This window comes from Caloenas nicobarica, chromosome 10 (assembly GCF_036013445.1).
Source record: "Caloenas nicobarica isolate bCalNic1 chromosome 10, bCalNic1.hap1, whole genome shotgun sequence".
NCBI classification, from domain to species: Eukaryota; Metazoa; Chordata; class Aves; order Columbiformes; family Columbidae; genus Caloenas; species Caloenas nicobarica.
The window spans coordinates 7,174,425-7,318,603 of NC_088254.1; the positions used below are offsets into that span (position 1 = coordinate 7,174,425).

Here is a 144,179-nt window from a genome sequence, read left to right on the forward strand (position 1 = left end):
AGCGGCCTCTCTTGTCGGGCCGTGCGCTGCCGCTTACTCCTCTCATCCCTTTCTCCGGCTGGGGACTTTGAGGCCGAGCTTGCAAAAAGGGCAGGCGAGGGACGACGGGGACGGCTCCGCGGCGGTGCCGGCGGGCTCGGCGCAGCAGGGCCCGCTGCCGCGGGGCGGGCGCGGCGTGGGGCGGAGCGCGGCTCTCCGGGCCGCTGCGAGCAGCCGAGGGGAGGGCCCTGCGGCCGCTGACTTCATGGGAAGGAGGCGGCGGCGGGAGGTGGGTCTCGCTTTCCGTCTCCTGGTGCCGTCTGCAGGGCGGGCGAGAGGCGGTCGCTCCGCCGGGCAGCGCGGGCGGGGGGACAGCAGTGACGGAAAGCGGCAGCTGGGGGGGACGGCAGCGGCTGGATTGACTCCCCCCCTTCCCCCCCTCCCCGGCCACAGGAAGATGGAGCTCGGTTAGTAAGGGCTTGCGGGAGGAGCAGCGGGAGCAGGTAAGAGCTGCTTCTCCCTCCTCCTCTCCCCTGGCCGGGAGCATGGCAGGGGCAGGTCAGCGCGGCGGCCGGGCCGGTGTCATTGAGCGGCAGGTGGCACAGGTGGGCCCGGCCCGCAGCGATGTCCTTGCCTGCGGGCTGCCCGCTCCGCCCCGGCAGCAGAAGTTCCCGCTGTGCGGAGCTGCGGACAACCGGAGGGCAAAGCCCTCGGCCGTAGCCGGTAAGGGTAAAGCCGGGCGTTTAGAAACACCGCCCGCTCCGCGCCTCGCTTTTTTGCGGTGGGGATGCGGGCAGGTCTGCTGGCTTTGCCCCCGCCCTGACTCCCCCAGCTCATTGATGAGCTCCGGGAAAGGCTTCTGCATTGCAGACTCTGACCCTCGCTTCGCTCCTGCATTCGCGGCTTTATCTGATGAAATGAGCTTGCTCCCTGGCCGGGTGGGCTAGTGCTGCTCGGGCAAGAGGCCGACTGGGGCAGGTGGTATCTCTTTCTGTGGTGCCTGGACCCTGTCAGGACATTTGGGCGATTGACCTCATTCTGATAAATATAAGAGTGCGTATGATATTAATTCTTTCTCTGAAAGAGCTACAAGAGGAAATCTGTCAGAATCTGTGTGAATAATAATCATTTGGAGTTCACAGGGTGCCATATAGTGCCATGAGATATAATGTGCATATAAAACATAATGCAGCAAGGCACACGACCTTACATAATCTAAATTTAAAAAGCTCACTACCCCTACGCTTACCCTGGAGGTTGTAGGAATATGTCTGTTCTAAGCTCTTTCTGGAGGCTTGTTAAGTGTCTATCTGACATAAAGATGCAGAGCCCCTTGTGAGCCAGTGCTGAAAATAAAAGAATAAATTGCTGACTACTTTATCTGTCATTCTGTCACAGTAAGTTCCTCATCACTGGTCAGTATCATGCACACAGTGATACCCATGGCTATGTGGACATACATAGCTCCACACTGCAAGTTATCTCTTAGATCTGCCTTTAAATTGACCAACTATAATGCTGTCATATTTTTACAAACTCTTGAGGCTTCTCTCCCTAGGCCTGAATAGTGCTACAGTTTCTAGCATACAGATATAAATTTAATGTAAACAGAAGGAAACCTTTCACATTTTTCATTTGACCTTCAACATCTCAGACAAATACTTGAAACCGATGATCAGGGCAAGTATTTTGCAGTGGACTGGTTTAAAATATGTTGATGGACGCAGCATAATACGACTCAAATAACATCTAGGATGGCACACAAACGGTGTTCTGAGCTCTATATCCAAAGGAAACGAAGGTCTGAAAATTCGGCCCACATTTTAACTCAGTCTTTACAGATGACATTGACTTTAAAAAAGGTTGCTATGGCACAGATTTAAAGTAAAGTATATTAAGCTGCTGGAGTTGAAAGTGCTGTTGGTAGGAAAAGTGTTGTTTTGTGATTTATAATCTGCTATTTAAATATGAGCGTGATGGCTGTGAAGCCTGGATTTGGCTCTGTTTGCTGCTGTTGGTGTGAATTGACTAAATGGTCTCCCTTCTGTGGATGAAGGCCAGATTTCACCCAGGTGTTCATGTGCTGCTCACTCAGGGGCAAGCTAGAGTTTCCCCTTTTGAATCTGGAATACAGCTGAATATTGATGCCTACTTTCCTCTGGGATGCTTTCTATGACAAGCCTGTATGCTTTTGATAAAGCTGTAACATTGGTTGTGATGTGGAGTATAGAACCAATGTGGGCTATGGATGCCCACACAGGAGAAATGTTGATATGATGGGGAATAGAAATGATATTTTTGTGAATCTTGCTCTTTTGTGATATTATGTTTTTATGTTTATTGTTTACAAGAAGCCCAGTCATCTTCATGACAGCTTAGTTCATATATAATATAATAGCTTTTAAGAATATGAGGCTGGGTGGGGATCCAGTCTAATAGACTAATAATTTGCTATATGTATAGTGCAAAAATAACTGATCATTTGCTTAATCATAATGTATCTGGTTTTGGAAAAGGTAAGTTTTTTGCAAATGGGATCTAGAAGATTTTGGTGCTGGTTTACCAATACAAATTAAAATAAAAGTTTCATGGCTGGATGCTATAGACTTAAATTAAGTGTGGACTGAGCAGGTGGGAAGATGCTTAGTCCCTTCATAGTAAGTCTACCTCTGTACCTTTCATTGCCCACCACATCTCCCGTATAGTCGTGTTGGCAGGTTCATCAGAAAGGGCAGGGACTGAAGAGATTTTCAGTGAATGATACTCCAGGTCAGGAATTTTATAGAGCTGAATGCACACAGGCATATGAACATTGACTCAGATCTTACCAATGTAACCCATATGCTAATCATCGCTGTGGTTGCCCTTTGTGTTACTTATTTAAAATATTAGGGAATCTATGTTTTAAGTAGCCAAAGTAGTAAATGTAGAACATCTAGTTTTAATTTAAAACTATACCTTTTTAATCTAATCACTGTGATGTTTTCATGTCATTTGGAGTCTTATATGAGTTCCTTGCTATCATATCTGTGTTATTTGAGGAAAAAAATGGTATTTTATTAATTTTTTTATTTACTACATAGACACATAAATACTTTAAAAATGTGTATATCATCTTGTTGTCACATACTGTTATTTAGCTTATTATTGCCTTTAGATACTTTAGATAACTTCTATATTCTTAGTAGGAGAGCAACACTGGCAAGGCATTCCCAGGTAGTTTTATGTTGGTGGAGAGAAAGTTGGAGTTAAAAGAGTGAAAGGACTAAGGGAACTAGCAGAATATTTGTCATCAGATAGTCTAGACCTCACATCTCACAGTGTTTAAAGAAGTCTCTTTCCGTTTAATATATTCTGCATTCCTAAAAAATATAATGAAATCTGAATTTCCTTTTGACTTGAATTTAATAAAATATCTTGGGACTCATGTTAACAAAAAATTAAACATAAACTTTTCATTAAGGAAATGGCAAGCCTTTAAAATATCAAGTGCAACTGTTTTTAAATTGATGACTGAAAGAAGTAGAAAAGGCTTTTGTTGTTGTTGAAGATTTGTAGTCTACCGGTTTGTTTGTAGTTGATATGCATAGCCATGCAAATGCATTCATAGATAGTTAGACCAAAGCATAGAGCTGAATGGTATGGGGACCTTCTGAACAAATTGATCAGTGCTGCCCTAGTGAAAAAACTGGAAGATCAACCTGGCTGCTTAGATGGTCTCAAAATTCAGCAGTGTAGTTTTATGCAAGAGTTTACTGGTTCAAATGTTGCACAGATGTTACACTGCATTTTTCTGTATTGTTGGTTTCCTAAGACGAAGCAAGACACAAAACTGATGAATTTGAGTGTCCCCAGATAAGATAGCAAAATTGTCCTCAAATCCTTGATAGTAGTTAACTGGTTTAATTTTAAAGTCAGATTAATTAGTGTATGCATGTAAATGTAACAATACAACTATTTCACCATCAAATATTTTCTAGTCTTTTTGTTTAGCTGTTTTTCTGCAACTACTGACCCAAGAGAGTAAAACTGTAAATCTAACAAGCACGGAAATACTGGAGATAGGCAAGACTTGCCTTACAGTTCTGGTTTCATATTGTTCTCCTAGCATAACTGCTTCTGTGATAAGTATTTCTGATTTTAAGTAGTTTGAAGAGACAAAGCTAATTGTGATGTGTTTCAAGTCTCATTCTCAGTTTACTTCACATTTTCGTTCTTGTTCTATTTGAGGTCAGTGCCATCTATTTTAGGAAATGGTTACACCAGTGATTTTTAGTTATAGTGCTTTGCTGTAGTGCTTTACTGCAGAATATTATTGACATTATCTGCACTTATTTAATATCTCTTGGATGGACCCCTGGCAAAGCTTTAGGCTTGAAATGAAGAAATTGTCAAACTTGCTTATTAGCTTTTATTAAAAAGGTTTATAAATTCACTTAATACTTTAGAGTCTCTCAGACTTTTGAAATACGCTTGAATTTGAAAAACAAACAAACAAAAAACAGCAAACAAAGAAATCCCAGGAAAAGATTGTGAATTTGCTCTAAGATAGTTTGAAAATGTAATTTATCATGTAATTTATAGAAGAAATGGAGGATCGCTATTGCTGAAAGTGTTTTGAATACTTCCATTTTTTTCCAGAATGAGCATATCTGCAAATACTTCATGATACATTTAGTCAAATCAGTGTGTTTCACATTGTATGTTGAAAATTTAATCAGTTGAAATACTGAGTTATGCTCTCTGATCATGATTTCAATCTTCTATGCAATGCTTCAATACCATTTAACCTGTACAGAGAACAAATTATGTGGTCGTGGTGTGGGGTTTTTTTTGTGTGTGTATGGTTTTGTCTTTTAAAAAATTTTTAAAATTTTTTTTAATACCAGGGTAAAGTAGGTAGTTTTATCTGTCAGTGTTTTGCAGATAGTCAATGCTCTACAGTGATTTTAGTTTTTCACTTGCACATTCTCTTAGCATCTGCTGAGTAATCATATGTATTGACTAGTTAATCAAAGAAGGGTCAAAACCCATGTAGAAACTGAGCAAGATGTGCAAGAATTTTGATTCTCATTTTTGTCACAATGGTTAGGTTTCCACTATTGTTTTCAGAATTAGGGTAAGGAACACTGAGAAATTGCTCTTTAATTAGATGCTTGAAATATCAGGTCTCTAATCCTGATGTCTGCTGTTGCCGTTAGTGACCTGTTGTTACTGCTGCATATGACCAGGAGGTGTAACGTGTTTCTAAGCTATTGCTATGATGTTATGTGAAATGTGTTGTAATGCCTGTGATTAAAATGGCTAGCTGCCATGGTGACAGTACCATAGAAACCGGTAAAATAATCATTGCCTATTAGGAAATGTGAATGAAAAAATTTTCTCTGTTTTTCTATCTTTTATGTTTCAGCACCTTAGCAGGAAAGATTCTGCTGATGTTATATTCCTGATCGAAAAATTTCTTGGACAAGTTCCTTTGTTTGATGCTACACAGCAGACCAGGCTAAGGTTATTATATTGGTACTGTGGAACCATTCAATGTATGAGTGACTGACAATTCAGTCATTCCACAGGCTACCTCTAGGCTCAAGAACAAGGGCATTGGATTAGAGGTCTTTGATCTTTGTTGTAAAGTCACTTTACTCTCTTCTACTATAATTACTTTCTAAATAGTGCAGTAAGTATCATTTTCTTCAAAAGCACTCTTCCAGCAAACAGAGGCTACAACTATGTCCCATAGTCGGTGTCTATGTAGACACTGAAAGCATAGTTATGACAGAACTTTAATTTGTGAGCCTGAGATTGTAAAGGGTTTTGTCTGTATTGAACTATGTAAATCATGAATACAAGAATGCAAAGTGAAATCACATAGCAGGTAATATCTTTACTTGATTATGTTTTTCTGTCTCTTTTGAAATCTATTGCAACAAGAAGCAAAGTGTGAGAAACAGTCCCTGACTTGGATTGCTCTGTTTCTTGGTTGGAATGAGTCATTTCTCTATTACTGGTGACTTGTACCCTATTGGAAATTGCTAAGCAAGAACATGGAGGGAGTGATTCCAAATACATCTGTTTAGGTATATACTCATGAGATTTCTGTGCAAACACTTATATTGCCTTCAAAGTTTCCAAGATACTGCAAAGGAGCTTTTGTCCTATGTTAAATAGTTTTCCCTGTTAGCACTGAGATCAGTGGAGAGGATAGATTCTTGATGGTGGAAAACTCAAGTTTGTTAGAATCAGTCTGTACTAAGCAGCAAACGGCAGAAGTAAACAAGCTGTCGAACTCTACACTTAGATACAGATGTGAGAGCACACTTGCTCTAATCAGAAAAACATACTTATCTGAGGACAGAACCCCGACCAAAGTGTTGCAGATGGATATGTCAGGAACACTTAGTCTCAGATCTACCATCCAGTATCAGAAACTTGCCTGTCTCTCACCTGAGAATATTTAATATCCCAGTAGCTTCTATTTTAAGTTTAGGAGCTGTTACCTTGTCAATTGCAGAGAAAAGGAGGACATACAGGTGTATTAAATAACATTATGGTAATGGAGAAAGATCACTTTAGTGTAAAGAATGCATTGATTTAGCAAGCTATAATTAAGCGTGAAGCAATGAAATCACCTCCCTTATCTCTCTAAATAACTCTTTACATCTTTGTCTCAGGAAGAGTACGGATGAATTAAAGGTAGACTATAAAGGGAAGGCAGTTTTATGTAATTCCAACAGAAATAATGTCAGAATATACAACCTGTGGATAAAGTTCACATGTGGAAAAGATTCAGGGAGTATCATGTGTTCATCAGTTCTACCAGTACAGTAAGAGCTGGGGAGAAACTTTCCTTCAGCACAAATTAACAGAAGTGACATAATGTAGTAGAAGGCCATGAGGATAACCTTAAATAAAGTCAGGTTGCTACAGTGTCTGCAGTTTGACAAGTTGAGGCTGTTTGCTGTTAAGAGACTGCCATTCAAAAGCAGTAACATTTTCATTAACTGTGAGTCCTGGGATGCCTGAGCATTAGAAGCTGAGAATTAAATTCAGAAACTGTGAAGTTAACCTGAAAATTTGGAATTTAAAACAAAAATCACAACAGCTGAGATGCTTTATATCAATTTTGGTTTCTCTCAGTGAATGTTTCATGTTTAATTTTTCAACAAACATAACAGCAAAAACTGAAAAAAAAAAAACCACAGGGGGGCATGTCAATGCCAAGTCATTTAGGGTGAAGCTCCAGGTCTGAGTGACTGTTTGTCACAAGGATTTAAGATCCTATGAGTTATTCTTACAGCTTCTTATCATGCAGAGTTTTGATATCCCAGGGGGCAGGGGGAAAACCAGATCTTCTAATATGGGGCTTTATACAGTGTCGAAGGACCAGTGTGAAGAAGTGAATTTTTGAGCCACGTAGTTGGAGATGACTTTTAGTGGATGAGGAACACTCAGAATGATAGGTCCTGCAGAAGCTAAGTGTTTCTTAGCAATAGACAGTTTGTTCCTTCAGGCTCTCGTATCTGAATGCAATATTTTAGGACCTCAGATATACAGAACTTGCATCCATCTGTTTATAATTGACATTTTCTTGCATGTTTATATTATAGTAGAGTTCTCTGTTCTGTCCATTGTTAAATAGTTGGAGGCAGAGTTTCAAATAAGCTAGGAAAAGCTGTTTGCACTCATATAAATGATCTTCTTCTTCTGGGAGGCACCCATAAGTGCTTTACTGATTTTTCTCTCGTATTCTTCTCTGTCTGTAACCATACTTGTATCTCTCTGCTCTAACATTTCAAACTGAGGGTGCTTAATAGATAAGGACTGTGTAAGAGTTTTGGGCAGGAAATACAAAGATAGATATTCATTAGTGTATAGGCAGACTGTAAATGCTCAAAGCAGAATTTAATCAGGATTAATAAAAGGATGCCTATTTTGGCAAGAATAGGAGGAAACTAAAGGCTGTGAAAAAAACATATTCTGTGAAATTTACACAGTTTTTTCCTCATCCTTCAATAAAGAAGGCTCTTTTGATGAAGCCCCATGTAGATGTCTGTAATGTCTCCTGGGCAACACAGTTTACATTTTTATCATTCTGAATTCTTCAAAATTTCTTCTGACATTGATAGATAAAAGCATGTGCAGAAGAAAGAGTAGCACCACGAAGTCTAGAGCTGTGTTTTTTGCAACAATAATAATTATGTTGTCTCTCTCTGGGCTACATCATCTTTGTAACAGGACGTACCCATTTTCTATTGCTTAATCCATCCCAAATACTTTTCTCAGTTCCTTTATCCTTCAAAGGGAGGCAAAGGAGGATGGGTAAAACAGAGGCTAGCAGGTTGGAAACAGAATCTTGGAACTGCGACTGGGAGAATTAAAAACAATATTGCAGTGGGGTCCAAGTCTGTTTGAATTGGCTTTGTTTGTGATAATAAACATATGCTACAAACTATTCATTACTTATTACACATGGGAGAATCTTCTTTGAAACAAGCTGATTTACTGGCACATGTGCCTTACTGATATGATGTATTGCTTATCTGCAGGGCTGGTAGCACTCTGGCCACAAAAAGATGATATGCTCATTTCAGCAGATAAGCAATGTGTAGTCATACTGGAAGACCTGATGAATGTGCATCCAGTGGAGGTATCGCTAGCTTGGCTGCTCCGCCTCAGTGCTAATGCAGATCAGGTGCTTGAGATAGGCTCTTATGAGCACGAAATGTTGCACTAGTGAAGTGTAGACCTCAATTAACATGGAAATATAAATCATTGCCTTTTGCTACCACCGGAGATGAATATTCATGCCTGAGCAGCTCAGTTGTGAGTATCTGGAGTTGATACGATTGTTGCATCTAGCTGAAATCTCTTGACTTTCTTTCATATAGAATTTGAGAAATAGAGCCATTATGATTTTCTTTCCTTCAGTTTCGTCTCCTAAAATATGCTTTAGATGAAAACAGGAGAAATAGTTCCTTCAAGTTGTTCCTTTCCTGTTGTTCCTTTCAGTTGTTAGCTTTCGTTGCACATGACTCTTATATTTAATATAAAATCTTCTCCTATCCAGTATAAATAGAGGGATATGTACTCATGAGAGAAGATCTCTCCGAAGCCAATTGTTTGTCATTAAATGTATATTTACATCTATCAAAGAGAAATATGAAATACTCTTCTTTATGAATAAAATTTACCTGCATAAAAAGGAGCTTTATTTTTGTGAGGAAAAGGTTGGAAGAGCACATAATTTTACTCTGCATGCTGTGTGTCACTGTGGTTAGAAATAAGCCTATGACTGGTTTTACCCCAATTATTATCTTATAGAAGTTTTAATATCATACATATACATATGTTTTCAGTGAACCATTTTTCTTCTACAAATCTGAGACTTATCAATGGAGGAGAAAATGATTCCGTATGTAACAAATTCCTTGAGAATCATGCTGCCACAGGCCTTGGAAACTGGAGAAAAAAAGGTCTGGAGCTTTAAAAATACAAAACCAAACAATCCACCTCACCTAAACCACTGAAATGAACCTTCTTTCCTAGTAAAATAATGCCAGAAAATAGCCTTTGAGTTGTGGAGTTCCGAGTCTCTTTGGCAGAACATGACCTCAGAGGAAATAGTTGTGGCAGTGAAATACCTTTTAAGCTGAAATGCTGAAACAGTGAATGGCCAACAAGTGGGTTTACCTCACTTCTACTACCACTATTGTGTTCACACCTGGAAAACAAAATCTTTTGCTGTTGGAGAACTTCTGATTAAATCCCAGATGTTTTACAACACTTCTCAAGACTGATATATGTGGAAAAATGCTGCTTGAAATGATGCCATGTCAGTATATTCACTTTTGAAGCGGGGCAAAATGTAAATGTACAAAATAGTTAGCTATACAGGTGTGGTTTCTTGGCGATGTTTTATGCACAAGTCATGTCTGTCTTGGATATGGCTACAGAAAATGCATTATGTTTAGAGAGATTTAAAAAAAAATTCCAGGAAACCTGTACTCTCCCAGTATTGTACAGTATATTTAATGGTCTTAACAGGAGGTCATATTATAACTGATTCAATGCTGTACAGTAAAATCCTGAGATCTAGATGAAAAAATATCTAATAAGTGAAACACTAATTTTGGTAGCTTGTGGTTATCTTATTTGTTTTTGTCACCATACCATGAGAAATTTAGTGTTAATTATAATAGTATAATTTGAGATAATGAGTATTACACACAATCAGTTTCATTTTTTTCTTTAAATGCAATAGTAAGAATGGAGTTTGCTAGTGTTATGAAGGTAAAAATGCCAAAACAGAACTTTCTGTACAGATGTTTATGCAAAATGTGACCTTGATTTGATTTTCGAGCTTAAGTTACAAAGCAAATCAAATGCAGTAGGTGTATATATAAAGCTATCTATACGTATGTAGTTATAGGGGGCTGCCAGGACTTTTAAAAGAAAAGGAAAAGGTTGTTGAAAATGTAGCTGAAGATTTACAGGCATGTGTTCTAGAAGAATGAGTTATTGAAGAATAGCAAAAATATTTATTAAAAAACCCTGTAGAAATCTCTAAACCTTGTACAATTATTTTGAAGTAGGGAAGTAGCTAATCCTGCGGTAGTTTGCCAGAAAAAGTGTGTTTGTTTATTAATTTATAAATTCCTGAGCAGCCAGATAAGACAAAATTTATCACCCGTTTAATAAAATACGTGGATGGAGAGAGCTGCTAATAACATGCAGTGTTCCTTCTGTGTTGTTTCTGCATGCTCTTGCTGTTTGTTTGGCTGGAATGTAGTGGTGTTATACATATATTTGTAGATCTAACAGCTCTTCTTCAAGCCTTGCACTTTTAAAATGGGTCACTGCATATAATGCATGTTAAATAAGACGAGGAATTGTTATATTTACAAAAAAAGATAGTAGCAGGATTTCATAGTGTTACAGGAGACATATTAAAGTTAAGAATAAGCACATTTCCTTTAAATACATTAGTAGCAGTTCATGAACAAAGTAATATGTTCTTCTGGAATACATCTTCCTATGTATGTAGGTGTCACAGGATTCCATAAAGTTGACCAAATGTAGCAGAAATCAGACTATTTCTGAGGTTCAGTGGCTTGGTACATGCTTGATTAGTGTTTTGCAACAGAAGGTTTATGTCTTCTGTGTTAATAGTTGAGATGATTCTACTTTTTTTTGAGAGACAGAGACACTAAAGTGAATTATTTTATAGTATCGGTAGCCTATGCAGAGAGATTTGTTTTAAAAATTTCCAAAGCTCCTTGATTCTCTAGAAAAGCTGCCTACAGGTCCTTAAGAGATCACATAACTTCCTATAATGGGAGTTAGGCTTCTAGGTCGTATAAACTAGTTTTTAAAAGTTTATTCTTGTCCTGATGATTAAACTGCCAGATAAAGTGGTAACTTCATTAACAGTCAAGCTGTAAAACCCCAATTCAAAACATTGATTCCATACCTGAAAAAGTGGAGCCGCATATCGGCCCTAAACCCTTGTGTTTTCTCTGTTCTTCTGTAACTGGTAAAAATGAACGGTTTCTTAGCCCTGACGTATGTCTATTTAAAACCGAACCTGCAGTTGTGTAGTCCTTCCTAAGCTATGGCAAATAACATTTTGTGCTGTCACGTCTCTGCTAGGCATTCCTTCCACTGCTTTTTTGCTGCAACAATAGGAATTGAATATGTGAGAAAATACTTGTTGATTTTAGAGCATTCAAGGAAACATTGCTGTTCATAAATGCCGTATTTTTGGAGAGAATTCATAAGTTGGAAGATAGTAGTTCATATTGCTTCAGATGGTAGCCTAAAAAGCAAGCCGCTTTTTTGTTGTTGTTAACTGAGGGCTCACGTGCTGGTTTTGTGTGTGTTGGTATGTGGTGGTTGTGTTTTGGTGTTTTGTTTTGTGTGGGTTTTCTTTGTTTGTCTGGTTTTTTTTCCTGGGTATGATTGTGTATGTCTTTACTAGCTTTGAAAAAAAAATTGGGGTTCTGCAGAAATCCAAAAATGTTCTGAATCTGGCATTAGTTAATATTTTTATTACTGACCAATACATTACCTGTATTATTTATTGGTGAAAACAAGATAGGAGATGTTGCCAGAAATTTGGAGGGTAGGAATAGAAGGAAACATGTCCATGACAAACCGAATGTGTAATCTAAAATAAGCACCATGTAATTCAATAACTATTACACCTTAGTAAGAATAGTGAAAGTTTGTGAGTACTTGTCAGTCTACAGCTTCCTAGTCTGAGAATGCTAGTCGATCATATGTGATACTGTGGCATCCCTGGTCTTAATTTCATGCAGAAGAATATGTATTGAAAGGAAACTTCCATTCATGCCATGGTTTCTGTCCATGCTTGTCAAAGAATCCAGTGTACTCAGAAATACGGTGTGCCTTTCTCTTCTGTGTGTTTCCACCCTTTGGGGTTTAAAAGTGTTTCAGTTTGGTAATGCCTACCTTGCTTATTAAGTTTGTTTCCAGATTCAATCCTAGATTAAAGTAATTTAATTTCAGATTCTTTTTTTCCTGAACATAAAAGAAGTATTTGATTGCCAACTAGTTACACTTCATTTTTATAGCTGTGGATCTAAGTATATTGTAGAACTGCTCTAAATATATGTTGTCTTATGAATCCCACGCTTGCCAGTCATAGGGCTTACACTGATTCATGAATAACGATCAATCACGAAACAAATTTTCTAAAAAATTATTTTCAGTACCCCAAAAAAACTTTGAAATGAAACCGCCCAAAGAATGGGCAAATATACTAAGAATAATAAAATTTGCTTTAGTGTTCAAGGGAGTATGGCTTAAAAGTTATTGGGGTTTTTTGTCTTTTTTTTTTTCATTCCAGAATGTAGGTTTTATGTACTAATGGGTAAATTCTTCAGAGACTTTGCATCTGTTGTTGACTGCAGTGAGGATTTAGTGTTTTCATGAAGAGATGCCTAGGATATGACTCATTAGATTTCTGAGTCTGGTGGGACATTTATGAGGTTTTTATGGTCTGGTCTGATGGTATTACTCAAGCTATAGAACTTGATGGTAGAGTTTCTGCTTAAAAAAACCATAGGTCTAGTTGAACTATAACATCCTCATTCAGAAAGACACTCCTGAATATCATGAATGCATAAAAAGTAGCAGCTTTGGTCACACAGGTTGTACCTTTGTGGTTTAAAGAAGCTTTTTCATGACTAAGAGTGAAATTGAATGAATAGCCTCGGTTTAAAACATGACTAAGAGAAAATAATTTGCTTTTATATGGTAGCTGGGCTCAGAATGTCTCAATTAACCAGTAAATGTATGCAGGTTTTAGAATTATCATGACCTAAACCATAGAAAATATACGTAATATATTTGATAAAGTGATCATAGAGTATAGAGATTTCTACATACTTATTTTGGTAGCACTTGCTTTCTATTTGCGTTTTATAAAATTATCCTATGATAAAAAGCTCCTATTGGCCTCTACTAACTCCTGAGACCACAGGCAGCTTCGAATGCCTGCATGTGTAGGTCAGATTACAGAATCAAGGCCAGGATGGAGAAAATGCTAATGCTGTTGTACAAACTGGCACTTAAAGTAGTTTTATGTCCAGAATTACCTACAGTGTCCAGTGTAGGAAGTGTTTGGAGAAAAATATACTTTTTCTCAGCATTGTAAGTTAAGACAGTTGTTAAATTTCATGCTCAGCTTCATAGTTTATACACGATCACTGAAGATGAGTATCTGCCTTAAATAAAGGAGTAGGTCATTAATCTTTTGAGAGCTGTTTGTGCAATCTTTGCAAATGCAGAGGCCCTGAGGATAACATAATTTCAATAGCAGAGCCTGCTAGCTCTTGTGTGTTATTAATCAGGAAAAATGATAGTGTATTAATAAACATGCATGCTTCCAAGATGAATTGTCACTAGTCTGTTTAAAATAGTTGCCTTTCTCAGATCTTTACTGTTAATGAAATTACCTTCTAAGATTTTGTGTATCTGAAAAGATGCAATAACAGTGCCAAAAACTAAATTAATGTGCCATGAGAGCTTTCCTAATGAAATTAATATGGCGTTTATAACCTTTTTTAGAGAGGCTTTTCACCAATTACAGCATAAAATGAACTCTCAAGAGACTGAGATGCTCCTTTTTTTGCCCAAGCTTTTACACTACTGCCTACTTCTTTTCAGGATACATGAAATGGAAATAATGAATTAAAATGTAGTTCTTTTATACCCTTGCATGGATTCATAACTTTTTTGTTATTAATTGTGAACTTCAGTTTTAGATTAGTGTTTCATGTTTTGACTTGGTAGGCTGCATTTTTCCATGAGGTAGCAGCAAGTAGCAGTATGAAAGTAATTTTTCTTTTGAAAGAATGTGTTTGCCATTTTCTACCTAAATGCCTTTGAGGTTGCAATGTAAAACTTCAATTTGAGACCTGCAGTTATAAAGTTGAATTGTGTAAATGTTTTCTGGCTTGGAGGAGTTTGATTTCTTTTTCTCTTTTTATGTTTTTGTTTTGTAAATTCTGTATAAAATGTGCTTAAACAGTTGTAAATAGATGATACTCTTCATAAGGTAGGCCACAGCATGCTGAGGAGAACTAACAGGAAACTATTACAGCTGTCAAAGGTGAGCTAAAACCAGTGTGTAGTGGAACTATGTACTGGGGTTTATTTAAGAACCAACAAGACTTAAGCTTTCATCACTTTTGATTCATTTTGCGTACTCGCTCACCTACTTCGCTGCCAGCACTACATTCACTAGGTCCTGACTTCCCTTCCCAGCAGGGCGATCACTCACAGTTTGGGAAGGCTGAGTCGGAAGTTGTGCTGGTTTGTGCTGTGTATCTTCTCGTAGTTACCAATCTTTGACATCACCAGCAAGGTTCCCTGGCCATCCCCTGGCATTTGTCTCCATGCATCTCTGAGCTTCAGGATTTTCCCTCACTTCCAGAGTTGTTTCTCCAGTCATGACCTTTGCTGCTTTCTTTCCTCGCCCCTTCTTCTTTCTGGGACTACTACCTCTTTCTGGGAACCCTTATTTTTTGGGCCCAAACTCCTGTTTTTCCCCAATCTAAACAGTTAGTCTGCAGAAATACAATGCGTGAGCAGTCTTTTAATTGCATGTTTTGCCTCTGTTTTGGAGGATTCAGAATGTGACCCATCTGTTTAGTCCAGGTGTTACCAAAGTTTACAAGCAGCCTGTACAGATTGCAGTGAGCAAGTACGGGTCATCTACTTGAGAGTCCAAAATTCAGTTTCAGCCATTCACTCACAGAGAACACAGGTACTCCTGATTATCTGCTAACATTTGCAATTGAAGCTATTCTTTTCACTATGACAGCAATGAATGTACTTATGCCAAAAGCTATGTTTGGTGGCGTTAGGAGAACCTTCATTCACCTTGTTGTAATCTCTGATTTTGACTAACATGAATATCTAGCTTTTGCACCTTTCTTGCAAGAACTGAATTTCTAAGATTACTTGGTAGGGAAGGAATCCAAACATGGACTGGTGCTGAAGCAGGATGGACAGCATGTGACTGTCAGTTTACATCTCATATGGCAATTTCAGGGTTTACTCTATTTGGAGGTCTCATATAATGTGAGAACTTTCACATGCTGCAATACTGCACATGACAAATTTCAGGTAGCTTTTACAGTCTTTTAATCAGGCATAAGACTCCCTTATCAGCTATATGTGTAGAAACATACAGGTAAAATTTTAAAAAGGAAGGTGGCCTAGTAGCAGCAAGAAAATATCTTTGTTCTTATTGTGAATTTTGATTATTTCTTTTCAACTTTTCATCTGACTTATTGTTGATGACCTTTTGTTTCGTTCTTCCTACATGGTTAATGTGAGGGTGTCACTTTGTTGGACCGGGGAAGGGTGAAGTTTCCACTTGCTATTTGGAGTCAGCAGCCCCGCTGGTTGCTATGTCATGTCTGGAGGTAACTGACCTCAGAAACAGAAAGCATTTTGGGGCTTCAAGATCCAAAAGCATTGCTTGTGCATCTCACCGTTAGCATTACAGAACTTTTTTCTATTATTAAAATGCTTGTAATTTGAAATAAATGTTAATGGACTTTCCTAGATTGAATGGTAGAAGTACTTTTTTCTGGTTATTCTTTCTGCATTTCAGGATATGTAGGGGAGAAAACATTTGGAATATGAAGAATAGCTTCAGAGATGAGGAAACTTCTTCATTTTCTCACACCATAGGCCTTTCAAGGAGCAGATACTCATCTCTTGCTCTTTCCTTTCACTGTTTCTGCAGATTTTGCATCTGCTGATTTATTTGAATCAGTGGTTTATCTGCACCTCCAGTGTTGCCAAGATAAAACAATATGTAGTCTGATTGTCTCTTCTGTTGGTTTAGCATCCTTTCTGCTGCTGCGTATAAAGTTTTATTGAGAATGTTTCAGCCAGCTCCAAGAACTGTGCTGCTGACTGAAACTAAAGGAATAATTGTAAAATGTATACTTACGACAGTGTTGATCAAAAGCACCTCTTCTGTTTGATTTGGAAGGAAATTCAGAAAGTAATTCTCAATCTGTAAGCTCTACTTCTGTGACAGAACCAAAAGAGATGTCCTATATATTTTTTTAAAATTTTCTTTTTTAATTTAATCAATTAGAGAATAGGGCTCAGGAACCCTTGGAGAAGTAAAATATCACCCTTTATGCAAAGGTAAAACACATTCTAGATGAAAAGCCTTCTCCATATTTGTGGTGGAGAAGGATGTTTGTCACACAGGGGTTTATAGACTGTTAGGACGGGATAAATATATATATGCATATGCGTGTATATGCATGTATTTATATGCACACATGCACGCCTCTGTGTGTGCGTGTGTACATCTATAACAGGACAGCTTGCTCATCCTGGTGTTCAGCATAAGCGTTTTCCGTAGGCCCTTCCTTTTTCTTTCAGCTGTCTGTCCTATGCTCACAGCAGGGATTGCAGTGGGAATGTCGTGTACAGTGAAGTTCTGGCGCTGCTGATACCCGAAGGGAGAAGATTTGGGATGCAATGAGATTTTTAGGGAGTAAATGATGAAGGGCTTCTTTATGCTTTTCAGTGCAGGTTTTCTATGAATTCTTTAGGATTTTCTAATGTTACATCGTGGATGCTTCTTTTTTGTTTTGTGGTTTTTATTGTTGTTATTGTTTGTGGGTTTTTTGCTTGTCGTTGTTTTGGCAAAGCATAATATACTTGTAGAACCACTGCAGTGTTCTAGTATGAGTGCCATAATCATCTTCCAGTTTCTTCCCAAAATCTCAAGCCATTTTTCATGTGAAATATTTTCAGTGTGGATTACCAGATAGTCAAGTGACATATGGGCTATTTATTTTTTCAAATAAACAGTCTAATTACTGTTAGCAAAATGTAGCTTTAGCAGCTATTGTACAAATTTTATCTTGTTTGTGGTAAAGCATCTAAAAGCTAGGAGTTTTTAAAATGTTTTGGTGCCAATGACTTTTCACTCAGGATTCATGTACAATCTTAGTAATAAAGAAATAGTCAGCATCCATTAAAATTTACAGCTACACCAAAATGTTTTATTGATTTAATGTCCAGTCACAGGAAATCTGAAAATTGTGTGATATAGTAGTAGCTCGTCTAGACTACTTCAGTTAAAATGAGAGGATGTATTTATGGTAGCTACTTACTAATGATGAATTGAATGCTTTCTAGATGTTTTGCATAGTTTAGTGCATTAAACAAAAAGCTTGGTGAAAATCAAACCCCGTAATTTTACGTTTTCAGTAAAAGCTTCTTTCTGACATTCTGGAAAAACAAGGAAGCTAACCTACATATAACTATATCCCCTGTCAAACTACTTGCTTTTTCGTAAGGTGATGAGGAAGGGCCTTTGCATATTTGCATAATACAAGCATGTGCACTCAAGGTGCCTTTTTTGTCCTTTCCCCCTAGAGTGTTAGTGTTTGGTGGTGGTGGTGGCAGTTTGTGGTGGTGTTTTTTTTGTTGTTGGGTTTTTTTGTGCTTTTCTCTATGAGGGAAAGAAATTTCTTGAGAAGCAGGAAAACTGTTGAAGTTACAGAAACCGTGTTCTTACAAAGATGAATTGTGCATTTCTTGAATAGGGAAATATGCTGTTTGATATAAAGCTCATTAGCAGCACAGATTGGCAATTTAGTTGACCAGAAAACACCACCTCATCATTTTGTTCATATGTACAACCTGGGATGAAAATAACCTCACAGTAGCAAGAGGTGACTGAACTGTCACAGGTAGTCTTTGTATTTACAAGGCAGTGAATGTCACATACAAAACTATGTGACATTTTTTGTAGCAAACCTAGGACTGGAAGGGGAATTAGGTTCCTGCTGAGTAGCTATGTGGTTATTGGCTTATCATCTAAGAGCTCTTTTTGTTAAAATGCTTCCTGTCTCATAAAGAGTATTTGTAAAATGATATTATGATAATCACCATCTTGACTGATACATCAGGTGCTGAAGTGCAGCCGTGGAGTTCTAACAGCATGTGTCTCATCAGCTTGAGCTAAAGAGTCAGGTGCTGTAGCCAGGATATGTAATAGCTCCACATCTTGTAAAAGCAGGTAAAACACACAGTGAGCCAGTGGATTGTGTTTTGATGTGTGTAACAGCAGCGGGATAGAAGTGAAGTCCCCAATAGATTTCTCACCTAATCATGGATGTCATCTTTCTAATCTGTCTCTGAGGCTGTTTCTTTCTTGCTTGGGAAAGGGAAGAAAATACTTTTAATTTTGTGGTTCTGTTAAAAATTTCTCAAAATACTGAGAAGAGAGGAAGGTTAAAAAATAATTTTAAAAGCTTCTTTGAAATAAAATGTTTTTCAACCCTTTGGAACGGGATGTTTTGTAAATGTCTGCATCCTATTAACTTGTCTTTGCGTCTTCCAGCAGAGGTTCTACAACTTTCAGTCATTCTCAAGTGCAGTTTACTGAATATTTGAAGGATTCGGAATTATACCATATTCTTCCCTTGATAGATCACTTAACTGGGGTGTAAGGAAGCATTTAAGGGATAATTTCCTAGCTTATAAGAACTGGAACGGAACAGTTGCGTAATACATGTGTTAATCAGTTGTATTACTGTCCATGGTAAATGAAAATTCTGACTTGATTAGCCTGAATAAGCGTGTCCTGTTGTTTCTGTAAGGAGGTTTTTCATGTTGAGAATACTATGAGCAAGGAGACCCCTGTCTCTGAGGCAAAATTTTTCTCTTTGGGGAAGATCGATGCATGGAGTCTAGAAAATGATTATATGTTAAATCTGTGCTCTTAAACTTAAGATATGAGTTGTTTATGTAAACACTTAGTGATTTCTTTTTTCACATAACCGAGTAGCTATATTGTCTCTTAAAGTAATGGAATATACAGATGGTTGACCCCTTAGATAGGCCATTTTAATTTTAGACACCTAAATTTAGATTTCAGACTCTCAGAGCACTGGGTTTGTAAGATTTGGACTGGAACCCAAGAGCTTTACCCTGTCCCTACTTACATTACTGTCATCTCTCTGAGCCTCTCCCTTCCTCTGAAATTAATAGCGCTTTTCTCTGTCTTGAGATCTTCTTGAATTGCTTTATTCATTTTTCACTTATTTGGCTTCAGAAAGTATATATTTTGCAGTTCCTGTTACTAAAAGCAAAATCTGAATCAGATATGGAATACAGAGAGTTTCCACTCTTATAATCAGAAATTTACAACTTGCTGCTCTAGGTGAAGCTTACTGTGGGTCTCTTTATGTAGCTGTGCCAAAAATTTCAATTATAAATGGATTAATAGATAAAGCTTGTGGGGGAAATGGGAAAGGGGTACCATGAATGGGACATTTTGATTATAACTGAAAATCCATAGGAATTCTTCCTTTTAGTTGAGGTAAACTAAAACCATTTAATTGCTTTGCTCATTTTAATTTGAAAAGTTACTCTCCCAAGTAAGGTGTTCTTTTGTGGATCTTGTTTATGAAATCTAAGTCCCGACTAACAGATTTATTGTGTGATGACCATTGCCCGATCTTGGAAGGAAATTGGTCAAAGTGCTGCCACTGGGTCTGAGGGGACACTGCAGAAAAGCCATTAAAGTCTTCAAAAATCAACCAATCTGTAAAAGTGAACTGATAAATCTCTTTAGATGATGCAGTTTAGTAGGTATATACCTAACTGGATGTTACTAAAGGGGATTTGAAATAAAAGCCTGAACAATGTCTGAAAGAAGTAAGATGTGAAGATTTTTGTATCCGAAAGAACATGGTTAATAAAAATTAAAAATTTAATATTACACGTGTTATTGCTAATATTCTCCAAAATTTTGAATATATGCAAGGAAAGTTGCTCATTACATTTGTTTTGGAGTTAACTTGTGTGTCCCCGTCATTGCCTGGATTGTAAAGTAAAAGTTACAGTATGTCGTGAATCTTTTAGATTTCATAATGAAGAAAATATCTTCAAATAAAAGAGTTACTACATCTATCCAGAGGAGAGACTGACTGGCAGAGATACTTGTGTTTTGGAAGGGAAAATAGTCTTTGGTATACTCACTTTTTACCTGATAGCTTAGCGCATTTGCGTATTCAACCTGTTACTGCAATTCAGCATCGAAAATCAGATCCAGCACATTCTGTGCTGGAAGGTATTAAAATCAGATCAGTCCAGCTTTATATGAAACCGGTAGTCCTCAACTGTATAGACAAATGTAGACTACAGTCTACCAGCCAGATATCTGGGTTGGCCTATACTGCAGCCACATACTGAACTTCCAAAATATATTAGAGATGCTAATCTATGATCTTGTTCCTAATATACCACAAAAGGAGTGACTGAAGTGGCACCGTACTCCTTTAATCACTATCCTTTATTCTGAGCAGCTCAGTGGAATTAAGCTTTGGGCCAGAGATTGACAGCTAGAAACCATTTATATGAGCTTTGCAGAAAGCAGCGATCACGAAGCATTCTTTTATTTTTACGTGTAATTTGGGAAGAGAGTAGCGTAATTTTCCAGTGCCATGGAGAAAGTAATATACGTTTCGCAAACCATTTCTGTTTCATGTTTCAGTGCTATCCAAGACCAAATGCCAGCAAAATCTGTCATCCTCCACCTCCTTGAAGCCGTAAATAAGCTCAAGAGTCCCAGTTCTCTCAGAAATGTCTGTTACTAATACAGTCCTTTTTTTTTTTTTTTTTTTTTTTTAATTTGTACGTTTCAAAGGCTTTACAACAACTCTGCATAGTCATTAAGGCATAAAATACAGAGATAAAAGTGTGTGACATTTCACAAGCCTTCTCTTGGGCAAGGCCCCCAAAATGAAGCAGCACTTTTGTTTCAGAAAAATGAAAAGTGTAAGTAAGTGTATTGCTACAGGCCTGTAGGCATGTTCTGATGAACACAATCGCTATGCATTTCCCAAATCCTTAGAGAAGTAATTGACAGTAGAAGACATGCTCATAATTCATGAGGAATAAAAGCTTTCTCTTCTTTTTAATCACTGGTATAATTTTCGTTTCTTCCAGAATATGAGAAGAAGGAGAGTTGTTAAAAGTTTGAGCTTGCTGTCTCTCACGCCATTTTTATTTTGTCATAGTTCTGATTAATATTTAATTTTCAGAAAAATATTTCACTTTTCTACCTTTTAGCAAGTCCTAAGGAGCCTGACTTATATGACTGGATATAACTGTTCATCTGAGGAATATGTACTTCTGTCTAATCAGAAATACTGGGAATGGCTACAGCTATTAGATGTCGGGTGCAATATCCAATTTGGGTTGTAGTCCAGATAACGGAATAAATAAATCATGTAGAAGATTGTTGAGGACAAGATTAAAAAAAAGTTCAGGATGTACATTTCTTATATATTTCTGTGTATTTTCTTTATCTTTTTCAATAGGGCAGATTATACAATCTGAAAGAATTTAAAATACTGAGAACATAAGATTTTTTAATTGATTGGCGTGTTTTTACTTTAGGAACAGCTGTTGAGTTTGAGATGTCTTTCTGAAGAACAATCAACTTTGATTTAGGAGACTCCATGTCATGGAGAATGGAATCTGATAGTTAAGGCTCAGAGCTTAACATGCTGTGGGCTAAAGTGAGAATCAAATTCAACGGATATCTAAGTGAAAAATCTCTAAATCAAAGCAGCTACAATGTGTGAACCAACTACCATATTTTGTACGCTAGCTTTCTGAAAAGATGCCGTACAAGAATAGTAGTAAAATGTATTTGTAACAGTGGGGAACAGATACTTCAAATCTAGAAGCGTAGACATATGGTTGAATACTTTACTGTCTCCTTTTCTATAGATTTCAAAACCTTTCATAGGTTTTGAAAATAGGTTCTTGCTTGGTATGTCATCCAGTTAATTTTAAAATTGATTTTATTAATCAAACAAGAATCATATTTTAATGTGACAATTCAGGTTGGGAGTTTGAGACTGAAAAAGCAGTAAATGGTGTACAAATCTGATAATTAAATGATAACAGACTTATTTTGCTAAAAGGATTGCTCATCTGTTTGATTTTATTTTTTTTTTCTTGGTACACATACACAGTTTGCCTACAGTGTTTGGGGGTGGTGCTGCTGTGGGTGTCTGAGACTGTGTTTTTGATTGGTGAGCTAAGCTCTTTTTTCAGGTGCTGAAGCAAATAACTATTGATGCAATACTCTAGAAACTGCTGTTCCTGAAGAGAGAGGCGGAGAGAGATTCTGCTCCCCTAGTGCTCCTGCTCTCTGACAAAAGGGTTTGCTTTGCTCGGGAGCTGTTGTTGAAAAACCAGCCAGCTTTCCACTGCTGGGTCTGCACTTGTCATTGTCTCTCCAAAAGCTGAGCTACAGCTGTGGTCAGTGAAAGATGCAACTAATACAAAAGCAAAAATACTGAGCTTTGGAGACTTTAGAATGTGATCTTTTAGCAGGGAAGGGAATTTAGCAACATACTACTGAATGAAATATTTATGTTACTGTGGTAGCTATTGATTTGTTTTATTAAACTGATTTAGTAGCTGTTGTGTTTCAAGAAGTTTTTCTGTTTGTTTCTCTTTCCAGGAATTGGATGGAGGATTTCCTATAAATAATCTGATATTTCTGATAACTTCCATGTAATTTGTCATTTTCTTCTCCCCTTCCCTGCTCTTTTGTTTTTGGTATCTCAGATTATCTGTCTTCTTGATAATTTGATTGTTTGAGCAAAGGCCAAGAGGCTTTTGGGACCGTATGTTGATAACTTGGTTTGCCAGCTTATCTTCCAGCAATATTTACACCTCTGGCAATAGATCTCTGACTGATTCTGTATGAGTTACTAGTTCACCAAAGCAGCAACTTTGTTTCTCTAGTTATTTTAATGTTAATTTTAGAAGGTGTGTTCTTATCTTTGAGCTCTAAACATATTTTGGCAGTTAATATCTCTCTAAATGAAGAAGCAGGAAAAATTAGAACATGGCAAAGAACATTGCTGTAGCACGATGAGTTATTCTGTGGAATATCGAAGTCTAAACAGCTTTTGACATGTTTGCTTCCTGAAATTGAGGGAAAAAAAGGCTTCTGTTGAGCGGCTAAATAACTAATGCTTTCCAAGGTTTTGAACAAAGGATCAAATTAGGTGTTTGAGTAGCTAGAAGAGTCTTTGATTATTCCTTTCCCACTGTCCCATGTCTACGTGTACGGAGCCTTCTCAGTGTACACTCCACTTGCTCTTTATTGAGGAGAGGGGCTTGATTACTTATGCAAATTTTATCAGAGCTGGTTTTCCTTGCAATCATTAATATATTCATATTTGTGGAATATTTATCACATTAATTAAAAAATGAATTATGTAGCTCAAATGAAAGTCATGGGCTTGATACAGAGATGACAGAATGAATTTCTCTGATTTGTCTTATACAGGAGCTAGAGGATTAAAGTCCTTGAATTACACTACTGTCCTCTGGATTACTTCCATGAATGAATTAAATATTATTCTGAAATTTATAAGTGGATAAAATAGCACTTTTTATAATTAGGTAGTCAAGACAAATTTAATTGGTGGAAACTCTGACTTTAAAAATGCCTTGTTTGATTTTTTTTTTTTTCCCCCTCTTCATTACAAAACAATGATGAATATGTATTAATAATTTTTCTAAAATTTGGAATTTTCTGAAGGAATTTTAAATAGATTGAAAAATTTTATTTTCCTTCCCCCCCCCCCCCCCCCCCCCCCCCCGCCCCCGACAACAACAACAAAAGGAAACTACTCAGTCAATGTAAGAAAAATGCAGCAAAAGGTGAGGGGAAAAAGCCCCAAACCCCAACACCAGTGAACACCTGTTGCATTTTTTTAACAGTCCAGGGAGCTGAAAAAAGAGTAAATATTTCAGTTTATTTTTGATATGAGTTCAGCTGTAACTTTAATTGTTCTGGTTCATGTTCAGTGAAATTTCAAAATAACAATTCATTGTCAAGTTCAGGTTAAAAAAACCAATGATGTGACCAAGTTTTCAGTATGGATTCAATGCAGATCCCTACTTATGATTTTTAGCATTGCAGGTATTGACAGTTGAAAAAAATTTTTGCTGTTTTATAGGAACTCAGTACTCCTGTGATCGTTACATTTAATGAAAAACTAAGAATAATTAAGAACAAAAGCTTTCTCAGTATTCACGTCATTCAGTGTGACTAATTGGCTGAATTAGGAAATTTGTGGACATTTTTTCAGAGGAAGTCTTTTATGGTATGAATTTGCACATGTAAATCATAAGGCACAGTCCTTCAAGGCAATACATCTGAATAAAGACCTATGGCCACTGTAGGCCTGTTACAGTACATATTACAGGCTTGTGTGGTATGCATCTCTGGGAATTGTTGATGCTCTATTTTTTACTTCATTTTTGTATAACATGATATAAATATGTTTCACCACTTGTGTGTTTCACCTTCATTTTTCAATACGGCCAATTATGGCTATAATTGAAGAAGACCAAAAAAAAAAAAAAAAGAAAAATCTTTCCCCTCCTGTGCATTTAAAAACACATAATTATAGAAGTATATGGGAATATACTAATATATATTTGCTTTATATATACATGTTTATAAAAATAATTACCTTTCCTAAGAGATCATGGTTCTGGGATAATGTGAGTAGCTGTTTCTAAATTCTTGGCATAAAACTGGATACAATGGAAAAATAGCCGAGTTCCCCATCATGCAGCTGATGTATGCCCATTACGTATTTTGCACCTTGCTACCATCTGTCCACTGGCACACAGCATGAGTACAATAATAGGGAAAAATTCTGGTAAACTATGAACAGAGCACAGTAGATGATGGTGGTTTTCTGATCTGCAGGATGGCATCAGGTGCTCCTAGACTTACTAAGTATCTTTCAACCCTTTTTTCATTTGATGATGTATTAGTTCTTTAAATCTGTTGCAATAACTAAACATTGTTTTAAACTGTATTTAAGGAATGTAGACATTCTAGAGATTCTAGAAAGAAAATCCGAGAAAGTAATATAAAAATGTAGAGCATATATGGGTTAGATATAGCCACAAAAAAGTATCTATATTGTGCTAATTATCTACTTTTAAACAATAGTGCAAGAATTTAGCTGAGATCATCATCTTACTCCAGCAGGACTCTTCCATAGGAAATTTTACGTGTTCACAGGCGGGCAGTGCAACTTCATATTATCTGGCCGAGGAACTTCATTATCCATTTAGATAAAAACTCCATCCTTTTTTGTTATGTTTTCATGTGGTACGCTAAGCCAAGGAAATGCAGGGTTGGGGGAAATTCCATTCTAATTTTTTTTTTGTTTCTGTTCTTTTCTACTTAGATGTTCAAGATGAGTTGTTTTCCTTGTTGAGGCACATAAATTACTGTAATAGTGGCTATAGCTTAACCACCTAGTGATTGATCGGCAATTTTCAGGAACATCCTTTAGATGGTCTGTCCAAGTTGGGTAGTGCTGCAGTGTGTGTGGCTGTGGGTGCTCACAGCCCGCAACTGGCTCTGACGAGTGCCTGCAAGGTCAAGAGCAGCATTGCTTGGGCAGATTCTGAGTTTGCAAGCTGTTCTGTTTGGCTCTGACTGTCTGTGCATTTGGAATAGTCCGTGGGGGACAGGATTACCAATGGCATAAATCCTGGCCTTCTCTTAGTAGAAATATTTATGTTCTTAATATTTGCTATCTGTATTCATCCAGGGGCAAATGTCTTCATTGAGCTGCTGGGTGGTGCTCTGCTATTTCATGTTTGGAAATAATTTTAAAACCCTTACTTGTTAGGAAAGCAAGCAGAGATGCTAAATGTACATAAAACAATGAAGGCGTGTGTGCCAGGGTGGATTGTAATAGCCTTGCTTAGGTAGCTGCTCTGGTGGAAGTCTGTAAGTATTCACACAATAATTTAGCAAAAATCTTGTTTCAGGTTACATTTTCAAAGGTTCTTTCTGGTCATCTGGAGACATTAATATATTCTAGGGAAGAACTGATTACAATTTAGTTACTTTTCTCCCCAGACATCTCTTCAGTGTTTGTTCATAAGACAGGACCTTGGCTCTGATCAGGTTACAGCAGTGGGAGTTGGTGGTTTGGTGTCTCTGCTTGTTTAATGTGATTCTTAATGTTTGTTGAGCACCTATAAACAGGTCATAGAATTGGAATTGTGTTTTCTTTTTGATATTTCAGGTGGAACACACGATTATGGAAGCAGTTTTCTTTTTACTGTGACAATGACAGCATTCACAGTCTGTGCTACACAGATACACACAAAACCGTAAAGCCAATCTATACAAGAAATTCCTCATGAAAGGTGGTAGGGATTTTTTTTTTTTTTTTTTCCTTCCTGTGGTTACCAACCATTCTTGTGAGGGAGGTGGAGATAATCTGAACAGGGAGATAACTCTGTTGGAACATATTGGTTAATATCTGCTTCAGCAATAAAAACCATTTGTTTAGAGTGAGAATTTCCAAAGGATCAGGAGAATATTGACTGCATTGCATCATTTATTTTTGAGGATGTAGCTATGCAGGAAGAGTGGTTTTATTTTCTGCTCTTTAGTACTAAGCACACACAAAGTTTAGTTAAATGAAAACCCATTAAAAGCATTATAATGTATCAAATTTTGCCATCTGTGTTCTGAAGAATCTGAAGTCCCTACAGAGACAATTCTTCTCTCCTGAAGCCAATGCCAGAATGGCCAGTTCTCATGATGTTCAGCTTCTACCTGAAAAGGGCTTTCTGTCGTGTTGCAGTGATTTGTTGTCTGGGGTACTGTGGGGTTGTGTGAGGTTGGTTCTTGTCTGGGTGCTTTGTGAGCCCTTTGGATGATTGCCTGGGAATTCCTGTAGTGGCTCTAATCAGGCCATGGGACATTCAGTTGGAGTCAGAGCTCCTCTGGAGCTACAGATGCACAGAAATCCTAGATGTTTTGACAGCATACGTCCAGATCAGATGTACCACGTATGTGCAATAGGAGGGATTTGCACATGGCTGATAAATCCAGCTTGCATGAGATGGAGAACTTTGCGTCCCATCTGACCTAAATACTGGGTTTGGTTTTGTGTCAGGAAAATCTGAAATCGCAATGTGAGACATAATCAAAGGTTTCTTCCCATATTCAATTTCCAATGCAGCAGCTTCTAGAGCACCTAACTAGAAATGATGGAGGTGGGGGCTTTGGCTAGGGCTTTGCTGAAGCTATTGGTGACTTTTGTAAATGCTACCCCAATGATGATCCACAGTGTGCCTTGAAGTCTGCCTCAGGGTTTATTGTTCTGGGTAGTATGTTAAAAGCTTTTCTGTTCAGTTTAAAGTTTGAACTGTAATTCAATCCTTAGGTTGCCTCATATGTAAAGCAGAGTTACAAAGCAGGAGGTTAGGATGTGGTATCCCTTTTCTGTGTTGTTGCCTGGGCGTGTTATCTGTTTGACACATTTGAAAGATGAACATCTGAAAAGAGAGAGTGAAAGACAACTACTAGATTTTGTTTTCTGATCTGTTTTCTGTTTCAGTTTGTGTGTCAGCAGGAAATATTACAATTAACTTATATCACAGATGTATGGAGTTGAAGATGGGCGCTCATGTTGCCTGGTACTGTTATTGTTTTGTTATATGGAAAGGTTTTTTTTAAAACAGCTTTGCAGGCTCTCTTGTGCTATTTGATATAATACTACTATAACTCTGTAATACTCGAAAGTCTGTTTATGGTCAATTCCACTGTTTTGGCCCCAGCCTATAGGAAACCCTATTTATGGTCAATTGCACTGTTTTGACCAGAGCCTATAGCTTAATTCACTTCCAGTTGCAAGCCCCGTTGTATTTTCCGACTGCTAAAATTGGGTCTGTTTTTTCCTCTGCTCTCCGGTGTCCTGTTCAGTAACATGGTTGCTCAGTTGAGGATTTTAGGCAGAGACTCTGTTCTATTTTTGACTTTAACAGCTTTTTACTTCTGCAGTTGGCAGTCTTTCTGTTGAATGTTAGGCTGTGTGCACTGTGGATTTTTTTTCATTTTATTCATATGTAAAGATGCTCTGCCATTGTCATTATGGAACACCTTTGTCTTTTGTGGAAGGAAGATGTATTTTGCTGAAGTTTATAAATTATGAATGAGTTGTTGTGTATGTAATTCTTCATTAGTCAGAGGACAACATGAAAGGTTAGCCTTCTAACATACACGATTGGTTTTCTTTCAATGAAAAGGAAGAGTCGATGAAACTTTGCTAAGTAAACTTTGGGAATATTTTGTCCTTGAGCAAAATCCAGTGACTTGTAGTCAAGGTGAAGGGATATGCAACAGATTCATGTGAACCACTTTGAAGAGTAGAAGGTGTGACTCTATGTTAGAAACTCTTGCCTTTTGTCACCTCCACCTCTGTCAAAGTGTGAATCACAGAATCACAGAATGTTAGGGATTGGAAGGGACCTCAAAAGATCATCTAGTCCAATCCCCCTGCCAGAGCAGGAACACCTAGGTGAGGTTACACAGGAAGGCGTCCAGGCGGGTTTTGAATGTCTCCAGAGAAGGAGAATCCACAACCCCCCTGGGCAGCCTGTTCCAGTGTTCTGTCACCCTCACTGAGAAGAAGTTTCTTCTCAAATTTAAGTGGAACCTCTTGTGTTCCAGCTTGAACCCATTTGTGTGGTTTGTCTTTCTGTCTGTAAAAACAAACAACAAACAAAACAGGTTTCCCATCCCCCACCCTAAAATTGTGGAACTTTTTCTATTTCTTTTGCTAAAACATCTGGGGAATAAGCCTGTGGATAAGTTAAATGAAGTGTTACATTTCTGCATTGTCAGATGTCTGTCAGCTGCTGGTAAGAAGAATATTAAATAAATCCTTTAGGCTGTAACTGCATGGCTCACGGTAGGGTTAATGGCTGATGCGTATCAAGTCCTGTATTTTGAATTGACAGCTTAACCCAATTAAAAAAAAACCTGATGGTAGTGATATTAGTTGATATCTATACTACCTATAGATAAAAGTATGTACATTTATATCAGTAATATACAGACACATAGCATAGATGCACTGCAGATATACCTATATATTACATATAGATGATGTAAATGGATAATGCCTATATACATTTCAACATGTACATAACATTTTCTTTCTGTCCATAAAAACACATACTTGTATTTTTTATATTTTAATGCCTCTTTGCTAATGCATTTGACTTCTAATTATTGCAATATTTTTTCATTTCTTTGCATGTTACTTGGTAAGCTGCTCAAAAATTATAGCGGATATGGGGGGATTGTCCTCTTTTTATTAATGGGAAGGACAGCTGGCAAATAAAAATAATCAGTTTTAGGGATTGAAGTAGGCAGTTCAGCTATAGACAATAATTGTTCTTATTGTCTATATTTTATTAAAAAAGTGTATATGAAAAATATTTATCTGACTTTAGCTGAAAAATATATGAGATGGATAACAAAAGAAATATGTGATAATCTTATACATAGCTGTGTAGCATGACATTCCATTTTTTAGTGTCTATGGCAAGGTTACTTTTATTGTAGTTCAAGTGCTTCCTTAAACCTTGCAAAAGATGTATTTCAATGAAGGAAACAAAAAAACCGTAAATATTGGAGCATGTAACGTAATCCTATTTTCTCTTTGTTAATTTCTCCCAATAGTTTAAGACATGGAGGTAGGGGGGGGATAGGGAGGCTGTTAATAGGTTTGTTGGTTTGATGGTGGATTTTTTTTTTTTTTTTTTTTTTGATACCAACTGCTGTGCAGATACATGTTTCTGTGCTCTACAGCAGGTCAGATTACAAAATATACCGTATGTATATTGGTAGATTTTGGTAAACTTTTACAGTATTTTTCATGTGTAAATACATTTTCTTTCATATATTCTGTTGGAGTTTGTTTCTAGATGATAAGGCTGTGTAAAAACTCACTTTGTGGTTTTTTTTTTTTCCCCTAGTGGCAGAATATGAAAGTTGCTCACAAAAGCTCTACAGTACAAATGAGTACTGCAAAATATACTTTTTAGAGGTATTACAGTATGTTTGTGTGTTTTGGATTCTAAGATAGCTATAGCAAGTGTCAGAGCAGAGTCTAGATTTATTTGGCCTAGATGTTGTGTCTTAGATGAGAGATTTAATTAGACGGGGAATTCCGGGGCTGGATTATGTGAACAGAAAGGGAATCAACTTCGCTTCAGTAGATGTGTTAAGTTCTTTTTAAGATTATTGTAATTATTCCCATTTTACAGGTGTAGAAACTGCTACAAGTGAAGTTTGTAGGAACCTTCTGAAACACATGTATGGACCCACGCAAACTAGAAAACTAAGTACTAACTTGTTATTTAACTGCCATGTGGGTGTCTATGGGGCTGGAGTGCAATTAAGCATCTCCCTGTGCTGTCAGGCGGACAAACAGCTTCATAATCTTTCCAGGTCAGTTCTGTGTATGGATAAATATCTGCTGCGCTTAAAATACAGCTGTTATTTGAACAGCGTGTGCTCCAGTGTGTAAATTCATGACCTGCTTTACAGTTTTCAGATGTGCTTTGTTAAATTCCTGAGTTTTCTCGTTATCCCCTTTCCACTTTCTCTTCAGTAACATTTTGCCTTTGCCTGCAATAGCTGGAAACATTGAGAGAAAGGAGAGAAGAGAAAAAAGAGGGAGAGGTTTGTGTCAAGTGTTGTTTTGTGTCCCACTGCAATGCAAGCTGATTCTGACACAGAGAGGTGTGTGAGCAGAGGTGAAGAACTGTCATTGCCCTCCACTACTGAGTCGACAGAGTAGTCTGATGTCATTGTGACCATAGGAACAACCCCCCCACAGAGATGTGAGGCTTGATTACATCAGTTCATGAAATTGGCTTTGCTTCTCTCTGCACTACCAGCTTTGATGCAAAAGCTGATGTAATGCAAGCACACGGGAGAAGTGCAGAACAACTATGTTGTATTTTTTTAGCTTCAGAGGAGGTTCCTTGTTATTGAAGGCAATGGTGACTTTGCCACTCATTTCAGTAAGTACCTTTAGAAGCATTTGACTAGATGACGTTCAGCTGGACTGGCAGAGACACATGTCCATCTTTGATGCTGCTTCTAGCACAATCTGTAGTTGAAATGGGAAATTTCACTTAATTTTCTTTTATGTATGCACAGGAACTTGAACACAGAAGAATGGAAGCCCTGCATTATTTTAATGCGTTGAAATGTGCAAATATATTTCTTTTTTGTTGTTGTTGAACTTCTTGCTTATTCTGCCAGTGTATATGAGAATTTGAACGGGTCCCATTAAGAATGCTTGTTGAAGCAGGATTCCCAGCTTGCTTCAGTGAGGAGCTTTGGCTCGATTAGGACACCTAGACTGGCTGATACCGAAACATCTGATATTTGTCTTTTGCATCTTGATTCAGGAGCATGGGTAAAACAAGGTGCATTCCTGCAGAGCTGTTTAAAAAATGATAGCTTGAATCTGTTTTGGTGTAGGTTAATGATGCATTTATATATATATATTATAATTAAGTTATCTTGGAGTTTACAAAGTATCTGTGTTGCAAAATTTGTAGACTGTCAAATGGTAGCTATCAATATAGGATGGGTTATCTAGTACGTTAAATCTGAATTTCATACTTTACCACCATAGTTTGGGAAATGTTTAGAATGTAGTTTTGACGAGTACTAAGAAGGTATATACTGAGTAATGTTTGTAGTAAAAGTGAGCCATTAAGGATGTTGTGAAGAGAATATACATTTAGCACATGAGAAATGGCAGTAACTATTCTCCATTATTGTAAGCTATTTGTTTAGTATAATGACAAAAGTGGAGGAGGAGGGTCGGTCTTGGAGAGGAACCTTAGCGTTGTGAAGAAGTGAGTGCACGCTGGGTCATTTTACCACCGAAAGGCTATGGCCATGGAAGCATAAAACATCAGTTTGTCACACTTATCTGAATTGTTTGGCATTTCTCCTTTAAAACCCTGTCTTGCCTGCCTGAAAAAGCAGAATTAGGCTGTTTAAAATTGTTTCTTATGCTATATAAACAGTTAAGAACCTTCTGTTAATATCATTGTAAAATCATAAGACAGTTCTGTCATTCACAATAGGAAATAATTTTGTGATGTAGTTCATTCTCAAATTAGAAAACAAAACAAACCCAAATAAACGCTGCCCACAAAAGGCAGTTGGAGATATAAATTTATAGTTTTCCAAAGTATACAGGAAAATTATATTTTAGAGAGGGGGAGGAGGGGCAGGGGAAGAAGCGAGCATTCAAATTTCCATGGAAGCTCAGTGTTTATGTAAAGTGCAGCAGCTGTGCTGCGAACTCCCCTCTCTGGATGACCTCAGTGCTGAACAAGACAGACTGTTCAGGGTGCAGGTGTGATTACTGAATTATTTGTTGTGTTTTAGTGTCAGTCAGTTACAGTGAAGTGTTCTTGGTAAAATTTGTATCCACTGAATAAAGTGAATTGGTATATTTGGTATTCCACAGTTCACTATGTGCCTTCCTGCTATTGCAGAAATAGTTTATTCTGTTCTGTTGAATTACATCAGTTAAATAGGACGGACAAGAGGAAGTGACTCCAGCAGCAACCTCTGAATACATCAGGCAGGCAGGCAGAAAGGCAGGATTGGACTGAAGACGGTGCAGGGCATAAAAGGTAGTTTTGGCATCTGACTCGTGATCTTTTTGAAGAGGTTTGTATATGCCGTTTGGATTGGAAATTTCAAGTTTCTTCTCTGTGCTTCATGAGAAATAAAGCTATGAAAAATGCTCACTTCTAACACTTGCATATCCAGTCAGCCTTGGTTTGAATTTGGTCTTTTGAACGTGTCAGTGGTTAGCTAAGCTATCTGAGATCACATTGGTCTTTGTCAGGTGTGAACACCTATTTATGTTCTGTGTGCCTTTTGTCCCTTACTGGCTTATGAAATTTTATAGAAAGATCCTGTTCCTTCATTGGTGATTGATGTAGACTGCCAGAGGGTAGTAGACTGCCCTTCTATGTATTCACCGTAACATATATGACTCTGGCAGCTAAGTCCACCTAACGCTTTTAGGAGGTTATCCTTTTTATCACCTGAAGTGCAATAAAGGGATATCATTTTCCAGATGAGTTGTAATCCTATAACGGTTACAAAGAATGGTGGCAATACTATAACTCTGCATTTGAGACCTTAGTCTTCTATGGATTATCTGGAAAAATATGGTAGTGGCTTCATGTGAGGCACAGAGATGTGTTTGAGAATTTGATAAAATTTATTTTAAAATAAAAATGGATTAACATTAAGATTCCTGTGCAAATAGCAATGTATCACAGAATCACTCATAAACTCTTTTTTCCTATGTTAAAGGAGCATGCTATTGCATTGCATGCTTTATTAAGTAAGAAATAGATGAAAAGTGGAAAGAAGTTTGCTGAGGCTGATTTTAAATCTTGGTTCTTCTTTCTGATCTAGTGCAATTTCTTTAAATGATCCGACTCTAGCTGAAGACATAGGGAAATAGATCACATACCTCTGAGGATTTAAGAAGGGGTTTAGGTGACTCATGAATTATAAACAAGCTTGATTGGCTGGTACAAGTCAAATGAATGTGTAATCCAATGTCATAGTATGGCATGCTTCTCTTGAGCATAAGAATTGTCTGCTAGCTATGTTTCTTTTAAACCATCTGAAGCAGACAGATCTTCCTTATGAAATCGGTAATGCCTTCATGGTAGGACTTGGAAACACACCAGCATTTCTAATGGTGGGAAGTAGTCGAAGAGGGATTTGGCAGGGTCAAGGACAGCTCAAACACCACCCACCAATGTTGGCATTGGGAGTAGTGAGACACTGCGGTAAACAGTATTTCTCTGAGTCATTCATTCTGCTGTTCCCACCTCATTGCTCTGTCTAGGGAGTGTGGGTGGCCAGGTAGGGAAGGCATTAAAACTGATGTCACAAATCACAGTCCTGTTATGGGAGAGAGGACACATGGTTGTATCCCTCCCCTACCGCTTTTGAAGCCTTTATGCACTCATCTACCTGATGTGACCGTCACAAAAAGGGTAGGGGAGCAACATGTAGATGGCCAGTTATGGTGTCTCACAAGGATACAACAGCTTGTATCCTTAGTGTCACCTGTCTATTTATGTGCCAAGCACTAGGCTACGCACCCATCTTAATGTGCAGGAAGGGTCTTTCCCAGAAACAGAGCTATGAATGTCTTTGTGTTTATGTTATTTATTTGCCTGTCTGCTTTCTGGAGGGGAGATGCTGGTTTTAGGTTAATGGAGATTGATGTGATGCATTGAGGGCATAAAGGTTAGGTGTGATACAGCTGGGGCATTTTGAACTTTCACAGGTAATATACCTTGTGCTTGAATCACTTCTGCATCCTGTTGAGAAAAACAGGGTGCAATTATATGGTATCCTAGCTGTGTCTCCTGGAGATTGATGAAGGTCACAGGTTAGCTCAGTGTTCATGGTGTGCTAGCTATCCTGCACTAATACCTGGTGTGTATGTTCTTAACACCAGTGCTGGATATTTTGCTTCGGAAGAGGCATTTCCATGTAGCAACTTAGGGCATGAAGTTATGGTAACCTGGAATAGCATTCTCTGTGTATGTTCTTTCGTTAGATTGTATAAGGTAGAGCAGAGAGTCATCTCGCTTATTTAATAAAATCTGACACTTCTGAGGCCATGGTGGCCAGCTGAAAAAAGACGTTGAAATACTCCAGTTAAGCAGGGTAGTACCATTCAGACAAGTTATGTACAACTTGAGATAAATAAGAATCATTTCTTTATGAACTGGTTTGCATGTTTTTCTTAATTATGCTCAGACAGTGAAGTCTCTAACTGCTCCACAAGGAAAGGGTCTGGAAAGAAAATGAACTCCGGCAAATTAGTACCAGGTAACAGTGGCAGCAGGAGAGCTGCTTCATTTTTGATATTTATGTGAACCAGTCTTGATGAACCGAGTTACACCTGAATTTGGAGTTACAGATTCAGAGGAAGGAAATTCTTTTCATGTCTTAAACTCCTAGTCAGTGAAACCAGAGAAGTGGCTGCTTTTCATTTTTGTGTAAAGTGCTGTTGCTTTTGATATGCAAATGGTGCACTGTGCTGTATAACCTCAGTCTTCCAGAGAGCAAAAGGAAGGGCAGAGAAAAATGTGTGTGGTGCAGGAATTCAAATGATATGGAAACAGGGTTCCTACTTCCTTTCACAATTCAGTCCTACATTCTAATAAAGCAAAAAGAGATCAAATCAGTTTGGACTCAGAGGGCAGGGATTGCCCTGTGTGATAAGGGTCATTTGAGAATTTCTGCATATAATGAATATAAAAGATAACTGAGCTGACTGAATGTTAAAGCAGCTGTAGTGAGCAGTAATAGAACTGAGTGGGTTGTAGCTGAGCGACAGCTCATCGTGTAATCATCATGTTTTCCACTTAGAGCATCTCTGAAAAACAAGAAAGATGGTTTAATTCTTTTTTGTCTTCCTCTAACAAGAGATTTTGAGTAATTATTTTTTGGAAAACCTTCCTTGACATCTGTGCTATAGATATATATTTTGAGTGATGGAAGAGTTATGGTCTATGGTTCAAAATATATTCTCCCTCCCCCACCTCATTAAATCATACGAAGATTTTCCCCTAGTCTTTTTTCTTTTCCTTTCTCTTGTACAGAGTTCGAATTTGCTCTGCTGGCATTTCACGATGCAGAAGCAATTACTTACCAAAGCACAGACTTCTGCGTATTTCAGTGTCTTTGATGCTCTCCATTCTTTTTCCTGCCCACCCCTCACCCTTGAGAAGCTGCCGGTGAGAAGCACAGATGGGTGGCAAACCAAGCAGCTCTCTGAACACAGTCCGCTGAAATTCCCGTGGCTCAGCCAGATAGTGGTGATCAGGCAGGTCACAGTCTGCCTTTCTTCTCTCTCAGTCCTCAGTTCTAAGAAGCTGATTGAGGAGAAACAATGCTTCTATAGTTATATAAAGCAGGGGCAGGTTCTCTATTTTTACAGGAAGCTCTCACCAACCTCCAAGTCAATCCATTTTCTTTGTGTTATTGGGAAAGTGGCAACTGGAAAATGGCTTTATTTGGCGAAGTAGGATTTAAAGGAAAATATAATAGGTCTCATGAGATGAAGCTAAAATCAATAAGAGACTGTGTTTTGCACTGTGAGTCTTTGGGCATCAGTGTGTACTGCGGGCTGCAGTTTTGCGTTATAGTTTCTCATCCATTAGTGACCAGAAAGGTCCTATCACACCTAATCAGATACTTTGAAATATGGTATAGTACTACTCTTCATTAGTATGCTTTGGAGCTTGTCAGGTTTTGTATCTAGAGGTGTGTTTTATAGTTAATAAAGCATGATTCTTTTAAAAATGAAATTGCATTTATTATTCGTAAAGGTGAAGCTGTCCCTATGAAGTCGATGAAGTGTTGTAAAGAAGCCTTGAAGGGTAAAATTATAGCTGTGTTTTTCATGCGAAGTCAGAAAACTGAGTGGTTGGTGTAGAGTGCAGAAGAATAACTTGAATCGCTCGCATTTTATATTGTTTTAGAAGAGGGTAGGTCAGTTTGCAATTACAATGCACTCCATTTATTTGCTAAAGTTTGTAGAGCTCTCTGGCACCAAGTTTTCCTAATGTAGTCCACCACCGAAGTGTCTGCATGCTTGTAAATGACTTTGCTGATAGCTTTCAGAGAAAGTTCATAATGTGGCTTTGTTTGGATACTGTTGTGGGTTTTTTGTATATGTATAAAATTTAGAAATAGCTTTTTCTGAGAAATTTATTGCAGATAAGCTAATTAGTCTGAGAGACTCATGGGAAATTATAATGAACGAGCAAAGTAGGTTTTATATATCTATATATGCACATACACACCTATATAGAAATGTATTTTATATATTTATTTTAAACTGAAACACATTCAAATACAAAAGCTTGCAAACCACAAAAAATGAGAATCTACAGATAGAAGTCAGTTACTGTTAGCATTGTTTAAAGATGAGTCGTATTGATTGATCTTGCCTTGGGATTTTTGTTTGTTTGCTTAGTAACAGAGTTCACAGTATTTAAATGATGTGTATAGGTGAAGTTCATGGAAAACTTCCTCTGACCTCACTGACCTTAGAATTTCTTCCTATGTGTTCCAAAAGATCTCAGAAAAACTGTCATGTTGGTGACTGGGTGTTTGCTTTCCTGTGAACAGTAGAATGATGTCACTAAAACTAATCATGCAAGTAGATTTGTATGGGTTTAAACTCTTCTAAATTCAGGGCAAAATAAATGAAAATGTGATTATAAAAGTGACCTTTACGTGTGTTAAGCCAAATGATAATTATTTTGAAACCTACATCAATGCAGTTGCTAACTTCATATCATGCAGAAAGAAAATTAATTTATAAGTACTGATGGTAATGTGAGAGAGAAAAGAAAACACCTTAGAATTAGAATTTAATGTTTGTGATTTAGGGTACAGTACAATTCTTGAGAGTTTGTAAGAAAAGTTCACGTGCTGACAAAAAGCCAGGACACACCATACTAAATATTCTTTACAAGATTAGTGTTTTTGCTTACAGATAATCTTTATTTGCTCATTTTACTTGGTTTTTATTTCCATTTTCTGACTGTAAAAGAGAAAAAAAGCATTTTTTTTCAGAAAGTAATTTGGAAGTCCTATTACTGGTTTACATAAGGCAAAATAATCAAGATTTGAATTACATGTCTCAGGGTTTTTGTATGTGTGGAAATGCGACATCACTTTTATTCTGTGAAACTTATTCCTTTAATGAAAGAGGGCTACAGGTTGACCTCTTATTGAGTTAATAGGTGAAATTGGATAACTTTGTATTTAAAAACCAAAACAAAAACCCATTTTCTTCATAACGTTAAACAGAAGTGGTGCAAGTTTATCAGGCTAGGCATTTAAGCATAAAATGTAACCACTTTTTCCAAGGTATTTTCCCAGTATTGGAGTTCCTCTGGTTCCTATTTCTTAAGCTGTTTTAGTGCAAGTGTGTATTTAGTTATGTAGTTCAGATCAACTTCTGGAGTTCAATTTAGATCCATACTATTTTTAACTTGCAAAAAAACCTTTAGAACCTATTAAGTTGAGAATTCTGAGCTTTCAATGGCTAAGAAGAAAAGAGGTACTTATTTGATGGCATTTTAAAAAAATGAATATGTACAACAAAGTGTAGGTGTTCAGAGTATTGGGGAGATAAAAACAAATTTTATGATCTTCCATTTCTCAGTCCTGTTTACAGAGACTTGATGAGAGTAGCTGGCTGCATTTCTGAGAGCACAGAAGAGTCAGATTAATTTAATGATGTGTAGCTACACAGTCGAATAATTTAGTCTTTCTTACTCTTAGTAAAATGTTCCTTGGCTACTGAAGAAAAAGGTGTTCCAATCCAGTTTTGTTGCCGGACTTTTCTAGGACAGGTAGGATTGGTGCTCTTTCCATGGATTTTTATTTGCGAGATTGCTAAGAAATGTGCAGACCTGTATTTGGAAATGTCTTTGAAAAACAGACTGTGTACAACATGCACCAAAAGCCCTCAGACGTAAGCTCCAACCTGGCTTAGTTGTCTACTATTTAAAGTGAAGTCTGGTTCACAGCGCCCACTGCGTCAGGAGGTCCGTGTGTCTATGCTGCTTACTTTGTACTGGCTGTGGTGTTTTTGCAGACCCTTCTGTGGGCTGATTCAAACCAGCACAAAATTCTCCCAGATGAAAAAAAGTAGCAGGGTTTTTTTTGTTGCCTAAGTCAAAGTCTCCCACAGACCACTTAGACAAGTACCAGAGCAAGTGAAAATGAGCAAGTAGCACCAATTGACCCAACCCAGTGCCACAGAGAAGGAAGAGGAATCCACCTTTTAAAGCTGCTAAGTTTTAGCATCATCTTTGAGTCAGTACAGAATACTTTTGCTGGGAAAGTTGTATAAAGCAGATATGTGGAGACTGGGGATAACATCTGTTGTTTGTCCAATTCAGATTTTAACTATTTTCTTGCAGAAGATGAACATAGATAATTGACGAATCCGAGAGTTTACATTTGGTAGCTTTCTAGCGTGGACCCAGAAAAGTGTCTCTGCTTTATGCAATAAAGAAGTATGTGTTTTATATAAGGTCTTTAATTTAAAAGAGAATTTTCCATTGTAATAAGGTGTCTTTAGCTTTTGACTAGTCATACAATTACTGTGTTTTCTCTGACTGCATGCTGTTGTTACAGATGCTGAAAGTCAGCAGCAATGAACATAACAGAGGTTTTTCACGTCTTAAATTAGAGCTTTGGACAAAACGACTGCTGCCTTGAAGTGACACATGCTACTGAGAGCTAAAGGGAATGTACAGAAACCTTTCCAAGATCTTGGTGATACTGCCAGTGTTCAGATACAGTAGATTTTGCAAAAACTACTTTAGTATCTAACAATGACAAAATCTGAGGTCTGCCCTAAACCTCAAACATGGGCACTTCCAGTATATCTGTACTGTCCCATTACAGCCTTTCATGATGGAACTGGGAACTGATCAGAATGGAATTGTTTGCAAAGGTCCTTGTTTGCATTTTGAAGTTGGAGTTCTTTGGTAGGTATGTTTCTTGGGGCGAATGAAAAAACACATGTAACTGTCATCTACATGACCGGAAGTGTCTGTATTTTATTTTCAGAGATAGGATTATAAATCTTAGCTTAAATATTGATACAATAAATATATTGATAATGTGTATCACATAATCAAATGTGAAAACATACAGTACTTATTGGAGTCTCACCATGCGAAGGTATTACTGCACCAAAACCTTAATGTATCATTAGTGAGAGACTGTCACATTTTGGTTATGGTGTAAACAAGACACAGATTGAATTTTGAAAGCAATAAGTACCTTTATAGGAACTTACTGGAAATGTTTGATGTTCTTTCCATAAAACCTTTTTTGTGACTGTTTCAGTTTGAATCTAGTGTCATTTGGTTTTCTTTCATTAGGTATGAATCATTTTGACAGACTTACCAAATAACTGAATATAGAATTGAATACTGAGGTCAAGTTCATTCCTTGTATTGGCAATTACAATTTCATTTAAATCTGTAGCTCACAATCATAGATAACTATGGCTTTTGCTATGGCCTCTGCATGGAAAGACAAGTTTTGTGTCTCCTTATCCATTGCCTGTGCTGTTACACAAATTTTACCCAGTTGAGACAAGACCACCCTACTTCCTCTCCTTCTCCTAACCTCTTTTGCTATCCAATGCATCCATGCAAGTGTCAAGGGATGGTTCTAGCAGGAGGCAAAGTAACCAGGAGAGACTTTTCTCTGCAGTCTCTTATATTTTCCTTTTTTTACTTCACGTTTTTGCTATCTAGAGAGAGCTTTGTTCTGGTTATTTTTGAACTTCTGCAATTAAAACAGCTGTTTTTAATGGCACTTCAGAGAAACAAATAGGTACTTTGATGGACAGTGATATTCTGAGTGGCTCTTCCATGTGTGCTGTTTCTAGACATGTTAATTGAGTTTAGTGAGTGTCAAGTGGTTCGGCAGGATGTGAGGGCATCAGAACAGCACCACAGGCTTGGGCTCTCTTTGTTTCCACCAACAGCATTACTGATGTACCACTTGCTCTCAATGATTTGTGTGTGTGACTGTAATGTGTGTTGTGAATGAAATGTTGCTGGTGGAAAGGAATCAGATGAACTCAAAGATCTTGAGCACCATTCTTTGGCTACTAGAATTTTAGCTAAATTTTGTGTACTTGTACAATCTGCACATAACAATATAAACACTACAGTGCAATTGAAGTAAAGTTTGGATAACATTTCTATCTAGAAGTCTGAAATAAAGACCTTGGCAGGAGTGAAAAAAAGTGTCTGGAGAATCTCTTAAAAACCTCTCTTAATTTGGCAATTTGGATTGTTTCTTATAATGCTGGGAATCAAAGGCGTGATATATTTAGTCAAAAATGTAAGTACGGTTTTGCATATGGACATCAGTAGATATTTGTAAAAATGTACATGTAAGTTCCCGACTACACGGAGTCGCATGTCCGTTTTCCACACCTTGAATGTGTTATTTTTGTGACCGTCACGACTTCCAAGTACTCTGTTCATGAATATGGAGGATAGCCAGTTCTTTACGATCAGGTTACCATAGCTGTTTTCCCATTTCAGTAGAATTTCACAGAAAAGTGAACTTAGTGTTCTAGGTGGCTAACATCAGTTAACTAGGGAAAAATTCAACTGAACCTGAAAAGCAGGCAAAATCTTATGGCTTTAAAAATGACCAGCAAAGGTGTGTTATACTGAAATAAATTTATGCGACAACACAGACTAGGGAAAATATAGCTTAGTGAGTGGAAAAAGAACATAGAAAAGAGAGTTTGTTAGTCTGTCTTTTTCTGAAGCAAATATATTTAACAAATATGTAGATTTGCTTAAATAAATGTGCAAGTAAATGTCAATGCAAATATGAATTTGTTAAGAAAAAGTGAATTGTACATAGCCAAGAAAGTGTAATATGTTGCAACTAGGAGGAACAAAAAATGCAAATTATTGGGAGAAAGCAAGTATAAGAAGGATAGCCATAAAAACTCTACAAGAGATGTTTTAAGACCTTGATTAACAGTACGTAGACTAACAGAGAAGGAGACGTTACTCAGGGTCAGAAAGAATGATATTTGGGCAGAGTATCACTAAACAGGCTTTAAAAGAAGACTATATGCTGACCGTTTTTGCTTTCTTAACAGGTAAACCAGATAAAAAGCCAGATAAACTACAACATGCTCACATATCCAGTCAAGAAGCAAAATATTGTTATATAGCTCTTTAAACCACTGGGGTCTATGCTTCGTGGTTAATTTAATTAATATTGAGGATTCTTTTAGATCAGTCTGCAATGCTTTGTTGTTGTTGTTGTTGGGTTCGTCTTTTTTTATTTTTTAATATTTATTTTTTAAATCGTATGATAGGTTTTTTTGAACAAAATCAGTAAATCTCAATCTGCAGATAAATGTTTCATGAGTGGAAAGGTACTAAATATACTGGATCAGCTGGAATAATTTACTCAGTTCTGTCACTGACATAGAATGCGCAGTCAAACTGGTGGAAAACCAGCCCTTGAAACTGGATTTTGAGGTCTATTGCCTTTGTTTCTCTGAACCAAACCATAAGGGGGCTGCATTCCTAAGAAGCTGGTATCTGATATAAACACCTCTGCAATGTCAAAGCGATCTCAATCTTAAGGCGTACCATTTGGGATTATCAAGTTACCTTTGAGAATCCTTCTGTCTACGTTGATGTGTGTCATGGTCAGACGCTGTTTCCCTCCAAAAGCTTCCTTTCTGTTTCTGTGTTTGATAATGGATGTTTTGTTTGTTTACTCTGAATTGGATTGGGCTCTGGCTGAAGTTCTTGATGGAAAAACTGTTGTGATCTTGACGGTGACATACTGAAGTGCTTATAACAATCTTGGGAATGGTAAAAGCTGGAAGAAAGGAAGCAATTCTTTCTCCATGATAGTCCTGCAGATTGATTCCCAGGTCAGCGTGTGTAGCGGGAATGGTGAATGGATGCAGAACAGTACTTTATATTATTGCTTTTAGAGTGAAACAGTAAAACATGTTCCGATCTTCTCTTCATTCTTACAGGCACATGATAACTGCAGAGCTTCAAAATCAGGAGAGAAATTAGCTGGACAATTGCCTTCTGCCTTCCTAAATAGGTAAACATATTAGAAACAGAAACAGGGGCCTACCTACCTCATTCCTGTAAGCAGCAATGAACATCCCCTCTGCCCCTCAAATTAGCATCTGTCATTTAGGTGGTTTGAAATACTGAGCATAAAGGTCTTGCAAAGAAAACAAGGATTTAATTTGTTTTCTGGTTGACAACAGTTAAGTGTAGCCAACCAAAGAAACCAACCAAAATTATTAACAAGCTAACAGCATGCCTATTGCCTGTGGCAACATGGAGCTGATGGATGACGCAGTGTTACTCATTAAATGAATCTTCATCTGTGCTTCCTAAAGCTTGGATGCTAAATAAGTTCCTAAAGCCATCCATGTCATTGCCACGTTAAACTGCTGCAGCAGTTGATCTGTCGCTGCAGAAGCTCTGTTTTGGGCTTAGCTCTTTACTTTCATATTCCTTAATGGTTCATTCTGTAATTACATGATGTAACTGATTTTGAGACTTAAACTGAAGAACCCTGTAGTAATAACCTTGCTAAGGCCAGTGAACTGAACTTTACATTGGCTAAATAAGTGGTGTTTACATGATTATCAGCTGCTGTAAATTGCCATTTACTTGCTGACTTCTCTTGTCTTTTTTCTAGGGAGAAAGTGGGTTTACTGGTGTGGATGCCTGCCTCATTTGCTTCACCAATATGAGATAAAGTATGCAGGAGAGAAGGGAGATTTTTGCAAGTAGAACCTACCATGGTGAGTTGGATTTTGTCCCTACTTCTGCTGCAGAATTTCTCAGAGATGCTAAATACGTTAGTTAAACCAAACTTTTCATGCAAATGTTTCTTCTTCTCTGGAATTATGTTACGTGTAACACTTCCTTGACAGCAGTGCTGGATTGGGAAGTTCTTCCTGACTGCTTTTTCCTCCCCTGCCACATTAGGTCCACAGAATGGCTTGAGGAGACCTTCAGTAAATTAAAGCAGCAAACTAAATGGAGCTGAAAGCAATTACTTTCTACAATGTACACGAGAAATGTATGAGAAGCTGTGGCCTCTATTCTTGATTTGACACCAAAGGGTCTGTCTTGAACATTGTACTGAAAATTAAGTACACGGAAGCCAGATTTTTAATTTTGAGTTGCTAAATACACTCTAAAAGTGTAATAAAATGCAGGGACTCAAAATTAATAATGCTTTTAAAACTAATCAGTCTTACTTGGCTCCACTTTTTAAAGTAGTGTAGCAACTGCACACCTTACCGGCACCTTCTTAACTAAGCTCATTATGTTTTGTGAGACATGCATGTACTGAACGGATGAGCATGGAAGGAAAGAAGAAAATCATAAATTTCCCTTCAAGAGGTTCAAACAGTTAGAGTAAGTCAAATTTCTGGGGTCACACTTGCATGGGTGAGTTCTACTGAACATTTGAAAAAGCTGCTGATTGAGCCCTGTTGATTCTGCAAAATGCTTAAGAATAGGGATCTTGAATGAAAATACCAAATTGAGGATATAATTAAAGATGGTACTTTAATGCTAATACACAAGAGAACTGAATGAAAATTCTGTGTTATTGCATTATGAAATTTGACCTGTAGGGAGTTAGGGCCAGGATATTCTTCTAGCACCTTTGAGTGTGCATACCATTGGAACCATGGCCTCGAGGCCAGGCAGTGTTCAGATTTAAAGTCTGCCTACTTTTTTTGCTAGAATGAACAATGTGTTATAACATCCTCATATAGATACAGAAGACTTCTGTGCATATTTATGACTTTGGAAGCTATAATTTCTTTTGTGGACTGTTGTTATTATACTTGACATGCTTGAAGTGTTCTGTATTGTTTTTACACCTTGGAGGCTGGTTCTTGGTTTGGTTTTTTTTTTTTCCTTCACTGCTATGAATCCTGAGAGTTTTTTTATAATAAAACAAAAGTTTAATGCTTATGGATGTCAGGATAACAAAATACCTAGAAGAGATCAGTTTTCCATTACTGCAAATATATGTTTCCTGTCATTGTTCACTGTGATTGTGAAGAATTCCTAACAGAGTTCTAACAGTCCATAGCACTGCAGCATGGAAAATGTATCTGCCTGGATGTCTTCATTTGATGCATTTAATTTGTTTCTAACTTTAGAGCTTAACCTCAGGTTTGAAATTCATTGTAAACAACTTTTTCAACAGCAATGGGGACTAATGAAGCCTATAGTTTCCTATAGGTGCGTTGCCTTTATCTCCAGTCCTCGTGACAAAATTCTTTCTCTCCCATGGTTTCCCTTCTATGTTGCCTTAATTTCTTCAGGTTTTCGTAGACTCTCACTTCTGTGTTATCCAAGTTCTCACATGTGTATTCACAGTGCCTTGTAAAGATGCACAAAGTCCAGCTTCTGGGCCAAGGCCTCCCACATACTGCACAAAGAAATAAGCCTGAGCACGTGTGCATCTACAGATATGATGGGTTTGAGTTAATTCAGAATTAATTTAAACAAAAGCAAATACAATAACTTCTATTATTGTTGTAAAATCTAGGAATGACTCCTGGAACTGTAAGGAAAATTGTTCTTAACCTTTATCAGTATGAAATTCGATAACTTTATCATGACCAATTTCCATGAAACACTTTCTCTATAGTGGTCTATAGCACCTTGCAAGATGATTCAGTACTTAGGACTTACTAATTGTATTGGATCCACTGCAAAACCAAACCTATCCAGTGTTGGCGAGCTATATCAGCCTTACAAAAGGTGTTAATATAAACAATGAGTTGACTATTTGGGCATTTTTAATCATGTATTCCTTGAACCGGAGCAATGAAGAAAGCCTTATTTAATATTAAGTGGACTCAAGCACCCTTCCTGCTCTAATGTACGAACCTAAATCAGATGAAAGTTATGAAATATATGAGGTGGTTTACAACCAGTTAGAACTGGGCTTGGACTGTAAGAAGGAGAAACAACGTTTAAAGATACCTAAATGTTTTTATTCATGAACTGATGACTTGTGATGAGGATATAGAAGGCTCCTGGGAATATTATGGGAATGTGGTGATGTTCTGAAGACAAGGAACACATTGTTGAGCAAAAGAAGGGGAGTTCTAATCTACAAAAAGGTGTGCAATTCAATTTTTGTTAAAATCTACAGCGTGGTAGGAGGAATGTGTTATGGAGCCACTCAGAGTAATGACGCTTGTTACCCTGGTATTTCTGATCACCAGCTGGTCATAAGACAAATCTTCAGAGCCTCCTTCAAGGGTTGTATGGATTTGTGATCATAGAATCACAGAATGTGTCCTGATCCTGCCTTTTTTTTCCCCCCCTCTTTTTTCCTCTGACTACTAAAGGTCTGTTCTTGAATACAGATTCTTCGTCTGTCCCTCCCTTTCAGAAGTAGGACTTGATGCACCAAACTATCTTAAGGCTCCTGAACTATTGCTGAGCTCATCAGTTCTCTCTATAGCTGATGCATATTTTCAGTACTCCACCTTCTTCTGTGGGAACTGGTTTTTATTTAAGCTATTGAGGATTAAAAATGATATTAGTAAAACCTTTGGGATTCTTGCTGAGAATTTTATGACTATCCAGTTCGATCATGGAGAAAAAGCTGTATCCAAGTGTTGTAGATGGAAGGTTTCCTCGGGAACTGTTGTCACTTTAAAAGTCCTTGTCAGTTTGGGCACTGCACTCAGCATCTGCAAGTCCCTGTCTTTCTACTCAGGTGTCAGACCAATTTTATTTGTCCTTGCCAGATCACCAGCACTGAACAGATTGCATTGCTCTGTTCTGCTCGGGCAAAGTCAATCCACGTTGATGACTACTTTAATATTTTAAAAGTGATTATTTTATTTAGGGCAGGAACTCCAGCCAATTCCAGTCTCTTGCTAGTGATAGTGGTCAAACAGAGATAAGCAGTGTCTGCGTAGGACAAGTTAGACTCTGATCTTTCCGTATTTTGTGCCTAATTTAACTGAGAAATTATAAATTTGGTTCTCCAGAGTCATAACGTTGCATGACTCATGTGGTTTACCTTCTCCAACCTTGTTGTCAGGTAAGACCTATTAGCACTCTATATGCTATTAAGCTGTTATGTATCTAATCTCAACCAAATCCATCTGATGTGTTGCATCCATACATTTGAAGTATCTAATTCTACAGTATACTTCTGTTAGATTTTGCTTTTCAAGGACTAGAAGAGTAGGCGATTAGAGTATGCCAGGGAACCTGCTTATCTGAAGAAAGAGGAGGGAACGAAATGATCTACTATTCTACCTTACATTGCCATTCTAAGAATCTTTTGATGGCAAAATTCACATCTGAGCATTTAGTTATTTGTTGCAAAAATAGATCCTTCTTGGGTATTCCTTTTACCAGCTTTACAGAACTTATTTCTCTGAGTGTTCCCTGATGCATGACTTGAAAAAGAAAACCCTAGCTCAGGTGGCTAAAGCTTAAAGTCACAGATGCGGTTGTGTTGCTGTCTTGAAGCTGTAGCTTGTGCTGTGTAAGCCCTTCAGTTCCTGCTAAGCTCAATGTCTGCTTTGACAAGGGGGTTTTCTGGGTTGTACATAAGACCAAGTGTCTGTCACCCTCCATGCCCGTGCCTGCTCTGGGCTCATTCTCCTCCAAGAATTCTGATAGCTTCTCATTTGTTTTACACATCTGCAGCAGACGTCTGCTGTCTCCTGCAGGACTGGTGATGGTACCATCTGAAATATAACAAGCTGCTGCTTACAAGATTTTTAGGAAGCTGCCCTCTTTGGGATGTAAGCAATGTCCAGAGCTTTCAGGTGATGAGGAGGTGGTTATCAATAGAAAACAAATCTCACTTTAAATTTTCTGATGCGGTTAACACGATTTGTAGTCAGAGTGATAAGACAGTGTCATCTTGGCTATTGCTGTGGTAGTATTTTTAAAGAAGTATGTTGGCTTATTAGAGAACAGAGGCATTTGGTTTTGCGAATAACTGGGACACATTACCTGTCACTACAGGCAGATTACTCTTGAATTCATCATTTGGCAGTTACTGTTAATTTTAGGCTAATTTAAGACTATGTACCATTTGGTTTTAGTCTATCCGAAATTCAATATTGAATTTGTCTTGGGGATCCTCATTAAGATACAATTAATAAAGACTAACTGCTGTATTAGGATACTCAGGCTGCTCTGCCTAATGTGGGTGGAAGTAAAAGTGTGTTTTAATTACAGGCAAAGCTCCATCATTTTGAGATTTAATTGCTAGCTGGATTGGTTATTTTAATAACTGTCTATTATGAGACAATTTTGTTACATAATAACAACAATATTGTTATTATAGAGGTACATATCAGTGAGTACAAACATGTAGCTTTGCTTTTTCAAACGTAGAAAGCATAAACATTCTAGTTCATGCTCTTTAACTCTGGTATATCCCTTTACAGGTTTCATTACTTATTTTTTCAGTGTGAACTAGACTAATTTACCTAGACCTCATGAAATCAAAATACTTCTGCTAATTACCAGAAGTAAAATATTTCTAAGCCCTATTCCGTAATGAGCTATGAGATTCATCCTCTTTTGTACCAAATGTATAAATCATGTCACCAGTGAAAGAAGCCATGACTGTAAGGCTGTAACTTCACACAGCTTTTCAGGCCAGCATATCCAAACAAAAATTCATGGCTTAGTCAGTTCTGTGCAAGGTAGGTTCTCATGGAATTCCAGGAAATTTTTGTTTGTCTCGAAGCTTACTATTTTTTCAGTAAAGCTGTGTTTTTTCCAAAATAGGTAGTTCTAGACCTGGATGAAAACAATTAAATGTATACTCAAAAAAAAAAAATAATCCATATTAATCTACAACCTTAATATATTGTAACATGAAAATAATCAATATAGAGCAATAGAAGGATGCATTTTAAACACTTCATGCAGTATAGAGACTTTTATAGTACTTAAACACTTCTTTTATAGATATTTAGCATTAACTCCATAAGAATACATGGGCACTGTAATAAATTTTTAGCATTGCAGAACCAAACTATAGGCTGACCTATAGATTCACAAACTTAAAGTAAATTAATGTAGCTTTGACTTACCCCTTTTGCAAAGACAAAATGGATTTCAGTAAAATTAGTCAAAAACTATCCATCCCTGATCTCTCAGTGTTATTAATGTGTATAAGGGCAGAGAGCATATGGATGGAGAAGTTGGTACTGTTTCTATAGGTAAAAGAAGACGGAGCCAGTTGGTGTGTTGGTAGAGAAGACGGGCAGTAACTGCTTTCCAAGAAAATCATCTCTCACATTTCGTCTTGAACTACCTCCATATGTTTCAAGCATGAAAAGCTGACACTGTTGGTTTCACATGGATGCTAAAAATCTTTGGAAACTTTACCCAGAGAGAATAAAATCCTTTTGAGTAACTAAAGTAAGTTTCAGTGTAAATTAGACCAATAAGATTCTAAAAAACATCTCTTCGTGGAGCAGTTATTTCTTTACAGAGGATCTTTAACACTCTCATAAGCTGAAATGACGTTTGGCAAATGGTAGGTTTCAAGACTGAAAAGGGTCAAACATGCACTGTGGTTAAGTTCCAGACACTTACTTCCTGGTGGTCATGTTTTGCTAAATTTGGAATTGAGTCAGCATCCTTTGCAAAATGTATACCGCGTGTTAATTATGTTCCGTATATTGTTTCATTGGAGGCCATGAGACTTGACTTTTTCATCTGTGTTCTTAAGTTACTTATTGTTGCTGTATCATAAAAATGAATAGAGCACTGGTGGTGTAATAAAGTAAGGAATGTCTTATTAGTCTTATAGGCAGGGATTAAAAGGATGGTTTATTAAAATATCTTGGTTGAAAAGTGGCATTAGTAGTTGGATAAATTTTTGTGATGAGGTATTTTATTTTATGAGGGAATGATCTTTCCCTTTATGCAGAGATTGAGAAAGATTTGCACTCTTTTCAGTACAGAAACTTTTATACATAAAATGAAATAATTTCAATCTTTTTTTTATTGATTCTGAAAGCATCTGATGAATTGCTCAATACTATGATGGAACGAGATAATTTGTTAAATACATTTGTGATTCTTGTGGTGATTAAAGCATCACTATGGGGAGACGCCACCCAAGAGGAAACCAGTTGTCTCTTCTCTGTATCTCTTACTCGGTGAAGTCATACTGACTACTAGCACTCTTTATAAAAAACAAACAAACAAACAAAACCACCACCAAAAACAAAAACCAACCCCCCCCCCAAACAGAAAAACAAACAAACAAACAAACAACAACAAACACAAAAAACCCCCCCAAAACAACAAAACAACTTTTGTAGTAGGAAATGACAGGACCTTAAAAATACTAAGGGATGCTTCTGTGTTCTTGAATGTCATCTGACTTATCTACAGTACTTCTTGTGAAATGGGTACTCTGTGGGTTGCTGAGGTTGGAACCACTCATGAGAGCAGCAAAAATAACAAAGCAGATGGCTGTCCAGTTACTTTATCTGTTGTATCGAATCGTTTGCAGTATAGGAAAGACAAGCACTGGGGGAATACCCAGTGTGTCTCTAAAAATAGTAGCAAAATATGTCTTATTCATTAGAAATAAATAGGAAAAGGGCATAACACATTCTAGTATTTATGCAGATTTTTATTTGAAAGGTGGAGCTAAGCAGAGCTGTATGCAGAATAGCTTTCTTCCTAAAAGTTCAGCTTCTAAAAGCCCAGCAATTAAAAAAAAAAAGAAAAAAAAAGTGATTATAAGTGATTAAATTGTTTTGGTAAACAGTGTTATAGTGAGAACTGAGATGTGCTGTGCCTGTTAATTTCTAGGCCATGTACTTGGACCAGTGAGACAAAAATCTCCAGTTTCTCTTGCAGTTACCGATAAGTAGATATAACAGTCAGCTTGTTCAAAGAAAGAAAAGTGATAAAGTAACTTCTGCACAGGGGAAAAGAAAAGGTATCTACCTGTCCTGCAGTATATGAAAACACTAATATATGTATATTTAGTATTTATTTTTTGGTACAGGTATCTAAATACTACACTACCATTTCTTGTAATGTCTGAATTCATCCAACATGTTGAAAAATTGATTGCAATTTTTAAGCAATACATATAACAGAGTATTTAGGTAATGTGGTTTTTAACTGTCTTCCTGGAATTAAGAACCTAGACTCCCAACATAGTTAATGGAGACTCCAAAGAGTAACTGGAACATCTTAGTAGAGTCTGTCTACGTTGGTTAACTGTCCAGGGAGAACTTCAGATCTCCGTTTTCAGATGGACCTGTCGGGCTGCAGACTAGGGGTTCTGAAATTCTTGCACCGTGTTTTTTCCATCTCTTCATAGGAAGAAAGTCTAATTAAATGGGTAAACCTTCAACTCTGCCATTAGGGTCTACAAATCAGGGTTCTAATGAGCTGGAAATGAAGTTTAGAAATCAGACATCACTGGATGATGTCATGTTAGCAAACTCACAGGCGTGCAGTCTTGAACTGATATCAAGCATCATGAAAAGTGGAATGCATTTTTAGCCTGCTTTTCTAACAGTCTCTCTAATGAGACTTGTGCCCATCCATCCATGTATCATTCTTCCCAGTTCCCCTGAAACCATCGTACAGTTTGAAAAATAGTTAGAATTGTCACAGTTAATAAAATTCTTAGAAAATTTGTGAAAGTCTGTCGCTTGTGGAGAAGAAAGACTGAAACTAGAACCATACTTTTTTCTACATTGACAGCACTTGTCTGGACAGTCTAGTGCATACGTGGTTCTGGACTAACTCTGGGGTGTGCTGGTGGCTGCAGAAGTTTAGGGTATTAAAAGACAAAAATCCAAAGAAAATGAGGCTTCTTTCCTGCAAAGCGGGTAGGATTTTCCAAATAAGTTTTCTACATGTGGAATTGATTTATTGATTCTGTGAATTCAGAGATGTTAACTGTGCCTCAAAGCATGGTGGTAGTTGTGTGTTATTAACTAAAGGTGCATAGAGGGATCTAGACAAAACTGAAGAGATCGGCACCTGCAGCACTGAGAGCTGCCTCCTGTTTCTGAAAAATGCTGGAGCTATTTGTAAATCTGGAAGGACACAGAACCGATGTTGCTTATCACACTGATGCTTGTTAGTGCACCTTCTGGTGTGCTCTTATAATGAACTTTACTCGTCGCTTTCACAATCAAAATGCTGGTTTTTTAAGGCCTAGTGTCCTTGTGCAAGAATACTGTATATTTTTTCTTCACTGAAGCTGTGCAGCAAATCGCAAATGATGGATAAAAGGTGTTTCTCTTCAGAATAAATAGTGTATGTTGTGCTGTTTGGTATTATAGTCAGCTTAGTCATGTTCAGGAGAAAGCAGCCAAACCTGGAAGTAAGAGCAAATTGCTGTAAAAACTAACCCCCTAATTTCATCTTTATGCCTCTACATACAGTGAGGAAGGTAGCTGAAAAAGATTTAGGTATTTTTTCAGATTCCTTGAAATATAGAAGCGGGAGGAGAAAAACAACTGCAGTTCCTCCATACTCTTCCATACCCCCGTTAGCCCTCTTAGGGCAATACATATTCTGCATTTTTCCTGCATCCAGCCAAGGCAAGGTGAGTGTATTGACCCATCTGCAATCCTTTCATTATGAACATCACTTTGTTACTTCTTTTCCATATTAGGAAGGCAAAGTGATATAATTCTAGCAGTTCAGGTCCTTTCATCAGCCAGGCTTCTCCAGTAAGAAACTTAATACATTTCAGCTTTGCTAGTCCTTAACTTTTTGTCTCCATATGGAAAAAAAGGCCCTTGCTGAAGTCGCCGCTTCCACAGATGCATGTGTCTTCATCTCAGTAGTGTTTAATGGATGGATTAGTTCATGGAAAGAACAGAGAACAATGTGAGGAAATCTGTCACTTAGTAAGTTCTTGTAGTGGTTTGGAGAAGGACTGATAGGACAAGAAGACTTCTAATGTCAGCTTTCAGTGGTGACACCGGCTAGGGTGACATTCTATGGAGTGTTTGGCTTTCAAGAGTTAAAGTATTATGAGAAAGTTTACTGCTTATCTGTAGGTAGCATTGGCAATTATAATATAAATTCTCTGAATGTCTTTCTGTCTGAGGACATGCTACTCAGAGCTTTTAATTCTATCAGTTGAATTACAGAGAAGATACAGAACTAGATTTTCAACCACCTCCTGGAGGTTGCCTACATAATTTTGGGTCTTTTGCTTTACTTTAGGAGACTGGCAGTCTAATTTAATCCAGCAGGTGTGGATATTTGTATGTGGGCTAGATATTCAGTCACATCAGCTGTGTAAAAAATCATAGGTCAGACTCAGTACCATTTGAAGTTGCCTGAGTAGTTTTTTGCAGCTGAACCTCTTTTGAATGAAATCTGTTTGTGAAAGTGCTGTTTTTTCATCCTTTTAGTGAAAGCCTCTAGTCTTTAGAGATCATCATCATAGAAAACATTGATGTTGTACATAAGAAAATAGTAGCTGCTATGTAGTTTCTGAGTTGCATAGATTAATATTATGTTGCACATAACCAGATCCACTTCTAAACCAATTAAACACAAATACTGGTGTCATTAGCTTAGTTCAGATCCAAGTTATAGTTGTGAATTTCTTCTTTTCCTGACACCACCACTTTTACTTTGATGCTAATGCTTGAAAAAACAAATTATTATCAACAAGACAAAGTTCAGCTGGTACCTTTTTACATTTTAAACTGCTATGAACTCCCCATAGATTATTTGCTTTTCGCTGTCTGCTGACTGCATCTCCAAGAAAGTAGTTCATTCTGTTTGTCAAGAAATGGAGAGTACTGGTGGTTGATTGACTGGTTCAGCAAACTGAAAAGAAAGAGGTTTTTCCAAAACATTTGTAAGTAAGAGAAGAGCTGACTCAGATGAGCAAATATTGCACGTATTCACTGTCTGGCAAACCAACTGATTTAGTGGGAAGTGACTGACATAAATGATAAAAACATAATTTTTCAAACAGGTTCCTGCAAAAATTGTCAGGGAAATGAGAGTAGCCCTTTTTCACTGCCGCTTCTGCTTAAGCCACCATTTTGATCAGCTCTTTTAGTTGCTTTCTTGTGGGTGATGATAGAACATGGTTTCAAGCAAAAGATTTTGTTTGCTTGTGGTGTTGTGTTTTGGGGGTTTGTTTGCTTGTTATTTCCTTCTAAGTGGTCTATAGTCTTGCCTGTTTGTTAAGCATCTGTCTTATCAAGCACTACTGACCTGTTGTGGGACTGACTCCCCACAGCTTTACTGTGCATTTATCTACAGATCAGCAGCAAAGCAGAGAAGTTTGCTCAATATATATTTAAAATAAAGACAAAAGGAATTTTTGTTTTATAACGCTCTCTACTTTCCAGGGCATTTTTTTGTTATAAAAAGCAGAGAAAAATGCAGCTATTTCTGAAATCCACATGTTTGAGATCTTTAAACATATATATAAAAATAATTCCTTCTGCGGTAGGTTGAACTAAAAGCTGTTTATGTGGTGAAGCTTGCACTGAGCTCTACAAAACATGTTCTAATTCCTTAGAGTGATGTTTGCATCATGTTTGTTGACTAAGGCTCAAAGAGAATATAAATTCTTTTGTATTTTCCCCTCTTTTTTTCTGTCTAGTACTCTATGATGAGCAGTTTGTTTCAGGAGAGATTGTTCTTCATTTAGTTTACAGATGGTGTGTTAATATGTGGATTTGGTACATAAGTTTAAAAAAGGGCACTGTTATTATTTTCTTTAGCTGTTGCCTGTAGACAACAATATTCGCTGTGGTGAAGGGTTTTATTCCCCAACCCTCAGGCTTATTTTGCCATCAATAGCAATTTCCATTTTTTTTTTTTTTCTGGCTTCCTAAATTTCCTGTTTCACACACTGATATTTAACTCCAACTGTGTCCTGCTTTTCATAGAACATTATAATAGATGATGACGACAGTGGCAATTAGAACTAATGGTCTGCTTCTTAGAGATGTGGAATGTCCATTAATCCTGTTGCAGTTGGTTAGAACTGTTCAAAAGCTCTCAAAAATCAGGCCGCTCTATTTTAACATCAAACTTTGAGTATCTGTTAGTTGCTAATGCCTTTCTTTTGTGTACAGTTCTTCTGCATGTTTCCTTATAACACTTTCCTTGATTCATCAGCTTCCAGTTCTCTTCATTGAGCCTGAGTATATCCTGTTAATTTTTTTTTTTATATTGCCTGAATTACAGGAAAAATTGCGAATGCAAAGAGATTATCCATTTTTATGTCTAGAGGTCGCTATAGCTTATTTGTAGTGAGAGAAAACTTAAAGAATGTTACAGAATTGATTTGGCTAACTGAAAGAGGGATTTTCTTGCTGCTTAGGGCCTCTTATATTTTCTTTAATTTTGATGAACAGCCGTTCTTAATACCAGATCATTTCACACTGGTTGCTGGACATATTTCTTGAAAACGAAGTCAAATTTATAGTTTGCTAGTATGTATAAGCTGAAGTCTAAAAACAAAAAAGAAACAGATTCCAAGAAAACTACAGAGAATTACAATGGTACAGTACTACTTTTGCCTTTATTTCTAAAAAAGATCTGCACGTTTTGTGTTGTCATTTGACAAAAAAAATACACCACCACCACCTTTAATAAGCCAGGACAAAGGCACAAATGACCAAGCTTACTCTTTTGCTATTTCCCTGAAGAAAATTGTTTTCACACCTTCCTATTGGCCGCCAGGATATCTCTAAATGGAGTATGAGAGGTCTCTGACAAATTTTGAAAAAGACATTTAGCCACATGTCTTGTATTCTGTAATCCTTTCTATACTGGTATTTCACAGCAGCACGTAAATTAATACACGCTGCTCATATGAACTAGACTAATAGTGCTAACATGCTCAGAGGCTACCAAGCACCACTTGGTTGAGTTTCAGTCAGTTTTAGAACAGATCATCAGTGACGTGGAAGTAAAACCAGAGGTACTGCAGGACGTGGCCTAGCAATGTGGGACTCCGTTTCCTCTTACCAAGAGTACTTCCTCAACAGCACTTTTAGCTGAAAAAAATTGTCCAGAATCAGACGGCCTGAAGCTTTGCCTCTGTTAGAAGTTTACTGTCAGAGATAGCATTGCAAATCCACCTGCTGTAGGTACTGATTTGTAAGTCAACCCTGATTTGCTTTTATCAATTACAGCAGTCCTACAAACAAATTAATTTATACCGTCAGGCACACTTTTTATCCAGTGCAACTGTAGCTGCATGGGATTGTTGGTCACAGAGAATTCCTCCCTCATGTTTAAGAAACATTTTATGTGTCAATAGAAGCCTTTCATGTATGCCAAACCTGAGGCACTCAGCCTATTGCAAGGTGTTCCTTCGATGTTGCTTGTCACGTTGTACAGGTATCTATTATTTCTTTGCCTAGGACTTGAAAGATCTTTACAACTGCAGTAGGATGTCTCAGCAATTTCTTCAAGATTTAATTCAGAGTAGGTACTTTTCTGCTTAAATAATGGAACAAAACTTGCCATTTTTCCCTTTCCACCATGAAAAGTGATCTGTTGGGTTGGCATTGAAACTAATGTGCTTACATCCTCCTATCCTCCCCTACTCTGGCAGAAAGTTGTAGAAATAACCCACAACTGAAAAAAACATTATTTTTTTTTCCTGACCCCGATACTAACTTTCAGATTTTTGAGATAAGCAAAGATTCCACCAATTGAACATGATTTATAATAATTATGCATTAGTCTTGCTGTAGTGACTGTAGGAATAAGTGTCTTCAGAGCACTTAAAACAGGTCAGTGTCCCTTATAATAGATTAGAGTCACGTTTCAATTCTTTCTCAGTATAAAATGCTATGCGTGACCTTCACTGCATGACTTTCCTACAGTTTGACACCCTGAGCTGAGGAAGAGTTCAAGATTGAAGTTCTGATCAGCTCCATGGCAAGCTGTGACAGCTCAGTCAACAGCATAGCTTTTGAGTTGTTTAATGGCCTTTAATACTGCATCTGTGATATATTGTTCTGTACTATTGAAATGAGAGGATGAGTGAGTGCTTTCTCTCTACATTTGTCTGATGCATGGTTTTCAGTTTTCCTAATGAGTTCTTCACAGACTGTCAATTACTTATGTAGTTTAAGTGAAACACACAGTTTCTATGCTTAAATTATGCATCTTCAAAATGTTGTGAAATGAGTCATTCCAGATTCCATGTCTTATATCTTTATTTTCTCCTTTGTATCTCTAGTTGTTCTAAAAATCTTGAAGATTACATCAAAGCATTTGAAGTTTTTACTAGGAAAAATAATTAAGCCTTTTGTTCTTCTTAGTTTGGTTTTCCAACATAAATGCAATAAACCAAGACCTTCATGTTTCACAGAAATGAGGATGGGAGTCACAGGGCTGAGGGAAATTACCAGTTCTGTTTTGCTGCATGTGTCTGTGTGAACTCTTTCCTGCTGTAGCTCATTTAACTGCTGTATACATTGAGTTGATATACTTACTGTTGAATTCCAGCACATTATATTGCCTGGCAAGTTAGTAACCTGCTATTCTTTCTACATTATATGCATCTAAGGACTTACAAGGACTTGCTTTTTATACATAATCTGAATCTCCAAAGTTCAGTTCTGGTGTTATTTTTTGCGTACTTGTAAGAGAGGGAACTTTCCTATCAGTCTGTCACTAAAGCTGTGGGATGAACCACAAGCATGGAAAAAAATCACCATTGTGTGTTTTGCCTTGATTTGAGGAACAATGCAAAGTAGAGAGTAACAGATAGTCAAGCTTTTTGTTTAAAATAGCAGCTGAATTGTCTACCTCAAGGCATGAATATGCTGAAAGCTCCATTTTGAAGGACTATACTAAAGTCTTAACGTGTTGCGTGTGCATTTAACGTACAGCATTTGAGCCTTTCTCCAGCCTCCATGTGCAAGAAGATAAATGATGCTCAGAGAATTGTACCAATAAGACTATTTATACAAAGCTCATAATGCTAACACTTTTGATGTTCTTTAAGCTTCTGCCTTCATGTCCCTGACAGCCCAATCCACTGCACACGTTTTCTGAGTCAAACTAGTAATAAGCCAAGGAGAGGAGAAATGTGTTCCGTTTCTCACATGGAAGAACCACTAGTCAGGGTAAATAAGAATTTTGCTACCTAGAGCAGAGATCTTTTCCTTCATCAGTAGCTTGTGACAAACTGTAGAGACTTAAGAAAGAGCTAAAGTGATAGATGCTTCTCATGCAGTGAATTCAAAGAGATTTCATGTGATGAAGGTTCAGTACAGAAAGAACATCTGTTTGTGCTAGCACTTCATAAATAATAATAAATATTAATTATATAATATGACTTCTAAAATACTACTGCTTTCTTATTGTTAGAGGCATCTTTTCCTTCATATGCTGCTTGAGCTAAATGAAATCTTTGCGAAGAACCACTGATTAATGTAAGGCCTTGTTCCGAATGTAGAATTTACACTGAAGAAGCCTAGTGTTAACAGAAACTAAGCACAAAGCTGGTGTCTTGTACTAAAACTACTTCAGACTTCACGCGTGAAAAAAAATAATGGAAGTGAGTACATGCTTGAGAGTTTGTGGGGATATGCTGATCTAGGTTCAACAGAATATTAGCAGAGAAGGTTTTCAGCGCTGTACAGCTGGTCCTGAGAAGGCTGTAGGAAGTATTTCAGTGCTGTGTTAGAAATAGAAGTGGAAAATGGGATATCTTTTGAGTTTAGCACAAGGACTGCGTGACAGTCTCAAAAGAAAAGTGAGGTACTTCTAAAACCTCAGTGGAGGAAGCTTCTTCAGCTCTTTGTCAATGATTACTTTGAAATATCAGACAAAAATAGGGGGAAAAATGAGAAGGTTACTGTGAGTGTTTGTTCTTAATGAAGAACTTCTGACCTCAGTTGATTTTACTAAGACTCCTTATCCTCAGAAGACCCGTTTGAGATCAAGTTCTTTGTTTTGAAATACATACAAGGGAGAATGCTCCCTCAGAAGGACCTTTCATAATAACAAAATTAAGTTCTTTAGGTCTGAAGTTAGCCTTAATGTTCGATTCCTTCACAGATTATGATTGTATTCTCTCATACGCTAGTCAGGTGAAATGCCATTTGTAACAAAGAACTTGTATTTCACAGAACGACTGCAGAAATTATTTGCAAGGGTAGCAGTAACTGCTATAAATCTCACTGCAAGTCATGTATAAGCTTGAGTTTTTGCACGCTGTACTTATCAAGGTAAGGATAGTGTTCAGTGAAACAGATAAAAACTAAAAAGATAAAACGGAAAACTACATAAATTATTGAAGCTGCAGTGCATGTGTGAGAAGTGCCAAAAAGGGCTGAGCTACATGCATTTCCTCATACCCTAACAATTGTAGTATCCACGGTAATCTTTTAGATCACTTATTTATGACAGCAAAGTAAATGGAATCGTTTTTAGCGTAGTTTAAATGGTACATTGTGATTTGCTAAAAATGTACGTACTGCAAGCACATGCATTAAGTCCTCTTTCAACTGAAGTAGGTTGAATGTTGAATGGAAAGGGTTTATTTTTCTGTGCAGCTGATGCCTTGAACAAGACTATAAAAATGCTTCATTCATTGTTTGTTAATATGTAGCTGGAAAAAGGAATATGCGTTGACTGCTTGATTATTTCCAGGGTGGGGATAAAAGTTAAATCTCCTTAGCAGAAACATAATCATTTGATTTTGAAGGCTGCATAACAGAGTTTTTAGTTATTTCCCCACAGCTATTAGGAATTTCATAATATAGATGGAAATGTTGAGGCATATTCACACTTGGTTATTTCTATCCCTTGCAGTTCAAGTGTATTTGAAAGTGTTAGAGCTATTAAAAGTTACTTCGGGAAGTTAATGAGGTTTTACAGTTAGGTTTTTTTAAAGGTCTGTGAAGGTGACAAAGATGAGGGTCATAGGGAAATGTGGGGTGACTGCTGCTTATATTTCCTTTGCAATGTATGAAATGATTCTTTTTATGTTATTCTGAACTTTAAAATAATCTCCTTCTGTATGAGGATATCTGTGATACGGTTCATTCATAAGCAAGCTCCAAAAAAGAACTGAAGATAATTCTTTGGTCAGATGTATAATTCTTGCATGAAAATACATCATGGTGAAGGGAAAAAAAAAGGTATAGGAATCTTATTAAGTATTATATATTAGCTCACAAACACTTTATGTTACAGTTGACACAGACAACTGGGATTTTTTGCATAAGGACTATTATCTACTGAGATTGAGTTATTTCTAGGAAATGTGGTATTCTAGGAACTAATGAGAAATAATACAATATTCTGTTTTCATATCATAAGTCTCACAAATTCATAAAAAATGTTGACCTTGTTATATTTCTGCATTATTGGAAGGAACATTTTCCATTATGAAAGGGTTTGGGCAGATATCTGTTAAATCCTGATTTTTATAAGACTGGCCTCAGTTACAAGTGTTTTGTGAATGGATTAAAAAGCCAGAAACAGTAAAACTGATTGTAAGTGCCTTTTAAAATAATAAGGTGAAGCTTATAGTAATTAGATTATATATTTGCAAACAGCAGGATTTATACTTAAGAGATAGGAGTAGATTTTATGCGAAGGGAAATACTGTTGATTTTGAAAATAAATCCCATGAAATAAAGTAGTATTCCTTCTTTCTTCATGTGTTTGTCCCTCTTTTCCATGAAAAAAGAATGGCTATCCTAGTTGATTCTTCTCCTGGATAACTCTTCAGTAGTTCATTGCCTTAAATTTTGAAAGCTTATACGAAGAAAAATTTCTGAAGGTGTATTTGGTGAATCTTAAAGAGAACTGTTAGATGAATTTTTAAGTGGGAATTACTATTTTCACATAAGGTAGCCATAAGGATATTTTTGTACATTCACAATACTTTTTTTTTTTTTTCCTTAATTGTCTGGGTTATGCCCAAGTAATCTTAATGCTAACTACTGTATATGGTGATTTATCCGCATTGAGAGTAGTATCTATTAGGCTCCTAAGGTCAAAGGTAAAGTTGATTTTTGCCAGTTGTCATTATTGTTATTCAAATAGCATGGAATAAGTACAGTTATTAATATACCACTTCTTTTCTTCCAGATTTCTCAGGGGACAAAATTTTGCTTATTCATACCTTCTACTGTGGCAAAAATGGATTATTTTCCTCACCAAAAACCAGCAGCGTAATGCCCATCTGACACATGCCTCAAGGAACTCTTATTTAAAGTCTGTTGTAAGTAAGTCAAATTAAAAACTTGCTTAAAGGTAGCTTTAATCAGCTGTGTATCTATTTACAGCTCAAGAATAAGCAGCCTTAAAAGGAGAACTAATCTTAGCAGCCTGGCTTCTCAGAAGTAGCGTTTGTTCCTAAATGAAAGTATAGGAGGAAGTAACTTGCTGTAAAGCAGAGGTTGAGGTTGAGCAGCTGCCTGACCACTGTGTGTCCATGTGTCCTACCTGTGTGCTCTGCTCCTCTCCCCACATCCCCCGGTAAAGCTTGACTGCGAGACAAGGCAAATCGGAAGCTGGGGGGTTATGCATGAATAACACAATGGAAAAGATTGTTTGCATTGTAAATGAAGCCTTAGCTCCTGTTGCTATGACAATTTTAGAATTTGCCATGTAGAAATAGGGGGCTAAGTAACTCAAAATGTGAGAAACAGCAAGTGGTTAAGCTGGTCTTCAGTGTGGTGGTGTCGAGCAGTGTGCATTTCGTGGTGTCTGTAGGCCCAAGTGTTTCATATGTAATGTAATGCAAACTTGAAAAAACTAAACTCCACATTATGTATATCCAATAATGGTTATTCAGATATCTTGCTTTTTATATGCTGATGTAAGTTTTATGCATGCAGAGTATGATAGATGTTTTTATGGGAGAAAACTATGTTAAGATTAGCGTTACGGCCAGCATACCTTCTTTATTTGAAAGAAGGATGACATTTGGAGGAATATGTTCAATTTTTGCAAACAATACCTTATTGTAGTGTCAGGAAAAAAAATTAAATGGGGAAAATGAGGGAAAAAATTCTGAATGAGGAAAAAAATCTAGCTTGTTCATATTGCTTCTGTAGAGATATATTTTAGTGGAAGAGATGCATGTTACTTAATGAAAATCTGTGTTTAATAAAAGACCTCATATTAACATTTGAAACCCTAATTCTTCTATTTCCAGTATAGTATAGTATAATCCTGCCTACTTCTTTATTACTCTTCCAGATAAAAGAATAATTGATGCTTGAATTTGATTTAAAATGAAGGTCTTTGTTTTAGGGAAATTCAGTTTTATTAGAGGCATTACATTTATCTCTTGCTTTCTGCCAGAACACAACACACTGTGAGGGCCCTTATAGATAAAATAAGAGAAACACTGTAACTGATTTACCTGCATTCTCTTATCTGTCATCTTGTATGAAAGCAAAAACATTATAGCAATGGTGGTGTTTTATCCTGAAAAAATACTGGTGAAGATATGTAGAGGATCCTTACCTAGAACGGCTCCGTCTCCTGCTTGTCAGTTTATTTTAGTTCTGAATGCCTATTCCTGTAGACTTCTTATTTATCGAGAATGGTTTTTTTTCCCTCTGAGAACATAATGATTCTTGAGTAAGAACAATAGTGTTATGAAAACTCTCTGAAGCTCTATGAAAACACAGCTGTAAAAATGTTCCAGCAGAACATCTGAGCAGATGAATTAATCCTTTTGCCTGTGCACCTGATGTAGGGCTGGTGCTGTGCGTTCTGCAAGGCTGTGGTCAGTGCTGGAGTGCAAGTGAAGGACCTCTCGGTTTTTATCAGTGTCATTAGTGACTGTAGGTGTTTCTGAAAATTTTATGGGGCCTCAGGTATTTTAAGCTGTCTCTACTTTCCCATAATGTTTCTTCAGTGGAAGTATGCCATAGCTTTTAAACTCAGCATGATTTATTCAATTTTTCTTTTCTACTCTTTTCTAATAATAGCTTATAACCTCTAATTCTTAAGTAAATCACCTCAAAAGATGATTTAGTGGTGTCCTCTATCAATAGATCTAGCTTCAAATAATTCAAATAAATAAGCAAATAGTAGAGGTTTTAAATAGCATTTCTGAAAACTGAAATGTAGCTGCATTTTTAAAATACTTCTCATTAGGTCTCTGAACTTTGGTATCTGCCTAAAACTGAACTTGAAATAGTTGAACAATTCTCTTCTCTTTGATAACAGCTCTTCTTCAATTGTTCCCACGGGGATTTAGTGCATTGACTGTGGGTTCTTCAGCATAGCTTCCCTCATTCTCTATTTTTTTACTTCTGCATCTAATGTATCCGTTCAGGGCTTGTCCACACAAGATACTGAGGAGGATTTGTGCAAGTCAAGTAAATGTAGGAATTTAAAGAAGGCAGCTTAAATCCCACCAAGTCTCTGTGCATTCTCCCGTTCATAATTAAAGTGGCCTCCAGTGAATTTAGTTTAATTCACTTCTAAGGCAAGATGAGCCAAACCAAATTAAGGCCACATTTTATTCCCAGATGAAAGTGTTTGCAAAGGAATTTAATGGACGTGGACAAAATCAGTTAATTTGAGTTAATTTTCCCGAGTTCCATTGTGTAGACAAAACCTTGGTAAAAATGCCTGATTGGAACTTTTATTTTTCTTCTTGTTTGTTCTTCACCTTTTGTTCCTATAACTCTGATATTTTATACTTGAGAAGGTAGATGACCCATAATTGTACTAGACACTAAAAGCCTTGTTGTCTTACATGTTTTGAGAGTCCACCTTTTATAATTAACATATAAGTACCCCACTGTGCCACCAAGCCTAGTGCATGTTACCTTTTGTAAGGCTGTTACCATCATTTTCACTGCTTCAACTAAGGCCTTTTAATTCACCAGCTACTATTTAAAGCATTTTTTACAGTTTTTGCGGAACAGGGTGATTATTACTGCAAATAAATTGTGACCACATGTCCTTTCTATAATTATGCAGTGCCTCTTATTGGAGCCATTTGCTGGTAGGACTCAGTCAAGTGCAGCTAATTTGAATGGAGTCAGATTAAAGGTGCTTGTATGACTTAGGAGCTGCTTTTCCTAGCTCAGTACAGAGGCTTTAAGGAACATTTTGGTGAAGTGTACAACAGCTTAAATGGTACACTTTGTACAGATATGTTTCCTGAGTAATATTTTGTTTCTTTCGTTGGAGTTCTGTGAGAAGCATGGGCTTAGTTGTGCAAAACAGATCGCAAAATTTAGGTCCTATTTAACTGTGATATAAGAGTATAATATGCATTTAGTTCGATGGGAGACGTTCTTCTGACTGTGAGGTTAAAAACTGACTTTCATCTTTATATTCTTGGCAGCTAAAACTGGAAGGTATTTGAAGACAAAACCTGTTTAAAACAAAACAAGTGCAAAGCTGGCAAAGTAATCTGTAATCTAATTTGAATGGGATGAATATGAAGTGTGCAAGTAAAACTTAAGAGAGATACTTTCTTTTAATTGGCCTTTAAAGTTCTGTGCTATAGGAGTCTGAGCATAAATATCTACTCAACTTCAATTATTAAGTCCACTATGATCTGTGAGATCTGTTCTGAGACTGTTTGGCTTGAGCAGCTTTATGCATTGTTAGAAAAAAGTGCTTTGTGTCCAGTGTTTCACAGTCACATTTGAATTGCTGGTGGGCTGGAGTATCCTGCTGGTAGCAGCATCAGTGCCATCCAAGTTAGGGCAGTACTAGCAAGATTTTGTAGAAGTCGAAGACCTGGAATCTCTGGAGACAGTGAAATCACTGCAGGGGAAGCTAGGAAAAGTGGAAAAAAAAGGCGTGGAATATTTTTTTTTTAACCAGTTTTGTTGTTTGTCACACAGTTACCTGAGAGCTGCTTTTGTTAGGAAACAGAGTGAGCTTCTATTTGAATGTGCTTATTGAGACACTGTGCATCTTTCCAACTTCAGTCATTGTGTCTAGGAAAAAAACTGTCTTGGGAACTTAAGAATTTTATGGAAAAACTCGAACCTTCACGTGAGCTGTTAACACTTTAACATGCCTGTGTTTGCCATGCTTGATCCACACCAAAAATACTTAAATGTGGTTACGTTTTTAGCAACGTGGTATATACTAGTGGTTGGGATTTCTTTCAATAAAACCACTTATCAGATGTATAATTCTAATCAGCTTAGCAAAGATGTGTGAATTCCTATAGCTAGTGCTTACATGCTTTACCGATGAAGTATACGTTTTACAAAAAATGGGTCAAATTGTACAGAGGAAAAGACCCTGTTAACTAAGCTTAGCATGTGGTTTGAACAATCACGTATCTTTTTTATTAGTATGCTGTATTGTAACCTCAGTATTTACATACAAAGATGAACATTCATAATATAGTCTATATTTTAATATATGCTACACGTTTGTGTAGCAGAAACTAGGGAGAAGACTTCTTTCCAAAGAGACAATTTGCCCTTTTGCTAATTTATCACATCACTGTGACCTTTGAAAAGGGCTTATAAAATACTGCTGTGAATTAAAGGTGTTTTTCACCAAGGTAAATAACTGTATAAACTCATTTTCAGGAAAAATCTCGCTTTTAAAATCCTGATATTTTCTTTGCATCTCTATTTAAACCCCATCCATGTGTGTATGTCCTATTACAGATGTAAGCAAATTCCTATGTGCGTGTAAATTGCCCATATAATTTTCAAAGTGGAAATTATAGAGAGACAGGGGAAAGGTTCAATACAGATTTTTGTCGTATAGGAAGTGGCTTAGTGTTGCAATGAGGGCCATCTTATTCTATTGCCTAGTGAGAATAACCCCTGAAAGGGTTTCCTAGAAACTCAGCTTATTCAGTACAGTTTAAAAACACGCCACAGGATGGCAAGAAAACTGCCTGTTTTTTCAAGTCTGGTTCCCTATCACTGCAGTACATTGTACTGTACTTTACGTGTACTGAGGTATCTCTGGTTTTTAAAATAATTCATTCTTTTTTCCCCAGCTTCTAAGGAAAGATTGTTCCCAGTATTTCTGTCACAGGGAGCCCTGTCTTTTATTTCCAGGCTGTATTTCTTTGTGGCTTGGTGTATTTATGAAGAACAGTCTCATGCAGTTCTCAACCTTGTTTCACTGGCTCTGCAGTCCAGGCTCTTGTAGTGACTTGTCCTAAGACAAACCAGTTAACTTCCGATAATCTGTAGCCTTTCATTTCACCTGTTTCAGTCTGAGCTGGTCTCTCTGAAACATAAGTTATTGAACTTGTTCCCAGTGCTCCAGAAGAGGCTTCACCAACATCTGTCATTTGGTTTTGCCTTTTAGTTCAACTTCGAACACTGGAAAACAGAAACATGTTTGTATGAGTAATTCTTTCTGTTTTTTCCAACTATATCTTGGATGCAGACCTGACTTTATCTGTACAGAAATAAAAATATATGTATCTAAACACAGAGGTAAAAGTCCCCTGCTATTCAGGGGAACACCGAAGCAAAGCATGATGGAAGCATTATTCTGAATACAAAAAGTTTACTCAATTGAGGTGGTAGTGTGTTAAATAATGTTGAAGGTAACCCAAACAAAGGGTAGGGAGAAGTTTCATGATGTCTTCCTGTGGGCAGACCACAGTATTTGCAAGATTGTGTCTTCATTTGTGCAAAAACATTAGAAATTCAGTCTCATTGCTTCAGCTACTCTTGGCAGAGTGTTATCTTTCTGTATTTCAGATTGGTCCTGTATATATTCACCTTTACCTGGGCAACAAATGCACTGAACAATTAGCGACTCTCACATATATGCCTGGTATGCCTACTAGGCAATCTGAAAAGCTGAGTGCCCACATTAACTTCCCTTAAAGCTGATGTTCCCCCCCAACAAATCTTCTCTAATGGACTTGATTGTTTAATTACAGTTTTTCCCATAATAGTTTTTATCTTCGATGTGAACATTGGGCAAAGTGTGATCTAATCAAGAGTTGAGCAGCTTTAGAAATGTAAGAACTAAAAACTCTCCGGCTTACTAAAAAATGAAAATCTCTGTGAAACTGTAAGTAAATATATTTTGCATACAGAAAAGAATGAAAAATGGCACAGCTTGAGCTCAAAAATTTTAAATGTTTCACTAAGAAGAAACGATCTTATTTTGTGCATTGGTTCAATTTCATGATATTGTCAAGACTGTAGAATTATGCCATTCTCCATCAAATATGGCATGTCAGAATTATTTTCAAAGTCTGGAGCTGTGCACAACCAGGGTCTTTCTGTCTTCACAACTAAGAGTGCAAGCAGCATGAGCATTCAATGCAAGAGCGGTCTGCACTTGGCCTGTAGATTGCCAAACCATCTGAGAGGAATCAGTGATGTTAACAGGCATTTAGCCTCATCACACTGCAGAAAAATTTAAAAAAAGGTCTGGAGGAACTGGTTTAATGCAATTGGTGAGTGTCTTTCCACTGGCTTTGCAGAGCACTGAGACTGGGCATATTATTGATGGTACTTATTTCATCCTTTCTTTGAAAATTATGGAAGTGAAAGATCTGAGTTGCAGTTTAATCATTATGTCTTCCTGAGGGTTTTTCCACTGTGCCCTGTTTGGGTGCTGTTTTCTTTCTGTTCCTCACTCCTGTTTTGTCAGGTATTTGTATTCTCGAGGCATGGGATCTGTTTTAATGTACTTGCTTTCGCTTCAGTAGTTAGCTCTACACATCTCTTTCCATGTATTTGAAAAAAAAAATCTTCATGTTGTTTATCTGGATTAAGCTATTTGATTTTGAAGAATTCAAATTCAGATTCAGACGAAGAATATTTCCCCAAGTATGGCTCAGTTTTAAGAGAGATGTACTTAAGGGAGTAGAAAAGATCGACTCTAATTGAGATTGTATTAAATTGTTTTCAAATCCTATTAACCTATCTTATCATTTAGAGGCAGTCAGTTTCTATTCTTTAAATATTTTTAAATGCTTTTTCTTACATTAGACAACAAATTATCCCCTTTCACTGCCTCTTGTATTTGCATTGTATAAACAAGAAATTATTTAGGGAAGAAAGTTGTCTAGAAAGTGAGTGAAAACCAAGGTCTTCGTTGCGTTTTGAGGGTCAAGATGTTTCCATTTACATTTAGTTCAAAGTGCTGCTTGTGTGTCGTGTGGCACATCTGAGAGGAAAACTGCAAGTATATGCGTATGTCTATACTGTTAACCACAAGAGGAGTGATGCTTATTGACAGGTGGGTATAATATTGTTGTGTTAGATCTCCTCCAAGTGTGTCTATTGACAGTGTATGTTGTGCTAACGCTTTGAGGAGCCACCCGGAGCAAAGGTAGTGGCAGTGGTTTTGTGGGTGAGGAGAGACTCTGTTCGTCTGGTGAGAACACGGAGTCCGGTGGCCAGACGGCTTCTGAGTCACTGCCTCCCTCTTTACAACTGATTTTCTTCACTTGCTTAGTAGCTTTTACTATTCAATCTGGGTGGGTTTTCACAGCTAATAGTAGTTTTCCGGCAAGCATATATATGTATATACACACACACACACACATATATATATATATATTTTTTTTTTTTTTTTTAAGACTTCTTTGAGTGTTGATTTGTTGGGTTTTGCCCCCTTCTAAATTCTAGAGAGCTGAGAAAACAGCTCCCTCTGGGGAAAAAAAAATTAGTGCTGATTCACATGTGTACAGAGAGGATCCTACCAAGTCTGCTCCTTGCTTTCAGAGTGCAGAGCATGCAGAGTTCAGGCTTTTTGTAAAGGTCTTTCTTCATGGTGAGGTAGTACAAGTAACAGCCAGACTGTCTGCCACCTCTGATAGTTATGACTAGAATTGGGGTAGAGGGGTGATGTTTGCTGCATGAAAAAAGCAAAAATAGTACATGGTTAGTAGTTAGTACTAACAGTTGGCAAGATAACTGCTACAGTAGGAAACCTAGTATTTGACATTTGAAGTGGGTGTGTGGGGCGGGGGGCAGTTCATGTTGTGGGAGATGTTGTTTTGTGTTTTGTTTGTTTGTTTTTTACTAGATCTGTTAATATTTGTGGGTTTGGTAGCACCACATTCGGTTTATAATGTTTCAGGGACTTTGTGAGGCTTTACCAGTATGTGAGGAATGAGGTTCCACAGCAGGTTGCTCCTCAATTGCATGTGTAGCAGAGATTTTAGTTTTATCTTACGGCACTGGATGCACTTAATTCAGCACTGTTGAAATTTGGAGTTTGCATGGAAACTGTGCAGGAGTCCAACTGCAGTCGGGACAGTCCTGTAGACCTTATTTAATTTTTAAGTAATCCAACACAGTGAACCAGTGCACTTCAGGTAATCAGTACTGGGTTTGTTCTGTTTTCTTTCATTTTTAACATTCGTTAACCTGTTTCATCATTGATTCTTCCATCTTTTCAGACACATCTGTCTGCATAAACACTATTAATCTATGTTGTGCTGTTAATTTAGGTCTGATGAGTAACAGGAAGTATTAAATAGCATGGATATTTTTATGCAGATGTTCTAAGCACATCTGCAGAACCCAGAGTCCTCAGAATTATAGAGCATAATGCACAGGTATAGGGGGAGCATTTGACTAGAAAACATTTTCTCACACTCCCATGGATTTGGAAGGTGTGCGTTGAGTGTGCTTCCTTGACACCCACACAAGGCAGATATTTTCTACGTGTATAGCTATTCGTCATTACCTAATGGAAGCTGGACAGTATTTCATTTAAAATTATTATTTTTCAGTAAAACAACTGTTAGCTCACATGCAACAGACCCAGAGGTAAGGCTGTGTTTTCATCAGCTGTCAATGCACAGATATTACCTGCTTTCTACATATAGACAGAGAACTTTCTGCATTATGAGAAAGAACCTCTTTTGTAGGAAAGATATTCATAGGCAGCTTAGACAACCTTTGCTGGGATGAGTTAAGAACGAAATGTGTCTGATCATTTAATCAAGAGACAATTCTGAGGTGATGTGTGATGTCATAACTGCAGAAAAAGACTGGTCTTGTCTTTTGCTGTGAAAAGGGTATCTTTTCAGTACTACTGTTGAAAATACTGAATTAATGCTGATACTGAGAAAATTAATGAATTGACTTCTTCAGACTGATATGCACTTCAGTTTTCCAAATTTATGAGCAGTCTAGCCCCCACACATAGTGACTGTACTTGAGTGCCCAGCTGGTACATTTTAAATTGGCAGTCATTATATTACTGAGTCACTTTTGATTGTTACCTGCAATTTGCTAATGCTTTGTATCATTCACCTGGGCAGGTTCTTCTAGCTTGGTCCATATGTTTCTATCCTACTGGTTAGATTTATTTCATTCTTTCTCCTAGTCACTAAATAAATTAGTTGTATTCAGTTTATTGGGATCTTTTTGTATGGATGTTAGTGCTGTTTAGTACAGTTGACCTATGGATGAGTATTTATTTTTTTAAAGTAGCATTTTTGTCCTGCATTTGCATTGAAACAGATTCAGTTGTGACAAAGCTAGGATGCCAAATGTGCCCATAATCCACTAAGGTAGTTCTTGTCCTGAAGTGTCTGTGCTCCTTTTTAACTAGCCTCCTCAGTAGTTCCAGCTTTCCTTCTGTTACTACATCTTCATTATGTTACATTTTAGAAGTGTTTCCCTTGTCCAGTGGTGATCGAGATGTGCAGTTTGCAGTACGTCCATGTCTTTCTTGTATTGGGGAGCCAGAAACGGACATAACACTCCAGATGAGTCTCACCAGGGCTGAACAAAGGGGAAAGGATCACCTCCTCTGCTGTCCTAAAGCAGCCCCAACATAATACAGTTGTATAAATAGTATAAAAGCATAAATGTAGAAGTGTAGTATAAAATATAAAATGTCACAGCGTAGGGGCCAGAAGACTGCGAAGTGGGTAGGATTAGCAACACCGTAGTCTGCTTTGATACTGAAGAACGTGTAAATGTATAACCACATCCCACGCACTTTCGGTTTGCTGGGTTAAGTTGGGTTTTGCAGGCAGTCCCCATGGATGAGGCTGAGCAGGACCCAACCCTCCTAGGGCAGAGCGTAAATGATGTCTGTATTCTACCTGCAATATGGACTTGCAGAATGAGGCAATTTCTAAAAAAGCAAAGGCATTCAATTTTTAAGGTTAAATATAACCAGGTAATTGCACAGGGACTAGGAAAGGACTGTGTTTCATTTGGGGAACAGTGAAATCAACTGGTTTCCAATTTCTTTCACAGTTTATTTCTTTGTAGCTGTGGTACAAGCTAGAGCCAACCAGTATCATCTGCTACCAGTAGGAAATACCCATGCTAGTCCTTACCCTTGGCACGAGGTAAAATTGCAGCTGAGCCTGTGAGGAGGAATTAACAGGAAAAATCTAATTCATGTTCAAAGGTAAACTTTGACCAATAACAAGCATGACAGTAAAACATACACTTTTGCTTATGTTGTGTATCATTTAAGTTCATGTTGTTTTCTTTGCTTTGCATTATTTCTGCAACTGCCACAGTTGTAGAAGATGAATGAAGAAAATTAACTCCACCCCAGTCAGACTCAGTACAGTGGAGAAACTATAAATTACAGAAGACAAGGCAAATAAAGAACAAATACTAAGCTCTGTTGTGTGTATGTTAGTAAGTCAGGCAAAAGTGGTCTAGGCTAACCAAACATTAACCACTTGCTAAACTTCAGTGTATGAGCACTGACAATGATATGATGACTGTGCTTTGAATGAACAGCGCCTGTGTTTAGCTAGATTGGAGTCTTCAGGCTGCAGATTTACAAGCTGCACATAAGAAAAATCAATACAAATAGGAAATGTTAAGAAAGAGAAAACCTTCCAATGCGAGCAATCACCAGCTTCTAGACGAAGGCAGAGATGGATGGCAAATGTTGTTTAATATGCTGTAACTTGAATGTTTTAGCATTTTTAACAACCTTGTTTGGGGAAGAGAGGAAAAATGTGGTTTACATCACATAGGAGTATATCCTTAAGTCCTGTTTCTTTCTCTTCTGGGCAGATGGATGCCTTCTAGCCAACCAGCGAGTCCTGCTACTGCTGCATGTCTGGCAGCATCTCTGAATGATCACATGACTCTTGATATGGATGCAGTCCTGTCAGACTTTGTTCGGTCCACAGGGGCAGAACCGGGTCTGGCAAGAGACTTACTGGAAGGTAAGGTTTTAGCACACAAGTATTTCCTATGTTCACTGCTTGCTTAAAGAACCTGTCATAAAAAGAGAGAGTTGGTCTATGGAAACAGGCATTTCTTAGTATTTTGACTACTAAGTGAAGTCTTGTTATAAGCTGACCATAGATTATACTAAGGTAGTTGTTTTCATCAAAAGCCTTGAAAAGTTCTTAGTGTTAGATTGCGGTATTTTTAGGTTATTAACAGTCATGCCTTAAAAAGTATGTGTGCCAGGGTAGAGGGGAGGGGGCTTTAGCTGAATTTTGTCATTTTCAGCTGACTAGAAAGTAGTCGTAAATGTTTAGGCTCACCGTGCAAAGCAGCTGAGTTTTGTCTGAAATGGGCTTACTGTGCAGTGGTAGAGAAACCAGAGATTTTTTGGGGGCCCAGTCAGTATGCATTGCATATCAGAACTTCATGGTGCGGGAGTCAAATGGCTGGGTTGCAAAACATGTAACAGGCCATATCGGGAAGCTATCTGGGGTTTTTAATGTATTTTATTGTAGTTGGTTTAAGTTTATAAGCTTAAAAATTGAAAGACACCTTTGATATTTGAAGTCATTTTGTAATAGTTGTTTTTGTTCATTTCTTCTGATGTGGGCTAACAAGTGTGAAGATGGGAAGTTAAAAATGAGTAGGTGATGTATATACAAATTTCAAGGTGGTTCTGCGACTTGATAGATGCACACTGGACTTTTTATCAGAAAGTTGGGGTTTTTTTAATCTTAATATGCTTTAAGAAATTGTGGTTTAAATCGAAGTAACTACTGAACAGCTACAATAGACTTAAATGTATACATCAGGGTATATACCTCCTTTTTGCAAGAGTAATTTCACTTTATTGTATGTATGCTGAAAGTTTTAAATTTTGCTCTAAGTTCTTTTTTTTACTCTGGGTTTTCAGTAAAAAGAAATGACATATTATTAACACAGAGGTGCACGCAATTTTGCAGCATTTCCCAGTAATCTGTGTTACATGAAATAAATACCTAGCTATGAGTATCATCATTGGCTCACTATGTTTAAGACACTTCTGTTTTGTCTGACTGATTTAATTGGCCTGTCGTTCTGGCCTAGAGTCTATCTTGGTCTGTTCGTCTTTTTGAAAAAGAATATGAGAAGATTTTTCTCAGCAGTATCAAGACAGATTGTCAGTTATTGTGCTGACAAAGCATTGCCCAAACTTGAAAAAGTGTTCCTACATATCAGAGGTAGTTCAGAAGAGCTGCTTATCTCTTTTTTATTGCTATGTTTTTCCTTCCGTTAAAGGATAATGCTTCCAAATAAACATAGACTAGTATTTTTCTGTGTTGTACTTCTAATTTCTGTAAATGAATAAATTCATACCATACATACTAACAAAGAAATAAGCAATAAGCAATTCAATTATTCTGAACAGGCTAATAGACACATGCATCTAGCCCAAATTATTTCCTCCTACACAGGAATTTATCAAAGTAAAAGGGATTGTTGCTAGCTCTGGACAAGAGATCTGCTCACAGGAACATTTCAGCACATGTAGTTTTGGCTGCATTTGGTGTAACAGCTTCTAACACTGGCCGTATCTTGTGCTGGGGGACAATAATTGATCCAGTGGTTTCTCATTTGTCTAAAAAAGACACAGAAGGGGCTACCACCCCTACACCATGATGACTGTCTTTCATACTTGTCACGGTGTGTAGATGCTCTGGGCTCTGAGAGTGGCACTTGAAACCCGTGGAGTAACTTCTTAAAGAGAAACTATATTCAGAAGAGCAACTCCACATACAATGGTGCACAAGGCTATAGCAAATGTTTTGCACCTGGTCTTGGATGATGATGTCTGCATAATATTTTCAATTCAAAATTTGAAAACAGGTGTACACAACATTTTTGAGAAATTTCAGTATTTGATTGTAGTTTGTAGCCCCAAAATGGCTGTCATAAAGGACTTTAGGCCACAAATGCTTGCTTGTATAGACCCTCTTTTCCATGTAATCACAAGTTTTGGTCAGTTCTTTCAGGGTACAGTAGCTCTTCTCTCTTTCTGATCTGCTCACAGATTCTGTTTTTATAGCTTGCTGAGACTGAATGTTCAGATCGTGCTTCTGCTGAGCATACACATATTTTTTTTAAAGCCATTTCTAATACTGTTTCCCTGTTCATCTTTTGGGGGAAATTCCTTGAATTTCACTATCCTGTAGACAATCAAGGAAAGCTTTCTGCTTCCTTATCCAGTTATTTTAATATATTAATTGTTTTGCTTTGATTGTCCTGTGAATGTATCAGGACAGCATTGTGCACAATATCTGGTATTCTGCTTGGCAACAAATGGGGGAGTTAAGTATATACTGACTGTTGCACAAATAGCTAAAAAAATCTATACATTGCATATAGATTTTTCTAAATTGCCAGAAGCTGTCCTAAATATTGGCTCTGCTGATGTTGTTATACTCTATCTGTCCTGCTGGTACAATCCCTGCATTTTTTTTCTGTTGAACTGTGTATTGAGCACAGCTGCTTGTCTCACTAAAATATTCTGCTTGTTGTGCTCGACACATATCTTCCAGAAAGTGTCCATTCTTTATTTTAAATGAAGATTTAAAGAGGTTAAAAACCCAATAATAATATGTATCTATATGTATTTGTGTCTGGCTCTTCTTGCCAGCTATTAGTATCCTAACATAAATAAGACTATAAACCAGTTGCTTTTTTATATAATTTTGATAACCTAAACATGTTGAGCTCCAAGTCTTACTTTCTGTCTCTGTATTTTCTCTATCATTCAAAAGAATGATTACAGAAATGTTTTGGCTGTTTTGGTAGCTATCTTTCTAGTGCAAAGATTGCCTTTTTGCAATTACATTGCATATGCTGATGTTTGTATCTTTGACCAAGTTTGATTTAGTATTGCACAGGGAGCTTGTGGTCAAGCCTATGCTCAGTTTGACGCTTTGGAGCTACCAATTCTAGAATTTTGTGCAATTGCTTAACTGTTAAGGAGGTCAGATTTCATGGACTTAAAATCTTAAAGACATTATTTCAGTGGTATGAGAACTTCTTCGTGCACATCTGCAAATGGATGTGAATGCAGACTTTTAAAGCTGCACCAAAATTAAAAATGCGGTTTTCTTAGATCTGCCTAAGAAATTAATTTTGGTTTTATGAAATTGCTTTGTCTACATTTAGAGAAGCCTTATATCTGTCTAATCAGCCATTCATTGGTGGATAAAATTGCATGAGAAATTAGTTTGTGTTTGTCCAATACAGAATTTGTTTCATTCCTACTTTTCAAATACTGCTTAGAGAGTCTGAAAGTCCAATTGTAGGTTACTTGCTATTTATGTGCTACAGCTATGGGAACTTAGACATGCAGATGTGGAGAAAGTACAAGGAAAGGTATGTGGAGGCAGAAGGAGCTTAGCAGTTAACAGCACTAGATCTAGTTTAGGAAGTCATCTGCCTCACTGTTTGAGTTTTCTAGAGGTTGTATTGAGTTTTCTTGAGTATTGTAAAGAATCTTCCTTCCATTACAGTTTATTCTGATAATTTGATAAATTTGTAAACAGCCCATTTTTGCTGTTAAAGAAAACTTTTGAAACTTTAGATTACAATCTGATACGTCATAGACCTATGGGTTATGATTGAATCAGTGTGGTGTTGGTTTTTTTTTTTCATTAAACTGTGTATAAATATTTCAAAACTAAGGCCTTTCCCCAACTGTTCATTGTAACAGTTGCAATATTTATGACTGGGTGTATTTTGTAAATGGACACCATTTGTGTTTAAATAATAATTAAACATAGCAAAGAATGTTAGGTTTATAGTCATGTGGAGCTACATAACTGGCGTAATGTAAAGTATAGATTATCCATTGTGTTCAAGCAGAGGTTTCTGATAGCATGAAATCATTTACCTTATTACTCATATGCATCTATTAAAGATCTACAATCATATGAGTAATCAAATTTGATTGCACTCTCTGATGTGCTATGGATGCTTAATAACTCAGTTTAATGAGAGCTTAGAATGACTTTATAGCTTTAAAGTGAGAATACCCTTCCCTCCCCTTCCTGTCCCCAGCTTTTCTTTTTTTTTGCTTTTGAACTCCCCAATAACTGCATGCCCACTTGCAGGATGAGAACCCAATGTAGCTGAGATCATGAGAAGAATTCTGTCGTGGGGATTATGTACAGCTAAGCCAAATAGCGTCTTATCTCTCGCAGTTCTGAAATCTCTCATCTACCCTTCTCTGTACTAGTACAAATTTTTTTTGTGCCCGCAGTGTGCCTGCATGCCTGAGCAGTAGCTGAGTGAGCTATTTCTGGGCTGAGTTCTCCAGATGATCTGCCTCCACATCAGAATCTGTCCACCATCAGAAGCTGCAGTACACTTTGTCCGCTCTGTTAGTTGCTGGCAGTGTCTTGAACATAGAACACTTCATGCTTAGTTTTGGTTGCTTGTTCTTAGTGGTACCTTTCTGTACTTTTTATACTGAAGGGCTTTTTCTTTCCGTGGTCAGCACTCCTTGCTTTCTTTGTCCTGGACCACCCAGACTACTTCCATCATTCTTTTCAGTTGAAAAAACAGCTTTCTACCAGCACTGCCAAAATTCTTAGCTGCTATTACAGCTGAATTATTAAGAAGGGAAGCACAGTTCTTTCAGCTTTCTTATGTTTACAAGACTTTGTGGTGTTCATCCTTGTTGTTTAGAACTCCAGGGAGGACACTTGGTTGATAGCTGTTTACACCTTCATCTCTAATCTTGCAGAGTCTTTAATGTAAACACCCAGCAGGAATTACCTTTTGAGAACCTGCACATCTACAGATAAGCATCCTCAAATTTGTGGCATCTCCAAGACATCATAAATCCTGATGTTTTAATGTTAATAATTACGAGTCGACAAAAGAATTATGATTATGTCCCAATGCAAATAAAAGGACACCTAAAGCTGTTTACTGATTGTACCAGATAATAAATAAAATTGCAGGTTGGGGAGAATATATAAGCACCACATAAGCAGCAAATTATAGAGTAGAGAGAGTGACCGTGACAGTTGCTTGGCTCTCTGAGTATCATTTGACTCAGGGGACATGGAAGCTGGATCTGTCATTACACAGTGTGATGGATCAGGAATCAGATGTGCAGCATGGGAATAATTTATGGTGCAATTTAATGTGGATGTATGAATGGATTAAAAAAAAGATAATAAAAAGTATGTGAAAAATTTTATAATACTTTCAATTTTCCCCCTTGTTCACCCTTGATTCCAGTGAAAAATAATAGAAATCAGTGATCTGAAATCTTTTTACTTCCCATAAAGGCCAAGAGCATGCTCTTACCTTGTGCTGTTACATTTATGAAAACAAAATCAACTTAAAACATTTTTATGGCTATCTGCTATAAAACTCTAATATTGGACTTCTACATTTACTAAGATGCTTACAACTATTTTAAATTGAATGTAAGTTAATTTTAACGAATTTCAACAGTGTATCGCTAGCTCTACCAGCCATATGTTAGTGGATTATGTACGTTTGCTAAAACATTTGTTTCTTAGAAACGTTATCTTCCAGCTTCACTTTCATTTTTGGATGATTGCTTCCTGAGTCTTTCATCTATTTCATTTCATATCTCTCTGAGATATTGTTCACCACTTTCCGAGGTTTTTAGCTTGTTTGTGGGCTCCCAAGAACCGAAAGCATACTTCTGTATGTGAGATTGTATAGAGTAGGTGTTATGTTTTGTGAAACTTTACTGCGTCTCTATTTTAAGATTATTTTTGTTTTGTATGACTGCTAAACAACTTTTCAGATTCTCTGCTGACCTTTTTTGTGTTCACTGATACATGCTCTTTCAAGTTTACTTATTTTTCCTAAGCTGAAGATGGATCAAGGTACTATTTCCAATATATTTGTTTAAACTGTTCCTTTACTGAACAAGTTGGCATCTGTATCTCTCAACCTTTGCTGGTCTTTACTACTGTTTTTCTTTAAATTAAATCAGTTCCAATTTCTTTGAACTGGTATATTATAAATCATCAAACGAAGCTCGAAAAACAGTTGTTTTTCATTCCACAAATGAATTGCATCCACATAATCAAGTCCAAGAGAGGTAGGTACCTATTGTTTTAGCTCTGATTGTGAATTCTTGAGAAATCAGTGGCTGGGGCAATATTTTTTCAGTCTCCTCATGGAAATAAAGACAGCATGAAGCTCTACAATTCTGCTGGAGGACCTGAAACTGTTACTTCATTTACTCATTGTGACTTGACTTCTTGAGTGCCGTATATGCCACTTATATGGTTTTTGTAAGTACGGTTTTATGCCAGGCATTCAGTAAATGCTTCTGCTGAGATCAGACTTGATTGTTCTAGGAAGCATTTGTCATTATTGTCTTATTTGCTGATGTCAGTGCTCAATTTTCAAGAAGGTGAACAGGTCATAAATTTTGCAATTTAAAGCATTGAAAGGGAGTCTAAAATGAGCCCATTTCCAAAGTTTTTAAGGTAATTTAATTTTTCACTTTAAAGCTAACCTATCAATTGCTATGCAAAAGAACTGAAAGAAGAGTAATGTGAGCATTATCATCATAAATGATATACCAAACCTCTTTTCCCCTAGATGTAATAGAAAAGCTGGAGAGGTTTCGGACATGAGAACTAGGCGAACACAGCAGAAGGTGGGGAGAGCTGAATGGAAGGTTTTTTATTGCTTTTTACCTTCCTTTTAGTTTGATGGAATGAAAATGTGCTAGGTTAGGGTCATCTAGATGCTACAAGATTTCCATTAATTACCCAGAGATTTGGATTTCAGCCCTCAGTTTTGAGGATAATGGGAAAAAAAACAAGCACACACAAAAAAATCCTAATTTTACTTTAAAACCAGCCTAAAATAAAAGCCCATGCTCAAGCAGTTAATATTGACAGAGCGATTTGACAATAAATGTGACCCAAGTGAGAGAAACAACAATCTCAGCAAAACACTTTGAAAAGCAGCCCATGGTGGTAGGCATGTGTATTGCTGCTTTGTGCATAATTGAATTAGGATACATATTAGATTAGCGTCACAGGAAAACATGACATCAGCTGTAAGACTCTCCAAGTGCCCTCTCAGTCTGTGCATGCTCATTAACGGCAGCTGGACCCGATGGCACGTCAAAGCCAGTGTACAGACTTCTTTGCCTCACTAGGCGTTGGGAAGATTTCTAAGCATAAACAGATGGGTCTTTATGGCAGAGAATTAATTTCTCTTTAGTTGTGTTTGATCTCCCACTTCCCCAATATCCAGGAATGAGGAAGACATGTCCCTTTTCCTCCGGATAGTCTAGGCTGGCACCTTGAATCTCCCGTGCACAGAATAGCAGAAATGTTTGAGTTGTTATGGATAACCTACTTAAAATGTGGCCTAAGACAGAAAGAAAACTGTTAAAGAAAATAGTTTAATCTTTAAAACAAGTTACGCTGTGTTTGGTTTACAGCCCCAGGACCATAGGTTTGGATGCACTGGGAGATTACCAATAAATCAGTTCGGAAACAGCTTAGTTTTCAGGAAGCAGCAGGTATGCAGGCAATGACCACCTGAACATAGGGGGAAGAGGTAGGATGAAATAATTAAAAATGCCAACAGTATAGACAGCCATCAGGAACTGGAGCATCTGTGAAATTCACTGGCAATAGTAATAATAAAATAATAATAATAAAAAATAATAAAAACATAAAAAAATAATCCAAACTGCATAAAAAGTAATATATTTAGCTGCAAAAACTGCTCTTTTACTTGTACGTGTGGTTTCATTTATTTATATAAATGATGTAGTGTTTCACTGTTATATAAAAGTAATTGCTGTCTATTTCCAGCTTTATATTGTGCTTAATCGAGGTATACATAGTTCACCATTAATTCAGAAATCAGGAGATTGATTTTCCAGTCATGAAATGGATGCAGTAAAGGAGACTGATCCATTGGAAAATGAGAGAGATGCAGTAGATAGATGTCTCCTCAAAGAATAGCGTATATAAGCAGAATTTAAAGAAAAACATGTAATTAATGGAGAGGGAGAGAGAAATTTACAGTACTGTCATGTGATTGAGTGTACAATGCTAACTCCCCCAAAATAGTCTTTTATTGTCCTCTCCCTCAGACAGTTCCTTTTTTAGTTCTCTTGTGGAAGGCTTGGCAAAGGGAAGAGGAAGCTGAGCTGCTACCGATGGCTCGTTACACACAGATCAAAATTGTCATTTCCAGCTGTCTGTTCAGCTTTGAGTGACTTCGCATTCTAGCAGACGAAGCCAATGTTAACAAAATGTTGTTGCTACATTATTTTCCTTTGAGAACATGGAACAGAATTAAATCTTGTTTTAAAACCTATGGTCTAATTTTATCCTAGTGTTGCGTATAAATTTTTCAGAAGGGATAAAGCTAGTCTTGAGTTCCTCATCTTATGCCTGTTAATATTTGTTAATCTACTTCATGCTGAATAGGAAGAAGTGACTGCATTTAAAATGAACTTGTGGGTTGCTTTTCTAGCAGTTGGTTTGTAAGAACGGACTTCGTTATATGGGAAAGAAGCTGATGGTAGAATTCCAGTCTTAACAGATTGTCAAGTTCGGGGGATTTAAATTTTTATATATATATATATTTAAAAAAAAATAATAATCGTGCACTGGCCTAGTGGCACAAAATGAGGATCATTTTATGTTAGTGAAATCAATAATCTTGAAAGACAGAAGCTGCTTAGTATTTCTCGAAATGCCCTTCTAGCATGGTCACCTAATGCTCCTGGGTTTAATAAATAGCCTGGATCCAGTAAAAAAGCTCCTAGGATTATCAGTGTTAGCAATAACTGAAGAAGCAAAAGAGCTTTTGCAGTTGAAGTTAGAATTAGTATTTATTTTGTTAGTTAGGTAGTTAGTTGATAACTCTGTCTTGTGCCTGTAATCATAATTTTAAATATTTAGAGAGAGTCCTATAGGAAAAAAAAGTCCTATGAAATTGTGAGGGTAAAACGGCAGTACTCTTCTAGTTCAGAACGGTTAATTGTAACTTCAACAGCACATAGAGCTATAAACAGGGGCTGCATTAAGAAGATAGAAGTAAAGAAGTTAGGTTCAGCCAAGACAGTAAAGTAAAGGTTCCTGTGAAGTTTTGGACAACATATTAGAATGATTGAACAATGTCCCTAGTTGTATAAAGATAATATTTCCTCCTGGTCCTAAATAAAATTAAAGATTTAATATAATTACCGGCAATTATGAATCCTCTCAACCAACGGCATCTCACAAAACATCATTTGAATTCTCCTGTTCAGTTGAATACCCATGTAACCCCAGGAACAAAAATTGTTCTTTTGCTGCAGTTGGGCATAAGTTTGTCTGACTTAGGCACATCCTTGTTAATGAGGAGCCCTTAATGTAGAATTCTTGGGGACCCGATTATTTCCAATGATTTCATCTAAGTGTAGAACTACACAGAAGTGTGAATCCCAGCAGATTAGCAAGAGATCATCATAAATGCATTAGTCTGGAGTGTTACTCTCTGTGTCGACTTCAAAATGAACTTACAGGTCCATTTCATAGATTGTGTCTTCATATTCACTGTCCCCCTCAGGCTGGTTATTCTTGCCAGCCTGAAAGTTACCTTATTGCCCTCTCTGTTTGTGTTTTCTCTCTTTGTGTTCTCTGCTGCTATGCCAAGAACACCTTTCTCTAAACTGACATGGGGTATTTGGGTCATAGGGGTGTGTTCTCTGCAGGAGATTTGGAGGAGTTACAATGATTGGGATAGTATTGAAAACAAAATTTTTGTCCGCCAGCAAGACTTTTCCTGTTCTGTGGGCAGGAGCATTTTGTTGATTTATTTATTTATTTTTAAATTATTATAGGGAGGTTTGGGGGTTTGTTGTTGTGTTTTGGTGTTGGTTTGTTTTAATAGGGAGGTTTGGGGATTTTTTTGGGTTTTTTGTTTGTTTGCTTTTTTCACAGGGAGGTTTGGGGTGTTTTCTTTTTGTTTTGTGGGGTTTTTTTGTTTGTTGTTGTTTTCTGTGGGAGATTTGCATTAGCTTCAGTAATAGTGGGATTGTAGTTTTATTCCAACTTGCTAGTAAAAATACAGACAGTGATAGTAAAATATTTAAGAAATGGTGGCTAAAACCTTGAAAGCTTTGTTGCTGGTACTGGTTCTTCAGTAGCTTCTTTTTTTTTTTTTTTTAGTGTTTTCTAAATAGTACTTCATTCAAGTGTGAATTTCATTAACGACAAGAAGAGCATTAAATATGAAGTGGATGGGCAGATATTGTAGCCAATTAGAATGATTAAAAATTTCAAAAGATGTGTCCATTTTAATTTTACAGCCATCTCAGCAAAATACCTTTTGAACTTTCTTATATTTGTCACATTGAAAAATGATGCTCTCTCTTCCTTTCAGCTTACTTTCTTGGTCAGCTTCATTGTCTTTTTGAGGTTCTCTAGACCTCGTTTTTATTTTCTGAAATATATAACTCTGTAATCTTGTTCATGTTCCTCTCTCTGTGACCTGTGTAGTTTTTTGGCTTTTTTTTTCCCCGTTTTGTTTTGCAAACGTTTCACATTTTCTTACTGTATATTTTTATCACCTCTGCTTCTTAGATAATATGCATCAGCAGTTCATGAACTGTCAACACAGGCGGCATCGAAATTCATTTAATTCTGTCTAACCTTACCCTTCTGCACTGGTTTTCTTATGTTTTTGGTCCTCTTTAGCTTTAGGCAGCATTTTATGCCCCTTTTAAAATTTCCTTTGCTGAAGTCCTGTGTACATGCTGTTGCTGCAAGTTGCCCTTCATAATGGTCCTTACTGTTTAGATCTTCCCTAGTTTCCCATCTCAAATTGCATCCTTTCTAGCATTTTGTTTAGCATTAAATCAAGAATTGCTGGTGACCTTTCAAATGTTCTTTTTAACATATTGGAGTAGGTGGATATTTGACAGCTTGGCTGGGGGGAGTGCTTCATAGTTGCAGGTTTGTTATTCCTACTAATTAATGATAAATGTCCTCTAGTTTTATTATATCTGTTTTTAGAAGTGAAAGACAATAGATTTATTAACTATTACAACCGTGCTAAGCTGTGCAGTTTTAGCCAAAACAATAAAAAGCAAAAAATCCAGTGACTGAATAACAGCATGTTGCTTGGATCTTGCTGCCTGAATATTATCTGCCTGAAAAACATAAAATCTAGTATCGGTACAACTAGCGTAGGCTGCTTAATGGGTGCTTGATTTTTGTTATTAGCAAGTATGAGTTGTGATCTGACGAAGCATGTGCTTAACATTACACAAGGAGGGATTACTCATGTGCTGCAGAGCATTAAGAAGTCGCTTTTTTCTCACAGCACCACCAAGTTGAAGACTCGACTACACAAGGACTAGGTTAAAAAAAAGTGGACCCTTGCTCTCCAGAAAAACAAAGGGGAATGCATCTGTCTAAGCACCGTGAAAACTGTTGTAAAGCCTGAGTGGTGCTAGCCATTCTACCTTTATGAAGGCAGAGTATTTCTCATGTTAAAAATCACAATATGGGGCAGAGGTGGGGGGGAAGCAGTCCTCTCTGATCATCAGGAAAAACTGAATCACCTGGAATGCTTCTGAGATGAGTCCTACCCTTGCTGTTCTTTAGCATCTTTCTTTTAACCCTTTACTAATGCAGTTTGAGGTGGTAAGGCAAAAACGAATAAGTGGCTTCTTAAATTATATATTGTTTATCTAAGGCTTTGTTTTTACTTCAAACTGGCAATGCATCCTGTTGTTATTCAAGCAACTATTATTTAGGACAGAAACTTCACAGTGCAACTGAGTTCATTTTTGAATTCCCCTTTCATGTGGATGCCTGCTGTCTCTGGCACTAAAACGTCAGTACCAGCCATCAGAGTGCATCTTCCATTCTTTACTCAGCTGCACCTTTTTTTGGTTTGTTTTCTTGTTTTTCTTCCATAATAGAAACACTTGGTTTCAAAGCAGAGACCTTTCAGTCCTGTCAAATTTTAAACCTGCAGACTCAGTGCATGCAGCTATTCTTGAAATAATTGTTCAGTAAAAGTATTCTTTCTGTTGAGTTAGTGAATTAATTTGATTCCCGTATCCTGATCATGATTCACTACCTGTGTTTTATAACCAGCTTTGTCCTGCTCCAGCTTTTTGCTGCCTCATGTTCTGTGACCATTAGAAACTCAAAGCCTTTCATGCAAACTTAGTATGTCAGCGCTGCCTTGGAGCAATTCAATTGCTACTAAGTGATATGGTGCTACCAGTGACTTGTCATCTGATGTGATGGTGTGTCCCAAAATAACATTGTTATGCGTGTGAAATACCTTTTGATAGAGCTTTTATACAAAATGGTTGCATTTGGCCTAAAACTAAGGACGGTGGGATTTCTGTTAGTCTACTGATTTTCTGCTTCCATATTACATACATCAAAGCCCTGTCATGCAGCACATGCATAGTGATTTTTGTTTGATTTCAGAACTTAAACATGAAAATATCTTGAGCAGGTGACCTGTAAGGCATGCCCTGACACTAGAGAAATGCTGTCCGTGTTCCATTACTATGGGTCTGTTCCTCAGGGCTCTGTACTGAATAAACCCAGGTTGTTGCTGGGAGTCACGTAGCGCTGGAATAGTAACATTGTCAATACTTGGATAATACTGTTTTGTTTAAACCTACATTTCATAGAATTATATTTATTGTCACTTTCACTTTCTTTTCTTAAAGTTGTACTTTATTGTCCTCATGGGTGAGAAGATGATTTAAAAACATACTGTAAGTGCCTCCTAAAAACAGAACCAAAGAAAAGCAATCCCTACTCCAAACATTGCTTTGTGATCACATCAGTCTTGAGAACACACTCATCATTCTTCCATGTTTGGCTTGGGCAACTTGATTCATATAATAAATATAGTTAGAGCAGAGCCCTGACTGGATTGTAGCTGTTGAATTTACATGGGATTTTTAGAAAAAAAGTTCTGGCAATAATTCAAGTGCTTGTTCTAGGATCTCTGACAATTTTCCCTGAATATACATTTTTGTCCTACAGGCTTTCTAGTAGAAGATTACAGCATAATTTATGAAAGTATTTCATGTGACTGACGTGGTGGTTTATGTTTTGGACTACTCAGGGTGTATATAACATTCTTGCTCAGTGATATTAATGCTTCTTTCACAATTCTTTTTAGTACTTAAGAATCTGAGATAGTTTAGTTCAACTCTGTCAGTAACAGCTGTTTGTACTGGTTTTTTCTTACTTCAGTTAGGTTTTTGTTCTTCACAGTAATGACTCTAACAGGAAAATACTTTCTTTTAACTGTATAAAGCTGCTTTGTGCTATTTTTAGCTTATTTTCCTTTGTGTAAGCAAGTAAGTTATATTTAACTGCTACTCAGGTAATGTAGCTTTTCAAAGTACATAAAGTGACAACATTTTATGGTGTGTAATAAATCCTGTACTAATCAGAATCAGGGTACTTTTGAATTCCCAGAAAAAGTGCTCATGGAATGCTGTGAAAGTCTCATATGATTAGTGGGGACTTTTTTCTTGCTATTAAATATTTGTAATTTTCCAATTAAAAACAATTACTTGGAGAGTGCTAGGACATGGATATGTTTTAAGGTAGCAGGATTGTTTTCAAAATAGTGTACAAACATCTCAACATTTTTTTCATCATTATTTTTTGAGAGTGACCAGTACCATTTCACCCTGTGTACTAAACAGACCCTTTTATCTCAGGATATTAGCCTGTGTTCTCTTATTGCTGGTCAGAGCACCAGGATGAAGTGGGAGCTTGGAAGCTAATCTTGTAGAAGAGTCTGTCGGCAGGTTCCATGAGCAGCTCACACAGACATGCAACCACATTGACTGAATCCTCTCACTGCATGTTCTGTTACAAAACACTCTCATATATCATCAGCTTTCCAAAAGACTTCTAAAAATCTCTGAGAGAGCAGGTTCTGTCTGATACATAGGATAAAGGAACCTAAAGTATTTTGCATTCTAGCTGCTCTGTGAATAGAAAGATAAGAAAGTTTCTCACTCTTCTGTGCTGTAGCACACTGGCAGTCATGTCTTTCCATCATTGCTGCCAATTATTATTTACTATTAATACAACTGTACAGATGTGAATTATTACTGCCTCTCTTTATTTTATGTTCAGTTCTGTGGTATTTAGTGTTCATCTTACATTCCCAGTTTCTGGAGCCATTTGATCAGAATCAGAGCAAGGGAAGTCCTTAAATAACAAAATGTCTGGTTTGTGGTTGAGGGGAGAGCAGTGAATACCATTTACCTCAACATCAGCAAGGCTTTTGACACGTTTCCCACAGTATTGCGATATTCAAGTTAGGATGTTGCAGTCTGGATGAATGGACAACTAACTGGGATGAGCAGTCTGGATGGATGAGAAAATAACTGGTTTTTGATGGTCAAGCTCAGGAAAGTGAATTATACCTATCAGCACTCACTAGACATCTATAATAATGTGTCTAATTTTGCCCCCTGCCTCCAGTCCAAAGAAGGCAGCAATAAATTGGATTGAGTTCAGGGGAAGGCTACAAAGGTTGTTGGGGGCTGGAGCACAACTCCAGTGAGGAGAGACTGGGGGAGCGGGGCTTGTAGGGGCTGGATGTTGGGGGGGCTTTGAGGGGATCTCTTATAACGGCAGTTTTCAGGGCCAGTAAGAAGGTTATCAAGGAGTTGGAGCCCGTCTCTTCACAGTGGCTCGTGACAGAAGGACAAGGGACATTGGGTATATGATGAAACGAAAGGTTCAGAGTGGACGTAAGTCCCATGAAGACGGTCAAATGTGAGAACAGTTTCCCCAGAGAGGTTGTACAGTCTCCATCCTTGGCATTTTAAAGACCAAACTGAAGAAAACCCTGAGCATTCTAGTCTGATCTTAGAACTGACCCTGCTTTGAGCAGGAGGTTGGACAAGAGCTTTCCTGAGGTCTTCTCCAGTTATGATATAAAGAAAACTAAAATACAAATGTTAAAAAAAACCCAAAAGTTGTGTGTGGTTTTTTTTTTTTTCTTCCCTCTCTTTGTCCATTTGCTCTGTACTTTCAAGGTGTTTATGAACTGTGCATTTTGTTGAGGGAGGAGTGGCTGTAAAATATTTTATCCAGAGAACCTTAGTTCCCGGGCTGTTGCTTTTAAGAAAGAGTGATTTTCTCTGCTTAAATGTATCTTTAAAGTGCATATGAATATGGTTTCCAGGTTATCAATTTGGTCAGACGCAATGTGAGCAGAATGTCCTTTTGCTGTTTGGCAGGCAAAAATTGGGACTTGACAGCAGCTTTGAGTGACTATGAGCAGCTCCGGCAGGTGCACACAGCCAACCTGCCCCAGGTGTTCAACGAGGGCAAATACTACAAGCCACAGGAGCCAGAGCAGCCTCCCCAGGTGACAAAGGCTGAGCGGCCCTGCCTGCAGAGGCAGGATGACATTGCTCAAGGTAAGAGCTCTCCTCCAGGGCTTTTGTGGACAAGCAGCTTTCTAGCTTGCCTGCTTGCAAGTTGTGCTTGTCTGCAGGGGGCTGGAAGTCATTTGCCATCCGTCTGTGAACTGTGTCATTGGGATGGGATCCACAGAGCGGCTGCGGGCCCCTGCATTTCACATGTCTCAGTTGTCATGAGCTTTGTCTCAGTTCTGCAAGTTTGGTTTTTTTAACGTGTGATTAAAGTACAAAAAAACATTGTCCCCAGGCAGTCCTCTGGTACATGTAAAAGGAATTAATCAGAGGGTGTCACAGACCACTATTGTATGTAGTTTTCTATGCTTATTAAGTCCAAAAAAAAGGTTAAAAAAAGGCACCATATTTCAGTCTTCACATTCTTACTCACTGTATGTAATTAGGATGAATGAAATCTATTAATAACTTTCAGCTTTAAAATTTTGTTCTTTTATGGTTCTGCAGAAGAAAGGACAACCTGCTGTCCCTTGCCAAACAGAAATTGGAACCTTAAGAAAAATGAGTTGGTTGATTTCCAGTACAGGATGATAAGCATTAGAATGTACTTTTTTGTTTGCAGAGCTTTTATAGATTTCATTTCAGATCTCTGCCTCTCTGACTTTTTAACATTACTTTATCAAGGAACTGTAGTTTGCACCAAAATAAATCTACAAGTCTGACAGCTTGTCATGTAGAGAGGGAACAGCGCTAGCTGGGTGATGGCTTTCTGTGCAGTCATTAGAAGGAGCAGAAAGTCTCCCCTTCTCCTGTTGGCTCTTCCCTCCTACTAAACAGGAAACAGCGTCAGCGCTTAGGAGTGTCAGTAAAGCTTTTTTAAAACTGATAACTTCCATTAGTAGAAAAGGAACTGTAGTGCTGCTTGTGACTCTTAAAAGCACTGAATGCAAATAAAGGGAGTTGATAAAACCGTGTCCCTTCATCCTTGTTAGAATATAGCTCACTCTAAAATTCTATGTTATTAAACCGCCCAGTTTACACTCAAATGCCATTTGATATTTTACTGGGTGTAGTAGGGAGTGTGGGGTAAATCTGGCTTTAAACGCCTGCACTGACAGTTTGTTACCAATTCAATGCTTAAGTGACAACCTTATGATGAGAGAGCCATCTCTGACCCAAACGTGAACCTGGAGTGAGGAGGATGTTCAGGGAGGAGCAGAGAAGGGAAAGGAGGGTCTTGCTGCATCCTGGGAGTGGAGGGTGGAGGATGCAGCCAACAGGTGGGGGCTGGACCATGGTGGGAAGGAGTAATGGAGGAATGGTAGCAAGGGCATGTCAAACAGAGATCACGTGCTTCGGTTCCCCTGTTTAAAAGTGATTTAGCTGAGATGTACAGGGAGAAGAAAGAAATGCAAATGTAATTAAACCTTCTACCCCTCCTCCCAATTCAGGGAGTGCAATTTAGCTCTTCGAAAACCTTGATCCATTAGAGAACAAAAATTCACAAACTCCAGGAAAATTAATTTTTAATAACCATTAGTCAGTTTGAGATGTTTTAAAAACACTATTAACTTAAGTGATAAGCTGCATTTAAGGAAGCTTCCTTGTTAATTTCTGAAGACACAGCAGTACAGGAACTCCTTTTATTTCAATACAGCATTGTACATGTTTGAGAGTTGATCTCTAAAGGCTAGTTTATGGTAGTATTTATAAAGCTACGGAGGTGAATTTGCACCAAATAGATTTTTTACAAAAGCTTCCAGTACAATAAGGTACCAATTCCTAAGGAAAAATCAATGAAAATATTATCTAACTTAACATTACGTAAATCCCAACAGGAAGCTTTTTGCATATTCAGAAATGCAAGACACTCCATAAACCTGGTGTCAACTCACTAATAAAACTCAGCAAAATGTCCAGGAGACTTTCTAGTGTTAAGGTAATCCCCATTGCAAAGGATGGCTGAGAGAGAACAGCTTGGAAGGAGACCTGCGGTGGATCTGGTTGAAGCACAGGACAGCAGTGGTACCGTGTTCTAAAAAGTGCCACTGTGCCCATGCAGAGAGAACCTTGCTGAATGTTAATCTCCTGAGAGAGAAGACTAGTAACATTTGATTAATATAAATTTTAAGCAGCTACAAAATGTTCATTTCAGGTTTTTTTTAAATAGAAACAGGGCAGAAAATAAACAGAGGGAAAATATCTCTCTTAGTTTTGACTGAATTATTCATGATTTAAGCACCTGAAGAGTATTTCTGTTACCCATCTGCTGAGACCAGAACTGAGGCCATATAGTGAAGTGAAATGTTATTATAGTAATATCTCTGCTTATTTTGCTTTAATGAACCTTTATTGTTCCTTATGTAGCATTTGTCCACAAAGAAATTCGATACATTATAAGGTATTAGCTCATAGTTGTTTTGATAAAATAATGCATTCTTTTGTACCAGGCCTGTTAATTTCATCATTCTTTTTGAACTGTGTATTGTTTCTTGGATCAAGATTTTAGAAAACACATAAGCATAGAAACTGAGTTTGTCTTAAATTCAGCATAATGATAAAATTGCTTTCATGTAGATTGTTTTGAGATTGAAATGACATGGCATGTTTGATATGAAGTGATTGTAGCATGCTGGAATTTTTGTTTCACAAGAAGTCAAATTAAGAGCTCAGAACATTAACTGATTATCATCTGTCTGCCAGTAAATGTTTCTTCCAACGCATCTTTGGAAACTTAAGATACTTTTTTTTTTTTTTTTTTAAATAGCAATACTTGTCTTTCATATCCTGCTACTTTTACTGTTTATCTATTTTGCTAGAAGGAGATTGAAGTTTCTGTGACTTGCCATAGGGATCCATAGGAAGAACTAAGCAATATTTTACAGTAGGGAAATAACCCAAAAAAGGTGACAAGCAAGAAGTGGAATAAATGCCTAAGTGAGGTAAAATTTGCCAGTTTTGTGTTGACTGGTGGTTTATGTAGTCTTATAGGCTATCTCTTTGGTTTCTTTGCAGAAAAGCGTCTTTCCAGGGGTATTTCTCATGCCAGCTCAGCTATAGTCTCCCTTGCTCGATCACATGTAGCAAACGAGTGCAGCAACGAACAGTTCCCTTTGGAGATGCCCATCTACACATTCCAGCTACCAGACCTGAGCGTGTACAGTGAAGATTTCAGAAGCTTCATTGAACGAGACTTAATTGAGCAGGCAACAATGGTTGCTTTGGAGCAAGCAGGTGAGTAAATGCTTTAGACATCAGCAGCTGGGCAATCCGACACTTTGGTTGACATTTCTAATCAAGCTTCATTTCTGGAGATTGTGCATCCTGCATGGGAAATATCACAATATTTAGGCAGGACCTCTGCTAATCTGGCATCACACCAAGTACTTATCATGTATTGTCATATGCTTACTTTTTGACTTTTGTATTTGAAAAGCAAGAGGTACTTTAGCATCAAATGGTAAATACTTAATATAGCATCAAATGGTAAATACTTAAGAGAAACAAACAAAACCTCACAAAAAACCAGCAAAAAGTATTCAGAAGGCCTCCTTCTGGAAAAAATAGCAGTATAAAATAATGCAGGAATGCTACCAGGTAACTGTGAAGTATGAAAATGGTCATTCACCTGTCAAAAAAACATATCTAGTCTCTCTAGGAACCAGCTAACGCAAGCAGGAGGGGGATAAAATGGGATGGCTCTTCCTCTGACAGCTCTGCCAAACACTCAAAATTCCACAGGGCTTTCAAAAAATACCTTGCTACAGTATCGTTGTTGACCTACCCACTTCAGTGAAATTACAGCTTTTAGAGTCAGTTAATGCAAGAGCACAAACTAGAGGATCAGTGTTTTTCTGACCTTAAAATCAGGGAATATGTGAATTTAGAGCTGACATCTTCTAATTGATGCAGAGCTGGCTGGCTTTGACCTTGAAATAGGGCTGCAGAAACTACTGATTTTTCTGCCTATTAGCATTCTTCTCTCAAATCTCTCTGAAAATAGAATAAATCATTTATTCTTTTCTTCACATTAGTTAGGGCAATAACTTGACTTACACTGGAAAAGTCCCTTCCTCCCCAGAGCCTTTTGCATCCCAGAGAGGAGGGTGTTTTGACCTCTTGAGGTGCTTGTGGTTTTGATTGCAGGTATTCTTGTAGCCTGTGTAGACTTAGTTTACTTGTGTGAGCGTTTCATTCAAATAAACTGGAACTTCTTGGGAAACAGTTCTTCACTTCAAGTAGGTTAAACAGATCAAACAGTAAATGTTTAAGAAAATCACGTAAGAGTTCATGTAAACTGACCTTTTATCTCTATTGAAGACATTTAGACATTCAGTTTCCTTTTATTTCCTGCCTATTTTAGACATATTTTTGTCTGAAATGCAGAGAGTGAATTAATAGGAAAGTCCCTTAGCATTAGACATTTTACTGTCTCCTACCAACAGGGCCCAGTTTGACTGTGGTTTGGTCAATGACATAAAGGAAATAAGGTGCATTCCCTGCCAAGGGCCTAAAATGTTTCAAAACAAAACAAAACAAACCCCATGAAGGACAGTAGCTGTAGCTACTCTGTAGCTGAGGCTGGGGATATTGTTAGAGGAAAAGAGAGAGGTGCATGCTTGGGTTTAAGGGCATGAATTTCAAGAGAAAGGAAAAAAAACCTGCTGATTAGGCAGAAGGAGTATGAACTTCGCTGGGAGCATAAGGCAGCTTACTACTCACAAAGCATAGACTGGGAGAGCAAAATTACTATTAACGGACTGTCGCATGTGTTGTCTGAAGTGGCCATATGAGCTGGAGGTCTATAAAACCCTGTAAGGTTTTTCTGTTTTCTTTTATATGCTTAGGCGCTTGCTACCATTACATCTATATGTGAAAGGTTGTTCACGTTACGTCCTACCTGTATAGAAACTCAGAGCAAAATTCTTGATTTACTCAGAAATGCTGTGCGAGATTATAAATGAAAGGCCCAGATAAAGGCAGAATTACTTCCTTTCTGCTGCTGCTGCAATGTATCCTCTACTCAGTGTGTGATTGCTTTCTGAATATTTTTCTTAGAGGATAGAATTCAGCACATTCATAAAAGCATTTTGGGTTTTGTGCATCTGATAAACTCAGCTGTTCATTATTGCCCGAACTGGACTGACGAGTTCAGTAACATAGGCAGAAGAATGGCTGGTTTAACACAGTGTTTTTAATGAAAAGAAAGAAAAGTTTCTATTGCAGTGCTGAAATATAATGCAATACAAAAATTGAAAATAAACTGTATGAAGCTACAAGGATATTGCTTTCCTACACTTTTCTTTCTGTGTTCAGGTGTTTTATATGAAGCATTTTATACAGCTACAGGTAAAATAAATGATAACACCTTGTTAAGCCTGGGTTTCACCTCCCCAAACACAAGTCCACCAAAATTCTGGAGAAGTTTGATTTCAAACTATTAAAAATTAAGCTTTGCTAAAGAAAAATTGATGCCTTTTCAATTTGTAGAAACATTTTCTTATCCTAGAATTTTTAGCAGATTTCCACACAGTATATGCAGGGTGCTGGGATAGCAGCCATTATATTTACAAGAGAGCTGTATTAATTTCCTGATTTCCAAGCTTTGAAATGTATGCCTGCGTAATTCAGTTCTAATATGAATGACAAATATTTTATCACAGAGTAGGATGAAATGCAATAATGTCATAGAAAACCATCTGTCTCAGCTTATGAAAGAAAAAAGTGAAGAGAACTGGTAATCCTGGATCTGCAGTTACCTGCAGGTAGCTGAAGTCAGTATCAGTCATCTGCAGCCAGTAGGCCTCGCCATATATTTCTGTGCCATCTTATTTTATGATCTTTGATTTGCATTCTAGTCACTAGCTTCTGTGACAGAGTCTGTGTGGCTTATGCATCGGGCATTTACTTGATTGCTCATTTTTACTTATTTCTACATGCACAGCTCAACATTACATTTCAAGGACATCACTAAATATGAATAGCCTTGCAGATGCTGCTGCGAAGCTGATTTCATCATCTAGACTAATACAGAGAGCTCCTACAAAGAAGGTCCTTCCTTGGAAGTACAGAAAATGTGTTGGTGAATGCTTTAATAATTCACTTGTTTTAAAAAGTAAGCAGTCACTGAATGATTAAAATAAGCCCATGTAGAAAATCTGTTCTTGTAATTTTCTTGGAGTCAACACTTAAAAATACACATTTATTGTATGAAAGGACTGAAATTAAAACTAAACAAACAAATCTTCTTGGCTACTCATTTAAGAAACATGTAAAGCACAGAAGTAGCTCTGCTGAAATCTGGATTTGAGGTTCCTGCATCCCTTACTAACTGCCTGACTGTTCTGTGTGGGCAGAGTGATCTCTCTTGACTTAGCAGCTCAGTCCTGTGCACGTCCCCGAGCAGATATTGCTGTTGGATTCCAGGGGGGAGTTGGTGAGTGTTTAGGGTGAACCATTGCTTTTGAGACTCTACGGAGTGTCCAGAATTAGACTTGCTTTGCAGTTGAAAATGTTTTCTGACTTGCTTGTCTTGGGGGATGGATGAGAGGTGGATTTCTGGGAATACAATGTGCTGGAGAAATGAAAGAAAGGCTTGGTTTAGCCTAGTTTCTCCAGGAAACTGAGCTTGTATCACCAGGCTGTCTCTTAGTACTGTACCGCTGTTTATTTTTTAAATTTAACTCTGCCTACTTCAAACATATTTGTGAATAAGGTTTTACAGATTTCATGAAAATAAGCAGATAGCTTATTTTTAGTATTTTCATAGGAGAAAAACTTGCAATGTGAATATTGTTTATTAAATGCTACAGAATCCACGTGGGAAAGACCTCCAGAATGCCCAACCACAAATAAAAGCCATCAGAAGTCTTACCGCTGTAACCACACGTACGACAAGCACAGGAAACCAGACTTTGTGTCCCACTCAGTGAGATGTCTGCTCTGTCAGTGGTTTTGAGGACTTGGCCTAAGACTGGTTTTAAAATACTTATTTCCTTTTCCTTAGATACTGACTTTTTCAACCTAACAGTTGCATAAGGCCAGCTTCTATTCATGCCTACAGTTGTAGTGGGTTTACAAGAGGGTAGCTTTTGATGTTTGCATCTTGTCCTGGGAGTCATCAGATTCTATATTTTAACATAGCAATATTGTCTGTTTTCTAAAATTTGCAAAACCTCTTCTGAGATTCAGCCTACCTTCTTTGCATGGAATACAAGATATTTACCTGGTTCTGTATCAGAATGATTGATCTTGTTGGGCCCTCCAAATAAGGGAGCAGAGGGAGACAATATATGGTTTGTAATGTGTGAAGTCTGATACCCACTGGGTAGTGCAGGACTGGGATAATACCAGAACACAGAAATAGTTGGCAATCTTTAGCCATGGGGGATACTGGAGTCTGTCGACATTTCTTTGGAGTTTGCCCCTGAGGTCTTAAGTATCATGCAAAGAATAGTGTGTGCTTGTGTCTGCCTCTCTGATTGTGTTGCTAGATCGTAGACCTGGATAGGACTTTAAATCTTGATTGAAAATTAAAATAAAATTTTAGTGTACTAGAATATGGCTATATTAATTCTCAGAGTACTTTTGCTATAAAACAACAGATAAATTTCTTGAAATAGTGTTTTGGAAGATTAAATAGATTTTGTGAGAAAATAAGAAACGAGATCAAGTAGGAGACCAACAGAGGGAGAGTGAGAAATGGGTCTCATTTCTCCGTAAATATTGTCTTATCAAAGCAGACAGAAATAAGCCTGAGGAAGAACTGTTTCCAGTTTTCATTTAAGCTCCACTTTCCTGTTGTTTCCCTAAAGGGATCCACTATAACCACTAGATTTGAAAAATGAAAATGCACCGCTTTTTTTCTTATAATCCAGTGCATTTCTGCTGATTTTTAGTCAGCCATAAGTTTGTGATATTAACCAAGCCAACAAACATTTTTTTGCATAAACTACTTGAGAGCAGAATACTTTTGTAGAAGCCTCCTGTTATTGAAAAGATTCATAAACACCAGACTTTGACATTTATTACCAATAGCTGGTAGTAAATCTGCAAAGCAATACTACTCATTATTCCCTTAAGTCCTAAAGTCTGTTTTAGGTCTTGTAACTGTGCTTTAAGCAGCACCTTGGTGTAACTTATTACTGAATATGATACCACCAAAACAATCTGCAAAAGACAGGTGGCAAGTTGTTATTTCACAGCCCACAGACACAGGAGTTGCTAAAAACGATAACTTGTTATTTCAGATTTATCTTTCCCAAAGGCTGTCCAATAGCAGTTTAAATTAAGCTTCTTTAATGCATATTTAATTTAGCACTCCATAAGCCTTGTCTGAGATGTTGTGCATTTACAAGCTAGCAGCTAAAATCATATGAGGATTACCAAGTCTGCTTAATTATTGATCTTAACACATCTTTACTTTTACAGTATAGTAACTCGCAAGCCATACTGACTAGTTGAAATTTAATTAAATAGTTCTTAGTACCCAAAACAAGTAATTGGGGCTGCATGTTAAAATATCGTGATACCGTTTTTTTGCCCAATACGTATTACCTGCCATTACAGATAAACTTCAGTATAATTTTGTAATGAAAATATATTAATGGAGAAGAGGGTTTTTTCAGTGCTTGGACTTATTTCTGGTTTGGAGTTTTAACCTTAAATGCAAGACAGACTGTACAGTATGGATAGTGTTTCCTCTCAGCTTACAAGTAAAGTCTGCAGAAGGGGACAAAGAAATGGAGTCACCACAGGCTGCCCATTGCATTATTAATTCAATTATTCCATTGTGCATTAACCACAGACTTTCCAAAAGTCTCAGGAAATACACCAGCTCTACTCATCATTGTTAATCATCTGCTTTTCGTTATCCCCAAAGATGTTATACAATTAGTCACATTTCTAATGTAAAGAAAGAGAATGTTCAGGGGACTATTTAACCTGGGCTGAACGCTCCAGTAAGCCACCACACCGCACCCTGTGTGCCAGGATTTATGTGCTTCCAGTGCTGCCTTTGGCACTGGTGCTCTTCAGGGCTTTATTTGCTTCATGTAGATACATCAAATATCTGTCCTCTTGTCACTCTTTTTCATAATGCTTTCCCTGTTTTATAATCTGTAAAACATGCTTCATGTAGCAATGATGGACAAGTGGTTCTCTAAATGTTCTCAAAGATGCTATCTTAAATCTTGGGCTATGCATTTGGTCTCATTGTAATTCTCTGGTAGTGTAGCTGTTGATTTTAGGAGGTCTAATAATGATTTACACTATGGTAAATGAGAATCAGCTGTTGAAACAGTCCACCTGGTTGAAAAAACAGTTCTTTGCTTAATAAACTTACCGGTAGCATATTTTGATTAACGTATACATATTACACATTGTCTTTTGAGACTTTATTACTGTAGCGTAATCTGTCATATCTGTGTATGGGAGGCCAATGTCAATTGTGTTTGGGAACTGATAATAAGACTTGTAATGGCATTTAAGCAATGAACTCTTTGGAAATCCATCCCCGAATGCAATGTGTGAGAATGGAAAATGCAAATTAATTAAAGGTGCTCTCTTCTTATTCCAAATACATTTAGAGAATAGTTAGATTTATCTGCATCTTGTTTCTAGTCTACTAAGTTTTGACTTCTGACGTTACATTTAAGTTTGTTTGGCAGAAAGGACATTAATAATTAACCTTCGACATTCCACATCATTGCTGAATGCCTGTACACAGTACGCATCCTGGTTTAGTATCCCCTCCACCATTTTAATAGATGCTTCTTTTTCAGGACGACTGAACTGGTGGTCCACGGTGTGTACAAGCTGCAAACGTCTTCTTCCCTTGGCTACAACAGGTGATGGAAACTGCCTCTTGCATGCTGCATCTTTAGGTAAGGGAGAGTCTGTACGTGAAACCTTCTGCCAAAAATATTTACTGCTTTTCTCTGTCACCAGCAAAAGCTCCAAAACACGTGGGATGCAAAGACTTTCATTAAAAGCCTAGTTCTGGAGCAATATATTCTTCTAATTTTACTTAAATATTGTTTGCTTTTGGCATGCTTGAGGGATGAAGGTAAAAGTTTTATCAGATTATCAAAGAAGTATAATTGCAACAATGTCAAAACCCATATATCATAAACACCAGTGATTTGTATTTTCCTCACAGAGCCAAATCTAACAGCTCTGGAACAGGCAAATCCTAGGTGCTTCTGCAGGATTGTCCTCATTGTGAGTGAGGAATTGCATTAATTCTCTGGCTTTTGTTAAACAGTTGTCTTGCTGTCTTCAAGAATGCAGTATCTAGCTTTTATCTTTTTTGGTTCCTGGTGGTATTTAAGTGTATGGGAAACTGAGTTTGGGTGGATTAAAATAATTTCCAACTGATTAATTAATTGTTAATACAAAATTTTTGAAGTCTGTCTTCATTCAAATAAATAGAAACCTGTGAAGCTTGAAGTCTTTGATATGCCTTCTATGTCCTAACCTATTATAAGAAAACTTGTTGTTATTGTTGTAGATGCTAAAACCTTCCACCAATAGAACTCCAAAGGTGACTTTTTAAAAAACTGGGATGTAAAATATTTTTAAGAGTCTCTTCTTTGTGAAAGACGTAGTAAGAAAAAAGCTTTTGCTGTTTCCAAGGATCCTTTTATATCTGTCCACTTCATTTTTAATTAGGAGGAACTGTATATTTTTTACAGCAAATGTTTGGAGTATTTTGACTCACAGAGTCTTAAATAGACATTTAATGCCAACGGCTGACTATGTTAATTGAAAGGTGGTTGTCTATGGGCAAGTCTTGGTGAGAGCTCTTGCTCTCTTCTCTTGCAAGTTACTCTTCTCAACTGCATGAAGATGTTTTATTATCTTAAAATGAGCTTGAAAGCCTGTGGCTGGTTGTATTTTTAGACTTCCAATCATCTTAAATGCTCGTCTCTTTACTTGGATGTTGAAGCCAAAGGCAGTTTACCATCATGCTGTGTAAGAGTTCGAGGCCTGTGGGTATTGGTATCATATGCGATTCACAGCAGTGCCTGCAGTTGTCATTAGCATTCTTGTGGCTGCAAGCTCTCTTGGCAGCCACAGCTGAAATCAACCTGTGCATGGAATATGCCATTGCTTGCAGCAAAGTTGAAGTTGTCTGCAAGCAAACGCAAACCAGTCAAATCCTTAGTCATTCCTTCAAGTATAAACTTTGTTAGAATTGCCTCTTTTTGCTCATTAGCTTATCTATATTGACTGTTTCTTTAGGAAACCTCAAAAATAGTGAGTGAATTATTTGCAAAGGAGAATCTTAACGTACAAGCGATGCTTCTTTTGTTAATAGAGCAATATTAATTTTATTAGTACTTTCGGTTTCACTGTAGCTTTTTAATAACTGAATGTCTTTTTGTGCTGCTTTAGGAATGTGGGGATTTCATGACCGAGACCTTGTTTTACGCAAAGCCCTCTATACGATGATGAGAAGTGGAGCTGAAAGGGAAGCACTGAAAAGAAGATGGAGATGGCAACAGACCCAGCAGAATAAGGAGGTTTGTGTGGCCTAAGGACAGTCTTGTTAATACCATTTAGGGTCAAATGTATTCTTCTGAAGTTTGGTGTGAAAGTTTTAATTGCTGTCAAATTCCTTGTGCTTCCATTTTACTTGTATTTAGAATTTTTGTATCAGAATGCAAATGTGTTTGTGGGCACAAATATGCACAGTTTTGTGCCTACAAAGGTCTAAGGTGACTTTGGAATATGTAGAAAATTTTGGGCTGCAAAATTAAATGTATAATTTAGGTATCACAAGCATTATAAAATGAGTGAATGAAATCTACAAAAGAAAGAAAACCCCAATTAGGAAAGATTCCCCAGAATGGTGAATTACAGTTCTTAGATCTGTGACCAAATATTGAATGGATATTTCTTAATTAAAATCATCTGTAGATTTGGTTTGACTGTTGATTAAAAGCTGTACTTCAGCATGTATTATCTCCTGAAGATGCCTGTGCCTGAACAGTGGCTAGGAAAGCCCATTTCAGGAGTAATCCTGAATGCAACCCAGTGAATATGCTTAAATGTTTGCGACTTATTTGTAATCTGCTTTTTGTTGGCAGCAGACAGTGAGAATACAGCTGAGCTGCGACTGACTCAGCTGCTTCAGGCTACCTGAAAACGCAGGAGCCCAGAAGCACTCCTGTACCCTTTCTGCCATTTAAAAGAGGGAGAAAGCATTGCCTGTCAGCCAAGGGGCATTCGTAGTAGTTCTGTACATTGGGGAAGAAAGCAAACCTCCAGAAATGGGCAGTAAAACCGTGGTTTTACTGTGTTTTTTTTCACATGGGTGTGAGTAACTGGATCTGCAATAGTGGAGCACTGTGTGAGCAGCAGCAGACCCACAGCTAGAAATGTAATCCAGCATGCTGTTAGAGGTTTGGGTCTTTTTTTAATAAATTAATATTCTTTCACCTGAATAGAAGTGTTGAAACATTAATGGTCCAGGATATTAAACCATATCATGTATGAAATTCAGAGTAAGTAAGTTGTAAATACTGCTACAGATCTCTGCTTCAATTTTATACCAGCACAATCGTAAAGGTGTTTCATTCTCTCTCATAGTCAGGTTTAGTGTATACAGAAGAAGAATGGGAACGGGAGTGGAATGAACTGCTTAAACTGGCATCAAGTGAGCCTCGTACACATTTCAGCAAAAACGGAGGCACTGGTGGTGGGTAAGTTCGGAGTATGACAGAATCTTTGAGGTTTTGTTCTCAGGAGGAAAGCAATATAGTACAAATGAAGGAAGATCTTTATAGGACCATCAAACTGCCTTTTCAACTGGTTGTGATTTTTTTGCATGGTAGAATATAAGTATCTAAACACCCTGTTACAATATTTATCATTTTTATTAAGTTTCTTTATAGAGTTACTACAGGAAATTGAGGTTACTTTGCATCAGAAAGAGTCTGGATTTCATAAATCCTAATTTCTTGGTTTCTGGAACAAGCATGTTGGCAGTAGCATTTAACTTCAAGATGAAGCACCTCGTCTCACTGAAGATATGTAACTTTTTGTTTGAGGAAGACTTAGCACATAAGTGTAGGAACAGTTACATTTATACAGTCTTAAAATTACATTTAGCCCTTTGAAGGCAACCGCGAGGCTGATGTGGCCCCGGTGAAAATGAGTTTGACACCCCTGCCTTAGCAGAAAGATAGCACCTGCTCACATATTTTCGCTAAAACAGGGAGAGAATATTGCTGCTATCTTCGTGTGTGTCATTAGGGTTTTATTTAAGGCAGAAAACCAGAACATTTAAACAGAATGTACATTACATCTTCTAATAGCACTCTAGAAAAAAGTAGTTTGTGCCCAGATATCACCTTTTCTGTGCTTTAGCACAGCTTTAATGCCATCTTCTCATATTCATACATTTATTTCAGTCCTTTTTTGCTTTGTAGTTCAAACAGAAAATCTTCAGAGAGAACTTTTTTGAGGGCAAGTCATCAAGTATCTTTTCACATTTTCTACTTGAAAAATGCTGTTAACCCGAACCATACAGTAGGGAAAAGAGTAATGGTTTTGGTATTAAAGATTAAATATTTGGATGCAGTGTCTTTGTAAGCAGAAGTAGAATAGCAGGTTATACTTTGTAGTCTCATGAAACCCTTCTGAAAAATCACTATGCTACTTCAATCTTTGAACAGTTACAAAAAACTTTAGATAAAAATTATGATAGAAAGAGTTGCCCTTTAGGCATTTATTAAACCCATGTGACATAAATAGTACTCTCAAACACAAGAATTATTAAAAGATTGTAGGGGTTTTTATTTCAAATTAAACTAATTCACCGTCATCGTAGTAAAGTTTGATGTTGCTGGAAGGTTCTGCATAGGGTATGGCTGAATTTATACAAACCACACCAGATTATTTTCTTATCTAATTTCATATCTGTTTATCTAGATAAATTTCATAAGATTATGGCTGATTGCAGCTTCTTCGATTACACTCTGCAAAGCTGCACTATTTGCCACTTACTACCCAATACTAAGAAGCACGCAAGGAAGGAGTGTGTTTTCTTGAAGACCAACTTAGTATGTGTGTTTAATCTTTGTATAATACTCAATTAGTAGCATTTTAGTCAATCAACTTATTATAAACAGCACCAGAAAATTTGGTGGTCGCAGGGAAAAACCCAGTACTGTCTACTTTGCTGACAGCATGCCAGCATGCATTATTTCAGATGTGTAGAACCTATTGGAAAAAATGGGTAGAGGCATATTTGTGAAAAAGTTTGGGGTGAAATAGTATCTACAACATGTAAATACCCCTGATGCATATAAAGAATCTGCTTTACATAGCTGGTATGATAAACCATCCCTCACTTTCAGTGCAGTTCTTCTCAAAGTAGAGGATTATTGACCAGCCTTAAGAATGCAGAAGCTTTAGTTTTTGTGTGAAGTGTTTATCACTAAAAATATTTAGTGGTTGTTTACTCAGTGCTTAGCTACTGCTTCCCCTGGAGAAAATTGCATGTGATGATAAGTAAATTGATGAAATAGGGCATACAACACAATGAGAATAATAAAAACTTTAGCATATATTCTCTGGGCTTTGAAAGAATATCATCTTTTCCTTTTAACCCTGTGATGTCAAGGATAGGTAATTCTACCAATGCAGGAAGAAATTGTTTAGAAAATTGTCAGCCATAATGTGTTATTTCCTTCTATTTTGAGGCTAAAAAATTAGACTGGTTTTCATTTTACTCTGTAGTTTGTTTCCTCTGTTTGTAGGTATTTTCCCGTCAATACACTTTAGTCTTCTAATGCAGTTCAATTCATGTTTCTATTAAATTTGGCCATTCACCAGCAATTTTCTCTGGCCTTATTCTGTCTGTGTCATGTACTATGTATCTTCAGTATACACCAGTCAGAGATGTCCTCAAATGTTGCATTTGCCAGTCAATCAACCATCTTTACCTTTAGTTCCCAGATACTTAATCAGGGATATCACTATTACATAAAGAATCCATTTAAATTGTTTTTAATGTTCTCATCATGGTTTGCATTTATCTTTTTGCCAATCAAAATAAAGTAAGTATAAATAGACAGCAGTTAATTTTCCTGTAAAACAGTGAAAGAGGAATCAGGCAAGAAACTTAGCCCATTAAACATGTGAATATGTAATTCTCTTTACAATCACTCCAAAGACAGAATGAATGTGACAGAATGAATTAATTTCTCCGTTTGATGTACTCATGTTCAAAATAGAGCCCTTGAGAAGGAAAAGGAATATCAAAATAGTATTTTTGAGATGGGGTAGATTATGTTCTCTAGTTAGGTACTGTATTAAGAAAGCTTGCAAATTAGTCTTTGAATTGGAGATGAGGAATTTCTCCTTTGGTGTCAGAATTAGCTAAAGCATCAGAAGCTGTTTCTGCTTCAAAAGAACTCAGTGACAAGCCTAATTCTAGAATTATGCTGCCTCATTCACCTGCAAGTTCCTTTTAGTTATTTTTCAGAGTGAACTACATGTAAAAGAGATCAGCAATTATCGGTGAATCTCCAAAGATTTCATCTCTGAGAGCACTCTCATTCTGAGGCTTATAAGTTGAGGGGGCAAAAAAAGAAGATAAAGGGAACACAGAAGAATCTGGCTCTTAAGTTCTTGTTTCCAACATGTAAAATTCCTCAAGGACTAAAGCAGAGCAAACTAATTAACTATGAATCGGATTCTTGTTGTTAAACAGATTTGCACATCTTTCTGTAAATGGAAAAAATCAATTTCAGCGTAACATAATGGTTTAATTTATACCCACTTATGAGCAAAACCTAGGGATACTGAATTAAAGCAACTGCTTTGAAAAGAAAGAAAATGTCTTCTACACTCTGTGTTGGTTTTTTTTTTAAAAAAACCCCTAACTATTGCAATCCTGCTAAAGAGAAAATTCCAACCTATTCCTTCATTTTGCAGGCTATTGTCAGTCAGAGATTTCCAAGCTTGTTCTAGTGCTGGATTGAATATCACTGCTGTTATTCACTTCTTAAAGCTTAGTAGTGCTGAAAGCCAGATGTCGTGTCGTGTTGTGGTGAGAGCTAATATACTTTTTGAAAGTGGATGGTATTCTCATTTAGGATTAACTGTCACCTTATAGCTGGCTGTCTCTTATGCTGTTGGTATTAGCTTATTAATAAGTCAAGCGATTTTTTAGATGGGGAAGAAGGGAGAGAATGTTGCTGTAATCTTCCTGTGTACTATTAGAGTTTTATTTAAGGCAATAAAGCAGAACATGTAAACAGGATGTACCTCTCATATGCATGTAATCCCTGAGGTTTCAGACTTGGTTACGTATTCAGAGTATTTCAGGATACAATTCTTCACACAAAACTACGGCGTCTATCAAAGACCCTCATCTTGTAGAGAACTTCGTTTAGATCATTTAACAAAGACATTGTTTTAAAATAATTTTTATTTGATCTGGTTGTCCATTACAGGAGTGCTGTTCCTTTTTAACTGTTCTGTATATGGGTGCAGACAGAAAAAGGTTCATTATCCTTATTAGCTGAAGTTTCTGATGCCTAATAAATCTTTTCATCTGGCCTGTTCTCAGTTGATGTAAATTGTACTTAAGTCAGACACATTCTGGAAATAATCAAATTGCTGTGGTGATTCAACTATGCCAGTTAAGACAGTCCTTTAGATCTGAAAACAGTGGCTATCCCACAGACTCCAGAAAAGAGAATAAATTCAAGGCAAAGGAGGGATCAGACTTTTGTCATATTAAAATTAAGTACTAATACCTATGTAGTGATTGGGTTTTCTGTATTTAAGAAGGTTTTGTTGAATTCAGGATATTTCCTATTTGGCAGGTGGTTGCATCTCATATGCCACAGAAGATGTTTTATGTAAAAGCGTGTGTTCCCACACAAGTAAATACAAAATAACATTCAAACCAAAATAATCTGGGCAAAGTTTATTTAGGTTTTCTCTTTTATTATACGCCTTGAAAACAGCTTCCTATATATTTTTTGTCTGAGGGGAAAAAAGTTTTGCTGTTTTTAAAGACTAAGAAATAAAAATCAGAATTCAAGGTATTCACATTCTGTATCTCCTTTAGTCAATGCAGTATACCAGGTTTTTTTCCTGAAGAAAAGAAGGAAAATGTCACACTACTGTGCAGTTTTTTGTGTTTGAAGCTCTTTGCTAAAATACTGTGTAAGGAAATCAGCAGATAGGTTCCTACATCTACCTACAGCAGAAATTTGTACTTACTAGTGAGCTGCAGCTGTGGTGTATGTCCGTTTTAATTTTGGGATTCTTAAGCAGGGAAAGAAGAGGTTTCAGAAACAGAATGGTGGCAGATTGAGATACGACCTCAGGTTTCATTCTGGTCTCATGCTTGTGCCTAATCACCAGGTTGAAGAACTTGATACTTGTCATGTCGTTCAAGTACATTTTAAGTGTCTGCAGGCACTGATTTCTTGCTCTGTGCGAGTTCCGAAGCTTCATCTAAACTTGGAATTGCTGTTATGAGTCTGTGGGACCAACTGAGAACCTGGAAGGTACATATGGGAAAGAAAACCAAGGTTACCATAGGAAGCTGGTTAGAAGGAAATCCAAGAGGTGAAAACAGATCTTGCTCAGAATTTACAGGCGAAAGAGAGAGACAGAGCACAGGTTGCCAGGTGAAACAGCAGGGTAGGTGACTTTCCCATCAAAGCTTTTTGAAGATCTTTTTTCTTTACTGGCTGCAGCACAAATTGGGTTTTTCCATTGGAGAGAGAATCTCTTTGGGGTGCTGAGTAGGTGTCACCCGTGTTTAGATTCAGTTGGTTAAACTGGTTAAGCAGGATACTGCAGTGCAGATTTATATACTCTTACATATATGGATTTCATTATTTAAAAATTAACTTTACCTGAATGGAGGAATTAATTTTATTTTCTTAAATTTCCTTTGCTTCCATGTTATACTGATGAAATTATTTTGGCCACAATTTTCATAGCCATGTAATTAGCATAAATAAAGGTTCATGGAAAAAAAAAAAGTAAAATGATAAGTGGATCAAAGGATGTGGCAGGTTGCTATGGATACTTGTTAATGATGATTTTTCATTCTCATTAATCTTTAGGAAAATTCAAACTGAATCCTTAGCAGCAGCACTGAAATAATATAAGATAGTCCGCATGAATTAATGGCAATGATGAAATAAGACTGAACATTGGAGAGGTTTCCCAGAGAGGCTGTGAAGTCTTCCTCCTTGGAGATATTCCAAAGCTGTCTGACACGGTCCTGGGCAACTGGCTCCAGGTGTCCCTGCTTGAACAGGGGCGGTGGACAAGGTGACCTCCAGAGGTCCCTGCCAACCTCAGCCACTCTGTGATTCTGTGAAAATGAGCGATGGAAAACTCATGTGTGATAGAAGAGAAGGATTTGAAATGTGTGAATATGATAATAGTGAATTGGGCAGCTTGATGATGTCATAGTGAAGAATAAAAAAGCCCAGTGGAATTTTGGACTTTGTGTGCAGTCAGGCTTGACATCAGCTGGCCAGAGGGATAAAGATCCTTCTGATACTGCTGCATCTGGAATGTGCAATTGTGTTTGTCCATTCGTATATGAACAAAAATGTTTTTTGAAATGTGTATGTGTTGGGAAAATAAGACTAAGGTAGTCAGATGAATAGGATAGCACAGGTGTAGTTTAAGGAATTTTAATTATTTTAGTCCATAAATTATATTCTAAGGATTTGCCTCTCTATACACATGTGGTGGTTTAATGCTATTGATTCATGTTCTTAAATTTGAATTTCTGACACTTGATGCTATTGAGAATAGATGTATGTGCTGCAGATGAACCTGACGGGGATTGGTTCCCTTGGTGCTTTATAACTTTTTAGCACTGACATGAAAAAATTACAAGTCTTGCCCTATGTTCTGTACACATTTTTGACTTTCCTAAATGTCTTGCCTTCATGTTCTTCCAGGTAGTAGTAATTATGTAATCTAACACGAGTTTTCTCTGATATCCCTGTTGCAACCAGATCTCTTTTTGTAATAGACATCCTGTTGTTCAGCTTTTCTTTGTCTTCTGTCATTGCTTATGCCTTTCAGACATCAGATTATGAATAGAACAGAAACTGCCTAAATCATCCCACATAGGACTCGGATGGCTCAGTTTGGTTTTGGTTTTTTATTCACATAGTGTACACTCCTCTTTGTCAAATTCTTTCAGTAGGTAATTTATTCATTTTGGCTGTCTTTCAAAGTCAAGACTAATTATCATGGTTTTGACACAGACCACCTTACTGTCAGCATATTACCACTTAATACCCATGTTTTGGAGAACTAGATGTCGAAAGGTATTTTCACCAAATACAGATAATGAATTTAATACATTATTTTTCGAAAATGTGTATTCATAGCGATATCAACAATTTGAAAGGAAGAAATAACTCTTCAAAGTGCAGAAGACTCTTCGAGTGCTCATATTGTCTTCCAGTTATATTTTACATATCTTTTAAAAATTTCTTCCAAGAACGGCAGTTTTTCGTCTGTGACTTAAATTGCTTGCTCATTGGGAAGCTGGTTGAGGATTAACTTTGTTTAGACCTATGGAATACTCCTAAGTGAAACATTTATTTTAATCTAAAAATTAAATATTACCTCTCCACTTTTTGAAGTAGTCTGTATCTGCTCCAGCTAGATGAAGAAGATGGAAAGACTTTCATTCCTGTAGTATTTGGATCAGACCTGTAGAAGGCCAACATAAAGAAAAGACTTATGTTTCTCCGTAGTGCTGTCTTACTGTTTGAAATTTATGTTCTGCTCTCCTAATGTATAGGATACTTGTATTGGTTCTTGCTATGTGTATTCTGAAACACAAAGTGCCACTGGCAAAAATGCTTGGCCTTGTCTCACCTAAGTACATCTTGATGTGGGTTACTTCTGTATTCTGTAAAGAGAAATGAGAATTTTCATCTCATCTTTGGGCAAATGCTTAAGGGCAGAGGGTTGATCCTATGTCCAGATGTGCCTGTCATTTTTGTTATCTGTAGAGGCAGTCAAGGTGAAAAGCTTAGACTTCCGATTTTAGATATCTGAAAGCAAGTGACATTAATCTCATTGGAAAATCTAATAGGAAAACCCCTCCTCATCTTAAAAAAATATGTTTTGGTAATAAGCAAAGAAGAAAAAGTTGACACCTTTGTAAGTTCAATTCCTCCTACTCAAGCCGATATCAGTGTTTCTTACATTACCAAGGTAAACTCACCTGTATTTTGTTTAGAGGAACTAGAAGAACACTTACCTCTCATTCTAGAGTGTATGTGCCAAGGGTGTTACATGAAATTATGATGTTTATGACAAAAGCAGATTTACACCAGGAGCTTGGCTAAGAATTATATTTTGTACTCCCACTAGGCTACCAAATGATATCAGACAGTAGTGAGTTTTGCGGACTAAATTAGTGTGGAGTCTGCAAGTGAAAACATTTCATTTCCAAAAATGTATTCTCCTTTCCAATTTCTCATGTTACTTATTTCAATAATTGGAATATGTGTTTCAGAAAAGAGGGAATATGAGTGACAAGAAAGAAGAAATAGCTGCTGCGATGTGTCGGTTCACTAAAATCTCAACGGTTGCTTCAAGTTGGTTCAAAAACTTTCAATGCTGTGTCTTCCAGAGTCGATAATTCAGAAGATCCTGTGTATGAGAGCTTAGAAGAGTTCCATGTTTTTGTCTTAGCCCATATTTTGAGAAGACCTATTGTTGTAGTAGCAGACACAATGTTACGAGACTCAGGGGGAGAAGGTAAGGGTTTTTCATTAGGAATTTATGCGCCTATGGAAATTGAACCAAGTGTAAACTATCACAAACAAAAGACTCAGCTGTAGCTTATCAGAGTGTTATGGGATAGCTGCAGCTTTTCTCTGGGAAAAAAAAATAAAATAAAAGGGAGGGAGCAGAATGATAATCCATTTCTATTACATAAAAGTAAAACATAGAGAATAATTATGTAAGTCTCACCAAAAATCTGTTTATCCTAGATATTTATAATTAACATAATAACCTCCAAATTACAGAACACAATACATTTCTTTCTGGTCTAGGTTAACAAGGTTCTAATTTTCCTCTGTTACTTTGATAAACCATAAAACTCTACGTAAATCAATCTAATCTGACTTTGAAAAATTGAATTTTGAATATGTATATCTTTTTGTTTTTACTAACTCCTTTGCAGCCTCTCATTCAAAAGTTTCCAGAATGTTTTATTCGGTTTGCACATGTGAGCACACAAATGTTAGATCCCTATGTGGAGCCAGCTGGAGAGCTGGCTGGGCAGGACTTGGATGAGTAAATTAATCTCTCTCACTTTTTACCATGAACTAATGGAATATTGGTTAATGATAGTATGTTGCTTAACTAAAGGAGCATGTTTGGTCCATTTAAGGGGGATGTTAAACACCTGGTGGAGTTTACAGAAATTAACTTCCACAGGAAAATGCTGGGTAATTTCAGTTTCTATTCAAAGGGTGACCCACAAGTAACGATTGTATGATTGCTGTCTGGTCTCACAGGCTCCATCACTGTTACTTCATTTCCTTGTAACTTTTCCTAGCCCAAACTATCCTCCCGCACAGTTTCTTCTCCTTGACCCAATCTGATTCCGTCACAGTGATCCCAGTGTTTTTCTCACTGCTGGATCAGAATGATCCAGTTACCCCAGTTTGTTGTATGTACAAAGTACAGGTTTTCAAAAAGACTAATAACTTGGTCAAGTTTGGAGAGACTCACCAAAATGTAGATTTATGCCTCAAAAACAATACCGTTCATTGTCTCAAAGTCTGGACACAGCAGACCTCTTCAAAGAAAAGATCTCTAGTAGAAACAGGGTATTGTTTGGCTTTACTTCTTCCCTATGCTCATTTTTGAAATATTTCAGCAATAAGGATTCATATTTTCACAGCAAAAGGAAAAATAATTGGTCAGAAGCAAGCATGTTGAGAGAACTTTCCTGCCTGAATTTGCTGTTTCCCATGATTATATATACACTTGTAGAATCTTTTAAAAGAATGAGCTTTGCCCTTAGAGATGCAGTATCCCATTCAAACTGTACTTGTAGAATTTTCTTAATCTTTCCTTATCATTATTATATATACATTCATACATATATGATGTGTGTGATGTGTGTATGGACTATAAACATGTTTGGAATGTTTCTTATACAAATCTGTTAACACAAGGCATGAGCAGAGCATGTTACCAAGCGAACCCACATTGTATTTACTGCTGATTATTAGAAAATATTCTCCTACCTAGCAGTATTACAGGAAGGTGCAAATCTGCATACATATGTGTTAGTTGTCAAGATTTTCTTATAAGACCTTAATATCTTTACTAGTAAACAATTAGAGCAAGGAAAACATATGTAGAAGTGGAATGTTTTCATCATTGTTCTTAATATATTTCCTGACACTTTTATAATGAAATTTTACCTGTTGTTATGACTGTTTTCTGCACTGATTACTCCACTTTATGCTGCTCTCCTGGAGCTCTGAAAATGTTGTAGCACCATGGATACGTACAGTAGAACCAACGTTGTCTGTTCTTTGACACAGTTAAGAAAACAAAAATCTCATTTTTCTTTGCAGCATTTGCACCTATACCATTTGGAGGAATTTATTTGCCACTTGAAGTTCTACCTAACAGATGCCATTGCTCACCTCTTGTGCTAGCCTATGATCAGGCCCATTTCTCTGCTCTTGTTTCCATGGAACAAAAAGATCAACAGAGAGAACAAGGTATGCTATCAACACAGCAGGCCAAGGATATATGTTGAATACAATGCACAAAAGTACTTTCTTCTAGGTGTGTTTATCAGAAAGAAAACAATATCCACTAAGTTCTATTGCTGCCTTCTTAGGAGCCTGCGTGGTCTACTCACAAGGCTGGGAGCCAGGAACTCTTCAGTCTTAATCCTTGTGCTGTCACTGTCCGTCTTTGGCACTTAAACCTTTTCTGTCAGTTCCATATGTGTAAATAGGTATATTCATAGTTACCTACTGTGCTTCTGGGTTCTTGAAGGCCTTTGTTAATTTGGGTTAGTAAAGTGTTTAGAAGATTAAGTGTGAGCCAGATTACTGTTGAAAACTCATGTAATGGAAAAATCTTTCTCCTAGTGCACTCAATGCACTTTTCTCATTTAAAAGCATTTAGTTGAAATGTTTTTATCTTATCGTCTTGCTGTCTTGTTTTACTTTGGAACAGTGACAACAAAACCTGACCAGATATTTCTGTGTCAAGTTTGAGCTTCCTGGATATGGGATTAGGACAAGAGCTTCAGGACTGGATTTGTTCCTGCATCAGTAGCCTAGGAGCTAGCTAAAACTACCCTTATTTGAGTGACCTATTTGCTTAATAACAGAAAGCTGTGAGATGAACCCCTATCTGTCTGCTCCTTTTGTGGGGAAAGGAAAAGTGTTTTGCCAAAAATTTGGTGAGGCTTTAAAAAAATTCAGTGGAGTGTTGCTGTTAGGTAAGAGTCCTCCTGTTTCTGGTTTGTTTGTTTTTGTTGTGGTTTTTTGGTTGTTGGGGTTTTTTTGGTTTTTGGTTTGGGTTTGTTTGGTGGTGGTGGGTTTTTTTTCCTTTTCTCATGACACTGCAGAGGTATTTTAAACCCTTTATGAATGCATATACCTGTAAAGTAAACATGGAATGTGTGCTGGTTTTTGAGACCTCCTGAGTGAATTTCCTTTAGTCCTCCTTCCTAGACAGTAGTTCAGAGACAACTAAATATCCTTCATTTAATTCCCTAACCCTATGTGCATTTAATCTGATTTTAGATGTATTGGCCATTTTCCATGCTTATGAGACAGCCAGTATGCTGCAGTTGTGCAAAGTAGAGAGAAAGGCATCCATTAAAATGATGCAAAGAAGGAAAGAAACTCTTGAACAACAGATTTTGTTGTAGACATCTCCATGCAAGAATTTGACATCCAGTTAAGTCATCCTTCGTGGAAGGAGAGGAGAGGTTTTACATGAGGTTGTGTGAGATGGGAAACACTCTAGAAAGTGGTTTTGGCAAACTTTGTGCTGGTGAAGAGGAGACTGAATCATAAGACAGTAATGGAAAAAAAAAAAAAAGGTTGATCTATATGTCAGATATTCAATGGGAAAATCTATCCAGTCCAACTATTCAGCCTTCAGTGGCATGTAGCTGTTTCAAGGGTTTGTAGGTAGGTGCTTGGCAATAGTACCGGCCTTCGCATTATACACTGGGACATTGCAGCTGCCTTCCAGCCCTCAATTCATAGAAGAGCAGCCTCCAGGAAAATGCTTTTCACACAGGAACCATTTCCAAAGCAGAACGCTGAGTTATGATGTGAAATACCTTGTGAGAAACAAAAGTCTGCAAAGCAAATTCATACCATTTTAATGCAATAATGTGGAATGAATAAGACAGAGTTTTGGAGAGCCTTTTAAAGGACACTGTTTCCCCGTTGGTTGCTGCCAGGCCTGTAATGTCAGCATTGCTATTAAGTTAGCAGCTCCTGTGTGTATGTCTGTGTTACAAATTGTAGACTTGCCTTGTAGAATGTACCTCCATGTCTTTGGTCTTGATCCTTTTTAGGTCTGAGTTCTGTTGCTGGTGAAACAAGACAATTTCTGGAGTAGGCAGAGTCCATTTCTTCCTTCCTAACAATTGGAATCAGAATAATATCAGTATACTGACAGTAGCCTCATTTATTTCAGGCACATCTATCTGCCTTCATACAGTACTTCATTATCACAGGTCTTACAAGAGCCTATGTGCATAAATAACCTGATTGAATGCAGAGAACTTAACTATCTCTGCCATAACTTCGCAGATAGGTTAACTGCCAGCCACTAAACCTGTTGCTATTGCGGCATGCTCTAAGTGACAGGATTGACAGAAGGCGGTGAGAGAAACTACTGTTCAGCTGCTCTGAACCTACCTCTCAGTATGTTATTCAGTGATACACCTCAGTGCCACCTATTAAAATATTCCTAATATTACAAGCCATATATTCCCATTAATTACACACTGCAAGATCTTGGCTTTGATAATAAGGTCATATACCTGACAGGAAAGGTGCTGGGAGAGGAAAAGCTACCAAATATCCCACACAGCATCAGTAACATTAAATATTGGCTTTGTTCATGTATAAGTTCATCCAGGTGAAATATAAGGGCTGTTGAATCAAACTAGTATTTGTTTTGTATGATCCATTTTTACATGTTTTACTACAGGGCCTTGAATACACTGTCTTCAATTCTGTGGAGCAGCAGAGAGCGCTGGGCATTAAGTCTGGGATGAAGGGAATGCTTTAGGTTTCAGGTGCCAAGCTGGTTGCTGTTAGAGCCTGCAGCAGTCTAAGAGCTAACACAGCATTGCTATTGTTCTTCAAATGCTGTGACAGGAAATAGGTTGGCACAAGGATGCTCTAATAATGCCTGGATTTTGTACCTTGTCAGCATAGAGATATTGGCAGCTTTGGCACAGAGAAAGAGAGAGCCACAATTGTTAAGTCACAAAACAATGGCACAGGTACCACAGTACATGGCCAGATTTTCAATTTTTAGAATGCAGCTGAGAGCTTAGAGCTACAACTTCTTAAAAGGAGCATCTCTGATAGCCAGGCTGTTCATAACTTATAGTATTCATAGTCTAACCATGTAACCAGATGTCAAGAGCAGCATCTGAAGCTCTCTGAACTACTGCATGTACGTACATGTGTTTAAGCTGCTGAGAAGCTGTCTTGTAGAGGAGACATAATGTCCTATATTTGTGAAATGTGTGGTCAAATACATGCTGATTTGAATGCCTGAGCTCTGCTTTGGCATATAGTTGTTTATCAGATCATTTTGAGCACTACTATAAATGTATATGAAGAGAGAAAACATACTAACATCCTCTTGTCTGGAGAGGATTTAAAAGATGTTTTGACATGTCGTCTTTTTACGAGCATATAGCTGGCAATTCTGATGGTCACCGAAGTCTCTCTTGGTTTGAAATCCACAACATCTGATTAAAAATCTATAAATACTATATTTATGGAGATGTTTTATATCTTTGTTTATGGAAAATAAGGACCATTTCTCAGCTGCGCCTAAGACTGCTTCACTGAACTCAGAGCTTTGCACAGTCCCATGCTTTGGCAGCCAGTCAGCAGTGACGTGCCTGCCCACGAGCCCTTGGCAGTGACAAACGTGAGAGGTGTGACAGTGGTTTTTGACAGCAATATGTCAGTATCTCTGTCAGCATTTTATTTTACTAGTATTTTCAGAAATAGTTAAAGCGTTGTTCTTTATACAAGATTTATAATGACACTTGAAGCATGAAGGCGAGTGCTGGGAAACACTGTGACTTCACAGCACAGAAGGGAACGCACCCAGCTGAGGAATGGCATGAAAGTCCTCACTGTGTGTCTTGAAACTGCCACGGACTAAATAGCCACTGTTCCTTTTGGCGTATTCCATGTGTTGGCATTAGGGTTTGGAGACTGTGTTTAAAACAGTGTGGTTTCAGCTAGAGCATCCAAAACCAAGTGTAACCAAACTACTGCACCAAAGCTGTGAACTCTGATGTGGCTGGGTGTCAGGAAGATGCCACAAGCTGCGGGGTTTGCTTTGGAAATGAATGTGATGGATCCTGCCAGGAGGCCTAACATTAAAAAAATTTTACTGTCTAGAATGTGGGGAAATCCTACGAGAAACCCCAGATGTCAAACAGAATTCCCTGAGAGAGGAAATCCCTTGCAGTAAAGAGAGAATTTTAAAACGCCGTTACTTTAGGAGATACTTTTTGTGTGAAGATGGTAGTGCTTCATACCAGCATCACACTATCCTGTAGGAGGAGTATACAGTTTCCATTCAACTCAGTTGAAATATAATAGTTAATAAATTTCTGTGTGAAGATGGAGACTGTACATGTCATAATGCATACATTAGTTAAGACAACGGTGACATGCTATAGAAGATCAGCTCTAAGGTTTGTTTTGTTCTTAGATACTAAGATTTTAATAAAATTATCACTAAACATTCTTAGTAGGAGTATTTTCAGTATTGGAAGAAACAGCCAGCTTTAAAAAGGATTCCTTTAGAATTTGTCTATAAAAATGATTATTTATTGAACTACCCAAAACCTAGTTAGTTTCAAGCTGTCCTTAGAAAAGAAACTCAAGTTGACTTTTGGAGGTTTACATCCCAAAGAAACTGATTCACCTTTCTGACAGTTCTTTGGTCCAGGCTTCCCAGTATCACCTGCCTCAGGATGACAGTCCCAGTTCTCTGCCAGGCTGTACCTGTAAGCTCAGGTGCCACTGGACTGAGTTTGACTCTCTGCTACTTTTTCACATTGAGTTTCTTTAAGCAGCTAAATTTTCTTATAATATTAATTTCTGTGCTTGCATCTTACAGCAATATCTGCAACTCAAGTGGATTAATCTCCAGCTGTTCTATACTACATTTGCAGTTAATATGGAAAAAAATATTTCAATAATTACCTACTATAAGCAGTAGGGGGCAACATTTCCATGAAATTTGTAGAAGTTTGACCTTCTAATTTCCAGTCTGCAAAGATGAAAAAATATATATCCTTTCTGCAGTTGTTGTCAAACTGTCTGAACCAAATACTGCTTTCACTGTGTTCATCTAAAACACAGATTAAATTTCCTGCATTCTGCTAGGTGGAGAACAATATTTAACCAAAAATGCTGTACCTTTGTTTTGAGAACATGTTTTCTGAACTGCAGAAAAGATCGTAAACAGCATATAAACAACAAGTGTAATCAATTTTCAGTAATTCAGTGCCACGATGTTTGGGTGATTTCTCCAGGTTTCGTTGGCGCTTGACTTTGCTGGTATAAATACCAGGGCAAAGTCCTTCAGGGTTCTAGTATAGAAAATTAAATTCCTTGATTGGTTGTCAGAGGAGCAGCAGTGACCTCTACCATGCTGAGGATCCCACCCAGTCCCTCAATGGCTTTTACTTCTTTTTCTAATGAAATGGAAGCAAATTGCTGGCTTTAATTAAAGCTGACAGCGTTCGTCTCTTAGTTTCTTGCTGGTGATGAATGACAGGCACTGTGTAAAATCAGAGTGCAGTCCCTGCACACTGAGTAAAGCAGAGTCATTAAGAAATGTGTCAGAAGGCAGAGCTCTAGCAGGGAGGGGAAAGGACAGAAAAGCCAAAACAGCTCGACAGCAATTCTGGGATACACCAGCAGTAATGGTCTTTTCACTGCACTCAAGATGCGCCTCAGACTGACCTCTTAACCCATATATATGTTGAGCTGTGCTTCTCAATTACATTAATCCACAGCTTAAGTCCAAAATCACTCTAACTGTGTTTTGCTTTGTTTCTTAATGCTGTTAGCAATATTTTTTTTTTTCTTGACAGTGGAAAACAAAAGGTACTAAACTGAAGAGACAAAATAATTAACAAGTATGTGCATCTGTGTGAAAGAGGCAGGAATATTTCAACTTTCTGTTGCTTTCTGCTATTCTGATGGCTCTGTCTCCAGGAAATGTTTATCATGCATTACAAAATGGCCACGACGTTCTCCCAGAGGTGTCCTCTCTACCAGGGGCAACTATATTTCATTCTAGGAGCAATCTTTGTATTAACCTCTCCTTCTCTTGTTGCACAAACATCAAACTAGGGAAATGGAGCCCAGTATAAACCATTTGTGGTGCTCTGGATGAGACAATTCTGCAGCACACTCAAATTCTGCCCTCCTCCTTCAACCAGTTATGCTGCTTTTCACAGCTAAATCATTTTTTTGTTGTTTTTGTTCTCCCCACCCCACTCCTTGTTTCTTCTCTACTTCAGCGGTGATCCCCCTGACTGACTCAGAACACAAGTTACTGCCTTTGCACTTTGCGGTCGATCCTGGGAAAGACTGGGAGTGGGGAAAAGATGACAATGATAACACCAGACTTGCCAAGTAAGACCTTTCTGTAACTTTAGTGTTAAGCAGTAAAATGTCTTGAGCCATGCTTGATTGAAGTATTGGGAGAACCGCTAACAGGGAGGGCTTTGTTCATGTTCTCTGGTTTCACGAGAGAAGACATGAGTGGGTCCCAGCTGATGGTCACTATTCAGGCTGCCGTTATATCTCTCCCTGTTAAGAAGTTTTGTTTTTTCTTTCTGGCTGTTTTTGACTGTTCCCTTCTTTTTTCATCCTTAGTTTGATTCTGTCTCTTGAGGCAAAGCTTAATCTTCTACACAGCTATATGAATGTAACGTGGATACGCATACCATCTGAGACACGGGTAAGGTACACTTCCCCCGCGGTGTAAACAAGACGAGAGACAGGAGGCACAGCAGGGTGGTGTGGAGGGTGGGGCTGCCCCAACTGGCCAGCTGCCTGGAAACACCAGCAGGGACAAGTCACTCACCGCTCACTGTCATTGCAAGTGGGCTTACAGATTTTTCTAGTTATTTGTTTTAATAGCACAGTTGCCTGCATATTTCTGCAACTTGTACTCCATTCTGAAATGTATTTTCTAGCTTAATCTTTCTGTTACTTATTTCAGTAGTCCGTGTAGCTCAGAAAAACCTTAACGTAGACCTCTCCTCACCATTGTTTTCTCAGAACTTTGGCTTGCTCTCCTAATGCCACTGGTAGGTCACCAATCCCAAGTCCTTTCTGAGAACACGTTTACACCTCTGGAGAGCTCCCAGTTTGGAGTGGCTGACAAAAGGACACAGACTGGTGCTGAACTGGAGCCCGATACTTTCAGAAAGCTATTTGACAACCATGGCCGGCTGGCACTTAGCTACAAATTTCTCTGCAAATTACATTGAATAGATACAGGGGTTAGTCTGTAGGCAAAAGGTTGCTAGGAGAGGGTGGAGGTGATTTAGCAAGCCTACACAGATGAGCTTCAAAGGAGGAACAGAACACAAAAGGAGAAAGTGTTTAACAAGCTGCAAGAGGGGAAAAATCCATTTTTCTGCAGTTTCCACGGTGGTAGCTGCCACGTCAGAAAAAGGAGAGGCAAAATGGTCCTGTAGTTGTAAGCTGTGAGCCTGAAACTTGTGGGACCTGGGTTATCTCTCCCTGCTTCACACTTGGCCCATGAGCATAGTCAGGTCACCGTAGCACTCATCTCCCTTGGCCAGGTGGGGGTAACAGCTCTGCTCCCGATGGGGTGGTGGGCGGCTCAGGGATTCCAGACAGAGGGAGGATATTCAAGTACCCAGGGACAAGAAGCAGGCATACATTTCTATACTGGAAGTATATACATCTCCAGAGCTTTGGTGTTGTTTTTTTTTTTCTCTGAATCATTGTGGTTAGTTAAATGTTTCATATTTATCTCTAGCAGATTTTAGATTCATGGTGCCTGAAAGCAAGACTAAGTTTTGCAGAAGTAAATGAACAGAGTCACATTTTAAAGTATCCTAGGATCTTCATTATTGCATTTTCAAGACACGTGTTTTATCACCTTACCTAAAATATGAATTGGAACTCCGACTTCTGACACCAGTTTTATCTGCATTGTATTTCCAATAAGAATTAATATATCTCATTGTATTCCTCAGTCTGCTTGCTTAAGTTTAATGTTTAATATTTCAGGTAAGATGTTTAGCTCTGGTGCACTGTACTTTTGATTTTCAGGCCCGAGAGACCTGAAGAAATCAATTTAAATAAGCTGGGTTTTGAACATAATGAATTTTGAAATATTGCTATGTACAGGTTTGGGCAGTGCACCCCCCTCACAGCTTTCAGCAGAGCCTCATTTCCCTTCCATCTCAATATTCAGGTTCTTTCTATGCTCCTGTCTCCCCCCAGCCGAGAGGCAGCCTGTCCTGCAGATGCTCCCTGTGGAGCGTGGAGCGGCCGATCCCTGGCTGCCGGCCAGCCCCTCAGCTGCTCAGCACCAGCAAGGTGCTTGTGCTGCAGCCTTCCCCTCGGCAGGAGCGCTAACCTGCATCTCTCCACTATTCAGACACTGATTTTCACAGAACCTCTGAATGACTGACCTCCGTTCTACAATTGTGCTTGAAATGAGCCAAAAGCTACTGTAGGAACAGGCAAGATACATAGCACAGCCAAATAACCTTTATTTGGTGAAGAATGTCTAAAATGTCAGTGCATAGATTGAAAAGTACATTTTAAATCAATGTCAAAATCTATATTGGATTTGGGTTTTTTTTTGCACCAAGTCCCTGTATGCAAGTGATTTTGCTGTATCTAATTATAATTACTTTTCCATAGCAGGCCCCTTTGGCTCAACCAGAATCCCCTACAGCTTCAGCCGGGGAAGACGTTCAGTCTCTGGCTGACTCAATGGACTCGGACCGAGATTCCATCTGTAGTAATTCCAACGGCAATAATGGCAAAAGCAGTAAAGAGAAAGAGAAGGACAAACAGAGGAAAGAGAAAGACAAAAACAGGACGGATTCAGTTGCCAATAAAATAGGAAGCCTCAGTAAAACCCTGGGAATTAAACTGAAAAAGAATATGGGTGGTCTTGGAGGCCTGGTGCATGGCAAAATGAGCAGAGCCAATTCAGGGAATGGAAAAAATGGTGATGCTGTAGAGAAAGTCAAAGAGAAGAAGTCTAAGTCTCGAAAAGGAAGCAAAGAGGAATCTGGACAGTCTGCGAGCACTTCCCCTTCTGAAAAGACCACTCCGTCTCCGACTGACAGAGCTAGCAACTCGCCCACTGAAAAGATGAACACTAAATCCTTCTCTGACAAGCAGTCTGACCCATGGAAGTACAGCACTGATGTGAAACTCAGCCTAAATATTTTGAGAGCTGCCATGCAGGGTGAACGGAAGTTTATTTTTGCTGGCCTTCTTTTGACCAGTCACAGGCATCAGTTCCACGAGGAGATGATAGGCTATTACCTGACCAGTGCACAGGAGCGTTTCAATGCAGAACAGGAACAGAAAAGAAAGGATGCTGAGAAAAAGGCTGTACTGAATGGGTCATCTAGTAGGAAACTGGAGCCGGAAGCATATTCAAAAGAAAAACCAGAAACATCTCCTCAGGATAGGGCATCACCCGTCTTGCCTCAAAGCCATACAACTCAACTGGTTTTAAAATTTAAAGATCGCACTAGTCCCACTCCTGGGTCATTTTCTTCACCTAGTAATGGTGCTAAGAAAAGTGGACCCATTCCGGTATCTGCCCACTATAGCCATACACCACCCGTTCAAAGGCAAAGTGTCATCCATTTGCATGATGTCAACTCCAAGCCATCGAGCTTCCAAGATGATACCTACAAGCCAGTGGTTGGCACCTTAAAGACCTGTGCCACCTATCCCCAACAAAACCGATCCCTGTCTTCTCAGAGTTACAGCCCAGCCCGGATATCCGGTATCCGCACAGTGAACACGGTGGAATCGCTCAGCTGTGCCATGCCTACGGAACACAAGTCTCAGACATACACAAATGGCTTCAATACTGGCGATATTAGAGACTGCTTAGAATATGCTGATGAGGATGCTCCTCAGACCTGGTTGAACAATGATAAAAATCAAGGCAGAAGCACAGTTTGCCCAATATATTCTATCCAGCAGAACCGCTGTAAGAAGGAGAACTGTTCCTTTTATGGTCGTCCTGAGACCGAAAATTACTGTTCATACTGCTACAAAGAGGAGTTAAAGCGCAGGGAGAGAGAAAGCAAGGGACACAGGCATTGAGGATTCTTCCGTGACTACTTAGTTTTACCATTTTCTTACTTACAAAGTAAACAGTGTTGAATTGCAGTAAAAGGAATCCTTAAAAAAAGAATAAAGGATTGATTAGTAAATAGTGTCTAGCTTTTCGCTTTTCCGGGGCAATGAGGAAATAATAGGATTAATTTATCATAAAAAAAATATTATTTTCCATTTTGTCAGTGTCTTTTTTACATATACTGGTAAGCTGAAGGATTGTTTACTCCTTTGTCAGTGCTGTGTATATGTTTGGTCAAAAATTTACTAATGGTGCCTGAATTTACACTGACATCACTCAGGTAGTAGAATGACGGGAAAGTCCTAATACCGGAGGTGTGGTGTTGTGGTAGGGTAGTATCTGCCTTGCAGACATTGGAAATTCTATAGCTATTATGAGAGTATTTTTTTCCTTCGGTAAAACCTAAATTTTTCATAGCCTTTTTTTTCAGGAGGGTAGTGATTTTACACACTGCACATTTTTAACATGGCAGCATATTGCGTTACTGTTGATGTTTGTACTCGCTTTACTCTGAAATACAATGATTCTGGGAAAATGGGAGTGAAAGGTGTGAATTCATGAGGGCTGTAGCTCTTCCTAATTTTAAGTTCTTTTCAGTTATTTCTACACTTCCATAAAAAAGTAGATTTGAGCCACTTTATTTGTATTGAAATCTGAAACAGCTTTTATAAAGAATACGTTATGACTTGCAAGACTTCACGTCACAAAAAACTCCCACATAGTATAGTTTTGGGCACCTGAATTTCAGTAGTATTTTCATTGCTATTAAAACCAAGAGAAATGTTAAAATAAAATGAAAATATACAACTTTTATTAGATTTGGAAAATTTGATGACCAGCTAGGAAACTGAGCTGAATGAACTGCTTGTCAAAACAAATGCATTGCATCAATTGATTCCCTTAGCCATTGCATGAATTTAATCAGTGTTTATTTATTCCTTTCTCAGCATTACGGAGTGATAATTATTGCACACATAACTACTTCTCAGCCTTTCTTGAAGAGTGTTGGCTCCACCTATTTTTGAGTCTTCTAGAGTGAGTTACATACCCAAGATGCCTATAAAATACCTGCAGTATGAATGGCAACTCCTAGCACAGATTTGCACAAGTCTGGTATCCAAATATACGTAAAGATTTGCAATACTTTTGAAAATAGAACTTTGCTCATAGAAACATTTCTGTAGAGCCGACACCACAAATACTGCTAGTAGGGGGATGACATTAGGAAGTTTTCTTGTATTTAGTACTTGCTGGTTTAGCGCTCCTACACCATCAACTGGCATGATGTAGTAAGAATAGATCTTTAGTGTTGTTACACTTGTGAGCAATTACCCATTTTCTGTATGCCTATATATTTTTTAAAGCAGCTTATTTTCCACAAATAGGTGTAGTACTGCCTTCAAGACTGCTTACTCTGTCACCTAAGGGTGCAGAACATGAGTTCTGCCTTATTCATTATGGAATAGCTCTTTTCTGGCCTGCACAGGAAAGATCCTTTGCTAAAGGTCTTTATTTCGGATTCCTTTCTGCTGTACCCCAATTTTTACTCTTGACATTGGTGGCACCATTTCACTTGTATACAGTTAGTCCTGGTTAGCCTTGAAACCAAGCATAAAATAGTCTGAGAAACAAGATGCACAAAGTTCCGCTGACGTGGACTGGCTTTCAGGAAAAGCACATAAGCTTTCGTTAATGTCCCACAGAAATTTGCGGAACTGAGCACATACTTAAAATGGACCGTATGTTCAGGTTTTCTGCTGAATGGGAGGTTTAAAGAATGGTTTCAAAATAAGTCCATTAGCCACTCCTAAAAAGTCCGAGTCTTTGCTGTGTTAGCTGTTCCATGACTCCAGACCTGTACATCCCATTTCTTGCCATATCCTGAGCATACAGACAATGTTACTGAATTTGCATTCCTTGATAAAAGGGAGGTATTGGTATGCAGAACAAGAGCCTAAAACTCCATGTGACATCTGTCCTTGAGGTAAGCACATTCTAAAGCCGGTGTCTGTGGTGGTGTGTGCTGGGAAGCATTGTCCTTTTTTGGTTAACTCGTGTGATTACCTGCAAGTTCTCATTGCCAAAGAAATCTGTGACTGCAGATTATGCTAAAACAAGCCAGGTCATGTTAAAACAAATCAAATATCATAGTTGACTGTATTTGTTGCTGAGACTGAGAAAACTGACAGGATAAAACTTCATTAAAAAAAATAAATACTTAAGAATTCGTAGAGCATTAGAGTAGCAGTTGTATTTGATACTCTGACAATTGCTTCCGTGTAAAGTTGTGCTTAAGGAATATTACATTAGCAGTAAACTACCCCATCCCATGTATTTGAATCAGTTGTATACTTTATGAATGAGGAAGAAAGTTACAGCACATGTGTAAAAATACGCAATTACCACAAGAATTTGCTGCTTCCCATTTTTCAAATCAGTTGTTTCTATAGTACCTTTTTAAGATCTACGGCTCACAGAAAAAAAGAGGTTTACAGCTGGCCAATATTTAGATAAATTACTCTGTTCTAAATTACGGAATAGGTGGTAACTCTATGTTAGATTATTTTGAAAAGTTAATTCGTCTTCTGAATAATAATAATAGGCTTTTCTGTATAGGATACCAAACTTCAGTGTTCAGTCACTCAGATATTTCTACAAATATTTGCCACTACTGGATTGCTCATTTTAAAATATGTTTTATGAAATACTGACAGAAGAGTTGTTTATTTGTGCCTGTTTCCTAAGAATCCTTCTCTTGGTATATCATCGAATAATTTGCTTAATACTGCGGTTTTGTTTTAGAGCTCTCTTCAAATATCCCATAATTCTGTTGTCTGTTAACATTTGACATTGAAAAGAAGTTGCAGGCCCGCTTAAAATCTACCCATCTTTTCCTAGTAGTTGTCCTTTTCTCTGGCTAAGTAATAGCGCGATTTAAAAAAAAAAAAAAAAAAAAAAAAAATTCTGAGCTATTTGTGGCAGTTGTCTCAGGGGGATGCCATAGTTGGTATTAAATAGTCCAAACATGCAGAAACAGTGCCTGTTCCTGAAGAAGTGATTGTCTCGTTAAAAGAGGAGTCCAGCTATAAGGGGAAATTTTCTACCTATCTTTTTCAGAGAGAATTCCAACTGCTCATGAGCTGCATTCACCAGCACTGGAAGAAATTGTGTCATTCCTTAGCTAGATGTGAGAGGGAATAATTTTCAAATGTAGTTTTCTGTTACACTAAATGGCTACGCTTTGACTGCTTTTCTGTTTGTATTTCCTTACCTTGAAAGCACATGTAGCCCACAGGCCAGCAAGTCGTTCTCTGTGCCTGGTCGGGTGGAGAGGGCTCGCTGCCTTCCAGAGCTTCTTAGTTACCACTTAGTCCCAGCTGTACAGAAATTACTTTGAGGTTTGGAGAACCATATTCATTTCTCCTGTTAGCTCAAGTGGCTGCAACACACATGCATATTTATGTATTGATATGTGACTTTTTTCCCCCTCTCTCCTTGATAGTGATTCAACAATTATCACTGTTGTCCAGATTTGAAAAGTACAGACTAAATCCCGGTAGGCTACACCTCCCCAGAACAGATCCAAAATCACCAAGAGATATTTGTGTTGGAGGAAAATGTCGTTTGGTTTGGTTTGGTTTTGGTTTAATGTGTGGATGTGCAATTTTTCTTATTTAAAAAAGGCTTAAACCTAATATGCAACTTTTTTTTACTTAGACCATAAACTCTGATACAAAGGTCTGTTCATAACAGGCAACGCTTGTAATACATGTGGGTTTTAGCCACACCTTATATTAAAGTTCCATCTGAAATGCTTTATAAACAGTTAATAAACTATTGCTACACTTCACAAGTATTTTTTGAGATGCGGGTATCAGTTGTGGCATATGGCTAACAAGCAGCTCATTCAGAAGAAAGTGGTGTAGATTATCAAAAGCAACTTCAAATATTTTGGCTTTTAAAACAATTGATTAACCTTTGGTTATTATGGTCCATTAAGCTTTATAAATGCAATGGAAATATAGTGTGTGACCCAGCTTTCTTTAGCAATTAATCCCTTCTTTCTGAGTGAAAGGTGACATGAAAGACATCAGGAAAAGAAAGATGCTGTACTTGGAAAGTTTCGTGTTGCTCATTTCTTAAGTCTAAATAGACTAAGTGAAGTCTTCAGAGTCATCTTTTCTAAAATGGCAAAACTCATTATGTGAGCAGTTATTACCTGCTAGAGAAAGCATTGTGGAGAGACGCTGAATGTTGGTTTGCACACCATTTGACTGCAGATCGACGCAGTCTGCCAAGGCAATATCAGTCCTTGTACTTCTAGGCATATTCAGGGTAATCTACTTCTCGTGTGATGAATGTGTAGATATCAAAAAATGCACAGCACAGATCTGACAAAATACTGCCCTCTAATGCTCTGATTCTGCAAACAGTTACACTGGTGCTCAACTTCACCAATATTAATATTAATAGTCTCTCTGCCATCAAGAGACTGCTTATTCTCAGAAACTTAGGAAACAGCATAAAAGTTGGTGGGATCAAGGCCTGAGCCTTTACCAGTGTTTGTTCACCTCAGGCTGCCTGACGTTACTCTTCCAAAGAGAGAATCAATGCCAATTTTGTCTGAGGAGTAGAGCGAAGCCTTAGGCCTCTTTGGGCGAAATCTGCCGTCCTCTGGAATCTATGGACGCAATCCTGTCAGTAGTGGGGGCCTTAAATCAGGTGCTTCATGGACACGCAAAATACTCGCAAGCTGGACGTGAGAGTAAAGTACGAGCTAGTAAGGGAGTGAGGTCTTCGTAACGCTGGAAATGTTTTGCACAGGTGAAAACCCAGAAGTTAATAGAAACCACAATAATCTCAAGCATAGGTCCGGAGAAGCAAAATAATAACTGATGCTGGTTGTAGATGGCTTTTCAGTTTAGTGTATTTTAGTCTCTGTCAGTGTATTTGAAGACTATTTGGTTTAGGGTATGGCAGCTTACGCAGAGGATCACCAAACAGTATATATAGTATAGAATTTAAATTATTTGAGTAACAGACACTAGTATCTATTTTAATTTGAACATTAATTTCCACTGTATATGACTAAAAATGCTATATTGTTAAAAATGAAAGGAAAACAACACAAAGGTGTTTGTAAGTATGTTCTGTTTGTAGACTTAAGGCTGTATTATGTTGGAATTTTACAAGCCAAGTTTAAATTGTAATATAGAAATTATTTTTATATTATTTTCAAAATATGCTACAGAGCAATATTTTGCACCTTTATTATAAACAGGGTCATTGTTTTCATAGGTTACCTTCAGAAATGCTGGTAGAAATGAACCATGAAAAGAAAGCTTTGTAAATGTACATGTTGTTTCTAACTGCTCTGTCTGTTGTGCACATCTATATCTAACGTGAGATGAATATAAAATTTTTTTTAATTGAAAAGCTTTAATTTTTTCTTTATATATTTTGGTACAACACTGTCCCTACCAATAGCCACTTTTATAAGCAGCTTCTGAAAAAAACATTCATCTGGAAAGTTTTCTTACCAAATGAAACATTTCTGCGCAGATCTTGATTGACTTGGGACATTCATAATATACCCTGAATCCATTGGAGCAGGATTACTTCACATGTTTTAAAAGCAGAATCAGAATAATTTCAAAGTGAAAATCAAGAATTGATAACCAGTGCAATCATTTAGCATCTGTGGGAAGAAAATCACTTTAGATCATAGAAATATCATCCTCTAATTGGCAGATACATTGTGTCTTAATATTTTTATCAAATGCGTTAGCTTCTTGCAGATTAAAGTGTTCAGATTTTATTTCTTCATACTGTGCATATCACTTACTGATGAACTGTGCAAAAAAGACTTTGCAAACTAATGCATATGTTAAGTTAGGAGTCAGTGTAGCTTTTAAAATTCCAGAACATTTGTGGTTTAGTTTGTTAGGGTTTGTTTGTTTAAGAATTACTATTAAGGTATGTACTGCAACCAAAATTTCCAAATCTGGATGCTTAATGTTAAGATTCTGCATCTAGGTTTCTCCTAATAAACAGGCTGGTTTTAAGATGTACTGAGCATCAATTTCTGTGGGAGGAAAAGCACTTTCTTGGTTTCAGAAAATCAAGTGAGCATTATTCCAGCACATATTGAGGGCTTTTTGTTATTAGTCTATGCTTCTTTTCAGTCAATGGAATTTACTTTTTAGTGATTTTTCATGTGTCAACAAATATTTGGGCTTATTCATAAAGTGATTGCTTGACTATGGAGAGACTTGCCTTGTACCAAAACACCATATAATTGTCCATTTAACTGTTACATTCTTAATGGGGCTAGTGTATTCCACTGATTTTGGGGAGGATATGAGACCTTTTTTCCTTGGTTATCATGGACACTGTGTTTTGTTTGTTTGTGGATTTAGTTTCCTCTCAAGTGAAAAAGCTGTTCTGCTTGCTGTTTTATCTCCCATTACCTGAATGCATGTACTGTACCAAGAGAACTAAAACGGCTGATGCACATTTGCACTTTGGAACATGCGATATGGGTAAAAGCCACCATGTTCCAAACAGCCTTAAAATGATGACTCTCTGGGGACTGAGAGTCACTTAACTGGATGCAGCCTCTGTCCCGCTTCCTCATTTAACCACAGCTGGAAACCACTCCAGCCTGCTGTCGTCTCTCTAACTGTATGCATATTCATCTGAATAACCTGTAATCTTAAGAGAAATCTTTCTTTAAGAAGTTGTAATTCTTTGATAAGTGTCAGCGTGTCAGGAAACCTTAGTCAAAAGAGGAGGTGGGGTAAAAATAGACAAGGGTAGCTAGCAGAGTAACCATGGCACCAAAACACTCAAAAAGAGGCAAAATAGTTATCAAAAACTATTTCCTGTCAGGACTGGAAGTTTTGTAGATCTTCCTGTATTCTGGGAAAACAGAGAAATGTAGTTTTGCCATTCATCTCTGTACGTAATGTAGTCTCTTACTTTGTTGCAGAGGTTTGCTGTTGAGGAAGAAGGGAGAGAAGTTTTCTTCACTTCTTAAAGCAAATTCTGCTCTAGTGACAGAATCATCTGAGATTGCAAAAATGTAATCCAGTGTTAGAACTAAACAGTGCCTGACTCCTGTGTGTGACTTGTGTGTATCAGTTTCATTTTGCCCCTTCCAAATGCTGTTTAAAAAAAAAAGGGTGGGGGGGAATTTAAAGAACAAGTTTGTATCATAGTGACCCAGTTCTTCATTTGTTCACATGTGAAATCAATATAAACATGAAAATAGAGTTACACTGGAGCTGCACTTTCTCTCTCAGGCAAGCTGAGAGGTAAAAGCCACCTTTTTAGGTAGATCCCATGTAACTGCTTTGCCACAGAATAAAATTAGAACTCCTTGGCACAGAAACTTTGCCTGATGAAGCCTGACTATGTCGGGAGCTTGAGAGCCATGGCCAGCCTCGCCAGAACAGAGCAAGTCTGGTCATTCTTGCCTTTGAAACAGGTACAGCTTGTCCTGGCCTGTGGTGTCAGAACAGTATTTTTGCAGTAAAGATGAAGTGGAACATTGCCTTGTTGTCATTTGCCTACAGGCTTAAGTAACACAAAGCCTCTTCCCCCTGCTTTGGGTTAAAATATGCAGGAGATGTAGCACCAAAACGTGCCATCTCAGGCTGAGAGAATACCCTACGTCTCCTTATAATGGGCTTGCAATCAGGTATGAATTGAAACACAGCCATGTGGGCGTGATAAAAGCGCTCTCGTGTCTCAACTTTGCAAATTGTGTGCACTTATGTTTTAATACTAACAGAAATTAAGCGATTATTGTTTATGTGCTCGAGACTCTGCGTACTGTAAATAAGGTCTTTGTATAATGCACATAGTTTGTGTACAATACAAAAACTGCTTTTCCCTTGGATCTGCTCGAAGAGCTTTGCATGCACATGATACCAATCTCCATTCACCAGAAGCCAAGGAGAACAAATGGGATTTAAGCCTAGATTAAATCAGGAATGGAATTAGCCACATAGACCTAAGCAGCTAGGAGTTCCCACTCATAGCATTCCAGGCCAACTTTGGCAGTGATCTATCCTGGTGATCTACATTAGGTTTGTGCTCTTTCCTGGGGAGGAGCAATTACTTCTGTGTCTTTTCCAAGTCCATTGCTCTTGCTCTGCTTACTCCTTGTTGCATTTGTAATGTGCCACTTATATCATGATTCAGGTATGAAGCAGTTTTTCAAATCTGCATAGAGCTCTTGTTTTATCAGATTCTGTCTAGAGCTTTATTTTGCATTCCATTTTAAGGCATAAAATACTGTTATAAACTTTTCATAATGCCTTGAAGTTGACTGTTGTGTGGCTGAAAGCCTTTGTTCTCCTTGGAAGACCTTGTTCTTCATTGATTCTTGTGACTAACATTTTTGTATGGAAAAAGTTGAATGAAACATTGAAAATATCAATTCTGTTTACATATTTCTGCCGTTCAGTATACTTTATCTTTTTTGTTAAATGACTCTGTGTTGTTAAAGCCCAATGCCTGTCAGATATGGGCAAATCTTGAAGGACAGTCTGAATTATTATACAAAAAAGACGTATGTACCTAATTTATTTTAACTTTACTATTGCATAATACGCCCTTCACAAACTGTTTGTACATCTTTTTTTGCTATTGCTAACACTTTTTCTTTCCTCTTCTACTTCTTTAGACAAACTCTAAAGGTCTTTGTCCTTAAAGCCTGTGGTAGATGTTCCCATAAAGAAGATGGGCTTTCTCTGTTGAGTTTGCGTATGGAGTGGCTTGTCTCCCCAAACGAGAATTAACACAGGCGTCACACCCTTAGTTTATAGAAGTTCATTTACTCATTAACTGAGGGTGTCTGTTCAATTATAACCAAAGCTAATTATATAAAGTTTAAAAAATCAGGACAGGTAATATGACTCTGTCTAATAACCTGGCAAACTCAGCATTTTTAAACCCATAGAAATGTACAATAAATGTATTTGTACTTGAAGTCCATATTTCACAGGAAGATAGTAGTTAGCTGTCAAGGGGGCTTAAGTAAATGTTAATAAGGTATTAAGCAAATCTCATTCAATTTTGTTGGCTAAGAATTCAACTTCTTGGTAGTAATACCATCCTTCTCATTTTTCAGAGTCTGAGTTTCTTGTCTTCTATAAATTTATACTATTTTAGCAAAGATTGATTTAGGATTTCAATAAACAATATAATAGATATAGCAGACATTTATTTAAAGCTGAAGTGACTTTTCCAGTTTCTTTGTGTTTTACCATTTTCATGCAAAACTTTTATCCGGTATGAAAGCAGTGAATTTATCTTTTACCATTTCCTTCCCCTATTCATAATTTAAAGATGCGATTGGCTGCGGTCACTTTTGTCTGCAAACAAAACCATTGGTCGTTTTTAAGCTGACTGCCATATCATGTTTAAATCCATTGTTCAAAAGGAACAGAAGCGTTAATTAACATTAAAGGATAATGAATATTTTTTGTTGTGAAAAGCGTGAGTTCTTGAGAACCTTTTCTACATGCAGTTTTCATTCAAATTCAATTTAAATGTCATTTTTAATCTGATCCATACTTTGACAAAGATGATGTGTAAGAGCTGTTTTTAGCAGTTGGATTGTTACTTTGTAAAGTATTAAAGCACTAAACAAATTTTTGCAATAGGTAGTAAAACTTGCTTTTGTTTGGAAAAACTTCCAGTTACAACTGTCGCACTTTTTATAGCAGAACTGTATTTAATTTCTTTCTTTTAGGAAAGATTACTCAAAGTAACTGATAGCTCTGTAATCTGTGTGAATTCGCTTCTCCATTATTTGAAACTGAGAGAAGCTATAATGCCTATTCAATAAAATCAACTTATTTCTAAAGTAGCTGTTTGCTTGAATTCTTGTTTGTGCTTTTTGTGCACTCTACTTAGTGTGATGCTGGGGAATCACTGGAGCCTAGAAAAGAAACCAGGGGCAAGGGGCATGGCGCAGGCCAGCGCGGTGGTGTTACTTGGCTCATCGCAGGCTTTCCTTGTTCTGCTACAAAGTTCACTCAGTTTGATTTCAAGATTAATTTGCATAAATTGGATAACTGTGACAATCTGAGGCAAAAGCCAGAAATCAGCCCCTGCCAGGCCTGCTCAGCTTTGTTTTTACAGGGCATTCCTAGTTCGGGGGCTCCAGAGGCGCAAGCTCCCGGAGCGAGGAGGGGCAGTGCTGCCCCTGGGCTGTGACAGTGACGGGCTGGGCTGTGGCTGTCCCTGGTACCATCCTCAGGAAATCTGTGCCTGTGGCATCAGGCGGCAGACAGGATACTTGTCAAATGATCCTTTTGGAACTACAGTGTTTCTTTAGAGAAATCCCCAGTGCTGAAGTAGTCATACTAACATGTGGTAAGTTGTTCCAACAGTTAATTAGCCGTTTTTTAAAAACCTTCTGTTTCTAACCTGAATTTGTCTATCTTGAGTTGCTGCCTCTGGATCTCATGTCACTCCTGTCTGACTGAGTTGTCTGTTGCCCTTGAATTGCTTGTACCCTCTGGCGAGGCCCTCCCTTAACCTTCCCTGTGTCACGCTAAGCAAATCATGTTTTCCAAGGCTGTTACAAAGGCATATTTCTAGTTCCTGGAATGTAATCTTTCTCATGCCTGTGTTTCAAGTCTCCTTCAGCCTTTTAACATCTCCCTTGATCTGCAGATAACTGAATTAGACTGAAAGCTTTTTATGAAACACACTCCAGCTCCAACATGAATTAATTCAAGCCGACTCTGCTGCATTCGGTATTAGGCATCCTCTCTCCTGAGTCTCTGATTCCGTATAAGAATTGATAGTGTCCGCATTTCGGTACAAGTTTATTTCCTAATTGAAATGATTGTATATTTATTCACAAAGATATCTTCAGTCTTTCTGGCCATAAAATGTACAAGGAACTCTCATTCAGCTGCTCTTTGTCCTAGTATTTTTCAGAGTCCTTTCTTCCCGAGCCAGAGTCCTCCATCTGGTGAGTATGAGCCAAGTTGGTTTTTGTCCTAAATGTCTGAGTCACTTTTGATTGCATCAAACACACTTGGTTTGTTTGTACCCAGTTTACTGAGCAATCTAGATTACTCTGTATTAGCATCCAATCACTTAATCTCCTAATATTATTAATAATTATTGGAAGCACTTTCCCATGGTGATTGATAAAACTATTAGTGTAGGACTGGGCTGGACCTCTCTTGAGACAGTGGATTGGTGATTAATTATTTATCAGTTAAACTTCTAATCTTTTCAAGCAATTTTAAAAGGTCTGAAAGGGCCTATTTTTTATAACATAATACTGACTCTTTTATTTTACTCTTCTTGCATTTTTGATTCAAGTTTCATATTAACTGTTTTATTATTTTGCCTGTGTTCACAGTGTCTGTTTACCTTTGATAGTTGCTGTTTGACATAATCTTTAATTTGAATTGGGGATAAACCAGATAGTAAAATAGTAGGGGGAAAGGGGAAGATAAAAAAATCTTTGAACATGCCTACGTGTTCTGCAGATCACAAAGATTTCCATCTACTAATACACCAACATGCCGTTGCTATTTCCTTTCTTCCTGGTGCAAACATACTCTACCAAAAGACAGAAGAGAAGCTAAGGGTCAACATACATCACTCAGTAGAGGTTACGGAGTTGTTCAAATCCATGCATTTGCTGAAGAGTTTAATTCACTGGCATGACTAGTTTCTAGGAATATGGTTATTAAATATAAGGATATTGTAATATTAAATTTATCTTCCTGGCTGATTGATACTGGAATTATTTTACCTTTATTGCAGTGGTACATGAAATATTTCTTGTGTACTCCTTTTGTATTGACTTAAAGGCCACAATCATGTGATTTGTTCAATATGATCACATTCCTGAATCCTTCTAGAGCTTTATCAGCTCCAGGAGACCTTCAGGAAAATGCAGGGCAGACTTGCTTGCAGAACCGGAATTTACACTCAAGAAACACTGTGCAGCTTCCCTGGGGGAAGGACATTAAAGTAACATAAGGCTTTACTTGCTGAAATCTAGCATGGCTCAGCCTCTCTGACTGGCATCCCGACCAAAATCCAAACATTTGAATTCCCTCAGCTTGTTTGGGAGATTTGTTTCCTTTTCACTGTGTGCTCAGAACCGTCATGGATGAGTGTTCAGGCAATCCAGAAGTTTGGAAAATAGCATTTTAATTTATGCTTTTTGTTGCTAACATCTCTTATAAAAAGTTTTAAAGAGGAAGACCAGTGTTAGCAAATACTGACTTCCTTTGGGTCACGCTGTGAAAAGGCTGTGTTTGGGGTGACCCTCCTCTGATGGCTTGTTCACTGCACTGACCTGCACCGCAGCCGCCCCGCACAAGTGTCACCAGGTCACCACGGACTGATCTCCTGATGCAGGGAGCAGCGCTGGTATCACATACCACTGCGCAGAAAACTGGTGATAGATGCCTATTTTTAATGGCATACAGTAAAAATTCGAGTTCTTATCAAAAAGAGAGGAAATAGCCCCCATCTGCAGAGAGCTGATAAAAAGGAATTCTCCCCAGCCTGTCAGCTTTGTCATAAGTGAGTCTAATTTTCTTCTGTGGCATGTTTTTTCTCACCAAACTAAGTAGCATTTCCAGTTGATTTCTGGTAACTTCAAATCTATCCAAAAGTTACATGATTTACTCCTAATATTGTCATATTTTTTACAGGAAAAGGTTTTGGTTTGGTTTTGTTTTCATTTGTTCGATTTTTGTGCAGACAGCTCATTTAAATTCCATGTGTATCTAGAAAATATTTCTAAAAAAGCGGCATTTTTTGGAGCCCCCATGTGAGTCAAATTTCTAAACCTTGCTATTTATAAGATCAATACATTTCAAGAAAGATTATGGACTGAGTAAACTTCACCCTAGAACTAGAGAACAGCTCTTAGCCAAAACTGTTAAAAAGTGTATCATATATGGGTTATCTGACTGGATTTAAATACTTCAAATAGTTCAGTAAGTAACTAGCTTGAAAACAAAAAGGTTTTACAAAATTAACCATATGTCAGTGCACACTTGATTTTACTTTATAGAGTTGTGCTCTGCTTCCTGTGGTCTCCTTAAATAAATCTATGTATCACTCTGAGTTGTCACCACATTTGAAAGACTCCCTCTACTTACAACACCTTTGCAATGCTTTTCTTCATGTAACTACATTTGCAAGAAAAAAGTGCATTTTAAAGAACAAATCCAGTACCTTTCCCCAAAAGTCCACCTAACTTGGATGCCTTGCTGAAGAAAAAAGCTGTTAATATTGTTAACTCAGAGGAAGCAAAACGAAAGTAGCTCAGGCAACCTGACTTAGCTATAAAACTCCAATCGAGAGCAAGTACCAGTCACGTGGGAAAAATTTAATTTCTCCTTGTTGTATGTGTACATCGGAAATGGTGACGATGGAATTGCACTATTGAAAAGCATCTGTATCACAGTTACCATGTGGGAAGAACGAATCACAGATCGGGGATGTACTGTACGTGGAGAGTGCATCGCAGGTATTGCCCCTCAGGGTCAATAATGTAAAAACAAACCAAAAGGCCAGAAGCAGGTAGAGTGGAGAACTCAGAGCGGCATAGGGATCCTAAAACAGAAGTAGAAAATGTGGCTGGCATGCCAGCTGCCGGTCTCCTAGGAGGGATGATGAAGAAAGACTTTACAGGGCTACACTGGGAGCTGATAATAGTGCCACGGCAGTTACAGGAGCTGCTGGGGCTGGAGGAATTCCTAAAGGATTCCTGGCCTCCCTCTCTTATGCCCTATTTTACATTTGCAAGATGAAAATACTGTCTTTCTGCACAAAAAATGTTAAGTCACTCTGTTCATTCAAGAAGGTCACAGAACCGTCTGAACAGAAAAGCAATGTGTGTCGGTGCTGTGCAGAATAATACTGGATTTACTTTCTTCATTCTAGAGTGAATCATCTTCAGGATCCCCACAAAGGCTGAAAACCGTTGGACTGACTGGAATAAAAGCAAGGCAGACCCAAGGATCCATTACCTCTTACACAAGATTCAACAGCATGTAAGTCATGGTATAGTCAAGTTTTCTCAAAATGTACAATACCACACATTAGACTTTATCTGCCGATTCTAATAAAAAACCCTGATCGTTGAATTGAAGTTAGTAGGAAGGAAGTGGAGGAAAAGGCAGTTGCTAGTGTAGGACCCAGTTATTAATACATTTTAATTAGTCGGTATGTGAGTATATTTACCATGGGTAGACCAGAGCAAGCTGCCTACATAAGGCCCTGCTTATGTAAGATGGGCAGGAGCAGCAAGTAAGCTCTTTGGCACAGAGAGCACAAGTATCCAGCCTGGCCATGTGAAATGAGTTTGTAAACCTCCCAGGTGATCCTGTCTCCCTCAAGTCGGTATCTGTGCCGTTTGAAACTGCATTAGGTCAAGCCTCATTCCTCCCAAGGCAGACGCTGTTGCCAGCTCTGTCACCCGCTCCGTCCCGGCCGCTCTTCAGCTGTGTGAGCTGCCCCAGGATGTCCCCAGCTCCTCCTGCCCCACTGTGCCCCAGCGCAGGAAGACTCATCCTCACAACTGCCATGTTATATGCCCTTTCTGTTGTGCTACGTGTCCCCAGCGCAGTAGTTTTGGCACACTGACAAACATCATGCAAGAGTCCTGTTGTTAGATTTTAAGTCCAAAATCCTGCCTGGACAACTGGGAGGAGTTTTGATTTCTCTGCTCTAGAATCAAACTTGATTCGAAGTTAAGTACAAAACATTGGAATTATTAGGTTGTTACAAAAGTGTAATAGTAAGTGACAGGAATGTAACTGCAGGGGGAAATTCTTCTATTTCTTTTTGCAGTGCTTATGGGTAAAGTTCTCCAAACGGCATAATTTATGTGAGCACAGAAGAATCATGAGTTTAATTTGGTATCAGAGTCGGTTGCAAAATCTGTTATTTACTTCTTGCATTCTGCACAGTATTCCAGGAAAACATGAAACTGGCACATGTACCATTTAGGGGATTTTTAATGTTAGCAGAAGGTTTGTGTAAAAAAAATGTTTCTTCTTTAAAGAAAACTTTTTAGCTTAAGAAATTACAAGGAAAAGAAGTTGTTGTTTCCGGACATGAACTCAAATCATGAATGTGTGACTACATCAAATAACCAATGACTCTCTGACTTTTTCAACAGAGTTTAAACAGCTCTGTAGCCCTTTCTTTTCAAAAAGCTGACACATCACCTGCGTTGATAGTTTTCCAGACCTTCCGCATTCTAGCTGGCTTTTAATATAGTAACCAACACTTTGCAGAAGGCTGGTTAATATGTTACCAAGCATGTTAAAATTTGCCATGAGAAGTACAGAATTTGCAGGGCTGAGCGAGTGGGCACATCCATGAGGGAAGGCAGCTGTAAGGCAGGGCTGTGCTTACAGGCAGGCAGTGCTAATTCTGCTTCAGCCCCAGATCTTTTATCCGGAGCAGAATCTGGCTGAGGAGGAAAGTGCCCATCCTGTGGTCGTGCGGCTCCATGCGAGTGTCTGTGAGGTGCCCACGGGGGCCAATGGCAGTGGCCGTCATTAGGGACTTGTCACCCGAGAGCTCGATGAACGCAGATCATTTTCCGTGTGGCAATTAAATCTGTTGCTGTCTGATGGCCTTTGAGGTATTTGCTGTGCCTGTGGCTTAGATGTGGACAGTCAAGGGGGGGGCTGTGTATTTTTATAACTGATAAAACCTGCACTGCAGCCACTCTGCTTTGCCTTTGGCTTCTGCTGTTCATGCAATGACTCTTGTTTTTTGAGGAAATTATCAGAGAAGCCAGGAGCTTGTTAACTGTAGCATAAATATGAATCTGGGCTTCTAAGATTTGTGGACAACACTGCTGTAATGTTTTATTATCAAAAGTAATTGAAAGCAAATAGAAAATGTAAAGGCTTCCGCATCAGTTTTACTGTATTGTGCTTCATATCATTAAAATGTGCCTAACACCAAGTAGTTAAAATGGTAATTACCCTGTCACACTTCTTAAAAATTAGAAATGCTATTCATTAGAAAAGACACTCTGTAGCATGTCATTATTCTTCCAATTGTTTTATCATTCATGGGAGATGATACCTCTCTGAGCTTAAAAATAAACAGATCTTCATCCAGCAGGTTTGCAAAGAGGTTCTGTGTAATTAGAGACACTGAGGCAAGTGTTTGCCAGGCAGGAAAGGTATGATTAGGAAATTGTACTGAATAATTCCCAGGGATTTTTCCTAGCAACAACCCTTCCCAGACCACAGTCGTGCTTACAGGAAATGGCAGGTCTAAGTTGAAAAGATGATTTTTCTGTGATACTCCCCAAAGCAGAGGCAGCATTTTAGAGGCACCTAAAAGGGAGACATTGCTTTAGACAGTGACTGCTGCCCCCTGATGTGTTCCACACAAATGTTTCCTGTGGTGTCAGAAATTTACAAGCTGGGCTTGGTCTAAGATGAGATGACCCCTCAGGATAAAAAATTGTGAATGTAATGGTGAATGTGGATTGTGGTTTTGATAGTAGGGAGCCAGAGTGTTTTCCCTTGCGGGAGGGCAAAGATGCCTCATGTCTGTGAGTGCAAGGTGTTGTGCAGCAGGTGCTGGGCAGGCAAGCAGGGAGGCCCTGCTCTGAAGCAGCTGCTCTTCAAAGTGAGGTGGGATGCGAACACACAAACAGAAGATGAGTGAGGAAAGGGGTTTTTCTTCTACAGGATGTGTTAACATTAACACTGATAGAAGGCTGTGTGGTAAGACTGAGGAATGTGAATCTAAACCATTGCTGTCAGTAAAAATAATAGCTGAATTTTGAAAGCATTGCACATATTGTTCCATCATGTTTTGGCTTCCATAGCCAAGAGGGCATTTTTTTTTTAGTTTTCCTGAGAATCTCCCTTCTTAATTCATCGATTATGTTAAGGGCCTGGTGAGAGTGCTACATAACTTGGCTGTGACTTTCTCTGACTGTGTAACTTCATGCACAGAACTGGGCAGAGCCTGTGCCAGTTGTTGTCGAGGTCTCAGCCAGCCCCTCCCAGAGCCAGATCACAACACGCAAAGAAGCTGGGAGCCTCAGCACAGCTGAGAGCTGTACAAAACCGCAGCCAGACTACAGCTGCGGTTTAAAGCTGGGCATTCAGCTGTGCCTTCACTCCTGTTTAATAACTGTTAACTGGTGAAGCACTGTCTTGAAATGCTTTCCCTCTCTTAGCAAACACCATGTAACATACAATTTTTACAGTGTCTTGTAGCATATTTTTACTCCTGGAATGTAACCCTTCCTTTTTAGTCCTCCTTAATCATAGTGATTTTGTGGACGATCCCCGTTTTTCCATTCTTGAACATCAAGCTTTATTTTTTTCCTTATTTCCTTCAGCATTAATTATCCCTCCTAAAAATAGAGAGGTGGAGTCCAAAAATATCCAGTGGAGCCGTAATGGAATGTTTCTTACAGGGAGACCAACAGCCAGGCCTGATTTACTAATCCAGTTTTGTTGTTTGTGTGGTCCCACCCTTCACAAGGTTCCTGTTTCCTGGGCTTGCCTCTTGTTCGCTCACCCGGGTTATTCAGTACAGCTGCTTACAAGGGCACATGAAGGGGAAACCATCCCTTACCCAGTCTGTAGGGAAAGTTGCAAAAGCTGGGGAGTGCTGTGGCTGCTCTCAAACCCTCGGCGCCCGTGGGTGACTCCTCTCCTGCAGGGTGGAAGGTAGAAGTAGGTCATTTCTTTTGAGGGATCTGCCAACCTGCTCTACCTTCTGCAGCCAGCCCACGCCTGCTGCCCGGGAGCGCAGGCGTCTCCTCGGCCCGGAACAGCGAGCTGAGGGCAGGGCTCGCTGTGGTGGCACAGGAGGCCTTGGCAGTCCTGAAAATAAACTTTCTTCTTCCTTCTCCCTGTCAGTCATCCTATTGCTCCCAGCAGGCTGCAAACAGCAGTTTGTATGGCAGCCCCAGAGGCAGAAAGCTTGGGATTTGTTTTACGACTTCCAAAGTCAACAAAAAGGTTGCATTTTAAACCAAACCTGTGAGGCCTTGAAACTTCATGGGACCTTATAGTCAGCGATATCAATGGGTTTGAGAGAGTTCTCAGGACAGTAATAGAGGCTAATGGAAGAAACAGAGAAAATGGGCTCATCTTGGTTCTGATCAGTGGTGATTCTGCATTTTGGTTCAGGAAGTCTTGATACAGCCTGGGTTTGGGGCCAGCCACTTGTGGGGTGCTCATCTCTTTACTCCCCTGGGAAGATCATAGTTGTGATGCCAATTTTTACGTGTATGTGAGCTTCCAAATGTGGCATTTTGAGAGAGAGTCCCAAACTGATATCTTATTTGCAGAGGGTGGGGTATGAGAGAAAAATTGCAGGGTCTTTGAAGTGCAAAGCTTTGAAGTTTAAAAAAGCTAGAAAAATTCCTGCTGCCGTTTACTGTCTGTGGAAAATCTGGAAGGTAAGACTTTTAACCAAAGAGGCTGGATAAAATAGTTAAAAGTAACAGACTGGGGCAGTGTAGCTTTCATGTTTTAACTGTTTATGCAGTGGTGGAGAAGATTAATTTGATTCAAAGTGTGTACCAAACAACACTCTTGGTCTGTGCCTTGTTTCTCTTTCACTCAGAGACTTTGAGCGCACTCACATTGCTGACATAAAACACGTGTGTGGTGGAAGGGGGAGGGAGGAATTTCTCTCTTCCCCTTGCTATTGTGTTTTGTTATGTTTCGGTCTGTTCAGTTTGTCTCCAGGATCAGACAAATGACTCAAAGTTATTTCCACAATAGGAGAGCATGGGAAAACACAAACATTGGTCTCTTAAAGACACACAGTCCTGTTTATCACGCAATGACATGCCTTACCTTCTAGTCTGTTGGAAATGCTACCACATGAGCTATCTTACTCCTTCCTCTAGACCCCCTTTTGGATTTTGCACCTTAGGCCTTTTTCTCTCTAGAAAATGACACAAAGTTGCCCAGCCTTGTACTTCTTTCTTATTTTTGTATACTTATTTCCCCCCTTTTTACCTTACCTTCCCCATTTATTGCACCTTTAATGTTTCCCACATTTTTTCATCTCATTCCTTTTACTGTGCTGCCATACACCTGAAACTCTCCCTAACCAGCACCATCTCTCTTGTGCTTCAACTGGGCCTTTTTTCTCGGTGGTGGTGTCCCATCCACCGACTTGGCACATTGCACTGTCCCTCTGGGAGATGGCCCAGTCATTCCGGGTAGGTCTTGAGAAGGACAGTTGGGCTAGCTCTGAAGAAGCCAGCTTGTGCAGAGTGAGCCTTTGCGACCCTTTGGGGTGTAGCTCACAAGTAGGAGGGCAGCAGGCTCAGACCCGCTGCGCTGTGCTCAGGCAGGCACGTTCAGCCCCTGATGCAGAGAAGACGCGTCAGCTCAGCAGGGACCTGCCAGCAACAGCATCTCAGAGCCTCTCTCAGCCCAGCCCCTGATGCCAAGCCCTCTTTTCCTGTTGAATGTTTGTTCCAGCCAGTGGGAGCCAAAGATGAAATCTAACTCCTGCCAGTGCTAACCAGGTAGGACAGGTTGATCCTTTATTTACAATTATGATGAGGCAGCAGTTATACTCTAGAGCTGGTTTTTATTGGTGAGGTAATTACTAAGCTTGGGTTTTGTGAGCAGACCTTTGGGGCCTGTTCTTGCCTAAAACCCCATCGGGTTTTCTCAGATGTCTTTTCTTCATTCTTTTTTTTTTTTTCCCTCTCTCCTGACTTGTTCAATGTAATCTTGTTCTCCGAGTTGCCCAAAGCACAAATCTGGCTCCCAAAGCCAGTGTTCTTTCATACATCCCTCTTCCCCTCTTGCTGCACATATGTCTGGGCATCCAGACTCCCCTCCCTTGTCTGGTGCACGGATTGAGAAATCTATTAAAATAATCCCTACCCCTGTATTTACACTCCTAGTGTTGCCAGCAACAAATTGTAGCTAACTAGACATGTGTGCTTGCCTGCTTGAATCTTTGGAGAGCCTGCCTAGCTTGCTTGCTCTGGAATTCTTTAGGAAGCCCCACATGTATTCTCGTGCCGTATGAGCCTTTCTGGTCTGCTGCTAGAAATGCTCATTGTCCTTTTCTCTTTTTTGTTTCAAACTCCATCTGCTCTCACTCTTCTCTCTGTTTTTATTGGCTGTCTACTTTTATTTATGTCACCTAGCAAAGCATGCCATGGGTGTGGTTCCTTGAAAAGCTGGGGCAACGAACCTTGAGGTGGACTACTTTGAAGCCAGAAATGATACACAGGTAAATGTAAATAGGAAAATCCCGTCCTAATTCTAGCAGTATTATCATTTCTCTTCTGAACTGATGGACTACTGCCATGTCTATGAACATTTCATGGGAAATGGCAAGTCACAGGCAAGACAGAAACCCATACATGTAGCAACCCAAGAGGAAAAGTTTCTTTTGCAGATGAGAATGTGTTAACACACACATTTCAGAGTGTGGGTGTCTGGGTGGGGAGGTACATATTATTACAGTACCAAGGCAACAACTCCATGCTTAAACTGAAAAGGCATATCCTTTTAGAAGGATTTGTTTCTCTTTTCATTCTTCTAGAATGTTTAGGAAACAATCTTTGACTCTGCTGCTGTTATCAAATATGAGGCAGATCCTTCATGTAGGAAGACTTCAGAAATGCTGCTCTTCAGGGCTTCTTTTCATAAAGAAACAGTGCCTAGCAGTATTGTGCAACCTGTATTTTCAAGAAACTTCAGACTCATTCCTTCACAGAAAAGAGGAACAAGAGTCTGTATCAAGTTTTTCCAGCATTGGGGAAAAAAACGCCTCACCACCTTCTCCCCTAGTAGAAACAGTGAATTCAGATAGAGCAAGTGGGTGAGAAACAGGGTAGTGGCAGAGATTAGACATGTCACATCCTTTCAGTAGGAACAAACGAGCAAAAAGCAGCTGCCTAGCCTGCCTGTTCAAGGGCAAAAGTTGAACTAAGAATTGTGAGTGGGATGAGAAGACATCTGAGGAAGCACGAAAGGAAAGATTGTCAGGGGTAGGGTGATGTTAATTACTTCAGTGGATCTGAAATGGAAGAAGTCCAACAGACAGACAAGATACACAAGGTCTGCAAGGAAACTTCAACTCACTCGGGTATTAGATGGTTTACCAGGATTTTTGCCTGCGGCTTCTCACAACCTGAATGCTTCAGGGAGTCCTCTGCCTGGGATTTCCCAGTTATAACACAGACATTGAGAATAAGCAGTGAGAGACCACATCATGTTAAAGTTAGTAGAAGAGAATGAAACATACCTGTGGTTTTCTGCTGGACAGAAGCATTTTGTCTTCTGTTGCAGTGAGGGTTCATTAATAAGGAGTCAGGGCTATCCACCACATGCCCAAAGAGTACATTCTTCTCAGATGATGCATTAAATCCATTAAATACTGCATTAACATAGTTAAGCATTTATGTGATTTAGCTAGTTCTTCTGTGTAAGTTATAAAATAGCAGCTGATCACAGACACAAACAGATGGACAAACTAACAGGCGCGTGGTCAGAGATAACAAATAGCACCAACAGTTCAACATTCTGATGAATACATGGGGAAACCTGCTATTAAAGATAATGGCTCTCCAAGTTATTTGCTCTGAACAGTTTTCATGACCCCTGCACAAGAAAACGTGCTTATTTTAAAGTATATGCCCACAATTGCCCCTAGCTTAAGAAGGCTATTTTAGCTTTCATCTTTCAACAGTGGCCCACTGTTTTGAATCATTTTTGCAATCAGTTATAATTTTGTATAGATAGATATTCATTATAGGGCACAAAATTGTTTTCCTGGGTGTGTGGTGTTGCTTTCAAAGGAAGATAAACTCATACATCTGCCATTGCCTCATCTCTTTGAGACAGTCACTCAAATCTCCTGTGTTTCAATGTCCTCATCTTTAAAATCAGGAAAGAACATTTCAGGGTCCTGTGAGGTTTAAATTACTACTGTTTTGATAGGACGTTGCTACTTGCAGAGATGCTTTCAGAAATTTGTAAAGAACTGGGCTTTGAAAGAAAGGATGGTTGACTCTCTGACCTTTAAATCATGCATATTAACCCCATAAACATCTTGTAAAGTAAGACACAGTATATACCAGCTTTGAGAAAGGAATTTCACTATGCAACTATAAAATACCAGTTAAAGCAGAGAAGAGTACAAAACAAACATCACAGAAACTTTCAATGATTAAAAAAAAAATCGCATTTTAAACAACAGCACTGGGTGAAATTTAAATATAGCAAACAAGATATTAAGCCTCAAACAGCAGAAATACTAACAATTGGTGCTTTTAAACTGACACATAGAGAAGGAAATTAAGAGAATACCGGTATTTCATAGTTATAAGTTTTATTTTGGAAAATGTAAACGTCACTAACCATGCATACAAGTTAAGACGGTATCTTACAGTTGTTAATTTTCATTTTTCTTTTTTTCCTTTCCTTTTTTAATTGTTGTTGCATAGGACATTATCACAATATATAATCTATGCAGTACAAAATACATAAAAAGTTACAGCAGAGCAAGAATAGATGAACATAAAACTGTACAACTGCAATACTTCAATGTAGTGATTTAAAGAGTTGAAAAGTGACCCATGGAAGCATTCATGTGATGTTGATAAAACTGTACAAGTGAAGATGACACCAGTTACATTATAGTTCACCAAAGCTGGAAGTATATATGTAAACACGTGCACAGTTACTGGCACACATATTCTCTGTCACGCACGTAGGCATACACTCGTGAAAAAGCACGTGCGCACACAGACACGTCCTCCAGACTGCACAGACACAAGGAACTGCAGCTGTAACCAGAGATGAAACTCAACCACAAATCTCAAAAACTAGGTTCAAACTTTCCAAATGCAATGGCATTTGGATCTAGGATTTTGGTTCAGACCCATCACTAGTTATAATGAAATGGATACCTATTTTTGCTCTGTAGACATCCCTTCATTATTTGGTGTGTAGTATGTACACACAGCTGTGTATTTATGTCTACACACATGTACTACACAATATACACATATATACTTATTTTTATATATGTGCATATGCTTATAGAAATCTGTATATATAGAAATATTTTTATATATATATATATTAAAAAACCTATACCAGTGGATGGGCTTTTGCATTTTATATTCTGACTTATGGGGTAAACAAGGATAATTCTGTTATGTTCTTCTGCCTAAGGCTATAGCTTTATCCCCAAAATAGTTTAAAAAACCAGATGTTCATCATACCATTCACTGACATAGACTATATGTTAGCACCCAATGCACAAACAGATGGTGTAATGGAGTAAAAGAGCACCTGAAGGTCAGTTTGTAGGCACTGCCTGATGAAATCAGTAAATCAAATGGCAACGGAAAGGCAAGCTTTAAGTATGCTGAGTTCTTTTTCCTTATTCTTTCTTCACAAACCACGTTCCCCAAAACAACAATGCACTTCACACAGTGCAAATTCTAGAACTCATGGCACAGAACTGGAGAAAAGCAGTCGTGAATGTGAATAGCTAGAAATGGGTAAGCTCCTCACACAGCCTTTTACTGCCTGGCTGCATGAAACATGGGAAGTGCTGAATGTCTGGGTTGAAGGGAGTAAGGTTTTAAAGGTGTACAGGGGCTCTCATAGCTAAAAGTTACTGGAAGCGTTAATGCAGTAAAGAGGGTAGGATACATACAGGATACATTAGGTATTATCATAAAACAGAGGCTTCTGATGACTTGTTATAAATATATATCTTTGCAATTACGTAATGTAAACAGATACTATGCATATATTATAAAAGCAAGGAACAACTCATTTGCAGATATAAAAAATTCTCACAATAAAATC

The 144,179-nt window shown here is 37.9% G+C and overlaps 1 protein-coding gene across 7 annotated transcripts; it reads left to right on the forward strand.

Annotated features, from left to right (window-relative positions):
- The first annotated feature begins 330 nt into the window (after positions 1-330).
- On the forward strand, positions 331-120,465 carry OTUD7A (OTU deubiquitinase 7A). 7 transcript variants are annotated; one of them, XM_065641415.1, is made up of 16 exons: positions 331-482; positions 43,083-43,156; positions 43,769-43,874; positions 61,195-61,331; positions 71,262-71,418; positions 72,045-72,199; positions 87,487-87,669; positions 90,640-90,858; positions 97,407-97,508; positions 99,022-99,149; positions 100,219-100,331; positions 108,281-108,408; positions 110,250-110,399; positions 116,453-116,567; positions 116,811-116,895; positions 118,845-120,465. In XM_065641415.1, the coding sequence occupies exons 6-16, from the start codon at positions 72,049-72,051 to the stop codon at positions 120,276-120,278; spliced, it is 2,808 nt and encodes a 935-aa protein (XP_065497487.1). In that variant the 5' UTR covers positions 331-482; positions 43,083-43,156; positions 43,769-43,874; positions 61,195-61,331; positions 71,262-71,418; positions 72,045-72,048; the 3' UTR covers positions 120,279-120,465. The 7 variants fall into 7 exon arrangements, with proteins under 7 accessions (XP_065497487.1, XP_065497494.1, XP_065497489.1 ...); XM_065641422.1 differs by having other exon boundaries at positions 118,848-120,465; XM_065641417.1 differs by having other exon boundaries at positions 71,277-71,418.
- Positions 120,466-144,179: the final 23,714 nt, after the last annotated feature.

Coding starts and splice junctions, on each gene's coding strand:
- OTUD7A (XM_065641415.1), top strand. CDS start 72,049: ATGCCTTCTAGCCAACCAGCGAGTCCTGCTACTGCTGCATGTCTGGCA. Junction 87,670..90,639: donor GCAGGATGACATTGCTCAAG/GTAAGAGCTCTC, acceptor GTTTCTTTGCAG/AAAAGCGTCTTTCCAGGGGT. Junction 116,568..116,810: donor GATAACACCAGACTTGCCAA/GTAAGACCTTTC, acceptor TTTCATCCTTAG/TTTGATTCTGTCTCTTGAGG.